This window comes from Colias eurytheme, chromosome 32, assembly GCF_061535395.1.
Source record: "Colias eurytheme isolate Ceu_HAF_F1 chromosome 32, ilColEury1 Martin Lab GWU primary, whole genome shotgun sequence".
In the NCBI taxonomy this organism is placed as follows: Eukaryota; Metazoa; Arthropoda; class Insecta; order Lepidoptera; family Pieridae; genus Colias; species Colias eurytheme.
Window position 1 is genome coordinate 1,180,708 of NC_143011.1, and position 144,179 is coordinate 1,324,886.

General features: G+C 38.8%; 4 long non-coding RNA genes across 6 annotated transcripts; all 4 read left to right on the top strand.

Annotated features, from left to right (window-relative positions):
• The first annotated feature begins 19,802 nt into the window (after positions 1–19,802).
• On the top strand, positions 19,803–42,088 carry LOC149895107 (uncharacterized). Its single transcript, XR_016458515.1, has 4 exons — positions 19,803–20,600; positions 20,876–20,974; positions 41,206–41,627; positions 41,912–42,088. It is a non-coding gene; the product is annotated as an uncharacterized LOC149895107 (long non-coding RNA).
• A 16,770-nt stretch (positions 42,089–58,858) lies between these two features.
• Positions 58,859–70,306, top strand: LOC149895108 (uncharacterized). 2 transcript variants are annotated; one of them, XR_016458497.1, is made up of 5 exons: positions 58,867–59,067; positions 59,356–59,457; positions 68,601–68,625; positions 68,808–68,932; positions 69,236–70,306. It is a non-coding gene; the product is annotated as an uncharacterized LOC149895108 (long non-coding RNA). The 2 variants fall into 2 exon arrangements; XR_016458496.1 differs by lacking the exon at positions 68,601–68,625 and having other exon boundaries at positions 58,859–59,067.
• Positions 70,307–94,488: 24,182 nt separating this feature from the next.
• Positions 94,489–117,764, top strand: LOC149895109 (uncharacterized). Its single transcript, XR_016458500.1, has 3 exons — positions 94,489–95,286; positions 95,562–95,660; positions 117,344–117,764. It is a non-coding gene; the product is annotated as an uncharacterized LOC149895109 (long non-coding RNA).
• A 14-nt stretch (positions 117,765–117,778) lies between these two features.
• Positions 117,779–118,986, top strand: LOC149895110 (uncharacterized). 2 transcript variants are annotated; one of them, XR_016458499.1, is made up of 2 exons: positions 117,779–118,195; positions 118,583–118,986. It is a non-coding gene; the product is annotated as an uncharacterized LOC149895110 (long non-coding RNA). The 2 variants fall into 2 exon arrangements; XR_016458498.1 differs by having other exon boundaries at positions 118,587–118,986.
• Positions 118,987–144,179: the final 25,193 nt, after the last annotated feature.

Here is a 144,179-nt window from a genome sequence, read left to right on the forward strand (position 1 = left end):
TTGTTTTATTCGCAATTCAAAAATAATTATTATTATTGATTTTATGAAACTAAATTTTGATATAATATGTAAATAATCTATGAAGATAGCTGTTTTATTATTGAAATAATTAAAGTTTTGATTAGATAAATTGCCTATCATCTACTACACAAGACAATGTTTAGTACTTATTACCTACTTAAAATTAGCTTTTTCTTATGCCATTTACTTAATGATCTAAGTATGCCATAGAAACACATAGAAATGAACTACTGAAATCATTATTCACATGTTCGATTCAATAAACAGTGTATGAAGAACTTAACAAATTAATCATTGCAAACCGACAGATGGAACTGATATAAATAACTATATTTTTATTTTTTTATAATAAACTTAGGTATATCTTCCTAACACCTAATTCAGTAGGTACATAAATTAAAAAAGGCACTACGAGGATTATAAAATGATAGAATTAAAAAAACACTGATAAATGATAGAAAAAACACTGATGAATGATATTGACAAATGAAAATTTTAAGATTTTTAACTAAGTAATATTAATGGTCCTAACTACTATTTAAATTACCTATTGGCTTGCAGCTAAATTACTAAAATACCTAAGGGACTAGAAATATTGAGAATACAACTTCAATTAAAAATCAACAAAGTCAATTTAATGTAACTAGATAAGAAAAAATAACGATAATAAACTATTATTTCGAGGTTTTACATAACGAACTACCTACCTACTTAACATTTAATTTTAATATCAGTTACACTCCACAGGAGTACTTGTTTATATAATTCAGTTTTTTGTTAGTTTTTAAACAAGACAAGAGGTAATCATTATTTGTAGGTATATGAATATGTTCAATGAAATTAAAACACATTATTTAGGTATCTAATTTTGTATTGTATCTTTTAAAAACACGTTTTGCCGAGATCACTTTTTCATTAAATAATTTCAATCTTCTATTTTCATTATTGCTTCTGTTAAAAACAATCACTTTCTATATTATCGAAGTCGTTTCAAAACTGAAAGAGAAATTAGTGATGTTTAAATTTTGTATTATAATGTTTAATATATTTAAAGACTAGGCTGCTCGAAAACTGAACATTGATTTATTTATTTTTTCTTATATTTCGCTTTTTTATACTTTTAATTAAATAAGAAAAATAGGGTAGTACATAGTACATATATTATGATTAATGAATATCGATCAAATTATGAAGTATGGTGGTGTAAGATTTTTAAACATTATTTTTTCAATTATTATTCTTCAATATATAATATATCATAATAACAATATTAAAGATTGATGTAACACAGTATAAATATACAGGTATTACATATATTTAAGTTAAAAAATGTGTCAGGTTGCTATTTTCTTTTTAGTTGGTACAACTATAAGTATGTACATACAACAAAAATACACAAATTACATTGCCAATTACATTTTGTTGTTGAAACATGTATAATTGTATAATGATTATAATAGAAAAAACATACAATTTCGGTGTATTTTTTTTACATCAATGATCTCTTAGCGTTTTTTGTCATAATATACCCTATATAGTTATATATTTTTTTTTATGATTATGAAACGATGAATTGCGATTAAGTACTTGTTTGTTTAATTGAGTAAGTGTTGTCTTGGACTTTTTTTTCTGACAAAATAAAAATTAGAAATTATATTGCTATAGTCCAAGAGCTGATGATAGCTAGAATAATTATAGATAAAGAAAACAACATCGTTTGTTAAAACTCTTGGAGCACACGGAAGCTCGCGGGCTGCTTGCAGCCCGCGCACAACGCACCAGCTAGTTATAATATATAAAGCTACACTACCACTCACTCACTCACTCACTGACATCGGGTTTCTCGGAAACTACGGGGAAAGTTGGGGGGATTTCGACGTGGACGTGTAGAGGTGCTCCCAGTGACCACCGGAAAAATATTGATATCTCCAACACCCTGGACAAGAGAGTGGACCCCTGGAGGTGCGCAAAAACGGTGACACCTGGAGGGGGGGTGTCGGAACAAAAAATGCTCAGAACTGGTGGCGATTACCAGGGGTGGTGGAAAAATGGGGATTTTCGCGAAAACAAGATGGCCGCCGTACTTTGCCAAAATCGCCGTTTATGAATCCTTACGTCTCAAATTTGGCACACGTGCTCTCTTCGAGCCGGCGAATCGATCGGTGCCCCGTTCGAGTGGCTCCGGGCCCCCGTTTCCGACTTCCATACAACGTAAAATCCAACGGCCCGCGGAAACGGTGCGAGTTGGGTGGGGGGTCCGGGAACTAAAAATGATCACCACCCTGGGACGCTACCAGGGAGCCATAGTGGGACGCTCGATTTTGGAATTTTTCCATTTTTGGCGCAAACATAAAAAGGTGCCTATAGCCGAGGTGGTGCAATGGAAAAACACACCAATGACGCATTCATACTCGCCCAGCTCCCAGGATATCCAGAAAAATATGAAACCCTGAACTTTCTCACAGCCCGCGAAGACGGTCAACGGCCCGCGCAAACGGTAGCAGCAACATCTGGGGTGCTCGAACTAAACTTGGAGTAGACCTCGAGCAATTACCACAGATAGTGAAAAAAATTCAAAATGGCGGAAAAAATGGCCGCCGCCATACAAATTCTAAAACGGCCATCGCTGGTCCGATTGCGCTGAAACTTGGCACAGGGGCTTTAATTGAGCCTCACATTAAGATAGCATACTCATTATCGAGTTTCCACCGCTGGTTTCCAAGTTTCATACAACGTGAAATTGGACGGCTCTCCGAAACGGCGCTAGATAGCCAAGGGGTGTAGAACTAAAAAATAATCAGGAAGATGGGGCGCTACCAGGGCAATGCAGAAATTTCAAATTGGACGCCATTTTTTTTTCAAAAATGGCCAATTTTTCAAAGCAAGATGGTGGTGCCGGTTACTTTAGGATCGGTCTGAAAATTGACTTCTGTGCTTTAATCGGCCAGATATACAAAACTGCATACTCAGAATTTCTCTCCGACCCCCGGTTTCCATTTTCCATACATCACGAAATTCAATGGTTCTCTGAACCGGTGGCAGGTAGGTCGGGGTCGCGGAAGTAAAAAATGCTTCAAAACCTGGTCCGCTTCCAGGCACATAAAAATTTTTGGTAAAAAGCGAATTTTTTTTTTTCGAAAATTTTGTATGGAAATTTCCATAGTAGGAAGGGTAATTGAATAGCAACGGCAAAAGACGGCGCCGCGGGCTGCTTGCTGCCCGCGCACCGCGCAACCTCGAAGGTCGACAGCCTCCCGGAGTAGAAAATATTTGAATAAGTAATTTATAAGCAGTTTCGACTGACTGTGGAATCGCTGTTAGCAGATAATAACAAATGGATAAGGAATTCTAATGCATTTTCAAATGACTGAAGATTTCTTCCCTGGGACGCGCCGCGGGCTGCTTGCTGCCCGCGCACCACGCAACTTCGGTGGAAGATTGCCTCCCGGAGTAGAAAAAAAACTTGAATAGGGAATTTATAAGCATTTCGGACTGACTGTAGAATCGCTGTTAGCAGATGTAACAAATGGACAGGAAATTCGAATGCATTTTCAAATGACTGAAGATTTGTAGATAGGTATTTAAGCCAATAAGTAGTTAGATATCTACAAAGGCTATTCAAATTCAATACGATACAGACACAATTCCAAATTTTGAACCAATTCGACCTTGGGAAATTATAATCCGACTTCCTAAAAAAAAATTAGCCAATTAGGAAATTTCTTAGTTAATTTTTGATGATGATGATATCAATATAGACCTGCCTACCTATATTGTTACTTACATCAAAAGTTTTAATGAAACTTGAAAAAACTATATATTTTTGTACTAGCTCTCCGCGCGCCAGCGTAGTTGAAGAATCCGCATAGTTGTGAATAATAATATAATAATATAGGTAACGAACCGAGATGAGTAATTTCTATTGATGTTATTAAAACAAATTGTAAAAAATCGAGGTTTAACAACCATATTTTTATACAGATTCTCTACGGACGGTTCTCACACAACACTAAGGTTTCCGTATAAGTATGAAACTTCAATATAAGACCTTGCCAAGATTGCTAATCTACGGTTTTTATTATTTTTGTTGTTGAAGCGACATCGACATCATGATCTCTGAAATTTTCAAATGTAGGTATCAAGGTTCATGAGATACAGCCTGGTGGCAGATGGACAAACAGTCAGCCAGTCCCCTTTTTACCCTTTGGGTACAGATTCTTAAGAATAGAACATTTTTATTTTTAATTATAAATTTTTAAATCATTAATATTCAAGATCTGTAGAATAAGTGTGGAACCTATACGATCACATTAAACAATAAACATGTATAGTAGTTAATAAGTATTTATCTATTAATAATTATTTATACTGATTTTTTATTTCATTTAGCTTTCACCAATGTTGTGATAAAAATTAAGTGTGAATAAAATGTACCTACCCACCCTTTTCAAATATTTAAGTATATGATTTCAAATCAAATTGGAATAATAAAAATTCATAATCAACAAGCATTCAATGAGAATTTTATAAATCAATACAGTTTACTTTAACATACTTACATGCTATATGCAAAGTTATCTAACATTAAAATAAAGGTATTTTAAAAAATTATATGAAAGCAATTCAAATTAATTTTTTTCTACTTTATGAATATTATTACTAAGAGACACTAGATTAATAAGAAAATGAAACACATTAAAAAGTTTTCATTATAATATATTTACACTGAAAACATAATATCCAAACCATATGATAACTATTTATTTAATTTTATTTATAAACATGACTTGGTGTAGGTATAGGTACTATGTTTAAATTAATATTTTAATGATACAGTAACTTTTATTTCATATTTTTGTCAAGACTTCTGCAGGGATCCCGAGTTACATTGTTCTTGAAAGATATTTTTTGGTTAAATAATATATTAAATTTATGATGTTTGGTGAATTAAAATTGATAAAGAGTATGGCCAAATTAATATACTCGGTTCCTTTTTTCTTATAGCAAACAATGTTGTTTAAAATGTAGACGGCTTTCACTTATTAGGTATATTCTGTATATTATAGTAAGAAGTATAAAATGTACAGTAGCAATAGCTATCAAGTTTTCAGAGATATCATGGTTATTCAAATTGAAATTTATACACTTTATTACTATTTTTCATCTATAATAATATAATACCATCAATGGGTCAATCAGTCTGAGTTATTCAATATTAATAATACTAATAACTTTCTGGAATCTTAGACAGACACCTCAAATAAATGAAATTCGGGATCACGTTTCAAAAATTTAACCAATATTTGAATAAGTAATTTATAATCAGTTTCGACTGACTGTAGAATCGCTGTTATACGTAGGTTAAAAACTATTAAAACTACGTTAAAAAAACCGACTTTAAAAACGGAAAAGTAGGTTCTTATTTTTAGTGCCGAAAGCATAATGAATTTGATTTTAAACGAAGCTACTAAAAAGACTGAAGTTTTCAATACGTAATAATATACACATCTTCATACATTTGTTGAGTGAATGAGCCAATCGTTCACGCTTTATAAGCGTAGGACTTACACCAAGAGTGTAGTTTTTGTATCAAAAATAGCCAATTTTTTGTATTGCGAATAATTTAATTGAATTGCAAGTACATAGGTAGTTCTTGTATCAAAAAATAGCGTAGTTTAATAAGTGCTTAGTGCTTGGCACCGACTTCAAACCTATGTAGTGAATAACACTAACAATAATATGTAGTAATTAATTATTTTTTACTTTTCCGTTTTTGAAGTCGGTTTTTTTAAAGTAGTTATTTTTATAGTGTAAGAGCGGGAGCACACGATGCGTTGCGGCGCCGCACCGCAAAGATTTCACCGTGTCAGTGGGCACACGAGCGGTGCGGCGCCGTAACGTTTTTATGACGCAGCGGCGTCGTAGCAGCGTTGCACAGCGTGTCCTTCCTTGTGACGCAAAACAACTGAGCGGTGCCGCTCCGACGTCGCACCGCATTCACCCCTCCCCGCCTCGTCTTGGTGGTTACAAGTCCGGTGCGGCGCCGGAGCGCATCGTGTGACATGCCACAGATATTTCTATGTAAGACGACGTAGCGACACCGCTCCGGCTTCGCACCGCCGCCGCAACGCATCGTGTGCCTTCGCTCTAACGATATCTTAATCGATACACCCTTTGACAGTAGTCCTATGGTTTTCACTTAGATATTTTTAGTGCCGAAAGCATAATGAATTTGATTTTAAACGACGCTACTAAAAAGACTTGAAGTTTTCAATATGTTTTATACATCTTCACACATTTATTGACTTGAACAGTTTATTATGAAAAGTCACCGCTATTGATTAGACACCTCAAATAAATGAAATTCGGGATCACGTTTCAAAAATTTAACCAATATTTGAATAATGTAATTTATAAGCAGTTTCGACTGACTGTCGAATCGCTGTTAGCAGATGTAACAAATGGACAGGAAATTCGAATGCATTTTCAAATGACTGAAGATTTCTGCCCTGGGATGAGCCGCGAGCTGCTTGCAGCTCGCGCACCACGCACCCTCGAAGGTGGACAGCCCCCCGGAATAGAAAATATTTGAATGGGAAATTTATAAGCACTTCCGATTGACTGCGGAATCGCTGTTAGCAGATAATAACAAATTGACGGGGAATTTTAATGCATTTTCAAATGACTGAAGATTTCTGCCCTGGGATGCTTCCGCACCACGCTCCCTCGAAGGTGGACAGCCTCCCGGAGTGGAAAATACTTGAATGGGGAATTTATAAGCATTACCGACTGACTGTAGAATCGCTGTAAGGAGATGTAACAAATGGACAGGAAATTCGAGTGCATTTTCAAATGACTTCCCTATTACTTCAACCCAGGGGCAAAAGGGGTTCGCGGGCTGCTTGCAGCCCGCGCACCACGCACCCTCGAAGGTCGACAGCATTCCAGAATAGAAAATATTTGAATTGGGAATTTATAAGCACTTCCGATTGACTGTGAAATCGCTGTTAGCAGATGTAACAAATGGACAGGAAATTCGAATGCATTTTCAAATGACTGCCCTATTGCTTCAACCCAGGGGCAAAAGGGGCTCGCGGGCTGCTTGCAGCCCGCGCACAACGCACCAGCTAGTTATAATATATAAAGCTACACTACCACTCACTCACTCACTGACATCGCTTTTCTCGGAAACTACGCGGAAAGTGGGGGGGATAACGACGTGATCGTGTAGAGGTGCGCCGAGCGACCAGAGGAAAAATATAGCGATCTCGATCACCTTCGAAAACCGAGTGGACCCCTGGAGGTGCGCAGAAACGGTGGCACCTGGAGGGGGGGTGTCTGAACAAAAAATGCTCGGAACTGGTGGCGATTACCAGGGGTGGTGGAAAAATGGGGATTTTCGCGAAAACAAGATGGCCGCCGTACTTTGCCAAAATCGCCGTTTATGAATCCTTACGTCTCAAATTTGGCACACGTGCTCTGTTCGAGCCGGCAAATCGATCGGTGCCCCGTTCGAGTGGCTCCGGGCCCCAGTTTCCAACTTTCATACAACGGAAAATCCAACGGCCCACGGAAACGGTGCAAGTTGGGTGGGGGGTCCCGGAACTAAAAATGATCACCACCCTGGGACGCTACCAGGGAGCCGTAGTAGGACGCTCGATTTTGGAATTTTTCCATTTTTGGCGCAAACATAAAAACGTAAATTTAGACGAGGTGGCGCAACGGAGAAATACACCAATGATGCATTCGTACTCGCCCAGCTCCCAGGATATCCAGAAAAATACGAAATCTTAAACTTTCCCTCATCTCTCGAAGACGGTCAACGGCCCGCGCAAACGGTAGCAGCTACATCTGGGGTGCTCAAACTAAACTTGTAGTAGACCTCGAGCAATTACCACAGATAGTGAAAAAAATTCAAAATGGCGGAAAAAATGGCCGCCGCCATACAAATGCTAAAATGGCCATCGCTGGTCCGATCGCGCTGAAACTTGGCACAGGGGCTTTAATCGAGCCGCACATTAAGTTGGCATACTCATAATTCAGTTTCCACCGCTGGTTTCCGAGTTTCATACTACGCGAAATTCGACGGCTCTCCGAAACGGCGCCAGATAGGTGGGGGGTGTAGAACTTAAAAATGATCAGGAAGATGGGGCGCTACCAGGGCAATGGAGAAATTTCAAATTGGACGCAATTTTTTTTTCAAAAATGGCCAATTTTTCGAGGCAAGATGGTGGCGCCGGTTATTTCACGATCGGTCTGAAAATTGACATTTGTGCTCTTATCGGCCATATTTACAAAACTGCATACTCAGAATCTCTCTCCGACCCCTGGTTTCCATTTTCCATACATCACGAAATTCAACGGCTCTCTGAACCGGTGGCAGGTAGGTCGGGGTCGCCGAAGTAAAAAATGCTTCAAAACTTGGTCCGCTTCCAGGCATATAAAAATTTTTGGTAAAAAGCGAAATTTTTTTTTTCGAAAATTTTGTATGGAAATTTCCATAGTAGGAAGGGTTATTGAATAGCAACGGCAAAAGACGGCGCCGCGGGCTGCTTGCTGCCCGCGCACCGCGCAACCTCAAAGGTCGACAGCCTCCCGGAGTAGAAAATATTTATTAACTTTTGAACTACCGCACGAGCCAAGCGAGCGAAGCGAGCGAATCACGGCAGCGGCTGGCGTAAATATTCAAATAGGTAGCGAGGAGCGAAGCGACGAGCGAGTTAGGTTAACTTTTGAACTACCGCACTAGCCAAGCGAGCAAGTCACGTCAGCGGCCTGCGTAAATATTCAAAGAAGTAGCGAGGAGCGAAGCGACGAGCCAGTTAGGTTAACTTTTGAACTACCGCACTAGCCAAGCGAGCGAAGCGAGCAAGTCACGTCAGCGGCCGGCGTAAATATTCAAAGAAGTAGCGAGGAGCGAAGCGACGAGCCAGTTAGGTTAACTTTTGAACTACCGCACTAGCCAAGCGAGCGAAGCGAGCAAGTCACGTTAGCGGCCGGCGCAAATACTCAAAGAAGTAGCGAGGAGCGAAGCGACGAGCGAGTTAGGGTACTTTTGAACTACCGCACTAGCCAAGCGAGCGAAGCGAGCAAGTCACGTCTGCGGCCGGCGTAAATTTTCAAAGAAGTAGCGAGGAGCGAAGCGACGAGCCAGTTAGGTTAACTTTTGAACTACCGCACTAGCCAAGCGAGCGAAGCGAGCAAGTCACGTCAGCGGCCGGCGCAAATACTCAAAGAAGTAGCGAGGAGCGAAGCGACGAGCGAGTTAGGGTACTTTTGAACTACCGCACTAGCCAAGCGAGCGAAGCGAGCAAGTCACGTCAGCGGCCGGCGTAAATATTCAAATAGGTAGCGAGGAGCGAAGCGACGAGCGTGTTAAGTAAACTCTTTAACAGTTTATTATGAAAAGTCACTGCCCACTATCCATTAGACACCTCAAAATGATGAAATTCGGGGATCACGTTTCAAGAATTTAACCAATATTTGAATAAGTAATTTATAAACAGTTTCGACTGACTGTAGAATTGCTGTTAGCAGATGTAACAAATGGACAGGAAATTCAAATGCATTTTCAAATGACTGAAGATTTCTGCCCTGGGATGAGCCGCGAGCTGCTTGCAGCTCGCGCACCACGCACCCTCGAAGGTAGACAGCCCCCCGGAATAGAAAATATTTGAATGGGAAATTTATAAGCACTTCCGATTGACTGTGGAATCACTGTTAGCAGATATTAATTAACAAATTGACGGGGAATTTTTATGCATTTTCAACTGACTGAAGATTTCGGCCCTGTGATGCTTCGCGGGCTGCTTGCAGCCCGCGCACCACGCACCCTCGAAGGTGGGCAGCCTCCCGAAGTGGAAAATACTTGAATGGAGAATTTATAAGCATTACCGACTGACTGTAGAATCGCTGTTAGCAGATGTAACAAATGGACAGGAAATTCGAATGCATTTTCAAATGACTGCCCTATTGCTTCAACCCAGAGGCAAAAGAGGCTCGCGGGCTGCTTGCAGCCCGCGCACCACGCACCCTCGAAGGTCGACAGCATTCCAGAATAGAAATTTTTTTAAGTGGGAATTTATAAGCACTTCCGATTGACTGTGGAATTGCTGTTAGCAGAAAATTACAAATTAACTTGGAATTCTAACACATTTTCTAATGACTGCCCTATTGCTTCAACCCAGGGGCAAAAGGGGCTCGCGGGCTGCTTGCAGCCCGCGCACAACGCACCAGCTAGTTATAATATATAAAGCTACACTACCACTGACTGACTCACTGACATCGGGTTTCTCGGAAACTACGGGGAAAGTTGGGGGGATTTCGACGAGGACGTGTAGAGGTGCTCCCAGTGACCACCGGAAAAATATTGACATCTCCAACACCCTGGACAAGAGAGTGGACCCCTGGAGGTGCGCAAAAACGGTGACACCTGGAGGGGGGGTGTCGGAACAAAAAATGCTCAGAACTGGTGGCGATTACCAGGGGGGGTGGAAAAATGGGGATTTTCGCGAAAACAAGATGGCCGCCGTACTTTGCCAAAATCGCCGTTTATGAATCCTTACGTCTCAAATTTGGCACACGTGCTCTGTTCGAGCCGGCGAATCGATCGGTACCCCGTTCGAGTGGCTCCGGGCCCCCGTTTCCGACTTCCATACAACGTAAAATCCAACGGCCCGCGGAAACGGTGCGAGTTGGGTGGGGGGTCCGGGAACTAAAAATGATCACCACCCTGGGACGCTACCAGGGAGCCATAGTGGGTCGCTCGATTTTGGAATTCTTCCATTTTTGGCGCAAACATAAAAAGGTGCCTATAGCCGAGGTGGTGCGATGGAAAAACACACCAATGACGCATTCATACTCGCCCAGCTCCCAGGATATCCAGAAAAATATGAAACTCTGAACTTTCTCACAGCCCGCGAAGACGGTCAACGGCTCGCGCAAACGGTAGCAGCAACATCTGGGGTGCTCGAACTAAACTTGGAGTAGACCTCGAGCAATTACCACAGAAAGTGAAAAAAATTCAAAATGGCGGAAAAATGGCCGCCGCCATACAAATTTCTAAAACGGCCATCGCTGGTCCGATCGCGCTGAAACTTGGCACAGGGGCTTTAATCGAGCCGCACATTAAGTTGGCATACTCATAATCGAGTTTCCACCGCTGGTTTCCGAGTTTCATACAACGCAAAATTCGACGGCTCTCCGAAACGGCGCAAGATAGCTTGGGGGTGTAGAACTAAAAAATGATTAAGAAGATGGGGCGCTACCAGGGCAATGGAGAAATTTCAAATTGGACGCAATTTTTTTTTTCAAAAATGGCCAATTTTTCAAAGCAAGATGGTGGCGCCGGTTATTTCACGATCGGTCTGAAAATTGACTTTTGTGCTCTTATCGGCCATATTTACAAAACTGCATACTCAGAATTTTTCTCCGACCCCCGGTTTCCATTTTCCATACATCACGATATTCGACGGCTCTCCGAAACGGCGCCAGATAGGTGGGGGGTGTAGAACTAAAAAATGATCAGGAAGATGGGGCGCTACCAGGGCAATGGAGAAATTTCAAATTGAACGCAATTTTTTTTTTTCAAAAATGGCCGATTTTTCGAGGCAAGATGGTGGCGCCGGTTATTTCACGATCGGTCTGAAAATTGACTTTTGTGCTCTTATCGGCCATATTTACAAAACTGCATACTCAGAATCTCTCTTCGACCCCTGGTTTCCATTTTCCATACATCACGAAATTCAACGGCTCTCTGAACCGGTAGCACTTAGGTCGGGGTCGCCGAAGTAAAAAATGCTTCAAAACCTGGTCCGCTTCCAGGCATATAATAATTTTTGGTAAAAAGCGAAATTTTTTTTTCGAAAATTTTGTATGGAAATTTCCATAGTAGGAAGGGTAATAGGAATAGCAACGGCAAATACGGCGCCGCGGGCTGCTTGCTGCCCGCGCACCGCGCAACCTCAAAGGTGAACAGCCTCCCGAAGTAGAAAATATTTGAATAAGTAATTTATAAGCAGTTTCAACTGACTGGGGAATCGCTGTTAGCAGATACTTAATAACAAATGGATAGGGAATTGTAATACATTTTCAAATGACTGAAGATTACTGCCCTGGGACGCGCCGCGGGCTGCTTGCTGCCCGCGCACCACGCAACTTCGGTGGAAGATGGCCTCCCGGAGTAGAAAAAAAACTTGAATAGGGAATTTATAAGCATTTCGGACTGACTGTGGAATCGCTTTTAGCAGATAGTAACAAAATATGCACAGGAAATTTTAATGCATTTTCAAATGACTGAAGATTTGTAGATAGGTATTTATCTGTCTTTAATCCTCACGTTTATGGGACCATACTTCATAAGCTTTCATTATATGAATTTTAAAATAAAATTGGAGAAAAAGACGCCAATAAGTAGTTAGATATCTACAAAGGCTATTCAAATTCAATACGATACAGACACAATTCCAAATTTTGAACCAATTCGACCTTGGGAAGTTATTAACCGACTTCCTAAAAAAAATTAGCCAATTAGGTAATTTCTTAGTTAATTTTTGATAATGATGATGTCAATATAGACCTGCCTACCTAAATTGTTACTTACATCAAAAGTTTTAATGAAACTTGAAAACACTTGAATGTGATTTGTGAATAATTATAGTTAGGTATAAATTTTTATACTAGCTCTCCGCGCGCCAGCGTAGTTGAAGAATCCGCATAGTTGCGAATAATAATATAGGTAACGAACCGAGATGAGTAATTTCTATTGATGTTATTAAAACAAATGGTAAAAAATCGAGGTTAAACAACCATATTTTTATACAGATTCTCTACGGACGGTTCTCACACAACACTAAGATTTAAAGTTTAAGTATGAAACTTCAATATAAGACCTTGCCAAGATTGCTAATCTACGGTTTTTATTATTTTTGTTGTTGAAGCGACATCGACATCATGATCTCTGAAATTTTCAAATGTAGGTATCAAGGTTCATGAGACACAGCCTGGTGGCAGATGGACAAACAGTCAGCCAGTCAGCAATAGGGTCCCCTTTTTACCCTTGGGGTACAGATTCTTAAGAATAGAACATTTTTATTTTTAATTATAAATTTTTAAATCATTAATATTCAAGATCTGTAGAATAAGTGTGAAACCTATACTATCACATTAAACATGTATAGTAATAAGTATTTATCTATTAATAATTATTCATACAGATTTTTTATTTCATTTAGCTTTCACCAATGTTGTAATAAAAATTAAGTGTGAATAAAATGTACCTACCCACCCTCTTCAAATATTTATATGATTTCAAATCAAATTGGAATAATAAAAATTCATAATCAACAAGCATTCAATGAGAATTTTATAAATCAATACAGTTTACTTTAACATACATGCTATATGCAAATTTAACATTAAAATAAAGGTATTTTAAAAAATTATATGAAAGCAATTTAAATTATTTTTTTCTACTTTATGAATATTACTAAGAGACACTAGAGATTAATAAGAAAATGAAACACATTAAAAAGTTTTCGTTATAATATATTTACACTGAAAACATAATATCAAAACCATATGATAACTATTTATTTTATTTAATTTAATTATAAACATGACTTGGTGTAGGTATAGGTATTAGGTACTATGTTTAAATTAATATTTTAATGATACAGTAACTTTTATTTCATATTTTCGTCAAGACTTCTGCAGGGATCCCGAGTTACATTGTTCTTGAAAGATATTTTTTGGATAGATATATTAAATTTATGATGTTTGGTGAATTAAAATTGATAAAGACTAAAGAGTATGGCCAAATTAATATACTCGGTTCCTTTTTTCTTATAGCAAACAATGTTGTTTAAAATGTAGACGGCTTTCACTTATTAGGTATATTTTGTATAATATTATAGTAAGAAGTATAAAATGTACAGTAGCAATAGCTATCAAGTTTTCAGAGATATCATGGTTATTCAAATTGAAGTTTATACACTTTATTACTATTTTTCATCTATAATACAATGGGTCAATATAATAATAATGAGTTATTCAATATTAATAATACATAACTTTCTGGAATCTTAGACAGACACCTCAAATAAATGAAATTCGGGATCACGTTTCAAAAATTTAACCAATATTTGAATAAGTAATTTATAAGCAGTTTCGACTGACTGTAGAATCGCTGTTAGCAGATGTAACAAATGGACAGGAAACTCGAATGCATTTTCAAATGACTGAAGATTTCTGCCCTGGGATGAGCCGCGAGCTGCTTGCAGCTCGCGCACCACGCACCCTCGAAGGTGGACAGCCTCCCGGAATAGAAAATATTTGAATAGGAAATTTATAAGCACTTCCTATTGACTGTGGAATCGCTGTTAGCAGATAATAACAAATTGACGGGGAATTTTAATGCATTTTCAAATGACTGAAGATTTCTGCCCTGGGATGCTTCCGCACCACGCTCCCTCGAAGGTGGACAGCCCCCCAGAGTAGAAAATATTTGAATGGGGAATTTATAAGCACTTCCGATTGACTGTGGAATCGCAGTTAGCAGAAAATTACAAATGGACTTGGAATTCTAACACATTTTCAAATGACTGCCCTATTGCTTCAACCCAGGGGCAAAAGGGGCTCGCGGGCTGCTTGCAGCCCGCGCACAACGCACCAGCTAGTTATAATATATAAAGCTACACTACCACTGACTCACTGACATCGCTTTTCTCGGAAACTATGCAGAAAGTGGGGGGGATAACGACGTGATCGTGTAGAGGTGCGCCGAGCGACCAGAGGAAAAATATAGCGATCTCGATCACCTTCGAATACCGAGTGGACCCCTGGTGGTGCGCAGAAACGGTGCCACCTGGAGGGGGGGTGTCGGAACAAAAAATGCTCGGAACTGGTGGCGATTACCAGGGGTGGTGGAAAAATGGCGATTTTCGCGAAAACAAGATGGCCGCCGTACTTTGCCAAAATCGCCGTTTATGAATCCTTACGTCTCAAATTTGGCACACGTGCTCTGTTCGAGCCGGCGAATCGATCGGTGCCCCGTTCGAGTGGCTCCGGGCCCCAGTTTCCAACTTCCATACAACGTAAAATCCAACGGCCCGCGGAAACGGTGCGAGTTGGGTTGGGGGTGTCGGAACTAAAAATGATCACCACCCTGGGACGCTACCAGGGAGCCATAGTGGGTCGCTCGATTTTGGAATTTTTCCATTTTTGGCGCAAACATAAAAACGTAAATTTAGACGAGGTGGCGCAACGGAGAAATATACCAATGATGCATTCGTACTCGCCCAGCTCCCAGGATATCCAGAAAAATCCGAAATTTTGAACTTTTTCACAGCCCGCGGAGACGGTCAACGGCCCGCGCAAACGGTAGCAGCTACATCTGGGGTGCTCGAACTAAACTTGTAGTAGACCTCGAGCAATTACCACAGATAGTGAAAAAAATTAAAAATGGCCGAAAAAATGGCCGCCGCCATACAAATGCTAAAACGGCCATCGCTGGTCCGATCGCGCTGAAACTTGGCACAGGGCCTTTAATCGAGCCTCACATTACGTTGGCATACTCATCATCGAGTTTCCATCGCTGGTTTCCGAGTTTCATACAACGCAAAATTCGACGGCTCTCCGAAACGGCGCCAGATAGCCGGGGGGTGTAGAACTAAAAAATGATCAGGAAGATGGGGTGCTACCAGGGCAATTGAGAAATTTCAAATTGGACGTAATTTTTTTTTCAAAAATGGCCGATTTTTCGAGGCAAGATGGTGGCGCCGGTTATTTTACGATCGGTCTGAAAATTGACTTCTGTGCTCTAATCGGCCAGATTTACAAAACTACATACTCAGAATCTCACTCCGACCCCTGGTTTCCATTTTCCATACATTACGAAATTCAACGGCTCTCTGAACCGGTGGCAGGTAGGTCGGGGTCGCCGAAGTAAAAAATGCTTCAAAACCTGGTCCGCTTCGAGGCATATAAAAATTTTTGGTAAAAAGCGGAATTTTTTTTTTCGAAAATTTTGTATGGAAATTCCATAGTAGGAAGGATAATAGGAATATAGCAACGGAAAAAGATGGCACCGCGGGCTGCTTGCTGCCCGCGCACCGCGCAACCTCGAAGGTCGACAGCCTCCCGGAGTAGAAAATATTTGAATAAGTAGGTTATTTATAAGCAGTTTCGACTGACTGTGGAATCGCTGTTAGCAGATAATAACAAATGGATAGGGAATTATAATGCATTTTCAAATCACTGAAGATTTCGTCGCCGGTTATTTTACGATCGGTCTGAAAATTGACTTCTGTGCTCTAATCGGCCAGATTTACAAAACTACATACTCAGAATCTCACTCCGACCCCTGGTTTCCATTTTCCATACATTACGAAATTCAACGGCTCTCTGAACCGGTGGCAGGTAGGTCGGGGTCGCCGAAGTAAAAAATGCTTCAAAACCTGGTCCGCTTCGAGGCATATAAAAATTTTTGGTAAAAAGCGGAATTTTTTTTTTCGAAAATTTTGTATGGAAATTCCATAGTAGGAAGGATAATAGGAATATAGCAACGGAAAAAGATGGCACCGCGGGCTGCTTGCTGCCCGCGCACCGCGCAACCTCGAAGGTCGACAGCCTCCCGGAGTAGAAAATATTTGAATAAGTAGGTTATTTATAAGCAGTTTCGACTGACTGTGGAATCGCTGTTAGCAGATAATAACAAATGGATAGGGAATTATAATGCATTTTCAAATCACTGAAGATTTCGTTACGTAAAGTACAAAATTTTACACAATTATATCAATATCTAAATTTTTACTTACATCAAAAGTTTTAATGAAACTTGAAAAAACACTTGAATGTGATTCGTAAATAGATAGGTAGGTAGGTATATATTTTTTTAGCTAACCGCGCGCCAGCGGCTTCGCCAGCGTAGTTGAAGAACCCGCATAGTTGTGAATAAAATAATAATATAGGTAATGAACCGAGATGAGTAATTTCTATTGATGTTATTAAAACAAGTAGGTATTAAAAAATCGAGGTTAAACAACCATATTTTTTTTTTCTCTACGAACGGATCTCACCAGTGTTGAGATTTCGACTCGGACTCGACTTATCGTAATTGACACAGTTAAACAGGACGAATAAATATTGACCATTGATTGCTATGGGGTCTATAAACCCATCGTATATTTGCATAACAATTTTTTTCAAAAATATTTAATGTGTAGAATCTAAGGTAGAAATGGACTGTTTAATTTTTTATTAAATATGTAAGTTACATACATATCGTTTCTGTAAATTTTGTTTTGTGTGCATTGTACAATAAAGTGTTTTCTATTAATTCTATTTCTAAGTGGGTAGGTACATAGATTTAAATAAAAATGATTCAAGTGCGAGTTGGACTCACAACACTAAGGTTTCCGTATAAGTATGAAACTTCACTATAAGACCTTGCCAAGATTGCTTAGGTATATCTACGGTTTTTATTATTTTTGTTGTCGAAGCGACATCGACATCATAATCTTTGAAATTTTCAAATGTAGGTATCAAGGTTCATGAGATCAGAGATACAGCCTGGTAGCAGATGGACAGACAGCCAGTCAGTAATATAGTTCCCTTTTTACCCTTTGAGTAGAGATTCTTAAAAACAGAAAATTATCATTGTTTATAAATTTTTAAAACAATAATATTCAAGATCTGTAGAACAAGTGTAGAACCTATTATACTATCTCATTAAACATGTAAGAATAGTAATAACTAATAAGTATTTATTTATAATGATTTTTTATTTCATTTAGCTTTTACCAATGTTGTACCTAATAAAAATTAAGTCTGAATAAAATGTACCTACCTACCCTCTTCAAATATTTATATGATTTCAAATCAAATTGGATTAATAAAAATTAATAATCAACAAGCATTCAATGAGAATTTTATAAATCAATATGTACTTACTTTAAAATATGCAATATGTAAAGTTATCTAACATTAAAATATATTTTAAAAAATTATATGATAGCAATTTAAATTATTTGTATAGCAATATATACCTAAATCATTTGTTTCTACTTTATGAAGAGACACTAGATGAATAAGAAAATGAAACACATTATGTAAAAAGTTTCCATTATAATATATTTACACTGAAAACATAATATCTAAACCACAATATTTATTTAATTTAATTATTATATGACTTTGTGTAGACTGTAGGTATAGGTACCATGTTTAAATCAATATTTTAATGATACAGTAACTTTTATTTCATATTTTTGTCAAGACTTTTGCAGGAATCCCAAGTTAAGTACCTATGTTGTTTTTGAAACATATTTTTTGGATAGATAGGTATATATATTAAATTTATGATGTTTGGTGAATTAAAATTGATAAAGAGTACGGCCACATTACTATACTCGGTTCCTTTTTTCTTATAGCAAACAATGCTGTTTAAAATGTAGACGGCTTATTTGCTTTATATTATAGTAAAAGAACTAAGAAGTATAAAATGTACAGTAACAATAGCTATCAAGTTTTCAGAGACATCATGGTTATTCAAATTGAAATTTATACACTATTTTTTCATCTATATAATACCATCAATACCATCAATGGTTCAATCAGTCTATGTTATTCAATATTAATAATACAAATAACTTTCTGGAATCTTTTATAAATTTATAATGTGAGCATCTGCAAATCATAAAACATTTCCATTATGTTTGGTAAATTCAACTTTTGTTTTTCTTCATTTTCATATTCTGATCTTATTAGATTTCACTTGTTTTACACTTGGCATTGTAGTCTTCTTTCATCACAAAAATATATTATGTTTTAATTCATTGTTAACCATTGTTCGATTTTTATTCAATGACATGAAAACTTCTTATCCACTTCTTTTGGAATGATACATTGGCAAAACATATTTTTGTTATGCATAAATAACACATAATATTTTACATTATACACAAGAAGCCGTTTTCTTATTTGTTTTCGGAAAGTTGTTTGTTGTCATAAAATTATTCATTTGACGTTACAATATATACATAGTAGTCTTTGGTTACAATGATCATTTAAAATTTGACATTAGTATCAATATAGTAAAAAAGTGCATTAACAATTGAAAGACTTTAATTCATTAAATCTTTAAAAGAAATATAATGACGTAAAAATAAAACAGATTTAATGAAATAAAAAATTACGAGCACGTATAACTTTTTTCCAAGTGCATTTAAATTAAAACATTGCTATTATGACCAAAAAATGTATAATGTTGGCAGCATTGGATATATTTTTCTCAAATCAGAATAAAATTTATTAATTTGCAATTTATTTAAGACGATACGTTTTTGTTTACTTTAGAATAATTTTATAAATATTTTAGTTGTGTTTAATAATTATGATAATATTGATTTCTTATTTATGTTTATAAAAAGCATAATTTGACTTTTATATTTGATATTCAAGGTATTCATAGACACAGTCTTCTATAATTATTGTGTAATAATAAAAATAAATTAAACATTAGTTACTTGTTATTATTATATTTTATTAAAAGAAATAATAAATATATTTGTATTTAATATATTCAATAGGTATAGCATATTTTCGAAAAATAATTAAATATGAAAATAATAAAACATAAATTATTAGACTCCTTATGCTACGGCCACACTACCTTATCGTCTACCGGGCTGTTACCGCAATAATTAAGGCATTATATTACCGTCTAAATTACTGCATGAACTGATGTGGTTACACTAGAGTTTACCTAGATATGTCGGTAATTATTGGCATTTACCGCAGCAAAAAAAATATTAGTTAATAATTAAAATATAATAGATATGGTTTCTGTAATAATTCATCAAGGATTCTTTCTTTTTCAAAATGATTTTTTCTTTTTCAAATCATCTATTGTACTTGGAAATGATAAATTTTGTTTGATCCGACGCCACGCATCATTGTGTACACTGCGATTTTTATAGTTCTTCTGTCGGGTATCCCAAAGAGAAGAATTCCAAGAATTCCAAAAATTAGCGCCATCGAGCGCTTTTTCATTTGACCACTCCATGTCGGTCGATACGTGCGTCGTCGGTGAGCTCATATTGCACACTGGACAAACGGAAGTGTGGCCGCATACGCAATAATTACCGCGGTTATTTTCTTTGATGTGCGAAAGAATACCGCCGCCGGAGCTATTGCCTACCGCCATTTATCATATTGATTGGCATTGTAGAATTATGGCCATAAGTCGTGGTTACACTTATGTGTTTTTAAAGTTGTGGCAATAATTATTGGCATATCGCGGTAGTGTGGCCGTAGCATTACTAACAGTTGGATTTTAATATTTAAATACATATTATTGTTTCTAAATTATTTTATTATTATTTTAATATATTTTTTAGATTAGATTACGTATTTTAAATACCTATTTCTTATTAATTAAAATATATTAAAAAAAAAATACATAACTGTGAAATTGTCTATTCCCACTTTTTTCGTAATGTTTGCAATTATTTTTACTTCCGGAATAAAAGACCCCGCGCCCGCGCCAATTCTCTTCCATTAACATTTCGTCTGTTCACAGGGTAAGTCGATTTACATATTTTATTATTAATTAATTATTGGTCTCATATTGTACTTGGAGTGATTAATGATTTGAGTTTTATTGTTGTCTTTCTTTATACATTTTTCTTACTAACAATTAAATTTGTTACTTTAGGTAATTATTATAAAATATAAAAAGACTTCATTTCAATTCATGACGATTTATTCTTTTGTTTTTTTTCAATGGTTTAATAAAAACAAGTGATGTCTGATTTTTAATGCTTTGTTTTTTTAAATAGTCATTTATCGTTTTCAGTAACTTCGAGATTCTACGTGACTTCGTGCCTCAACATGTTCCAAGCATCATCTAGCAACAATGGCGGCAACGCAGCGGCTATGGCGTGCATCGCTACCGGTAAGCTTTATTCAATTTATTAGGTTTAAAGTCAATTAATATACCTACATATATATTTTCATAAGGCTCTGTTAGGTAGGTAATCAATCACTTTTATCTTTTTTTGTGCAAATTGAAATGTTCTGAATAAGTTGATACTTACCTACTTTTAATGCTTAATAACAAAGATTTTTTTTATAAAATTGGTATCTGATGTTTAACATCTTAATACCTACGTAATTACCGTTGTTGTCATGTGTGTCTATGTACTTACCTTATAGGTTACAGAATAAAGTCATTTTCTTTAACATCAAATAGAATAGAAGATAGTATTTTAAAATATATAATAATATGTATAAATGTAGTAGGTAATAACTAATAAGTCGGTAATATATTTTTTTCCTAATTTGTTGTACTTAAATCGAAATGCGCGGGAATCACGAACCGGCAACGCGCGCGACGAGCGGGCGCGCCGCGCGCCGCGGACGGCGTCGGTCGCCATTTTGTGTGATAGATATTATATTTATTATAAAAATAAATTAGATATTAGGTACTTAATTCATTAAAAATTGTAAATATCCTTAAAAAGTAAAAATATTATTAATTATTATAAATCATGAAATTGTCTCTGATCATTCAAACACATGTTAGGTATATCAATGTTCTGTATTTTAATTTTTAACGTATGTTATAAGGATACATACCTACCTATTTTCTTTTCAATGAAAGCTTTCTGCCAGTGAGTAGTTAAAATTGGTCCACCGCTTTAAAAATTTGTATGTAATTGAACGTATATTATATATTTTATTTTATATTTATTTATTTTTAACTTATCTGTGGGTATAGATAAAGTATTGATATTTTCGGTTTAATTTCAATTAATTTTTCACATTCTTCACATTATGTAGCGAAGTTAATTAATTGAATAAGTAAGTAAATATCAGAAAAAAGTTATTGTGGGTTATCCATAAGAGATAGACATAATATACATATTATATATAACCATCACGGACTTTTCTATAGACCTTTTCAATGTTTACAATACTTAGTATATTATTTTGATAAAACTCGTAGGGTTCAGCCTGCGTTTGCAATGTAAGCGGAAAAAATGCGTTTGATAAAATTATTTGCGACATCACATTAGAAACCTCAAAAATAACAGTACTTCTCCACTATTTAATGGATGTTATTATACACATAAACCTTCCTCTTAAATCACTCTTATCTACCTATAAAAAAAACCGCATCAAAATCCGTTGCGTAGTTTCAAAGATTTAAGCATACAAAGGGACATAAGGAAATAGGGACAGAGAAAGCGACTTTGTTTAATACTATGTAGTGATAGTGATGTAGGTAGGTACTTACTTTCAACATTAAAGCGAGATTTATAAACCAGGTTTTAGAATTACATAGGAGACGGAAGGACGACTGAGTTGTATCATATACCTACTAGAGTCTAGAATTTTACTTGATAGGTAATGAGATTAATTTTAATTTGATATTACAAATATATAAGTTATATGTATACCTATACATGATTTAATAATTGCCAATAACAGTATGTAAACTATTTCCATAAAATAATAACATTCCATCATATTACGTAAGTACATAGTTTTGATAGGATTAAAATTAACATGATAAATAATTCTAGATATGTTTGATTATACGAGTATAATATTATACTGAAACGTAGATCGTCGCGAATATTTTTTTTATAGATTGCGCGGTAAGGTAGAATGACGCCACATTTTCTATTCGTATTTCGTAACGAGCTTAGTATTTTTTTAGAGTAGTTTCGACTCCTTTTTCATCTTGGATCTCATTCTCAACCCATATCTAATCGATTTAATATTTTTGTGTTACGAAATTTTAGAAATGAAGTAGTGATTTCACTAGGGATACTTTCTTTAACATATTTCATACGGATTTGTATTTTATAATCATAGGTACAACGCATTATTCTTTGTTTGGGACATTTCAATTTGCTTAACAAATTATAAATAAATTGTGCGGCATTATATAAATATTATGTTACTTCTGACCTGATAAAATCTCATTCTGTTTTTATTATTATTTTAATCGGTCAAATTATTATTAAAGGGTCAACGCATCAAGCCGATCCCCGGTTTAAGGGTAACAACGCACAATGTGTCGCGATGGCAACATGCGCGGCTGTTTACTCTTCTATTCTAAATAGAGCCGTATTTTCTCAGGAAAATATTGACACTATTTTAGAATTTGGTGACATGTTATACATTCAAGTAAGACCACTTGGGGTTGCGCATAATCATCCTCATTTATATCCTGAAGAATTGCCTTCTGATATACGTGTAGGGACCTATTTGGCTAATATTAAATCGATGGCAGACAACGATAGTTGGATCGACAACGGACTGTTTCCCACATGTGACAGCGACATAGCCACTTACACTTTACAATTAAAATTAATCCTAAAAAATAAAATATTTCACACTGCACATAACGACTCCACACATAGCTACCTTTTCACCGGCGCTAATAATACGATATCTTTTTGGAGGTCAAATAATTCATATTTTATTTTTAATAGCCATAAAGTAGACGCGAATAATAAATACGTCCATAACTCGCATTCGGTAGGAGCCGCACGTCTCTTTCAGTGCAACAATTTAGATACTCTTGCAAAGTTTTTGTTTTGGAATCCGGCGTTTGGTAGTCAATATCAAATTCATAAAATAATTTTAAATAATTTTCATAGTGTAAATATTATTAATGATTTAGTTAGTGTAGACAACCAATTAGTTAATGTAGACGACCAATTAGTTATTGTAGACGACCCTAAATTGTCTAATTTAAAACCGATAGTTTTAGTTAATAAAGGTATACCCCCAAAATATGACCCTAAATTAAATTCCCTAAAACCAAAAGTTTTAATTCAAAATATTCGCGACCCTAAATTAACAACACTGACACCCGTTGTCTGCATAACAAAATTACCCGACGTTAGGATTGTAGGTAAAAATACTAAAAAACGCGGTAGACCGGTTAAATATAATAAATCTAAAGCACACAAACAAAACAATATAAACGAAGATTCGGATAGTTCATCAGTAAAATCAGTAGAAGTAGGACGTAAGAGGGGACGACCAGGTAGGCGATCTATAGATGCAGATTCTCATTTAAAAGCGGTCACAAAATATAATAAAAATCATCCCGAGGTTAATAGGCAGGCAGTTCAGAAGTATAACGAGATCAATCCCGAGATCCATAGGCAGGCCAGTCAAAAGTTTAGTCAGAATAATCCAGAGGTTAATAGGCAAGCAGTAGATAAGTACAATCAAGTTAATCGAAATCTAGACGTGGAATTACGGAATTCCAATAATTTAATAGGTACGAAGAGTGGCGACGGCTTAACTGTCGTCAAATTGTATAGTTTTAAGAATATTTCATTATTAGATAGGGAGGCGTTTTTGTGTAGGCACTGTAATGCTAGATTGTTCTTTGAGGAAAAGAATCGTATCAAGTGGTGCTGTGGGGCTGGCGCTTATAACGTTCAAAACTTCCCGCCATTAAATGAACCATTCTATAGCTTTCCTTCTTTTTTGCATAAACCTAGGGCTTATAATAATTTATTTGCTTTTAGTGCTTTAGGCGTTACACACGGATTTCAACATCCGACAACGGGGGTATCATTTTTAAAAATTCAAGGGAGAGTTTATCACAGAGTTTTCGATCTTGCGTACTCAGAAACTACTAATCCGGCTGGACTTTACATCTATGATAACAGTGAGCGAGAGAGCCTCGCTACAAATTTAAATTTAGATTTAACTGTCATTCGATCGATTACAAATTTCTTGCATAATCACAATCCTTATATAGAGTGCTTCAAGCGGCTGAGCCAAGAACCATCTGACTACGCACACCTCATTTTTGAGCACACCACACGACGCACACATGGCAACATTCTCGGTGATATGCCTTTAGGCAACGAGATTGCTGCCATTATAAGCAATGAGCAGGAGCGTTACATTCCTCGCGCCATTGCAATCTGGAAAATTGGAGACAAAAAGCCTCACACAGTAGATATAATGCACCCCCTATATGAAACTTTTCAATATCCATTATTGTATCCGCACGGTAACCCTGGATGGTTTCCTAACAAAACGGACAATAATGGAGCAAAACTAACCCAGAACAAATATGTAAGATGTCTCCTTCTGAGCGAACCCCGTTTCAACGATTTTAATCGTTTGTCTGAAGAGTGGTTAGTTGATATGCAATGTAGGATTTTAGAAGAAAGACTTCGTTACCTGTATAACATCCAAAAAGGTAACACGGATAATGCTCTCCGTTCCGCTCCATTAAGAGAAGTAGAGTCAGTTTTACAGCAGATAAGTGTAGATGAGACTATTCGAGGAGAGGGTGGCGTTGTGCCTGGTAGAGTCTATTTGCCAAGTAGTTACACGGGGGGGCCTAGATATATGAAGCAAAAGTATATGGATGCTATGGCAGTAGTTAACAGATTAGGATTGCCATCTTTTCTTTTAACTTTAACTTGCAATCCCAAATGGCCTGAAATACAAAATTCAACAACAGGTCATCATAATACGCCTTCAATTTGTGCTAGAGTTTTTAACATTAAATTGCAACAACTTTTGAGGGATCTACGCACAGGGGTTTGGTTTGGTAAAATTGTTTATATTTTATATGTAATAGAGTTCCAAAAACGGGGATTACCACACGCTCATATATGTTTTGCAGTCGAGGGTGGTGGCCCCGTTCACGGTACTGATGTGGATAAATTTATTAGAGCAGATATTCCTGACGCTTCAGAAGTTGATGGAAAATTAAGAAAAGCTGTTTTAGATTACATGGTACATGGTCCATGCGGTCCGCCGCATAGGACAGATTTAAAATGTTGGGATAGTGAAAAAAAAAAATGTACAAGCTATTTCCCAAAACCAGAGACAGAAGTCACATATTGTAATGATAAAGGGTTTATTAACTTAAAGCGTAATAGTAAGAATACAGCCACCATTAAATACAGAGGGAGGGATGTAGAAATTAGTGATTTGTGGATAGTACCATACAACGCTGCACTTCTTCTTAGATATGATTGCCATTTAAATTTAGAATCAGTGTCCACTCGAACAGTCATTAAATATCTCTTTAAATATATGACTAAAGGTCCAGACGAGGCTCGAGTCGCCATTGTTCCAGATGAACTAAAAAATAACGAAATAGAACAATACGTCACAAAACGATACATCGGTTCTGGTGAGGCTGCTTGGAGAGTTTTTGAGTTTGACGTCACGGGACGTGAGCCTACTGTAAAGATGTTAGACGTGCATTTAGAAAATCATCAATCAATTTTTTTTAAGGCGGGAAATGAAGCGCGTGCAGTTCAGAATTCGGGTTCGGATCTCGTCACGTATTTTAATCGTCCCCTCGGTGAAGAATTCGATAGTTTAACATATTTAGATTTTTACGAGAGGTATATCGTTCATTCCAGCCGCCCCTCAACAAAAAATACAACCATTTATAATATGACCAACGGTAAATTTTTAACGAAAAGACAGAGGGGAGAAATAGTGACGCGTTTATTTTGGGTCGCGCCCAACAGAGGTGAACAATTTTATTTAAGATTACTGTTAGCTTTACACCCCTGCCGTAGTTACAGGGATCTTTATAACTTGGGTGGTCCAAATTGTAACACATTCCAGGAGGCCGCTAAAGCCGTTGGTATCGCCAACGATGAAGCCGAATACGAGATAGCTATGCAGGAAGCTTCATGTTTTTTGACCGGACCACGCCTGCGTAACTTTTTTGTATTATTGGCTGTTAACGGGGTAGCAGTAGCGACACTGTGGGAAAAATTTAAAAATGAGCTAGCTGAAGATATACTTAACCGCGTAAATAACGATCCGGATAGAGCGTACACCCAGGCCTTGGTTCAAATTGACCGTCTATTGCGAAAACATGGTTCGTGTTTGTTAGAGCAAGGTTTGCCTGACGCGCACGATGACACCACCGAACTAGGTCGTGAGAAGGCTCTACACGATGCAGACGGGTTACGCGAATTTGTGGATGTTTGGACGCCCAAGCTGTCTCATGACCAGCGGCAAGTGTTCGAATATGTGCAAAATTTGCTCACTGATCACGGTTTTCGCAATAGTAACGAAAGTGCTATTTATATAGACGGTCCGGCAGGCACTGGTAAAACGTTGCTATTAAATACGATAGCAGCGTACGTGAGGGGCGTACTAAACGGTGTAGTTTTATGCACAGCGAGTTCAGGTATTGCCGCGCAGAACTATGACGGCGGTATGACTGCGCACAGTATGTTTAAGTATCCGTTAAGCGCTATTGACGATTTAGGCTATTGGTATGTAACAAACGGAACCCAGAGAGCTGAACTTATACTACACTCCGATTTAATTATTTACGACGAAGCGCCGATGGTACACAAGTACCTCATTCATTTGTTAGATAGGTCTTTGCAAGACTTGACAAAGTCTAATAAAAGTTTTGGGGGAAAGGTTATCATTTTTGCTGGAGATTTTCGTCAGATTCCGCCCGTAGTTACCAACGCCAAGTGTCATTCAGATATATTTAATGCGTCAGTAAAATCATCGCCCTTATGGCAGAGTTTAAAGACGTTTTCACTAACTACACCTCAGAGGTGTAGTGAAGATAGTGTTTTTTCCGATTTTTTACTTCAAATAGGTTCAAATAATTTGCCTTTACATTCGGTAAAGGTCGGTAGATCTTGTCAAAATTTAATAGACCTTTCACTTTTATCATTTACTACTGATTTAAATGAGTTAATTAATTTTGTTTTTTCGGATTTCCTTTTAGAACACGAGCCAGAAGTTTGTATAGGTAGGGCCATTCTTTCCACTCACAATTCAAATATTAGAGAAATAAATAGGACTGTATTAGACCGTTTGCCAGGCGACCTTTTACATTTCTATTCAGTAGATAAAACGGCTACGGATGACACTGACGAATTGTATTTAGGCGTAGACGTGTTGAATAGTATGCACCCTAAAGGTATACCAGAACACGATCTCACTTTAAAAGTAGGATGTATTTGTATAATAATTCGTAACCTTAGTTTTTCAGATCATTTAGTTAATGGTACAAAAGTTATAATCGTAGCGACTTCACCTCGATTAATAACAGTTCGCAAACCGGGAATAGCCGAATTGTTCTTTATACCGCGAATCATGTTTAAAGCCCCCATTGATCATAATAGTCCAATAGAAATGTGTCGATTGCAATTTCCCCTTCAGGTGTGTTATGCAATGACCATTCATAAGAGTCAAGGTCAAACTATTAATAGGGTCGGCATAGATTTAAGATCGGACGTATTTAGTCACGGACAGTTGTACGTGGCATTAGGTCGCGTACGGGATAGGAACGATTTAATGCTTCTTGTACATAGGGAAAAATTAATCAACGGTAAACCTTACGTAAATAACGTCGTCATTCCACAGTTACTTTAGGGATTTCCCACCATGCATTACACTATTCACTTTGCTTGGTAGATTGACGAGTTACACTTGCAAGCATTACACACTCGGCTTCCTGGAATGAAATTGTTCACCTCCGTTCTATATCAGAAATCAATTATTAAAATCAAATCATGTTGCCAACGTTTACATTGTGCGTATTTTTTTATGAACTCTTATCATCACGACGCTAACATTAAAAAACGAATTGATTCTACGTTAAAGTTGAAACACTGTGTAACAAATTATTTGTATTAAAGTAAAATGCGAGAGCGAATGTATAAGTTTGTTATTGGTTTTAAGGTTGTATGCGCATTGTCGAGTATTTATATGTCAGTGGCGGTGACAGTAATTTATAAAATTGACTGAACTTTTCTTATATATAATAATGTTATAATGGATATGTAAAGTCATAGCAGCTGCTTGGTTCATAGGAATTTAAATGGATTTGAATGGACCTTATCGGCTCGGTGACAGGTGGAAATGCGTGTCGAGAGTCCTCTGCAAGGCGGTAGGTCGTGAGTTCCGGAGCCGGCGGCCGGCCGTGGGAGGCGCAGGAGCGACTCTGTCGCAGAGGTAAGTGCGGTGCCCTAAGTCGCTTTGCATTGGCGCTGCGTCGCGCCTGCAGTGATGGCGGTGACTAGATGTAGACAGTGTCGAAACAATAGAATATTACGATTGATAATGCGGGGCGTTTCTCTCAAGTTGTATGTATTAATATTTATATTACATCTCATATAATATGTCATAATTGTGCTAACCTAACCAAAATATTTGCGTATTTGAAAAAAAATGGACAGATCACGGATACACAAAATAAAAACAATTTTATGTTCCTATAAATAATTGTTATTTATTCTAAGTATCAAATTTGATAAATGTTGAGTGAATGTTATCACTATCATGTAAACAAAATTTAAATGGATATGATTATTAATATTATTTGATTAATATACCGAGAAATATTCACAAAACGAAAGATGTCGTTTACTTTAAAAGTCAAAGCAGTATCATGAAAGGTCGGGAACCTTCAGATGCTGGGAAATGTTACCCAGGCATTTTTTTTTCTTTTTCATATAAATCGCATTTTACTTTTCCAAAAAGCTGGTACATCTCAGTAAAATGAGCATTCTTTCGATTTCTTTTGCTGCAAAGATTTCGTAGTGGGATTATGTTGTAGGCAATAAAAAGACAAAAAAAGCAAAACAGAATATTGTTCATTGACTATTAAATAAAAATAATCATACTTTTACATTTAAGTTGTGCTTTAAATTCAGTGATTTAACTTTATTTATGGTTATTTCCGAGATACCAAATTAGGCTTATTTTTCCGAAATTAACCGAATAGAAATAATATTTATTAACTATCAAATTATGTGGTAATATAAAATGTGCTAACCCTAAGCTTCTTTTGATGCTGAACAATGTTGTAAAATATAGATCGCTACATTATTAGGTAATTTTGCCCATCATTGTAACTTTTGTTTAAAACAACCTTCAGTGATAGTTATAATATTTCAAACGTTATTTAATGACATATTATGAGTAAAAGAAACCTGTGTTTTCGCCATCATGCACAAACTATCAACTTGAATTTTCACCATTTTTTTTTCCCGCGAAATGACACATGATATTCAATGAGTTACAACAAGTTGCTGATTTAAATTAGCGACACACACAATAGGCAGTGTTGACAGACAAATTAACCAACTATTTTACACCAAATACTTTGAATGTTGCCAAAGTATGAAGGTATTTTAACAATTTAAAAATTTGCATGAAGTGTTCTTCAAAGCAAAGCTGATGACCCATTGTACGCCAATCATCACATTTTCAGTACCCAATCACTTTATTAATTTATCTATGAATATTTTATTCGTATTATTATTTATCAAAATACAAACTCGATGCCATAAAGCATTGGTAGCACATCTCGTCTCTCTTTGCTTGAAGTGTTCTTCAAAGCAAAGCTGATGACCCATTGTACGCCAATCATCACATTTTCAGTACCCAACCACTATATTAATATACCTATGAATATTTTTTTAGTATTAATTTATTATTTATCAAAATACAAACTCGATACCATAAAGCATTGGTATCACATCTCGTCTCTCTTTGCTTGAAGTGTTCTTCAAAGCAAAGCTGATGACCCATTGTACGCCAATCATCACATTTTCAGTACCCAATCACTTTATTAATTTATCTATGAATATTTTTTTTAGTATTAATTTATTATTTATCAAAATACAAACTCGATACCATAAAGCATTGGTAGCACATCTTGTCTCTCTTTGCTTGAAGTGTTCTTCAAAGCAAAGCTGATGACCCATTGTACGCCAATCATCACATTTTCAGTACCCAATCACTTTATTAATTTATCTATGAATATTTTATTAGTATTATTATTTATCAAAATAAAACTCGATGCCATAAAGCATTGGTAGCACATCTCGTCTCTCTTTGCTTGAAGTGTTCTTCAAAGCAAAGCTGATGACCCATTGTACGCCAATCATCACATTTTCAGTACCCAACCACTATATTAATATACCTATGAATATTTTTTTAGTATTAATTTATGATTTATCAAAATACAAACTCGATACCATAAAGCATTGGTATCACATCTCGTCTCTCTTTGCTTGAAGTGTTCTTCAAAGCAAAGCTGATGACCCATTGTACGCCAATCATCACATTTTCAGTACCCAACCACTATATTAATTTACCTATGAATATTTTTTTTAGTATTAATTTATTATTTATCAAAATACAAACTCGATACCATAAAGCATTGGTAGCACATCTTGTCTCTCTTTGCTTGAAGTGTTCTTCAAAGCAAAGCTGATGACCCATTGTACGCCAATCATCACATTTTCAGTACCCAATCACTTTATTAATTTATCTATGAATATTTTTTTTAGTATTAATTTATTATTTATCAAAATACAAACTCGATGCCATAAAGCATTGGTAGCACATCTCGTCTCTCTTTGCTTGAAGTGTTCTTCAAAGCAAAGCTGATGACCCATTGTACGCCAATCATCACATTTTCAGTACCCAACCACTATATTAATATACCTATGAATATTTTTTTAGTATTAATTTATTATTTATCAAAATACAAACTCGATACCATAAAGCATTGGTAGCAGCACATCTTGTCTCTCTTTGCTTGAAGTGTTCTTCAAAGCAAAGCTGATGACCCATTGTACGCCAATCATCACATTTTCAGTACCCAATCACTTTATTAATTTATCTATGAATATTTTATTAGTATTATTATTTATCAAAATACACTCGATACCATAAAGCATTGGTTGCACATCTTGTCTCTCTTTGCTTGAAGTGTTCTTCAAAGCAAAGCTGATGACCCCCTGTACGCCAATCATCACATTTTCAGTACCCAACCACTATATTAATTTATCTATGAATATTTTATTAGTATTAATTTATTATTTATCTACTGAATGAACTATATACTGAAGCCCTATGCTTCTTGAGGAGATAAAGGAACAATCATCAACATTATTTTATTATAAGTATCAAAATATAAACTCAGCACCATAAAACATAAGAGGTACATCTTGTCTCCTCTTTTCTATTCAAAGCAAAGCTTATGATTGGGTATAATAATATACAACATTTTCAGTACTTAAATTGTAAATTATACCCGAATCCTCATAAATTGAAACTTTGATTACAGATTATATATTATAATAATCACACCTGCGCAAAGCATGCATATGCATTTACGAGTATTTTATGTAAAAAATATTGTAACAAGAATATGGTTATTCATCACATCGAATAAATTCAAGCGTTTGTTACTAACGTAAATAATATAAAGGGTGGAATTTTTACTTCTTAGATTATTTCGTATGCCTTTAATTTGCATAAATTAAAATGTATTTTTAATTATTTTATTTAAAACGGCAAATTGTTTAATAGCTACCAAAAAAAAATACATAAAAAATATCAGAAAAAAGAAATATACAAAAAAAGACAAAAAAAAACACTAAAAAGAACAAAAAAAAAATAACAAAAAAAAAAAACGAAAAAATAATAATGATAGAACATCAAGAATATATTTGCCGCATCAACGAAACAAGAAACAAATACTGGAATTACATACGTTATCTAATTAAAATAGCCATTTTACTATTATAATAAACAGTCATAGCCATTTTACTATTAGATATAGAAAGCAATGAAAACATTGGTCAGACGCAATAGCCAAACAAACATGAGTGACATGATGACTTTTTCTCACTCCAAAAATGTCTCGAAGCTGACAAAAGAAATTTTCTGTTCACCAAAGGAAACGTCGTAAGTGGACAAAATCCTTGATAAAAGCCAAAGAAAATTGACTATCACAGTGAAAGTTCACGGTAAATATAATATATGTAATTTAAAAAAATGGCATTATGATCCAGTTGCCGTCGTATGTGAGGTCACAAAGTTTTGGAACTAAACTGAAGTGCAAATTATAACCGAACGAACATGAAACTAAAATCCTAATATTAACGACATCAAATACAACACTGAAGGCTATGCTTTTATGATTGATTTGTATGATAATATTTTCTGAAACGACATCCAAACAAGAACATGAATTCTATCCGGTTGCTGATCGCACTCGCTGGGCTTCCCAAAAGGGTCTCACCCGGTGGGGTTGATCGCACGGATCCTGCAAGCGAGTGGAGTTAATGAATTTTAATTTACCTACATAAAAATACTTGACTGTATTCAGTATTGAAGTATGGTGGAATAGTTCGATATATATGTGTATAGCGTTTATTTAGTAATTCCAGTATTTTGAATCACCTCAATCAAGCAAGATCAAGATTTATTTTATAATTTAGTATAAAAAAATGTATTCGTATAAATTTATTCTTTCATCTCGTTTTAAATGGAACTAAAGTTTAAAACAAATGTTGGTTGTCGATTATTATGTACTTATGAAAAAAAAATATATTAACATACACGTTACGTTGTCAACAGTTATTTTAAAATAAATTAAAGTTATAATATTGTAATTCGTATTGCAAAAATAAAAACTTTCTTCCTTACTTTTACTCTGCCTTCTCTTCTTCGAGAGAAACTTTATTGAATTAAAGTATCAGGCAACTCTTCTATTTTTTCGCTATACCTTCTTATGTAACTCGCCCTTTTCGTTTCGTGTTATTTAATTACACCACTGTGCCTATTCTTCTTTCTCTTCTTTATATCTTCTCTAAATTCTTCTTAATACGTTATAGTTTATACTATGTGTAATTTAAAAAAAAGTCAACGTTAACCTGTAATATTAAGAACTCATTGTATATAAAGTACATACTATCATTATGTAAAATACATTTTATCTTAATGTACCTAATGTTGGAATACAGCTGGTCGACTGGTTATTTATTTTGTAATTTGAAACATTTCATTGCTTGCTTGCTTAAAATAATTAAAGTGACTATGTAGTAAGTACGGTTATCGTACAAACTCCAAACCTAAATCGAGAATTGAAGAATTGTTATACTAAGTACAATCAATTGCTTTTTTCACATGCATATAATATATCTATAAAATATAATTTTAGTTTTTATTAGATACATAAGTAGAACATTTATGTTTACGTATCACCTATAAGTTTTTGTTATTTACAATATTTTATTAAGACAATGTAAAATGTATGAAATACTCTAAGAGTTGAAAACATCTTTTGTTAGTATGATAACCATATTCTTGAATATTTTCCAACGCAAAAAAAAACTACATTATCAAAAACAATTAATCAATATCATAATTACTTCGAAAATGCATAGTGTCTTATTGTGATTTTTTTACCAAGGATATCTTTGCCCGAAGATCAATTCATAAGTCAATTTTTAAATTGCAAAAATACCTTCATACTTTGGCAACATTCAAAGTATTTGGTGTAAAATAGTTGGTTAATTTGTCTGTCAACACTGCCTATTGTGTGTGTCGCTAATTTAAATCAGCAACTTGTTGTAACTCATTGAATATCATGTGTCATTTCGCGGGAAAAAAAAATGGTGAAAATTCAAGTTGATAGTTTGTGCATGATGGCGAAAACACAGGTTTCTTTTACTCATAATATGTCATTAAATAACGTTTGAAATATTATAACTACCACTGAAGGTTGTTTTAAACAAAAGTTACAATGATAGGCAAAATTACCTAATAATGTAGCGATCTATATTTTACAACATTGCTCAGCATCAAAAGAAGCTTAGGGTTAGCACATTTTATATTACCACATAATTTGATAGTTAATAAATATTATTTCTATTCGGTTAATTTCGGAAAAATAAGCCTAATTTGGTATCTCGGAAATAACCATAAATAAAGTTAAATCACTGAATTTAAAGCACAACTTAAATGTAAAAGTATGATTATTTTTATTTAATAGTCAATGAACAATATTTTGTTTTGCTTTTTTTGTCTTTTTATTGCCTACAACATAATCCCACTACGAAATCTTTGCAGCAAAAGAAATCGAAAGAATGCTCATTTTACTGAGATGTACCAGCTTTTTGGAAAAGTAAAATGCGATTTATATGAAAAAGAGAAAAAAAAATGCCTGGGTAACATGTCCCAGCCTCTGAAGGTTCCCGACCTTTCATGATACTGCTTTGACTTTTAAAGTAAACGACATCTTTCGTTTTGTGAATATTTCACGGTATATTAATAAAATAATATTAATAAACATGTCCATTTAAATTTTGTTTACATGATAGTGATAACATTCACTCAACAATTACGTTTTACATCTCACTACTACAACATATTAGCTGCATCATATCGATCGCTTGGCTTCATCCTACGGTGCTCCAAAGAATTCAAGGATCCTAAAACAGCGCTTGTACTTTACAACAACTTCGTTCGTAGTCGTCTGGAGTATTGTTGTACAGTCTGGAACCCATCTTATCAAACGCATATAATTCGGATCGAGCGTTTACAAAAATTACTGGTCCGTTGTCTAGCATTCAGAACTGGAATTGGTAAAACCTGCACAAGTTATCTGGACAGACTCAATAACTTCAAGATGTTGAGCTTAAAATCTCGACGTACAATGTTAGATATATTTTTCTTATATAAAATAATTAATAATTGTATTGATTCTTCTGAATTATTGGGCAGAATATGTATTAATGTCCCCGCCAGGATCCCTCGATATCCCTGCGCTATACTCAGAACTCTTCCATTTCGAACAAACTTATGGAAGCATTCCCCAATAGTTAGACTTACCCATGAGTACAACGTTGTTGCAGCAAAGTCGCGTGAAATTGATATATTTCACAATTCACTTGCGGTATTCAAGCGTATTCTTAATAAACATTTCAATGAAACATGTCGATAAGCACCATACTATTTACAATAAATTGTAATAATAATAATAGTAGTCAGCATTAGTTTTTTAATTAGTAATTAGTAATATTAGTAAAAACGATATTATTGCAAATTTGTTTTGGATCTACTTTGGTAAATTATTATTTGTTTGTTTGTATTTCCTGCATCAGAAATTGTATTTCATTTTTTCATTAAACTAACATGATATTGTTATCCGTTTAAATATACGATTGTTGTAATTTCCTATAAGTAAAGAAACATAATATATTGTTATTATACGATAAGCTATTTTAGTATTAACTATTAAGAGTTTATAAATTATGTTTTCTTTGTTGGAAATTCTTAATAAAAATAAAAAAATAAAAACATTTATCAAATTTGATACTTAAAATAAATAACAATTATTTATAGGAACATAAAATTGTTTTTATTTTGTGTATCCGTGATCTGTCCATTTTTTTTTCAAATACGCAAATATTTTGGTTAGGTTAGCACAATTATGACATATTATAATATGAGATGTAATATAAATATTAATACATATGTCGGAGTATTGATTTATTCAGTTGGTAATAACGCCATCTACTGGTAAAGTTGTGAGTTTGAATATTGACATAGTAAGACTTGAAGTTTTAACGAATGAATTTATGACAATGACAAGTGACAATGACATTTTCCTTGAGTCAGTAGTTTGGCTGGTTGGGGGGTGTCAGTTCGACCGACACTTGCCGCCCGACAGCCAACCGCGCCAGTTGTGCGCACTGATTCTTTTTTTATTATTTACGATCATGGCGGACGTTGAAATTAATCGCGAGGAATCTCCGAAAGCAGCGGTGGGATCTGACCATCATTCCTCCAGTGTACTTAACCGACACCCTGCTACTACGAGCGAGACATATTTCCGAGAATCAGCGAACCAATCCGCCGAATCAAACTGCGACGAACAATCTACGCCACGAGGTACCGAAAACCGTAACGTGCCTAATAATAGTGCTTTTCCTAATGTGCCTCCTGAGATGTGGGCTTCGTTTTTCCGTGGAATGGCGGAGACTTTTCACAATAACGAAAACCAAACTCCAAACTCCAAACCACCTGTGAAGAAGATGAAACCCACTGAAGTGTACATTCCGTCGTTCGATCCTGACGATTGCGAGTTTACGGCGGCGCAATGGTGTGCCGAAATCGACCACCACCGGACACAGAACTCATGGACGGATTATGAAACGAGAAATGCTGCTTTTACGCATCTACGCGGCCGAGCACGCAAGTGGGCGTCCAAATCATATCCTTTGTGCAATACGTGGGATGAAGCGAAGGAGCGGTTAACAAGACAATTTGCCTCCATCAAGCGTTTCCACGACCTTTTCCGGGACATGGTGCAATACACGAGTGACCGCGCCGCTAGCTACGTGGAATACTCCACCAACAAGCTGGCGATGATCGATCGACTGGAGACGGCGTGGAGCGAGGCGAACAAGATCGAAGTCGTCATATCAGGTATCTCTGACAATCAGGTACGATCAGATTTATTAAAAAATACCCCCACGGACTTTGTAACATTGGATAGACACCTTGCTACCTACCCTCAAATTAATAAAAATAATAAACGACCTTCAACTTCGAGCTCTTTTTGTAGTGACTTTAAGCAGCGTAAAATTGAAACAAATGACCATGTTATGTGCCACAATTGCGGCAAAATGGGGCACTATAAGCGAAATTGTAAATTCCGTTCGCACACTAAGGTTTCACATTCGGAAACGTCTCAATTAAAATGTTCCCCGCCTGTCGATAAAAATGTTCAGTGCACTTATTGTCGCAAATTGGGGCATACAGAGGAGGTGTGTTTCTCTAAACAACGCGACGAAAAATTTAAAAAAAAGTAATGATATAAAGTCCGTTAATGTGTGTGTGTAGTCAGAATCGCCGCTTGTTAAAATTATTGTTGGTAGATTTCAATTACAAGCCCTCGTAGATAGTGAATCTAACTGCTCGCTCATTCGTAAACCTATCGCTGACGTTATGACCGGTGTACGAGATTTTTTTATTTTTTTATTTACGCGTTTAACTGGTATTGGTTCCACTTTCACTCATTCTTTTTCCCGTATTACTTTGCCTATAGAGATGGATGATGTTAAAAAAAAATTTGATGTTTTTACGCGACTCGGGGTAAACTTAATAATTAAAAATAAAGACGTTCACGTTTCTCGCGATGTTCGTGCGCACGTTTGTGCTTTGCAAAGTGCCGATATAGAAGCAATCGATACCTACCTTACGGACATCTAAGATATTGCTCGTTTACGTGCTATTATTGAAAATTTTAATGAGAACTTCGTAAAGGGGAACTCTCAGACGGTCGTAACAACAGGTGAGATGGAAATTAGATTATAAGATCCGAACAAAATAGTGCAGCGTCAACCTTATCGCCTGGCCCCCGCGGAACGCAAGGCCATGATTGACATAATAGTTGACCTCCAGTCTAAAAACATTATCAGCGAGAGTACGTCGCCATTTTCAAGCCCGGCGATCCTCGTGAAGAAGAAGGATGGCTCTGACAGGTTGTGTATTGATTTTCGTGAGCTGTATTCGAATACCGTGCGCAATATGTGTGTCATGAAAAGCTGAGTAAATATCCTATGAGTTTACCAGAAATGTCTAATCAATTTGATGATTTGTAATAAGAGTGAGTTTTATTTTTCTAATCGGCTTTAAAAATTAATAATTAAATATTGAGTTATGTTAAAATAAAATGATTAGTCGCCAAGTAAACGGCATTTGTTGAGATACACGATTGTATTTATTATGTCCACGGTTGCGATATGATGATTTTTCCTTTATTTTTGTTGTTGATGTTTTGGTTAGTAGAAATGTTTACAATTTATTTTGTTGATCAATGCTAATAAATGATCGCATCTCTAGACGCTTGTTTCTTTTTCCTTTCCTAAGAGGAGCCGATGGCGTAAATTTAGCATTGGAAGCTCCGCGCTTCATGCGGAAGATTAGCGTTGGAATCCATGTGCTGCACGCGTAAATTAAACATTGGAAGCTCCGCGCTTCATGTGTTGGTTCTATCTACATTGGAAGCTCCGCGCTTCATGTGTTGGCCCTACATTAGAAGCTCCGCGCTTCATGTGTTGGCACTACATTGGAAGCTTTGCGCTTCATGTGTTGGCTCTACCTACATTGGAAGCTCCGCGCTTCATGTGTTGGCACTACATTGGAAGCTTTGCGCTTCATGTGTTGGCCCTACATCGGAAACACCGCGCTTCATGTGTTGGCCCTACATTGGAAGCTCCGCGCTTCATGTGTTGGCTGAATCTACATTGGAAGCTCCGCGCTTCATGTGTTGGCTCTATCTACATTGGAAGCTTCGCGCTTCGTGTGTTGACTTTACATTGGAAGCTCCGCGCTTCATGTGTTTGCTCTAAATACATTGGAAGCTCCGCGCTTCGTGTGTTTGCTCTAACTACATTGGAAGCTCCGCGCTTCATGTATTGGCTCTATCTACGTTGGAAGCTCCGCGCTTCATGTGTTGGCTGAATCTACATTGGAAGCTCCGCGCTTCATGTGTTGGCTCTATCTACATTGGAAGCTTCGCGCTTCGTGTGTTGGTTCTATCTACATTGGAAGCTTCGCGCTTCATGTGTTGGCTCTATCTACATTGGAAGCTTCGCGCTTCATGTGTTGGCTCTATCTACATTGGAAGCTTCGCGCTTCGTATGTTGACTTTACATTGGAAGCTTCGCGCTTCATGTGTTGGCTCTATCTACATTGGAAGCTCCGCGCTTCATGTGTTGACTCTATATGGGAAGTTCCGCGCTTCATGTGTTGGCTCTACATGGGAAGCTTCGCGCTTTATGTAGGTTCTACGTTACAAACCTTGACGAAAAGTTGTGACCAGAGCTAAATAGGTTTAGAAATCGCGCGAGAACGCGCTATTTGTCAGAATGGCCGTGTCGGAGTATTGATTTATTCAGTTGGTAATAACGCCATCTACTGGTAAAGTTGTGAGTTTGAATATTGACATAGTAAGACTTGAAGTTTTAACGAATGAATTTATGACAATGACAAGTGACAATGACATTTTCCTTGAGTCAGTAGTTTGGCTGGTTGGGGGGTGTCAGTTCGACCGACACTTGCCGCCCGACAGCCAACCGCGCCAGTTGTGCGCACTGATTCTTTTTTTATTATTTACGATCATGGCGGACGTTGAAATTAATCGCGAGGAATCTCCGAAACATATAACTTGAGAGAAACGCCCCGCATTATCAATCGTAATATTCTATTGTTTCGACACTGTCTACATCTAGCCACCGCCATCACTGCAGGCGCGACGCAGCGCCAATGCAAAGCGACTTAGGGCACCGCACTCACCTCTGCGACAGAGCCGCTCCTGCGCCCGCCGCGGCGCGCGCCGGCCCGGCCACGTCTCGCCGCCGAGCGAGGCCGCTCGCGCGCAGCTCCGCCCGACACCGGCCCGGTACCGTCCGCGGATCCATTCCTTCCGTTGGACTAAAAGCGCCCGCTATCGTCTTTCATGATCCATCGTTATTCTATATTCGAAGGGCTATCATTTCATTTTTATAAATTGCATCACGTCCGACGTATATTTACAGTACAACGCGCTACATCATTACTTCTAATATCGTACTTTTACATTCGCTGAGCGCATTTTACAGTAATATTTAAATATTTTGTCTCGCTATGCTTCAATTTTCTATGTAGATCAATCAATTTTGTTTTTTAACATAAACTTACATGCACAACACAAACTATATTTTTGTGTACATAAAATCAATTAAGTTTAGTTTATAGGTATATAGACTAGAGTAAACTAGAGTAAATTAATTTAGATCGTGTAAATTATTGATGTAGAATGTAGATATTTTATTCATACATTTTATTTACGTGTATACCTAAGTATGTATTTTTGATAGAATCATGGTTATATTTATTTAATTTTATTTTATTACACGCATAACGCTTTACTTAAACACGTGTCAATCATATACACACTTTACAATTTTTATTTCTTTTATAGTTAAGTATAATAGTAGTAATTAGTGTATATCGAGTACTTAGACGGTAGTTAGGTAACTCCGCCTGTGTTTGAGGGTGAATAGAATAAATTTTATGAGATTATTTTATTCTACCTCATCGCAGCCAGTCCCAAGCCTGGATAAAGGAGGAGGTGGTAGTTTTGCATTAATACAGAAAGTTTCAGATATAATTTGCTCAGTATGATGTGAAACACCTCGCTGCCAGTCAAAAAAATTGAAAACAGTGTTCCTTTTTGCGGATATTTGTCATAGGTTTATATTATCTTTTATAATCTTCTTATTATCTTTCTAAATTTATGATACAACTTATATAATATTTCATATATTTCATATTTTCCAGATCGCAGAAGACGGACAAACAACACAAAAGAATAGGTTTAATATGACAACATTAAATCACAAGTTAAGTATATTATATTTGTTTGGCATAATTCCTGTTTGTCTAAAAAGGAGCATTAAAAAAACATAATATCTTGATTAAGTTTAGATAACAAAAGTATGGATGCAAAACTCTCAATAAATTTAAAAAAAGTGTATTAAAACGTTTAAAATGATTGCCAGTGATAAAAAATGAGGATAATCAAATATTTTATAAATTTTTTTTTTTCAGAAACGCCACAATTGAATCCCAGTAGAAATAGGAAAATATAAAAGACCAGTTTCATCCATAGGAAGAAAGATACTACTTATTTTACCAATAAAAGGACTTGAGGGCAAAATATTTTACATTACATATAAAGTTTTGATGAGAAAAAATATCAAGTTAAGTTCATAATATATTTATTGACCTAATTCCTGTTTGTGAAACATTTAAACTGTATAAATGTAATAAATAACACATCATGATTAAATTTACATTTTAATCGACTTCGAAATTGGACTTATTCTCTTTTTCGCGTTGTTACATCATAATTTTTCACTGAGAAAACCGATTTTGAGAATTCTTTTTTTTTATTTGAAAGCTGCCTGCAATGTGGTGGTCCCAATTATTTGATTTAGTTTTGACAAATTGAAGGTTTTCATTAAATGTGGATTTTTTTTTTCAGAAATGCCATAAATTACTCTATAACATAAAGACAGTTTCATCAGGAGGAGGAATGACACAACCAATAAAAAGAATAATTGAAGTCAAAATATTGTACATATATAAAACAGGCTTTGTATCAGTACAAAATGGAATCACCAGTTAAGTATGTTAATTATATTTTTGGCCTAATTTTTGTTTATGAAACGATCAAACTACAGTATTGATCAAAAATATTTTTCTCAATGCAACCTCTGTTACTATTAGAACAAAATATATTTTTTTATAAATTTATACTATTAACTATATTTGTTGTAAAATACATTAAAATCTTTAATTTCTAACTATAAAACTCTCATCACAAACAATAAGTTTTATAATAAACATCGCTGTTAAAAACCAAAGTTGTGACTTTCAAGAATTCATATATATATATATATCTATTCATAAATTGAATTTCAATCTAATCTTTATTATGGACTATTCTTGATTTTTGATTGATACTCATACTCATGCATGTGAAAAAGGATAACAAAAATATGTATTCATATTTTAAACAATTTCAGCCAGACGCGCCAGGTGCTCAAAGCAGCGTCACTAAGAAGAAACACGTGAAAGCACGAAACAGACCACCATCGTGCTCCGTGGCTTTATCCGCATTGTTACGCTCCTATTGGTCTTAGCAAGATGTTATATTATATGTTTAGCCTTTAATATGTTGATCCGACCTGTTTTTATAATATTTACTTATTCAAAATTTTAAGTTTATCCATGCACTACTGTTTACGTCTAGCCCGGGGTAGCATATTTTTTGCTTCGATTATTATTTTGTAAATCGCACCCAAAAAATATTCAAGTGTATTTTCCTACGTTTTTTTTATGTATAGATTTTATTTAAGTTGTATGAAAAAATGTATTACTGTTACCATTAGTTGAATAATATAGTCATGTTAATAAAACCATTTTAGTTTCAATTATTGTTGTTTTATTCGCAATTCAAAAATAATTATTATTATTGATTTTATGAAACTAAATTTTGATATAATATGTAAATAATCTATGAAGATAGCTGTTTTATTATTGAAATAATTAAAGTTTTGATTAGATAAATTGCCTATCATCTACTACACAAGACAATGTTTAGTACTTATTACCTACTTAAAATTAGCTTTTTCTTATGCCATTTACTTAATGATCTAAGTATGCCATAGAAACACATAGAAATGAACTACTAAAATCATTATTCACATGTTCGATTCAATAAACAGTGTATGAAGAACTTAACAAATTAATCATTGCAAACCGACAGATGGAACTGATATAAATAACTATATTTTTATTTTTTTATAATAAACTTAGGTATATCTTCCTAACACCTAATTCAGTAGGTACATAAATTAAAAAAGGCACTACGAGGATTATAAAATGATAGAATTAAAAAACACTGATAAATGATAGAAAAAACACTGATGAATGATATTGACAAATGAAAATTTTAAGATTTTTAACTAAGTAATATTAATGGTCCTAACTACTATTTAAATTATTGGCTTGCAGCTAAATTACTAAAATACCTAAGGGACTAGAAATATTGAGAATACAACTTCAATTAAAAATCAACAAAGTCAATTTAATGTAACTAGATAAGAAAAAATAACGATATCAAACTATTATTTCGAGGTTTTACATAACGAACTACCTACCTACTTAACATTTAATTTTAATATCAGCTACACTCCACAGGAGTACTTGTTTATATAATTCAGTTTTTTGTTAGTTTTTAAACAAGACAAGAGGTAATCATTATTTGTAGGTATATGAATATGTTCAATGAAATTAAAACACATTATTTAGGTATCTAATTTTGTATTGTATCTTTTAAAAACACGTTTTGCAGAGATCACTTTTTCATTAAATAATTTCAATCTTCTATTTTCATTATTGCTTCTGTTAAAAACAATCACTTTCTATATTATCGAAGTCGTTTCAAAACTGAAAGAGAAATTAATGATGTTTAAATTTTGTATTATAATGTTAAATATATTTAAAGACTAGGCTGCTCGAAAACTGAACATTGATTTTCTTTATTTTTTCTTATATTTCGCTTTTTTATACTTTTAATTAAATAAGAAAAATAGGGTAGTACATAGTACATATATGATTAATGAATATCGATCAAATTATGAAGTATGGTGGTGTAAGATTTTTAAACATTATTTTTTCAATTATTATTCTTCAATATATAATATATCATAATAACAATATTAAAGATTGATGTAACACAGTATAAATATACAGGTATTACATATATTTAAGTTAAAAAATGTGTCAGTTTGCTATTTTCTTTTTAGTTGGTACAACTATAAGTATGTACATACAACAAAAATACACAAATTACATTACCAATTACATTTTGTTGTTGAAACATGTATAATTGTATAATGATTATAATAGAAAAAACATACAATTTCGGTGTATTTTTTTTACATCAATGATCTCTTAGCGTTTTTTGTCATAATATACCCTATATAGTTATATATTTTTTTTATGATTATGAAACGATGAATTGCGATTAAGTACATGTTTGTTTAATTGAGTAAGTGTTGTCTTGAACTTTTTTTTCTGACAAAATAAAAATTAGAAATTATATTGCTATAGTCCAAGAGCTGATGATAGCTAGAAGAGCTGATGATAGCTAGAATAATTATAGATAAAAAAAACAACATCGTTTGTTAAAACTCTTGGAGCACACAGAAGCTCGCGGGCTGCTTGCAGCCCGCGCACAACGCACCAGCTAGTTATAATATATAAAGCTACACTACCACTCACTCACTCACTGACATCGCTTTTCTCGGAAACTACGCGGAAAGTGGGGGGGATAACGACGTGATCGTGTAGAGGTGCGCCGAGCGACCAGAGGAAAAATATAGCGATCTCGATCACCTTCGAAAACCGAGTGGACCCCTGGAGGTGCGCAGAAACGGTGGCACCTGGAGGGGGGGTGTCTGAACAAAAAATGCTCGGAACTGGTGGCGATTACCAGGGGTGGTGGAAAAATGGGGATTTTCGCGAAAACAAGATGGCCGCCGTACTTTGCCAAAATCGCCGTTTATGAATCCTTACGTCTCAAATTTGGCACACGTGCTCTGTTCGAGCCGGCAAATCGATCGGTGCCCCGTTCGAGTGGCTCCGGGCCCCAGTTTCCAACTTTCATACAACGGAAAATCCAACGGCCCACGGAAACGGTGCAAGTTGGGTGGGGGGTCCCGGAACTAAAAATGATCACCACCCTGGGACGCTACCAGGGAGCCGTAGTAGGACGCTCGATTTTGGAATTTTTCCATTTTTGGCGCAAACATAAAAACGTAAATTTAGACGAGGTGGCGCAACGGAGAAATACACCAATGATGCATTCGTACTCGCCCAGCTCCCAGGATATCCAGAAAAATACGAAATCTTAAACTTTCCCTCATCTCTCGAAGACGGTCAACGGCCCGCGCAAACGGTAGCAGCTACATCTGGGGTGCTCAAACTAAACTTGTAGTAGACCTCGAGCAATTACCACAGATAGTGAAAAAAATTCAAAATGGCGGAAAAAATGGCCGCCGCCATACAAATGCTAAAATGGCCATCGCTGGTCCGATCGCGCTGAAACTTGGCACAGGGGCTTTAATTGAGCCGCACATTAAGTTGGCATACTCATAATTCAGTTTCCACCGCTGGTTTCCGAGTTTCATACAACGCGAAATTCGACGGCTCTCCGAAACGGCGCCAGATAGGTGGGGGGTGTAGAACTTAAAAATGATCAGGAAGATGGGGCGCTACCAGGGCAATGGAGAAATTTCAAATTGGACGCAATTTTTTTTTCAAAAATGGCCAATTTTTCGAGGCAAGATGGTGGCGCCGGTTATTTCACGATCGGTCTGAAAATTGACATTTGTGCTCTTATCGGCCATATTTACAAAACTGCATACTCAGAATCTCTCTCCGACCCCTGGTTTCCATTTTCCATACATCACGAAATTCAACGGCTCTCTGAACCGGTGGCAGGTAGGTCGGGGTCGCCGAAGTAAAAAATGCTTCAAAACTTGGTCCGCTTCCAGGCATATAAAAATTTTTGGTAAAAAGCGAAATTTTTTTTTTCGAAAATTTTGTATGGAAATTTCCATAGTAGGAAGGGTTATTGAATAGCAACGGCAAAAGACGGCGCCGCGGGCTGCTTGCTGCCCGCGCACCGCGCAACCTCAAAGGTCGACAGCCTCCCGGAGTAGAAAATATTTATTAACTTTTGAACTACCGCACGAGCCAAGCGAGCGAAGCGAGCGAATCACGGCAGCGGCTGGCGTAAATATTCAAATAGGTAGCGAGGAGCGAAGCGACGAGCGAGTTAGGTTAACTTTTGAACTACCGCACTAGCCAAGCGAGCAAGTCACGTCAGCGGCCTGCGTAAATATTCAAAGAAGTAGCGAGGAGCGAAGCGACGAGCCAGTTAGGTTAACTTTTGAACTACCGCACTAGCCAAGCGAGCGAAGCGAGCAAGTCACGTCAGCGGCCGGCGTAAATATTCAAAGAAGTAGCGAGGAGCGAAGCGACGAGCCAGTTAGGTTAACTTTTGAACTACCGCACTAGCCAAGCGAGCGAAGCGAGCAAGTCACGTTAGCGGCCGGCGCAAATACTCAAAGAAGTAGCGAGGAGCGAAGCGACGAGCGAGTTAGGGTACTTTTGAACTACCGCACTAGCCAAGCGAGCGAAGCGAGCAAGTCACGTCTGCGGCCGGCGTAAATTTTCAAAGAAGTAGCGAGGAGCGAAGCGACGAGCCAGTTAGGTTAACTTTTGAACTACCGCACTAGCCAAGCGAGCGAAGCGAGCAAGTCACGTCAGCGGCCGGCGCAAATACTCAAAGAAGTAGCGAGGAGCGAAGCGACGAGCGAGTTAGGGTACTTTTGAACTACCGCACTAGCCAAGCGAGCGAAGCGAGCAAGTCACGTCAGCGGCCGGCGTAAATATTCAAATAGGTAGCGAGGAGCGAAGCGACGAGCGTGTTAAGTAAACTCTTTAACAGTTTATTATGAAAAGTCACTGCCCACTATCCATTAGACACCTCAAAATGATGAAATTCGGGGATCACGTTTCAAGAATTTAACCAATATTTGAATAAGTAATTTATAAACAGTTTCGACTGACTGTAGAATTGCTGTTAGCAGATGTAACAAATGGACAGGAAATTCAAATGCATTTTCAAATGACTGAAGATTTCTGCCCTGGGATGAGCCGCGAGCTGCTTGCAGCTCGCGCACCACGCACCCTCGAAGGTAGACAGCCCCCCGGAATAGAAAATATTTGAATGGGAAATTTATAAGCACTTCCGATTGACTGTGGAATCACTGTTAGCAGATATTAATTAACAAATTGACGGGGAATTTTTATGCATTTTCAACTGACTGAAGATTTCGGCCCTGTGATGCTTCGCGGGCTGCTTGCAGCCCGCGCACCACGCACCCTCGAAGGTGGGCAGCCTCCCGAAGTGGAAAATACTTGAATGGAGAATTTATAAGCATTACCGACTGACTGTAGAATCGCTGTTAGCAGATGTAACAAATGGACAGGAAATTCGAATGCATTTTCAAATGACTGCCCTATTGCTTCAACCCAGAGGCAAAAGAGGCTCGCGGGCTGCTTGCAGCCCGCGCACCACGCACCCTCGAAGGTCGACAGCATTCCAGAATAGAAATTTTTTTAAGTGGGAATTTATAAGCACTTCCGATTGACTGTGGAATTGCTGTTAGCAGAAAATTACAAATTAACTTGGAATTCTAACACATTTTCTAATGACTGCCCTATTGCTTCAACCCAGGGGCAAAAGGGGCTCGCGGGCTGCTTGCAGCCCGCGCACAACGCACCAGCTAGTTATAATATATAAAGCTACACTACCACTCACTCACTGACTGACATCGGTTTTCTCGGAAACTACGCGGAAAGTGGGGGGGATAATTATGTGATCGTGTAGAGGTGCGCCGAGTGAGCAGAGGAAAAATATAGCGATCTCGATCATCTTCGAAAACCGAGTGGACCCCTGGAGGTGCGCAAAAACGGTGGTACCTGGAGGGGGGGTGTCTGAACAAAAAATGCTCAGAACTGGTGGCGATTACCAGGGGGGGTGGAAAAATGGGGATTTTCGCGAAAACAAGATGGCCGCCGTACTTTGCCAAAATCGCCGTTTATGAATCCTTACGTCTCAAATTTGGCACACGTGCTCTGTTCGAGCCGGCGAATCGATCGGTGCCCCGTTCGAGTGGCTCCGGGCCCCGGTTTCCAACTTTCATACAACGCAAAATCCAACGGCCCGCGGAAACGGTGCGAGTTGGGTGGGGGGTGCCGGAACTAAAAATGATCACCACCCAAGGACGCTACCAGGGAGCCATAGTGGGACGCTCGATTTTGGAATTTTTCCATTTTTGGCGCAAACATAAAAACGTAAATTTAGCCAAGGTGGCACGACGGAGAAACACACCAATGATGCATTCATACTCGCCCAGCTCCCAGGATATCAGGAAAAATCCGAAATTTTGAACTTTTTCACAGCCCGTGGAGACGGTCAACGGCCCGCGCAAACGGTAGCAGCTACATCTGGGGTGCTCAAACTAAATGTGTAGTAGACCTCGAGCAATTACCACAGATAGTGAAAAAAATTCAAAATGGCGGAAAAAATGGCCGCCGCCATACAAATGCTAAAACGGCCATCGCTGGTCCGATCGCGCTGAAACTTGGCACAGGGGCTTTAATCGAGCCGCACATTAAGTTGGCATACTCATAATCGAGTTTCCATCGCTGGTTTCCGAGTTTCATACAACGCGAAATTCGACGGCTCTCCGAAACGGCGCCAGATAGGTGGGGAGTGTAGAACTAAAAAATGATCACAAACATGGGGCGCTACCAGGGCAATCGAGAAATTAAAAATTGGACGCCATTTTTTTTTTCAAAAATGGCCAATTTTTCAAAGCAAGATGGTGGCGCCGGTTACTTTACGATCGCTCTGAAAATTGACTTCTGTGCTCCAATCGGCCAAATATACAAATCTGCATACTCAGAATTTCTCTCCGACCCCCGGTTTCCATTTTCCATACATCACGAAATTCAATGGTTCTCTGAACCGGTGGCAGGTAGGTCAGGGTCGCCGAAGTAAAAAATGCTTCAAAACTTGGTCCGCTTCCAGGCACATAAAAATTTTTGGTAAAAAGCGAAATTTTTTTTTCGAAAATTTTGTACGGAAATTTCCATAGTAGGAAGGGAAATTGAATAGCAACGGCAAAGGACGGCGCCGCGGGCTGCTTGCTGCCCGCACACGGCGCAACCGCGAAGGTCGACAGCCTCCCGGAGTATAAAATATTTATTAACTTTTGAACTACCGCACGAGCCAAGCGAGCGAAGCGAGCGAATCACGGCAGCGGCTGGCGTAAATATTCAAATAGGTAGCGAGGAGCGAAGCGACGAGCGAGTTAGGTTAACTTTTGAACTACCGCACTAGCCAAGCGAGCGAAGCGAGCAAGTCACGTCAGCAGCCGGCGTAAATATTCAAAGAAGTAGCGAGGAGCGAAGCGACGAGCGAGTTAGGTTAACTTTTGAACTACAGCACTAGCCAAGCGAGCGAAGCGAGCAAGTCACGTCAGCGGCCGGCGTAAATATTCAAAGAAGTAGCGAGGAGCGAAGCGACGAGCGAGTTAGGTTAACTTTTGAACTACCGCACTAGCCAAGCGAGCGAAGCGAGCAAGTCACGTCAGCGGCCGGCGTAAATATTTAAAGAAGTAGCGAGGAGCGAAGCGACGAGCGAGTTAGGTTACTTTTGAACTACCACACTAGCCAAGCGAGCGAAGCGAGCAAGTCACGTCAGCGACCGGCGTAAATATTCAAATAGGTAGCGAGGAGCGAAGCGACGAGCGTTTTAAGTAAACTCTTTAACAGTTTATTATGAAAAGTCACTGCCCGCTATCGATTAGACACCTCAAAATGATGAAATTCGGGGATCACGTTTCAAGAATTTAACCAATATTTGAATAAGTAATTTATAAACAGTTTCGACTGACTGTAGAATCGCTGTTAGCAGATGTAACAAATGGACAGGAAATTCAAATGCATTTTCAAATGACTGAAGATTTCTGCCCTGGGATGAGCCGCGAGCTGCTTGCAGCTCACGCACCACGCACCCTCGAAGGTAGACAGCCCCCCGGAATAGAAAATATTTGAATGGGAAATTTATAAACACTTCCGATTGACTGTGGAATCGCTGTTAGCAGATATTAACAAATTGACGGGGAATTTTTATGCATTTTCAACTGACTGAAGATTTCTGCCCTGGGATGCTTCGCGGGCTGCTTGCAGCCCGCGCACCACGCACCCTCGAAGGTGGGCAGCCTCCCGAAGTGGAAAATACTTGAATGGAGAATTTATAAGCATTACCGACTGACTGTAGAATCGCTGTTAGCAGATGTAACAAATGGACAGGAAATTCGAATGCATTTTCAAATGACTGCCCTATTGCTTCAACCCAGAGGCAAAAGAGGCTCGCGGGCTGCTTGCAGCCCGCGCACCACGCACCCTCGAAGGTCGACAGCATTTCAAAATAGAAAATATTTGAATTGGGAATTTATAAGCACTTCCGATTGACTGTGGAATCGCTGTTGGCAAATAACAAATTGACGGGGGATTTTGATGCATTTTCAAATGACTGCCCTATTGCTTCAACCCAGGGGCAAAAGGGGCTCGCGGGCTGCTTGCAGCCCGCGCACAACGCACCAGCTAGTCATATATATATAAAGCTACACTACCACTCACTCACTGACTGACTGACATCGGGTTTCTCGGAAACTACGCGGAAAGTGGGGGGGATAATTATGTGATTGTGTAGAGGTGCGCCGAGTGAGCAGAGGAAAAATATAGCGATCTCGATCATCTTCGAAAACCAAGTGGACCCCTGGAGGTGCGCAAAAACGGTGATACCTGGAGGGGGGGTGTCTGAACAAAAAATGCTCGGAACTGGTGGCGATTACCAGGGGTGGTGGAAAAATGGCGATTTTCGCGAAAACAAGATGGCCGCCGTACTTTGCCAAAATCGCCGTTTATGAATCCTTACGTCTCAAATTTGGCACACGTGCTCTGTTCGAGCCGGCGAATCGATCGGTGCCCCGTTCGAGTGGCTCCGGGCCCCAGTTTCCGACTTCCATACAACGTAAAATCCAACGGCCCGCGGAAACGGTGCGAGTTGGGTGGGGGGTGTCGGAACTAAAAATGATCACCACCCTGGGACGCTACCAGGGAGTCATAGTGGGTCGCTCGATTTTGAAATTTTTCCATTTTTGGCGCAAACATAAAAACGTAAATTTAGACGAGGTGGCGCAACGGAGAAACACACCAATGATGCATTCATACTCGCCCAGCTCCCAGGATATCCAGAAAAATCCGAAATCTTGATTTTTCTCACAGCCCGCGGAGACGGTCAACGGCCCGCGCAAACGGTAGCAGCTACATCTGGGGTGCTCAAACTAAACTTGTAGTAGACCTCGAGCAATTACCACAGATAGTGAAAAAAATTCAAAATGGCGGAAAAAATGGCCGCCGCCATACAAATGCTAAAATGGCCATCGCTGGTCCGATCGCGCTGAAACTTGGCACAGGGTCTTTAATCGAGCCGCACATTAAGTTGGCATACTCATAATCGAGTTTCCACCTCTGGTTTCCGAGTTTCATACAACGCGAAATTCGACGGCTCTCCGAAACGGCGCCAGATAGGTGGGGGGTGTAGAACTAAAAAATGATCAGAAACATGGGGCGCTACCAGGGCAATCGAGAAATTTCAAATTGGACGCAATTTTTTTTTCAAAAATGGCCAATTTTTCAAAGCAAGATGGTGGCGCCGGTTACTTTACGATCGGTCTGAAAATTGATTTCTGTGCTCTAATCGGCCAGATTTACAAAACTGCATACTCAGAATTTCTCTCCGACCCTCGGTTTCCATTTTCCATACATCACGAAATTCAACAGCTCTCTGAACGGGTGGCAGGTAGGTCGGGGTCGCCGAAGTAAAAAATGCTTCAAAACCTGGTCCGCTTCCAGGCATATAAAAATTTTTGGTAAAAAGCGAAATTTTTTTTTTCGAAAATTTTATATGGAAATTTCCATAGTAGGAAGGGTAATTGAATAGCAACGGCAAAAGACGGCGCCGCGGGCTGCTTGCTGCCCGCGCACCGCGCAACCTCGAAGGTCGACAGCCTCCCGGAGTAGAAAATATTTATTAACTTTTGAACTACCGCACGAGCCAAGCGAGCGAAGCGAGCGAATCACGGCAGCGGCTGGCGTAAATTTTCAAATAGGTAGCGAGGAGCGAAGCGACGAGCGAGTTAGGTTAACTTTTAAACTACTGCACTAGCCAAGCGAGCGAAGCGAGCAAGTCACGTCAGCGGCCGGCGTAAATATTCAAAGAAGTAGCGAGGAGCGAAGCGACGAGCGAGTTAGGTTAACTTTTGAACTACCACACTAGCCAAGCGAGCGAAGCGAGCAAGTCACGTCAGCGGCCTGCGTAAATATTCAAAGAAGTAGCGAGGAGCGAAGCGACGAGCGAGTTAGGTTACTTTTGAACTACCGCACTAGCCAAGCGAGCGAAGCGAGCAAGTCACGTCAGCGGCCGGCGTAAATATTCAAAGAAGTAGCGAGGAGCGAAGCGACGAGCCAGTAAGGTTACTTTTGAACTACCGCACTAGCCAAGCGAGCGAAGCGAGCAAGTCACGTCAGCGGCCTGCGTAAATATTCAAAGAAGTAGCGAGGAGCGAAGCGACGAGCGAGTTAGGTTACTTTTGAACTACCGCACTAGCCAAGCGAGCGAAGCGAGCAAGTCACGTCAGCGGCCGGCGTAAATATTCAAAGAAGTAGCGAGGAGCGAAGCGACGAGCCAGTTAGGTTACTTTTGAACTACCGCACTAGCCAAGCGAGCGAAGCGAGCAAGTCACGTCAGCGGCCGGCGTAAATATTCAAATAGGTAGCGAGGAGCGAAGCGACGAGCGTGTTATGTAAACTCTTTAACAGTTTATTATGAAAAGTCACTGCCCACTATCGATTAGACACCTCAAAATGATGAAATTCGGGGATCACGTTTCAAGAATTTAACCAATATTTGAATAAGTAATTTATAAACAGTTTCGACTGACTGTAGAATCGCTGTTAGCAGATGTAACAAATGGACAGGAAATTCAAATGCATTTTCAAATGACTGAAGATTTCTGCCCTGGGATGAGCCGCGAGCTGCTTGCAGCTCGCGCACCACGCACCCTCGAAGGTAGACAGCCCCCCGGAATAGAAAATATTTGAATGGGAAATTTATAAGCACTTCCGATTGACTGTGGAATCGCTTTTAGCAGATATTAACAAATTGACGGGGAATTTTTATGCATTTTCAACTGACTGAAGATTTCTGCCCTGGGATGCTTCGCGGGCTGCTTGCAGCCCGCGCACTATGCACCCTCGAAGGTGGGCAGCCTCCCGAAGTGGAAAATACTTGAATGAAGAATTTATAAGCATTACCGACTGACTGTAGAATCGCTGTTAGCAGATGTAACAAATGGACAGGAAATTCGAATGCATTTTCAAATGACTGCCCTATTGCTTAAACCCAGAGGCAAAAGAGGCTCGCGGGCTGCTTGCAGCCCGCGCACAACGCACCCTCGAAGGTCGACAGCATTCCAGAATAGAAAATTTATGAATTGGGAATTTATAAGCACTTCCGATTGACTGTGGAATCGCAGTTAGCAGAAAATTATAAATGGACTTGGAATTCTAACACATTTTCTAATGACTGCCCTATTGCTTCAACCCAGGGGCAAAAGGGGCTCGCGGGCTGCTTGCAGCCCGCGCACAACGCACCAGCTAGTTATTATTATAATATATAAAGCTACACTACCACTGACTGACTGACTGATTGACATCGCTTTTCTCGGAAACTACGTGGAAAGTGGGGGGGATTTCGACATGCTCGTGTAGAGGTGCGCCGAGTGACCAGAGGAAAAATATAGCGATCTCGATCACCTTCGAAAACCGAGTGGACCCCTGGAGGTGCGCAACAACGGTGATACCTGGAGGGGGGGTGTCTGAACAAAAAATGCTCGGAACTGGTGGCGATTACCAGGGGGGGTGGAAAAATGGGCATTTTCGCAAAAAAAAGATGGCCGCCGTACTTTGCCAAAATCGCCGTTTATGAATCCTTACGTCTCAAATTTGGCACACGTGCTCTGTTCGAGCCGGCGAATCGATCGGTACCCCGTTCGAGTGGCTCCGGGCCCCCGTTTCCGACTTCCATACAACGTAAAATCCAACGGCCCGCGGAAACGGTGCGAGTTGGGTGGGGGGTCCGGGAACTAAAAATGATCACCACCCTGGGACGCTACCAGGGAGCCATAGTGGGTCGCTCGATTTTGGAATTTTTCCATTTTTGGCGCAAACATAAAAAGGTGCCTATAGCCGAGGTGCTGCAATGGAGAAACACACCAATGACGCATTCATACTCGCCCAGCTCCCAGAATATCCAGAAAAATATGAAACCCTGAACTTTCTCACAGCCCGCGAAGACGGTCAACGGCCCGCGCAAACGGTAGCACCTAAATCTGGGGTGCTCATACTAAACTTGGAGTAGACCTCGAGCAATTACCACAGATAGTGAAAAAAATTCAAAATGGCGGAAAAAATGGCCGCCGCCATACAATTTCTAAAACGGCCATTACTGGGCCGATCGCGCTGAAACTTGGCACAGGGGCTTTAATCGAGCCGCACATTAAGATGGCATACTCATAATCAAGTTTCCACCGCTGGTTTCCGAGTTTCATACAACGTGAAATTCGACGGCTCTCCGAAACGGCTTGAGATAGGTGGGGGGTGTAGAACTAAAAAATGATCAGGAAGATGGGGTGCTACCAGGGCAATCGAGAAATTTCAAATTGGACGCAATTTTTTTTTCAAAAATGGCCAATTTTTCAAAGCAAGATGGTGGCGCCGGTTACTTTACGATCGGTCTGAAAATTGACTTCTGTTCTTTAATCGGCCATATTTACAAAACTGCATACTCAGAATTTCTCTCCGACCCCCGGTTTCCATTTTCCATACATCACGAAATTCAACGGCTCTCTGAACCGGTGGCAGGTAGGTCGGGGTCGCCGAAGCAAAAAATGCTTCAAAACCTGGTCCGCTTCTAGGCATATAAAATTTTTTGTTAAAAAGTGAAATTTTTTTTTTTCGAAAATTTTGTATGGAAATTTCCATAGTAGGAAGGTTAATGGGAATAGCAACGGAAAAAGACGGCACCGCGGGCAGCTTGCTGCCCGCGCACCGCGCAACCTCGAAGGTCGACAGCCTCCCGGAGTAGAAAATATTTGAATGGGGTATTTATAAACATTACCGACTGACTGTTGAATCGCTGCTACCAGATAGTAATAAATGGACAAGATATTCGAATGCATTTTCAAATGACTGAAGATTTCTGACCTGGGATGGGCCGTGGGCTGCTTGCAGTCCGCGCTCCACGCACCCTCGAACGTGGACAGTTTCACGGAGTAAAAAAACCAGCACGCTCACCAAGTGCCGGATTACCTCACGATCTTCTCTGGTTGAAAGGCTGAATAGTGTGCAGAAAAGATTGATTTTGTTGCATTGGTACTTAGGCAGTTGCTATTCTATCTGGAATTTATCTTAAATTTGTTTAATGTATTCATGTATTCCTCACGTAGGGACCATACATCATAAGCTTTTAATATATGAATTTTAAAATATTATTGGAGAAAAAGACGCCAATAAGTAGAATGCTATTCAAATTCAATACGATACTGACACAATTCAATTTTTGAACCAATTCGACCTTGCGAAGTTATATATGTAAAAAGTATATAAACAGACTTCCTAAAAAATTTTAGCCAATTAGGTAAATTCTTAGTTAATTTTTAGGCGTTACGTAAACTACAAAATATTACATATATCAATATAGACCTGTCTACCTTAATTGTTACTTACATCAAAAGTTTACCTACATGAAACTTCATAATACTTGAATGTGATTCGTGAAAAGGTATATATTTTTTATACTAGCTTTCCGCGCGCCAACGGCTTCGCCAGCGTAGTTGAAGAACCCGCATAGTTGTGAATAATATAATATAGGTAATTAACCGAGAAGAATGATTGCTATTGATGTTATTAAAACAAATAGTAAAAAATCGAGGTAAAACAACCATATTTTTATACAGATTTTCTACCGACGCATCTCACGGATACCAGTTGCAGTGTTGAGATTTCGTCTCGACATAACGTAAATGACACAGTTATACACGACGTATAAAATATATATGTAGGTACCTACTGAGTTACTGACTATTGCCACACCATTGCTATGGGGTCTATAAAACCAGCGTATATTCGCAAAACAATAATTGTTCTTTGTAATAAATATTAAATGTGTAGAAATGGACAGTTGATTTACTATGAAAGTTGGTATAGATTTAAATTAAAATGAGTTAAGTGCGAGTTGGACTCACAACACTAAGGTTTCCGTATAGGTACCTACATATGCAACTGCAATACAAGACCTTGCCAACATTACTTATCTACGGTTTTTTTTATTAAGCTATTGATGCTATTGCATAGCTTCTATCGCGGGCCTTGAGCGCGGGGACCGAATCGAGAAATTCCGTAACGAAAAGACCTCACGCTCCCCACTCCGACGGGCTCAGAGGTGTGGCTTGAAGGCATGCTATTTACCGCGGCAGTCACCGAGTGCTACACGTTATTTTTGTTGTTGTACCCTACCCTACCCTACCTATACTATTCCTTTATTTAAACGTGTACCTGTACATAGTAATAAGTATAGATCTATTACATAATAATAATTATACTGGTTTTTTATTTCATTAAACTTTCGCCATTGTTGTAATAAAAATTAAGTGTGAATAAAATGGAGGTACCTACCTACCCTCTTCAAATAAGTAACTATGATTTCAAATTAGAATAATAAAAATAAACGTGAAATAATAATAATTATCAACAGGCATTCAATGAAAATTTAATAAATGAATACCTACTCACTTTAACATATTGTGCAATACATATGCAAAGTTATCTAACAGTAAAATATATTAAAAAAATTATAATATGATTTGTATAGCAATATAAATCATTTGTTTCTACTTTATGAATATTATCACTAACAGACACTAGATTAATAAGAAAATGAAACACATGAATAACTTTTTTTAACATATATTTATTTACACTGAAAACATAATATTCAAACCATATTTATTTAATTTAATTATTGACATAACTTGGTGTAGGGATAGGTAAGTACCATGTTTAAATCAATATTTTAATGACAGTAACTTTTATTTCATATTTTTGTCAAGACTTTTGCAGGGATCCCGAGTTACATTGTTCTTGAAAGATATTTTTTGGATAGATATTAGATATATTAAATTTATGATGTTTGGTGAATTAAAATTGATAATCAGTATGGCCAAATTATTATACTCGGTTCCTTTTTTCTTATAGCAAACAATGTTGTTTTTAAAATGTAGGCTTTCACTTATTAGGTATATTCTGTATATTATAGTAAGAAGTATAAAATGTACAGTAGCAATAGCTATCAAGTTTTCAGAGATATCATGGTTATTCAAATTGAAGTTTATACACTTTATTACTATTTTTCATCTATAATATAATACCATCAATGGGTCAATCAGTCTGAGTTATTCAATATTAATAATACTAATAACTTTCTGGAATGTTCAATAAATGTAAAATGTGAGCATCTGCAAATCATAAAACATTTCCTTTATGTTGGGCAAATTAAACTTATTATGTTTTTCTTCATCTTCATACTCTCTGATCTTATTAGATTTCACTTGTTTTACACTTGGCATTGTAGTGTTCTTTCATCACAAAAATATATGTTTTAATTCATTGTTAATCGTTGTTTTATTTTTATAATAACTTATTGGAAACAAACGTTATTAGTATCGACACGTCTTATTAGAATTACATAATATAATAGTAAAACGAGTAAGTACATAGATCAATTATTACATGAAAACTTCTTATCCTCTTCTTACTTTTGGACTTTGGAGTGATAAATTTACAAAACATATTTTTGATATGCATAAAAAACACTTAATATTTTACATTCTATACAAGAAGCCGTTTTCTTATTTGTTTTCGGAAAGTTGTTTGTTGACATAAATATTCATTTGACGTTACAATGATCATTTAAAATTTGACATTGACATTAGTATCAATAGTAAAAAAGTACATTAAATTAACAATTGAAAGACTTTAATTCATTCAATCTTTAAAAGAAATATAATGACATAAAAATAAAACAGATTTAATGAAATGAAAAATTACGAGCACATATAACTTTTATTCAAGTGCATTAAAATTAAAATCATTGCTATTATGACCAAAATAAATATAATGTTGGCAGCATTGGATATGTTTTTCTTAGATTAGAAAAAACTTGAATAAAATTAATTATTAAGCAATTTAATCAAGACGTTACATTTTTTGTCTACTTTAGAATAATTTCATAAACATTATAGTTGTGTTTAATAATTATAAAAATATTGAATTCTTGATTATGTTTATAAAAGGCATTAATTGACTTTGATATTTATTATAGGTATAGACACAATCTTCTATAATTATTTGAATAATAATTGTATAAATTAAATTAAACATTAGTTACTACCTATTTATTTAAAAAATATTATTAGTACTCATTAATAATAATACATAGGTATTATAATATATTTTCGTAAAAAAACTTCTAAATATGAAAAAAAATAGGTATGAATTATATTTATACCATTAGCTTAACGGTTACAATATATTAATATTAAACAGATGTTTTGAAATTATTTTTTTGTTATAATATATAATAAACATAAGAGATATTCAAAATACCTACGTAATCACAAAATATTAATTGAATTTTTAATTATGAAAAAATTACAAAACTGTGAAATTGTCTATTCCCACTTTTTCGTAATGTTTGCAATATGTCGCGTCTGGATTTTTACTTCCGGTGAATTTCGCGCTTTCCCCTGAGTATATATTCTGTGCCCGCGCCATTCCTCCTTCTTTACCATTTCGCCTGTTCTCAGGGTAAGTCGATTTACATATTATCATTAATTATTGCTCAGTGCTCTCATATTGTACTTGGAGTGAATAATGATTTGAGTTTGTTTTCTTTATATATTTTACTAACTAACGATTAAATATATTAATTAGTTTATTTATGTAATTAGGTACCAAAAGTCTTCACTCTTATTCATAACGATTTATTCTTTTGTTTTTTCTATGGATTTAATGAATTGATGATTAAGTATTTTAGTGAAAACAATTGATGTTTGTTTAATGCTTTGTTTTTAAATATTCATGTATCGTTTTCAGTAACTTTTCGAGATTCTACGTGATCTCGTGCCCTCGACATGTTCCAAGCATCTTCTTGCAATAATGGCGGCAACGCAGCGGCAATGGCGTGTATCGCTACCGGTAAGCTTTATTCAATTTATTAGAACTAATTATTAACATAGGTACATATTTTCATAGGGCTCTATTAGGTAATCAGGTTAATCTTTTTTGTGCAAATTGAAATGTTCTAAATAAGTAGGCAAGTAGATATTTCTTATTCTTATTCAAAGATTTTTTATGAAATTGGTACCTATCTAATGCTTATGATCCTAATACGTAATTGCCGTTGTCAAGTAGTGTTAAAAAAACATTTTTCATTATGTAGTTGCGTATGTACCTAATCGATAACAGAATAAAGTAATTTTCTTTAACAAGTATAAATATAGTAGGTACTAGGTAGGAAAGTCAGTACTATATTTTTTCCTAATTGTAAAAAAAATGCGCGGGAATCGTAGACCGGCAATGTCGCGCGATGAGCGGGCGCAGCCGCGGTTGTCGGCGTCGGTCGCCATTTTGTGTTCGGTATATTAATAATTGTGAAAATAAATTAAATATTAGGTAATTCCTTCAATATTATATTCAAAATTGTAAATATCCTTAAATATTAAAAATAATGATTATTATAAATCATGATAATATTGTCTCTGACATGTTACGTAGGTACTGTTCTGTATTAACTTGCGTTATAAGTACTGAATTAGTGATACATACCTACCTATTTTCTTTTAATGGAATTGAACGTAGGTATAATATTTATTTTGTAATGTAATGCTTATATGTATAGGTAAGATAGCTTTCAGCCCGCGGCTTCGCCCGCGTTTTCAAAGAAACAGTAGGTACTATATTTTTTTTCCCTAATTCGTTGTAAAAAAAATGTGCGGGAATCGATCGAGGACCGGCAATGGCGTGCGATGAGCGGGCGCAGCCGCGGTTGTTGGCGTCGGTCGCCATTTTGTGTGTTAGGTATATTGTGAAAATAAATTAAATATAAGGCAATTCCTTCAATATTATATTCAAAATTGTAAATATCCTTAGATAGTAAAAATAATGATTATTATAAATCATGATAATATTGTCTCTGACATGTTACGTACTGTTCTGTACTAACTTACGTTATAGTGATATATACCTACCTTTTTTCTTTTTATGGAATTGAACGTATTATATGTATTTTGTAATGTAATGCTTATATGTATAGATAAAATAGCTTTCCGCCCGCGGCTTCGCCCGCGATTTCAAAGAAAAACCCGCATAGTTCCTGTTCCCGTGGGATTTCCGGGATAAAACCTATCCTTTGTGTTTATCCAAGTTACCTCTTGGCTCTTATATGTGAGCTAAATTTCATTGTAATCGGTTCAGTAGTATTTGCGTGAAAAAGTAACAAACTCACACACATCCTCACAAACTTTCGGATTTATGATATTAGTAGGATTATTGAAATTTTCGGTTAAATTTCAATTGTTTAATAATAATTAAATAAAATCAAATAATTTCAATTCATTTTTCTCATTCTTCAAATTTTGTAGCGAAATTAATTTACACTTAGATCAATAATTATTGTAGAAGCAAGATTTATATAAACAATATTTTAGAATAGTATTGGAGGCGGAAGAAAGACTTTAAATTGTATCGTATAGTACCTATAACTACTAGAATTTTAATTGCTAGGTAATAATTAAGAATTGATTTTGATTTCATACGGTTAATTATACCTATATTATGACTTAATAAAAGAATAGGTACACCATATTACGTAAGTACATAGTTTTAAAATTAACATGTCAAATAATTCTAGATATGTTTGATTATTTATACGAGTATAATATTATATCATAACTGCTACGTCTCAGTATCGTTGCGAGTATTTTTTATAGATTGCGGGGTAGGTACCTAAATGACGCCACATTTTCTTGTAGCGAGTTACGTATTTTTTTTTTATTTTTCGTATGTTTATGTTTCGACTCCTTGGACATCTTGGATCTCAACCGATAGTTACCTATCTAATCGATTTGATATTTTTGTGTTAAGAAATTTAAGAGAATGGTAATTTCTCTAGATACTTGTTGTACCTATGTCATAAGGATTGTTATTTTATAATCATACAATGCATTCTTTGTTTGGAACATTTCAATTTGCTTAACATATAATATTATAAATATGTTTCTACTTTCTATATTCATATAAATGTTTTTTCTGACCTGATAAAATGTCATTTTGTTTTTATTATTATTTTAATCGGTTAAATTATTCTTAAAGGGTCAACGCATCAAGCCGATCCCAGGTTTAAGGGTAATAACGCACAATGTGTCGCGATGGCAACATGCGCGGCTGTTTATTCTTCTATTCTAAATAGGGCCGTATTTTCTCAGGAAAATATAGACACTATTTTAGACTTTGGTGATATGTTATATATTCAAATAAGACCACTTGGGGTTGCGCACAATCACCCTCATTTATACCCTGAAGAATTGCCTTCTGATATACGTGTAGGGACCTATTTGGCTAAAATTAAATCGATGGCAGACAACGATAGTTGGATCGACAACGGGCTGTTTCCCACATGTGACAGTGACACAGCCACTTACACTTTACAATTAAAATTAATCCTAAAAAATAAAATATTTCACACTTCACACAATGACTCCACACATAGCTACCTCTTCACCGGCGCTAATAATACAATATCTTTTTGGAGGTCAAATAATAAATATTTTATTTTTAATAGCCATAACGTAGACGCGAATAATAAATACGTACATAACCCGCATTCGGTAGGAGCCGCACGTCTTTTTCAGTGCAACAATTTAGATACTCTTGCAAAATTTTTGTTTTGGAATCCGTCGTTTGGTAGTCAATATCAAATTCATAAAATTATTTTAAATCATTTCCATAGTGTAGATATTATTAATGAATTAGTTAGTGTAGACGACCAATTAGTTAGTGTAGACGACCAATTAGTTAGTGTAGACGAACAATTAGTTAGTGTAGACGACCAATTAGTTAGTGTAGACGACCAATTAGTTATTGTAGACGACCCTAAATTATCTATTTTAAAGCCAGTCGTTTTAGTTAATAAAGGTATACCCCCAAAATATGAACCTAAATTAAATTCCCTCAAACCAATAATTTTACTAAAAAATATTCGCGACCCTAAACTAACAACACTCACACCCGTTGTCTGCATCACAAAATTACCCGACGTTAGTAATGTAGGTAGGAAACGCGGTAGACCGGCTAAAAAAAATTATTCTAAAGCACACAAACAAAACAATGCCAATTTAGATTCGGATGATAGTTCATCAATAAATTCAGTAGAGGTAGGACGTAAAAGGGGACGACCAGGTAGGCGATCTATAGATGCAGATTCTCATTTAAAAGCGGTCAAAAAATATAATAAGAATCATCCCGAGATCCATAGGCAGGCGGTTCAGAAATATAACGAAAGCAATCCCGAGATTCATAGGCAGGCAGTTCAAAAATATAACGAGAGCAATCCCGAGATTCATAGGCAGGCAGTTCAAAAATATAACGAGAGCAATCCCGAGGTTCATAGGCAGGCCAGTCAGAAGTTTAGTCAAAGTAATCCAGAAGTTAATAGGCAAGCGGTAGACAAGTACAATAAAATTAATCGAAATCTAGACGTTGAATTGCGGAATTCAAATAATTTAATAGGTACAAAGAGTGGCGACGGCTTAACTGTCGTCAAATTGTATAGTTTTAAAAACATTTCATTATTAGATAGGGAAGCGTTTTTGTGTAGGTACTGTAATGCTAGATTGTTCTTTGAGGAAAAGAATCGTATTAAGTGGTGTTGTGGGGCTGGCGCTTATAACGTTCAGAATTTCCCGCCTTTAAATGAACCATTTTATAGCTTCCCTTCCTTTTTGCATAAACCAAGGGCTTATAATAATTTATTTGCTTTTAGTGCGTTAGGTGTTTCACACGGATTTCAACATCCAACAACGGGGGTATCATTTTTAAAAATTCAAGGGAGGGTTTATCACAGAGTTTTCGATCTTGCGTACTCAGAAACTACTAACCCGGCTGGACTTTATATTTATGATAACAGTGAGCGAGAGAGCATCGCTTCAAATTTAAATCTAGATTTAACAGTCATTCGGTCCATCACTAATTTCTTGCATAGTCATAACCCTTATATAGAGTGCTTCAAGCGGCTGAGCCAAGAACCATCCGACCACGCACACCTCATTTTTGAACACACCACACGACGCACACATGGCAACATTCTCGGTGATATGCCTTTGGGCAACGAGATTGCTGCCATTATTAGTAATGAGCAGGAGCGCTATATTCCGCGCGCCATTGCAATCTGGAAAATTGGCGACAAAAAGCCTCACACAGTAGATATAATGCACCCCTTATATGAAACTTTTCAATATCCATTATTGTATCCGCACGGTAACCCTGGATGGTTTCCTAACAAAACGGACAATAATGGAGCAAAACTAACCCAGAACAAATACGTTAGATGCCTCCTTCTGAGCGAACCCCGTTTCAACGATTATAATCGTTTGTCCGAAGAGTGGTTAGTTGATATGCAATGTAGGATTTTAGAAGAAAGACTTCGTTACCTGTATAACATCCAAAAAGGTAACACGGATAATGCTCTCCGTTCCGCTCCATTAAGAGAAGTAGAGTCAGTTTTACAGCAAATCAGTGTAGATGAGACTATTCGAGGAGAGGGTGGGGTTGTGCCTGGTAGAGTTTATTTGCCGAGTAGTTACACGGGGGGGCCTAGATATATGAAGCAAAAGTATATGGATGCTATGGCTGTAGTTAACAGATTAGGATTGCCATCTTTTCTTTTAACTTTAACATGCAATCCCAAATGGCCTGAAATACAAAATTCAACAACAGGTCATCATAATACGCCTTCAATTTGTGCTAGAGTTTTTAATATTAAATTACAACAACTTTTGAGGGATCTTCGCACAGGGGTTTGGTTTGGTAAAATTGTTTATATTTTATATGTAATAGAGTTCCAAAAACGGGGATTACCACACGCTCATATTTGTTTTGCAGTCGAGGGTGGTGGCCCCGTTCACGGTACTGATGTAGATAAATTTATTAGAGCAGATATTCCTGACGCTTCAGAAGCTGATGGAAAATTGAGGAAAGCCGTTTTAGATTATATGGTTCATGGTCCATGCGGTCCACCGCATAGGACAGATTTAAAATGTTGGGATAGTGAAAAAAAAAAATGTACAAGCTATTTCCCAAAACCAGAGACAGAGGTCACACACTGTAATGATAAAGGGTTTATAAATTTAAAGCGTAATAGTAAAAATACAGCCACCATTAAATACAGAGGGAGGGATGTAGAAATTAGTGATTTGTGGATAGTACCATACAACGCTGCCCTTCTCCTTAGATACGATTGTCATTTAAATTTAGAATCAGTGTCCACTCGAACTGTAATTAAATATCTTTTCAAATATATGACCAAAGGTCCAGACGAGGCTCGAGTCGCCATTGTTCCAGATGAACACAAAAATAACGAAATAGAACAGTACGTCACAAAACGATACATCGGTTCTGGTGAGGCTGCTTGGAGAGTTTTTGAGTTTGACGTCACGGGACGTGAGCCTACTGTAAAAATGTTAGATGTTCATTTAGAAAATCACCAGTCTGTTTTTTTTAAGGCGGGAAATGAAGAACGTGCGGTTAAAAATTCAGATTCAGATCTCATCACGTATTTTAATCGTCCCCTCGGTGAAGAATTTGATAGGTTAACATATTTAGATTTTTACGAGAGGTACATAGTTCATTCAAGCCGCCCCTCAACAAAAAATACAATCATTTACGAAATGAATAACGGAAAATTTTTGACTAAAAGACAGAGGGGAGAAATAGTGACGCGTTTATTTTGGGTCGCGCCCAACAGAGGTGAACAATTTTATTTAAGATTACTGTTAGCTTTACACCCCTGCCGTAGTTACAGGGATCTTTATAATTTGGGTGGTCCAAATTGTAACACATTCCAGGAAGCCGCTAAAGCCGTTGGGATCGCCAACGATGAAGCCGAATACGAGATAGCTATGCAGGAAGCTTCATGTTTTTTGACCGGACCACGCCTGCGTAACTTTTTCGTATTATTGGCTGTTAACGGGGTAGCAGTAGCGACACTGTGGGAAAAATTTAAAAATGAGCTGGCTGAAGACATCCTTAACCGCGTAGATAACGATCCGGATAGAGCGTACACCCAGGCCTTGGTTCAAATTGACCGTCTATTGCGAAAACATGGTACGTGTTTGTTAGAGCAGGGTTTGCCTGACGCGCGCGATGACACTACCGAATTAGGCCGTGAGAAGGCTCTACACGATGCAGACGGGTTACGCGAATTTGTAGATATTTGGACACCCAAGCTGTCTCATGACCAGCGGCAAGTGTTCGAATATGTGCAAAATTTGCTAACTGATGATGTTTTTCGCAATAGTAACGAAAGTGCTATTTATATAGACGGTCCGGCAGGCACTGGTAAAACGTTGCTTTTAAATACGATAGCAGCGTACGTGAGGGGCGTACTCAACGGTGTAGTTTTGTGCACTGCGAGTTCAGGTATTGCCGCGCAGAACTATGTAGGCGGTATGACCGCGCACAGTATGTTTAGGTATCCGTTGAGCGCTATTGACGATTTAGGGTATTGGTATGTAACAAACGGAACCCAGAGAGCTGAACTCATACTACACTCCGATTTAATTATTTACGACGAAGCGCCGATGGTACACAAGTACCTCATTCATTTGTTAGATAGGTCTTTGCAAGACTTGACAAAGTCTAATAAAAGTTTCGGGGGAAAGGTTATCATCTTTGCCGGAGACTTTCGTCAGATTCCACCAGTAGTTACCAACGCCAAGTGTCATTCCGATATATTTAATGCCTCAGTTAAATCATCGCCCTTATGGCAGAGTTTAAAGACGTTTTCACTAACTACACCTCAGAGGTGTAGTGAAGATAGTGTATTTTCCGATTTTTTGCTTCAAATAGGTTCTAACAATTTGCCTTTACATTCGGTAAAGGTCGGCAGATCTTGTCAAAATTTAATAGACCTTTCACTTTTATCATTTACTACAGATTTAAATGAGTTAATTAATTTTGTTTTTTCGGATTTCCTTTTAGAACACGAGCCAGAAGTATGCATAGGTAGAGCCATTCTTTCAACTCACAATTCTAATATTAGGGAAATAAATAGAACTGTATTAGACCGTTTGCCAGGCGATCTTTTACATTTCTATTCAGTAGATAAAACGGCCACGGATGACACTGACGAATTGTATTTAGGCGTGGACGTGTTGAATAGTATGCACCCTAAAGGTATACCAGAACACGATCTCACATTAAAAGTAGGATGCATTTGCATGATAATACGTAACCTTAGTTTTTCGGATCATTTAGTTAATGGTACGAAAGTTATAATCGTAGGGACTTCACCTCGATTGATAACAGTTCAGAAACCGGGAATAGCCGAATTGTTTTTTATACCGCGAATCATGTTCAAAGCCCCCATTGATCATAATAGTCCGATAGAAATGTGTCGATTGCAATTTCCCCTTCAGGTGTGCTATGCAATGACCATTCACAAGAGTCAAGGCCAAACCATTAATAGGGTTGGCATTGATTTAAGATCGGATGTCTTCAGTCACGGACAGTTGTACGTGGCATTAGGTCGCGTACGGGATAGGAACGATTTAATGCTTCTTGTACATAGGGAAAAATTAATAGACGGTAAACCTTACGTTAATAACGTCGTCATTCCACAGTTACTTTAGGGATTTCCCACCACGCATTACACTATTCACTTTGCAATTCATTGGTAGATTGACACGAGTTACACTTGCAAGCATTACACACTCGGCTTCCTGGAATGAAATTGTTCACCTCCGTTCTATATCAGAAAAATCAATTATTAAAATCAAATCATGTTGCCAACGTTTACATTGTGCGTATTTTTTATGAACTCTTTTATCATCACGACACTTATATTAAAAAAACGAATTGATTCTACGTTAAAGTTGAAACACTGTGTAACACATTTATTTGTATTAAAGTAAAATACGAGAGCGAATGTATGAGTTTGTTATTGGTTTAAAGGTTGTATGCGCATTGTCAATTATTTATTTCAGTGGCGGTGACACTAATTTATAAAATTGACTGAACATTTCTTATATCTTATAATGCCATGGATATGTAAGTCATAGCAGCTGCTTGGTTCATAGGAATTTAATTGGATTTCAATGGACCTTATCGGCTCGGTGACAGGTGGAAATGCGTGTCCACCTCGGGGGCCGCTTGCGCGCATTTCCGCTCGACACCGACCCGGTACCGTCCGCGGATCTCATACCTTCCGTGGGACTAAAAGTGTCCGCTATTGTCTTTCATGATCCATCGTTATTCTATTCGGAGGGCTGTAATTTCATTTTTATGAATTGCATCACATCCGACGTATATTTACAGTACAACGCGCTACATCATTACTTCTAATATCGTACTTTTACATTCGCTAAGCGCATTTTACAGTAATATTTAAATATTTTGTCTCGCTATGCTTCAATTTTCTATGTAGATCAATCAATTTTGTTTTTTAACATAAACTTACATGCACAACACAAATTATATTTGTTGTACATAAAATCAATTACTTAAGTTTAGTTTTATATAGACTAGAGTAAATTAATTTAGATCGTGTAAATTATTATGTAATGTAGATATTTTATTCATATATTTTATTTACGTGTAAACATAATATGTATTTTTGATAGAATCATGGACCATATTTATTTAATTTTATTTTATTACATGCATAACGCTTTACACGTGTCATTCATAACACACTTTACAATTTTTTTTCTTTTATAGTTAGTATAATAGTAGTGATTAGTGTATATTGAGTAGTTAGAAAGTAGTTAGGTAACTCCGCCTGTGTTTGAGGGTGAATAGAATAAATTTTATCATATTATTTTATTCTACCTCATCGCAGCCAGTCCCAAGCCTGGATAAAGGAGGAGGTGGTAGTTTTGCATTAATACAGAAAGTTTCAGATCTCATTTGCTCAGTATGATGTGAAGCACCTCACTGCCAGTAAGAAAATTGAAAAGTGTTCCTTTTGCGGATATTTGTCATAGGTTTTTATAATATATCTTTTATAACCTTTTAATTTTCTTTCTAAAATTATGAAACAACTTGATATAATTTATATTTTCCAGATACATAGGACAACAATATGACTAGGTACATTCAATCACAAGTTGAGTATATTATATTTGTTGGCATAATTCCTGTTTGTGTAAAATGAAGAATTAAAAAAACATATTTTGATTAAATTTAGACAAAACTATGGATTCATAACTCACGTTTAAATTGATTGCCAGTGATAAAAAATGAGAATAATCAAATTTATATTTTTTTTTCAGAAACGCCACAATGATTCCCAGCAGAAATTAGGAAAATATAAAAGACCAGTTTCATCCATAGGAAGAAAGACACTACTTATTTTACCAATAAAAGGATTTCGAGGGCAAAATATTTTACATATAAGGTATAGAAAAAGTCTTTAATTTTGATGAAAAAATGACACCAAGTTGAATCACAAGTTAAGAAATTGGCCTAATTCCTGTTTGTAAACTGCATAAACATCATGATTAAATTTACATTTTAATCGATTTCGAAACAAGAGGAAGTTCTCAATTGGCTTTTCAGTGGGATAACCGATTTTGAGAATTCTTTTTTTATATTTGAAAAAAAAGCTGCCTGCATTGTGGTCCCAATTATCAAATCTTTACGATTTAGTTTTGACAAATTGAATTGAAGGTTTTAAATAAATGTGGATTTTTTTTTTCAGAAATGCTGCAGATTGCTCGTACATAAGAAATATTCATCAGGAGGAGGAATGACACTGCTAATAAAAGGAAATTAATTCAAAATATTCTTCATATATAAAACAAGCTTTGATAGTATATATTATGTATATTCGTAAAAAATGGAATCACCAGTTAAGTATATTAATTATATTTTTGGCCTAATTTATGTTTATGAAACAATGAAACTACATAAAGTACCTATTGATACCAAAATAGTTTCTTCAATGTGAATATGTTCTTCAATGTGTTATTACGCTTTGTTAAATTATTTTGTATAATTAAATGCATTGTATTTTGTCAGAAATACAAATATATATATAGAAGATAAACTATTGATATTTTGTAACTATTAGAAACCTAATTCTTTATTAATTAATTTATACTATTACACAAACAATGAGTTTTATAATAAACATTATTGTTAAAAACAAGGTCGAGTCTTGCAAGAATTTATATATCTATTCATAAATTAAATTTTAATCGAATCTTTACTATGGGACTATTCTTGATTTTTGATTGATACTCATACTCATGCATGTGAAAAAGGATAACAAAAATATTCATATTTTAAACAATTTCAGCCAGACGCACCAGGCGGTCAAAGCAGCGTCACTAAGAAGAAACACGTGAAAGCACGAAACAGCAGACCACCAGCTTGCCCCGCGGCTTTACCCGCATTGCTACGCTCCATGTTATTTATATGTATAGCCTATATTATGTTGATCCGACCTGTTCATAATATTTGTTCAAAATTTGCAAGTTAATCAATGCAGTACTGTTTGCGTTTAGCTCGGGGTAGCGTATTTTCTTCGATTATTATTTTGTAGATCACGCCCCAAGTGTTAAAAAATATTCAGTATATTTTCCTACGTTTTTTTATGTATAGATTTTATTTAAGTTATTCGTTTTTTGTTATTTTGATTTTGTATAAATTTATATTTTATACCTATAGATTTTCTTTAAAAATGAAAAAAATGTATTACTTATGTACTGTCACCATTAGTTGAAAAATATTATAGTCATGTTAATTAATAAAATAATTTTAGTTTCAATTATTGTTGTTTTATTCGCAATTCAAATTCAAAAATAATTATTAATATTAATATTATGAAACTTAATATAATTAATCTATGTAGATTTGATTAGATAATTGCCTACCATCTACTACACAAGATAATGTTTAGTACCTACTTAAAATTAGCTTTTTCTTATGCCATTTAATTAATGATCATGAATCATTTTTCACATGTTCGATTCAAAAACAGTGTAAGATGAAATGATGGCGATGTAGCATTACCTACATTATATTTATAAGTTATAACTTTATTTTTTTATAACGTACCTAGGTATTAATAATAAAGGTAGGTAGGCTTCGTAACACCTAATTCCGTAGGTAGGTAGGTACCTATACTACCTTATCATATAAAAATTTTAAAATGATAGAATCAAAAAAATAGCACTGATGAATGAATAAAAGAAAACTAAACTACAGATAACTACCTACCTAATTAATAGTCCTAACTATTTAAATTGTTGGCTTGCAGCTAAATCACTAAAATACCTAAGGGATTAGAAATATTGAGAAAACAACTTCAATAAAAAATCAACAAAATTCAATTTAATGTAACTAGATAAAGAAAAATGACGATATCAATTAACTATTTATTAATTTCGAGCTTTTACATTTTAATATCAGCTACACTCGACAGGGGGACTTATTTATATAATTCAGTTTTTTATTAGTTTATAAACAAAACAAGAGGTAACCATTTTTATTCAAGTAGGTATATGAACATATTCAATGAAATTAAAACACATTATTTAGGTATCCTATTTTGTATTGTATCTTTTAAAAACACGTTTTGCAAATTTCGAAATCATTTTTTTCATTAAATAATTTCAATCTTCTATTTTCATTAGGTATTGCTTCGGTTAAAAAAATCGCTTTCTATATCGAAGGCGTTCAAAACTGAAAGAGAAATTATTAGTGATAAGTATATAAATTTTGTATTATAGGTACTGTATAATCTTTGATTATATAAGTATAATCAAAGTGTATAATATAATTAGAGACAAGTAATTTATTGGCTGGGATCTTAGAGACTGGGCTGCTCGAAAACTGAGCATTGACTTATTCATTTTTTCTTATATTGCGCATTTTTATACTTTTAAATAAGAAAAATAGGTACATAGTATAAAATGATTTATGAATATCGATCAAATTATGAAGTACCTACATGGTGTAAGATTTTCAATTTCAATTATTTATTCTTGAATATAATATATCATTATGACAATAATATTATAGATTGATGTAACACATAAATATACATTATACAGGTATTATGTGTATGTTAAAAAAATGTGTCAGTTTGCTATTTTCTTTTTAGTTGGTACAACAAAAAAAAACACAAATTTCATCGCCAATTACATTGTTTTGTTGAAACATGTGACATGGGTAATGATTATAGTAGACATACAATATCGGTGTATTTTTTTTTACATCAATGATCTCTTCTTAGCGTTTTTTGTCAGTCATATACCCTATATATTTTTTATGATTATGAAACGATGAATTGCGATTAAGTACTTGTTTGTTTAATTGAGTAAGTGTTGTCTTGAACTTTTTTTTCTGACAAAATAAAAATTAGAAATTATATTCCTATAGTCCAAGAGCTGATGATAGCTAGAATAATTTAATTATAGATAAAAAAAAAACAACATCGTTTGTTAAGACTCTTAGAGCACACGGAAGCTCGCGGGCTGCTTGCAGCCCGCGCACAACGCACCAGCTAGTTATTTATATATATATAAAGCTACACTACCACTCACTGACTGACATCGGTTTTCTCGGAAACTACGCGGAAAGTGGGGGGGATAATGACGTGATCGTGTAGAGGTGCGCCGAGTGACCAGAGGAAAAATATAGCGATCTCGATCACCTTCGAAAACCGAGTGGACCCCTGGAGGTGCGCAAAAACGGTGATACCTGGAGGGGGGGTGTCTGAACAAAAAATGCTCGGAACTGGTGGCGATTACCAGGGGTGGTGGAAAAATGGCGATTTTCGCGAAAACAAGATGGCCGCCGTACTTTGCCAAAATCGCCATTTATGAATCCTTACGTCTCAAATTTGGCACACGTGCTCTGTTCGAGCCGGCGAATCGATCGGTGCCCCGTTCGAGTGGCTCCGGGCCCCCGTTTCCGACTTTCATACATTGGAAAATCCAACGGCCCGCGGAAACGGTGCGAGTTGGGTGGGGGGTCCCGGAACTAAAAATGATCACCACCCTGGGACGCTACCAGGGAGCCATAGTGGGTCGCTCGATTTTGGAATTTTTCCATTTTTGGCGCAAACATAAAAACGTAAATTTAGACGAGGTGGCGCAACGGAGAAACACACCAATGATGCATTCATACTCGCCCAGCTCCCAGGATATCCAGAAAAATCCGAAATTTTGAACTTTTTCACAGCCCGTGGAGACGGTCAACGGCCCGCGCAAACGGTAGCAGCTACATCTGGGGTGCTCAAACTAAACTTGGAGTAGACCTCGAGCAATTACCACAAATAGTGAAAAAAATTCAAAATGGCGGAAAAAATGGCCGCCGCCATACAAATGCTTAAACGGCTATCGCTGGTCCGATCGCGCTGAAACTTGGCACAGGGGCTTTAATCGAGCCGCACATTAAGGTGGGATACTCATAATTGAATTTCCACGGCTGGTTTCCGAGTTTCATACAACGCGAAATTCGACGGCTCTCCGAAACGGCGCGAGATAGGTGGGGGGTGTAGAACTAAAAAATGATCAGGAAGATGGGGCGCTACCAGGGCAATGGAGAAATTTCAAATTGGACGCAATTTTTTTTTCAAAAATGGCCAATTTTTCAAAGCAAGATGGTGGCGCCGGTTACTTTACGATCGGTCTGAAAATTGATTTCTGTGCTGTAATAGGCCAGATTTACAAAACTGCATACTCAGAATTTCTCTCTGACCCTCGGTTTCCATTTTCCATACATCACGAAATTCAATGGTTCTCTGAACCGGTGGCAGATAGGTCGGGGTCGCCGAAGTAAAAAATGCTTCAATACCTGGTCCGCTTCCAGGCATATAATAATTTTTTGTAAAAAGTGAAATTTTTTTTTTCGAAAATTTTGTATGGAAATTTCCATAGTAGGGAAGGGTAATTGAATAGCAACGGCAAAAGAAGGCGCCGCGGGCTGCTTGCTGCCCGCGCACCGCGTAACCTCGAAGGTCGTCAGCCTCCCGGAGTAGAAAATATTTATTAACTTTTAAACTACCGCACGAGCCAAGCGAGCGAAGCGAGCGAATCACGGCAGCGGCTGGCGTAAATATTCAAATAGGTAGCGAGGAGCGAAGCGACGAGCGAGTTAGGTTAACTTTTGAACTACCGCACTAGCCAAGCGAGCGAAGCGAGCAAGTCACGACAGCGGCCGGCGTAAATATTCAAAGAAGTAGCGAGGAGCGAAGCGACGAGCGAGTTAGGTTAACTTTTGAACTACTGCACTAGCCAAGCGAGCGAAGCGAGCAAGTCACGTCAGCGGCCGGCGTAAATATTCAAAGAAGTAGCGAGGAGCGAAGCGACGAGCCAGTTAGGTTAACTTTTGAACTACCGCACGAGCCAAGCGAGCGAAGCGAGCGAGTCGCGTCAGCGGCCGGCCTAAATATTCAAATAGGTAGCGAGGAGCGAAGCGACGAGCGTGTTAGGTTAACTTTTGAACTACCTACCTACCTACTTTTGAACTGGCCGGCGTAAATATTCAAATAGGTAGCGAGGAGCGAAGCGACGAGCGTTTTAGGTTAACTCTTGAACATTGCCCGCTATCGATTAGACACTTCAAAATAATGAAATTCGGGGATCACGTTTCAAAAATTTTACCAATATTTGAATAAGTAATTTATAAACAGTTTCGACTGACTGTAGAATCACTGTTAGCAGATGTAACAGATGGACAGGAAATTCGAATGCATTTTCAAATGACTGAAGATTTCTGCCATGGGATGAGCCGCGAGCTGCTTGCAGCACGCGCGCCACGCACCCTCGAATAGAAAATATTTGAATGGGAAATTTATAAGCACTTCCGATTGACTGTGGAATCGCTGTTAGCAGATATTAACAAATTGACGGGGAATTTTTATGCATTCTCAACTGACTGAAGATTTCTGCCCTGGGATGCTTCGCGGGCTGCTTGCAGCCCGCGCACCACGCACCCTCGAAGGTGGGCAGCCTCCCGAAGTGGAAAATACTTGAATGGAGAATTTATAAGCATTACCGACTGACTGTAGAATCGTTGTTAGCAGATGTAACAAATGGACAGGAAATTCGAATGCATTTTCAAATGACTGCCCTATTGCTTCAACCCAGGGGCAAAAGGGGCTCGCGGGCTGCTTGCAGCCCGCGCACAACGCACCAGCTAGTTATAATATATAAAGCTACACTACCACTCACTCACTGACTGACATCGGTTTTCTCGGAAACTACGCGGAAAGTGGGGGGGATAATTATGTGATCGTGTAGAGGTGCGCCGAGTGAGCAGAGGAAAAATATAGCGATCTCGATCATCTTCGAAAACCGAGTGGACCCCTGGAGGTGCGCAAAAACGGTGGTACCTGGAGGGGGGGTGTCTGAACAAAAAATGCTCAGAACTGGTGGCGATTACCAGGGGGGGTGGAAAAATGGGGATTTTCGCGAAAACAAGATGGCCGCCGTACTTTGCCAAAATCGCCGTTTATGAATCCTTACGTCTCAAATTTGGCACACGTGCTCTGTTCGAGCCGGCGAATCGATCGGTGCCCCGTTCGAGTGGCTCCGGGCCCCGGTTTCCAACTTTCATACAACGCAAAATCCAACGGCCCGCGGAAACGGTGCGAGTTGGGTGGGGGGTGCCGGAACTAAAAATGATCACCACCCAAGGACGCTACCAGGGAGCCATAGTGGGACGCTCGATTTTGGAATTTTTCCATTTTTGGCGCAAACATAAAAACGTAAATTTAGCCAAGGTGGCACGACGGAGAAACACACCAATGATGCATTCATACTCGCCCAGCTCCCAGGATATCAGGAAAAATCCGAAATTTTGAACTTTTTCACAGCCCGTGGAGACGGTCAACGGCCCGCGCAAACGGTAGCAGCTACATCTGGGGTGCTCAAACTAAATGTGTAGTAGACCTCGAGCAATTACCACAGATAGTGAAAAAAATTCAAAATGGCGGAAAAAATGGCCGCCGCCATACAAATGCTAAAACGGCCATCGCTGGTCCGATCGCGCTGAAACTTGTCACAGGGGCTTTAATCGAGCCGCACATTAAGTTGGCATACTCATAATCGAGTTTCCATCGCTGGTTTCCGAGTTTCATACAACGCGAAATTCGACGGCTCTCCGAAACGGCGCCAGATAGGTGGGGAGTGTAGAACTAAAAAATGATCACAAACATGGGGCGCTACCAGGGCAATCGAGAAATTAAAAATTGGACGCCATTTTTTTTTTCAAAAATGGCCAATTTTTCAAAGCAAGATGGTGGCGCCGGTTACTTTACGATCGGTCTGAAAATTGACTTCTGTGCTCCAATCGGCCAAATATACAAATCTGCATACTCAGAATTTCTCTCCGACCCCCGGTTTCCATTTTCCATACATCACGAAATTCAATGGTTCTCTGAACCGGTGGCAGGTAGGTCAGGGTCGCCGAAGTAAAAAATGCTTCAAAACTTGGTCCGCTTCCAGGCACATAAAAATTTTTGGTAAAAAGCGAAATTTTTTTTTCGAAAATTTTGTACGGAAATTTCCATAGTAGGAAGGGAAATTGAATAGCAACGGCAAAGGACGGCGCCGCGGGCTGCTTGCTGCCCGCACACGGCGCAACCGCGAAGGTCGACAGCCTCCCGGAGTATAAAATATTTATTAACTTTTGAACTACCGCACGAGCCAAGCGAGCGAAGCGAGCGAATCACGGCAGCGGCTGGCGTAAATATTCAAATAGGTAGCGAGGAGCGAAGCGACGAGCGAGTTAGGTTAACTTTTGAACTACCGCACTAGCCAAGCGAGCGAAGCGAGCAAGTCACGTCAGCAGCCGGCGTAAATATTCAAAGAAGTAGCGAGGAGCGAAGCGACGAGCGAGTTAGGTTAACTTTTGAACTACAGCACTAGCCAAGCGAGCGAAGCGAGCAAGTCACGTCAGCGGCCGGCGTAAATATTCAAAGAAGTAGCGAGGAGCGAAGCGACGAGCGAGTTAGGTTAACTTTTGAACTACCGCACTAGCCAAGCGAGCGAAGCGAGCAAGTCACGTCAGCGGCCGGCGTAAATATTTAAAGAAGTAGCGAGGAGCGAAGCGACGAGCGAGTTAGGTTACTTTTGAACTACCACACTAGCCAAGCGAGCGAAGCGAGCAAGTCACGTCAGCGACCGGCGTAAATATTCAAATAGGTAGCGAGGAGCGAAGCGACGAGCGTTTTAAGTAAACTCTTTAACAGTTTATTATGAAAAGTCACTGCCCGCTATCGATTAGACACCTCAAAATGATGAAATTCGGGGATCACGTTTCAAGAATTTAACCAATATTTGAATAAGTAATTTATAAACAGTTTCGACTGACTGTAGAATCGCTGTTAGCAGATGTAACAAATGGACAGGAAATTCAAATGCATTTTCAAATGACTGAAGATTTCTGCCCTGGGATGAGCCGCGAGCTGCTTGCAGCTCACGCACCACGCACCCTCGAAGGTAGACAGCCCCCCGGAATAGAAAATATTTGAATGGGAAATTTATAAACACTTCCGATTGACTGTGGAATCGCTGTTAGCAGATATTAACAAATTGACGGGGAATTTTTATGCATTTTCAACTGACTGAAGATTTCTGCCCTGGGATGCTTCGCGGGCTGCTTGCAGCCCGCGCACCACGCACCCTCGAAGGTGGGCAGCCTCCCGAAGTGGAAAATACTTGAATGGAGAATTTATAAGCATTACCGACTGACTGTAGAATCGCTGTTAGCAGATGTAACAAATGGACAGGAAATTCGAATGCATTTTCAAATGACTGCCCTATTGCTTCAACCCAGAGGCAAAAGAGGCTCGCGGGCTGCTTGCAGCCCGCGCACCACGCACCCTCGAAGGTCGACAGCATTTCAAAATAGAAAATATTTGAATTGGGAATTTATAAGCACTTCCGATTGACTGTGGAATCGCTGTTGGCAAATAACAAATTGACGGGGGATTTTGATGCATTTTCAAATGACTGCCCTATTGCTTCAACCCAGGGGCAAAAGGGGCTCGCGGGCTGCTTGCAGCCCGCGCACAACGCACCAGCTAGTTATAATATATAAAGCTACACTACCACTGACTGACTGATTGACATCGGGTTTCTCGGAAACTACGGGGAAAGTTGGGGGGATTTCGACGTGGACGTGTAGAGGTGCTCCCAGTGACCACCGGAAAAATATTGACATCTCCAACACCCTGGACAAGAGAGTGGACCCCTGGAGGTGCGCAAAAACGGTGGCACCTGGAGGGGGGGTGTCTGAACAAAAAATGCTCGGAACTGGTGGCGATTACCAGGGGAGGTGGAAAAATGGGGATTTTCGCGAAAACAAGATGGCCGCCGTACTTTGCCAAAATCGCCGTTTATGAATCCTTACGTCTCAAATTTGGCACACGTGCTCTGTTCGAGCCGGCGAATCGATCGGTGCCCCGTTCGAGTGGCTCCGGGCCCCCGTTTCCGACTTCCATACAACGTAAAATCCAACGGCCAGCGGAAACGGTGCGAGTTGGGTGGGGGGTCCGGGAACTAAAAATGATCACCACCCTGGGACGCTACCAGGGAGCTATAGTGGGTCGCTCGATTTTGGAATTTTTCCATTTTTGGCGCAAACATAAAAAGGTGCCTATAGCCGAGTTGGTGCAATGGAGAAACACACCAATGACGCATTCATACTCGCCCAGCTCCTATGATATCCAGAAAAATATGAAACCCTGAACTTTCTCACAGCCCGCGAAGACGGTCAACGGCCCGCGCAAACGGTAGCAGCTACATCTGGGGTGCTCGAACTAAACTTGGAGTAGACCTCGAGCAATTACCACAAATAGTGAAAAAAATTCAAAATGGCGGAAAAAATGGCCGCCGCCATACAATTTCTAAAACGGCCATTTCTGGGCCGATCGCGCTGAAACTTGGCACAGGAGCTTTAATCGAGCCTCACATTACGTTGGAATACTCATCATCGAGTTTCCATCGCTGGTTTCCGAGTTTCATACAACGCGAAATTCGACGGCTCTCCAAAACGGCGCCAGATAGGTGGGGGGTGTAGAACTAAAAAATGATCAGGAAGATGGGGCGCTACCAGGGCAATGGAGAAATTTCAAATTGGACGCAATTTTTTTTTCAAAAATGGCCAATTTTTCAAAGCAAGATGGTGGCGCCGGTTACTTCATGATCGGTCTGAAAATTGATTTCTGTTCTCTAATCGGCCAGATTTACAAAACTGCATACTCAGAATTTCTCTCCGACCCTCGGTTTCCATTTTCCATACATCACGAAATTCAACGGCTCTCTGAACCGGTGGCAGGTAGGTCGGGGTCGCCGAAGTAAAAAATGCTTCAAAACCTGGTCCGCTTCCAGGCATATAAAAATTTTTGGTAAGAAGCGAAATTTGTTTTTTTCGAAAATTTTGTATGGAAATTTCCATAGTAGGAAGGGTAATTGAATAGCAACGGCAAAAGACGGCGCCGCGGGCTGCTTGCTGCCCGCGCACCACGCAACCTCGAAGGTCAACAGCCTCCCGGAGTAGAAAATATTTATTAACTTTTGAACTACCGCACTAGCCAAGCGAGCGAAGCGAGCAAGTCACGTCAGCAGCCGGCGTAAATATTCAAAGAAGAAGCGAGGAGCGAAGCGACGAGCGAGTTAGGTTAACTTTTGAACTACTGCACTAGCCAAGCGAGCGAAGCGAGCAAGTCACGTCAGCGGCCGGCGTAAATATACAAAGAAGTAGCGAGGAGCGAAGCGACGAGCCAGTTAGGTTAATTTTTGAACTACCGCACTAGCCAAGCGAGCGAAGCGAGCAAGTCACGTCAGCGGCCGGCGTAAATACTCAAAGAAGTAGCGAGGAGCGAAGCGACGAGCGAGTTAGGTTACTTTTGAACTACCGCACTAGCCAAGCGAGCGAAGCGAGCAAGTCACGTCAGCGGCCGGCGTAAATATACAAAGAAGTAGCGAGGAGCGAAGCGACGAGCCAGTTAGGTTAATTTTTGAACTACCGCACTAGCCAAGCGAGCGAAGCGAGCAAGTCACGTCAGCGGCCGGCGTAAATACTCAAAGAAGTAGCGAGGAGCGAAGCGACGAGCGAGTTAGGTTACTTTTGAACTACCGCACTAGCCAAGCGAGCGAAGCGAGCAAGTCACGTCAGCGGCCGGCGTAAATATTCAAATAGGTAGCGAGGAGCGAAGCGACGAGCGTGTTAAGTAAACTCTTGAACAGTTTATTATGAAAAGTCACTGCCCGCTATCGATTAGATACCTCAAATTCGGGGATCACATTTCAAGAATTTAACCAATATTTGAATAAGTAATTTATAAACAGTTTCGACTGACTGTAGAATCGCTGTTAGCAGATGTAACAAATGGACAGGAAATTCAAATGCATTTTCAAATGACTGAAGATTTCTGCCCTGGGATGAGCCGCGAGCTGCTTGCAGCTCGCGCACCACGCACCCTCGACGGTAGACAGCCCCCCGGAATAGAAAATATTTGAATGGGAAATTTATAAGCACTTGCGATTGACTGTGGAATCGCTGTTAGCAGATATTAACAAATTGACGGGGAATTTTTATGCATTTTCAACTGACTGAAGATTTCTGCCCTGGGATGCTTCGCGGGCTGCTTGCAGCCCGCGCACCATGCACCCTCGAAGGTGGGCAGCCTCTCGAAGTGGAAAATACTTAAATGGAGAATTTATAAGCATTACCGACTGACTGTAGAATCGCTGTTAGCAGATGTAACAAATGGACTTGGAATTCTAACACATATTCTAATGACTGCCCTATTGCTTCAACCCAGGGGCAAAAGGGGCTCGCGGGCTGCTTGCAGCCCGCGCACAACGCACCAGCTAGTCATATATATATAAAGCTACACTACCACTCACTCACTGACTGACTGACATCGGGTTTCTCGGAAACTACGCGGAAAGTGGGGGGGATAATTATGTGATTGTGTAGAGGTGCGCCGAGTGAGCAGAGGAAAAATATAGCGATCTCGATCATCTTCGAAAACCAAGTGGACCCCTGGAGGTGCGCAAAAACGGTGATACCTGGAGGGGGGGTGTCTGAACAAAAAATGCTCGGAACTGGTGGCGATTACCAGGGGTGGTGGAAAAATGGCGATTTTCGCGAAAACAAGATGGCCGCCGTACTTTGCCAAAATCGCCGTTTATGAATCCTTACGTCTCAAATTTGGCACACGTGCTCTGTTCGAGCCGGCGAATCGATCGGTGCCCCGTTCGAGTGGCTCCGGGCCCCAGTTTCCGACTTCCATACAACGTAAAATCCAACGGCCCGCGGAAACGGTGCGAGTTGGGTGGGGGGTGTCGGAACTAAAAATGATCACCACCCTGGGACGCTACCAGGGAGTCATAGTGGGTCGCTCGATTTTGAAATTTTTCCATTTTTGGCGCAAACATAAAAACGTAAATTTAGACGAGGTGGCGCAACGGAGAAACACACCAATGATGCATTCATACTCGCCCAGCTCCCAGGATATCCAGAAAAATCCGAAATCTTGAACTTTCTCACAGCCCGCGGAGACGGTCAACGGCCCGCGCAAACGGTAGCAGCTACATCTGGGGTGCTCAAACTAAACTTGTAGTAGACCTCGAGCAATTACCACAGATAGTGAAAAAAATTCAAAATGGCGGAAAAAATGGCCGCCGCCATACAAATGCTAAAATGGCCATCGCTGGTCCGATCGCGCTGAAACTTGGCACAGGGTCTTTAATCGAGCCGCACATTAAGTTGGCATACTCATAATCGAGTTTCCACCTCTGGTTTCCGAGTTTCATACAACGCGAAATTCGACGGCTCTCCGAAACGGCGCCAGATAGGTGGGGGGTGTAGAACTAAAAAATGATCAGAAACATGGGGCGCTACCAGGGCAATCGAGAAATTTCCAATTGGACGCAATTTTTTTTTCAAAAATGGCCAATTTTTCAAAGCAAGATGGTGGCGCCGGTTACTTTACGATCGGTCTGAAAATTGATTTCTGTGCTCTAATCGGCCAGATTTACAAAACTGCATACTCAGAATTTCTCTCCGACCCTCGGTTTCCATTTTCCATACATCACGAAATTCAACAGCTCTCTGAACGGGTGGCAGGTAGGTCGGGGTCGCCGAAGTAAAAAATGCTTCAAAACCTGGTCCGCTTCCAGGCATATAAAAATTTTTGGTAAAAAGCGAAATTTTTTTTTTCGAAAATTTTATATGGAAATTTCCATAGTAGGAAGGGTAATTGAATAGCAACGGCAAAAGACGGCGCCGCGGGCTGCTTGCTGCCCGCGCACCGCGCAACCTCGAAGGTCGACAGCCTCCCGGAGTAGAAAATATTTATTAACTTTTGAACTACCGCACGAGCCAAGCGAGCGAAGCGAGCGAATCACGGCAGCGGCTGGCGTAAATTTTCAAATAGGTAGCGAGGAGCGAAGCGACGAGCGAGTTAGGTTAACTTTTAAACTACTGCACTAGCCAAGCGAGCGAAGCGAGCAAGTCACGTCAGCGGCCGGCGTAAATATTCAAAGAAGTAGCGAGGAGCGAAGCGACGAGCGAGTTAGGTTAACTTTTGAACTACCACACTAGCCAAGCGAGCGAAGCGAGCAAGTCACGTCAGCGGCCTGCGTAAATATTCAAAGAAGTAGCGAGGAGCGAAGCGACGAGCGAGTTAGGTTACTTTTGAACTACCGCACTAGCCAAGCGAGCGAAGCGAGCAAGTCACGTCAGCGGCCGGCGTAAATATTCAAAGAAGTAGCGAGGAGCGAAGCGACGAGCCAGTTAGGTTACTTTTGAACTACCGCACTAGCCAAGCGAGCGAAGCGAGCAAGTCACGTCAGCGGCCTGCGTAAATATTCAAAGAAGTAGCGAGGAGCGAAGCGACGAGCGAGTTAGGTTACTTTTGAACTACCGCACTAGCCAAGCGAGCGAAGCGAGCAAGTCACGTCAGCGGCCGGCGTAAATATTCAAAGAAGTAGCGAGGAGCGAAGCGACGAGCCAGTTAGGTTACTTTTGAACTACCGCACTAGCCAAGCGAGCGAAGCGAGCAAGTCACGTCAGCGGCCGGCGTAAATATTCAAATAGGTAGCGAGGAGCGAAGCGACGAGCGTGTTATGTAAACTCTTTAACAGTTTATTATGAAAAGTCACTGCCCACTATCGATTAGACACCTCAAAATGATGAAATTCGGGGATCACGTTTCAAGAATTTAACCAATATTTGAATAAGTAATTTATAAACAGTTTCGACTGACTGTAGAATCGCTGTTAGCAGATGTAACAAATGGACAGGAAATTCAAATGCATTTTCAAATGACTGAAGATTTCTGCCCTGGGATGAGCCGCGAGCTGCTTGCAGCTCGCGCACCACGCACCCTCGAAGGTAGACAGCCCCCCGGAATAGAAAATATTTGAATGGGAAATTTATAAGCACTTCCGATTGACTGTGGAATCGCTGTTAGCAGATATTAACAAATTGACGGGGAATTTTTATGCATTTTCAACTGACTGAAGATTTCTGCCCTGGGATGCTTCGCGGGCTGCTTGCAGCCCGCGCACTATGCACCCTCGAAGGTGGGCAGCCTCCCGAAGTGGAAAATACTTGAATGAAGAATTTATAAGCATTACCGACTGACTGTAGAATCGCTGTTAGCAGATGTAACAAATGGACAGGAAATTCGAATGCATTTTCAAATGACTGCCCTATTGCTTAAACCCAGAGGCAAAAGAGGCTCGCGGGCTGCTTGCAGCCCGCGCACAACGCACCCTCGAAGGTCGACAGCATTCCAGAATAGAAAATTTATGAATTGGGAATTTATAAGCACTTCCGATTGACTGTGGAATCGCAGTTAGCAGAAAATTATAAATGGACTTGGAATTCTAACACATTTTCTAATGACTGCCCTATTGCTTCAACCCAGGGGCAAAAGGGGCTCGCGGGCTGCTTGCAGCCCGCGCACAACGCACCAGCTAGTTATAATATATAAAGCTACACTACCACTCACTCACTGACTGACATCGCTTTTCTCGGAAACTACGTGGAAAGTGGGGGGGATAACGACGTGATCGTGTAGAGGTGCGCCGAGTGACCAGAGGAAAAATATAGCGATCTCGATCATCTTCGAAAACCAAGTGGACCCCTGGAGGTGCGCAAAAACGGTGGTACCTGGAGGGGGGGTGTCGGAACAAAAAATGCTCGGAACTGGTGGCGATTACCAGGGGAGGTGGAAAAATGGCGATTTTCGCGAAAACAAGATGGCCGCCGTACTTTGCCAAAATCGCCGTTTATGAATCCTTACGTCTCAAATTTGGCACACGTGCTCTGTTCGAGCCGGCCAATCGATCGGTGCCCCGTTCGAGTGGCTCCGGGCCCCAGTTTCCAACTTCCATACAACGTAAAATCCAACGGCCCGCGGAAACGGTGCGAGTTGAGTGGGGGGTCCCGGAACTAAAAATGATCACCACCCTGGGACGCTACCAGGGAGCCGTAGTGGGACGCTCGATTTTGTAATTTTTCAATTTTTGGCGCAAACATAAAAACGTAAATTTAGACGAGGTGGCGCAACGGAGAAATACACCAATGATGCATTAATACTCGCCCAGCTCCCAGGATATCCAGAAAAATACGAAATCTTAAACTTTCCCTCATCTCGCGAAGACGGTCAACGGCCCGCGCAAACGGTAGCAGCTACATCTGGGGTGCTCAAACTAAACTTGTAGTAGACCTCGAGCAATTACCACAGATAGTGAAAAAAATTCAAAATGGCGGAAAAAATGGCCGCCGCCATACAAATGCTAAAATGGCCGTCGCTGGTCCGATCGAGCTGAAACTTGGCACAGGGGCTTTAATCGAGCCTCACATTACGTTGGAATACTCATCATCGAGTTTCCATCGCTGGTTTCCGAGTTTCATACAACGCGAAATTCGACGGCTCTCCAAAACGGCGCGAGATAGGTGGGGGGTGTAGAACTAAAAAATGATCAGGAAGATGGGGCGCTACCAGGGCAATGGAGAAATTTCAAATTGGACGCCATTTTTTTTTCAAAAATGGCCAATTTTTCAAAGCAAGATGGTGGCGCCGGTTACTTTACGATGGGTCTAAAAATTGACTTTTGTGCTCTTATCGGCCATATTCACAAAACTGCATACTCAGAATTTCTCTCCGACCCTCGGTTTCCATTTTCCATACATCACGAAATTCAACGGCTCTCTAAACCGGTGGCAGGTAGGTCGGGGTCGCCGAAGTAAAAAATGCTTCAAAACCTGGTCCGCTTCCAGGCATATAAAAATTTTTGGTAAGAAGCGAAATTTTTTTTTTCGAAAATTTTGTATGGAAATTTCCATAGTAGGAAGGGTAATTGAATAGCAACGGCAAAAGACGGCGCCGCGGGCTGCTTGCTGCCCGCGCACCACGCAACCTCGAAGGTCGACAGCCTCCCGGAGTAGAAAATATTTATTAACTTTTGAACTACCGCACGAGCCAAGCGAGCGAAGCGAGCGAATCACGGCAGCGGCTGGCGTAAATATTCAAATAGGTAGCGAGGAGCGAAGCGACGAGCGAGTTAGGTTAACTTTTGAACTACCGCACTAGCCAAGCGAGCGAAGCGAGCAAGTCACGTCAGCAGCCGGCGTAAATATTCAAAGAAGAAGCGAGGAGCGAAGCGACGAGCGAGTTAGGTTAACTTTTGAACTACTGCACTAGCCAAGCGAGCGAAGCGAGCAAGTCACGTCAGCGGCCGGCGTAAATATTCAAAGAAGTAGCGAGGAGCGAAGCGACGAGCCAGTTAGGTTAATTTTTGAACTACCGCACTAGCCAAGCGAGCGAAGCGAGCAAGTCACGTCAGCGGCCGGCGTAAATATTCAAATAGGTAGCGAGGAGCGAAGCGACGAGCGTTTTAAGTAAACTCTTTAACAGTTTATTATGAAAAGTCACTGCCCGCTATCGATTAGACACCTCAAAATGATGAAATTCGGGGATCACGTTTCAAGAATTTAACCAATATTTGAATAAGTAATTTATAAACAGTTTCGACTGACTGTAGAATCGCTGTTAGCAGATGTAACAAATGGACAGGAAATTCAAATGCATTTTCAAATGACTGAAGATTTCTGCCCTGGGATGAGCCGCGAGCTGCTTGCAGCTCACGCACCACGCACCCTCGAAGGTAGACAGCCCCCCGGAATAGAAAATATTTGAATGGGAAATTTATAAACACTTCCGATTGACTGTGGAATCGCTGTTAGCAGATATTAACAAATTGACGGGGAATTTTTATGCATTTTCAACTGACTGAAGATTTCTGCCCTGGGATGCTTCGCGGGCTGCTTGCAGCCCGCGCACCACGCACCCTCGAAGGTGGGCAGCCTCCCGAAGTGGAAAATACTTGAATGGAGAATTTATAAGCATTACCGACTGACTGTAGAATCGCTGTTAGCAGATGTAACAAATGGACAGGAAATTCGAATGCATTTTCAAATGACTGCCCTATTGCTTCAACCCAGAGGCAAAAGAGGCTCGCGGGCTGCTTGCAGCCCGCGCACCACGCACCCTCGAAGGTCGACAGCATTTCAAAATAGAAAATATTTGAATTGGGAATTTATAAGCACTTCCGATTGACTGTGGAATCGCTGTTGGCAAATAACAAATTGACGGGGGATTTTGATGCATTTTCAAATGACTGCCCTATTGCTTCAACCCAGGGGCAAAAGGGGCTCGCGGGCTGCTTGCAGCCCGCGCACAACGCACCAGCTAGTTATAATATATAAAGCTACACTACCACTCACTCACTCACTGACATCGCTTTTCTCGGAAACTACGCGGAAAGTGGGGGGGATAACGACGTGATCGTGTAGAGGTGCGCCGAGCGACCAGAGGAAAAATATAGCGATCTCGATCACCTTCGAAAACCGAGTGGACCCCTGGAGGTGCGCAGAAACGGTGGCACCTGGAGGGGGGGTGTCTGAACAAAAAATGCTCGGAACTGGTGGCGATTACCAGGGGTGGTGGAAAAATGGGGATTTTCGCGAAAACAAGATGGCCGCCGTACTTTGCCAAAATCGCCGTTTATGAATCCTTACGTCTCAAATTTGGCACACGTGCTCTGTTCGAGCCGGCAAATCGATCGGTGCCCCGTTCGAGTGGCTCCGGGCCCCAGTTTCCAACTTTCATACAACGGAAAATCCAACGGCCCACGGAAACGGTGCAAGTTGGGTGGGGGGTCCCGGAACTAAAAATGATCACCACCCTGGGACGCTACCAGGGAGCCGTAGTAGGACGCTCGATTTTGGAATTTTTCCATTTTTGGCGCAAACATAAAAACGTAAATTTAGACGAGGTGGCGCAACGGAGAAATACACCAATGATGCATTCGTACTCGCCCAGCTCCCAGGATATCCAGAAAAATACGAAATCTTAAACTTTCCCTCATCTCTCGAAGACGGTCAACGGCCCGCGCAAACGGTAGCAGCTACATCTGGGGTGCTCAAACTAAACTTGTAGTAGACCTCGAGCAATTACCACAGATAGTGAAAAAAATTCAAAATGGCGGAAAAAATGGCCGCCGCCATACAAATGCTAAAATGGCCATCGCTGGTCCGATCGCGCTGAAACTTGGCACAGGGGCTTTAATTGAGCCGCACATTAAGTTGGCATACTCATAATTCAGTTTCCACCGCTGGTTTCCGAGTTTCATACAACGCGAAATTCGACGGCTCTCCGAAACGGCGCCAGATAGGTGGGGGGTGTAGAACTTAAAAATGATCAGGAAGATGGGGCGCTACCAGGGCAATGGAGAAATTTCAAATTGGACGCAATTTTTTTTTCAAAAATGGCCAATTTTTCGAGGCAAGATGGTGGCGCCGGTTATTTCACGATCGGTCTGAAAATTGACATTTGTGCTCTTATCGGCCATATTTACAAAACTGCATACTCAGAATCTCTCTCCGACCCCTGGTTTCCATTTTCCATACATCACGAAATTCAACGGCTCTCTGAACCGGTGGCAGGTAGGTCGGGGTCGCCGAAGTAAAAAATGCTTCAAAACTTGGTCCGCTTCCAGGCATATAAAAATTTTTGGTAAAAAGCGAAATTTTTTTTTTCGAAAATTTTGTATGGAAATTTCCATAGTAGGAAGGGTTATTGAATAGCAACGGCAAAAGACGGCGCCGCGGGCTGCTTGCTGCCCGCGCACCGCGCAACCTCAAAGGTCGACAGCCTCCCGGAGTAGAAAATATTTATTAACTTTTGAACTACCGCACGAGCCAAGCGAGCGAAGCGAGCGAATCACGGCAGCGGCTGGCGTAAATATTCAAATAGGTAGCGAGGAGCGAAGCGACGAGCGAGTTAGGTTAACTTTTGAACTACCGCACTAGCCAAGCGAGCAAGTCACGTCAGCGGCCTGCGTAAATATTCAAAGAAGTAGCGAGGAGCGAAGCGACGAGCCAGTTAGGTTAACTTTTGAACTACCGCACTAGCCAAGCGAGCGAAGCGAGCAAGTCACGTCAGCGGCCGGCGTAAATATTCAAAGAAGTAGCGAGGAGCGAAGCGACGAGCCAGTTAGGTTAACTTTTGAACTACCGCACTAGCCAAGCGAGCGAAGCGAGCAAGTCACGTTAGCGGCCGGCGCAAATACTCAAAGAAGTAGCGAGGAGCGAAGCGACGAGCGAGTTAGGGTACTTTTGAACTACCGCACTAGCCAAGCGAGCGAAGCGAGCAAGTCACGTCTGCGGCCGGCGTAAATTTTCAAAGAAGTAGCGAGGAGCGAAGCGACGAGCCAGTTAGGTTAACTTTTGAACTACCGCACTAGCCAAGCGAGCGAAGCGAGCAAGTCACGTCAGCGGCCGGCGCAAATACTCAAAGAAGTAGCGAGGAGCGAAGCGACGAGCGAGTTAGGGTACTTTTGAACTACCGCACTAGCCAAGCGAGCGAAGCGAGCAAGTCACGTCAGCGGCCGGCGTAAATATTCAAATAGGTAGCGAGGAGCGAAGCGACGAGCGTGTTAAGTAAACTCTTTAACAGTTTATTATGAAAAGTCACTGCCCACTATCCATTAGACACCTCAAAATGATGAAATTCGGGGATCACGTTTCAAGAATTTAACCAATATTTGAATAAGTAATTTATAAACAGTTTCGACTGACTGTAGAATTGCTGTTAGCAGATGTAACAAATGGACAGGAAATTCAAATGCATTTTCAAATGACTGAAGATTTCTGCCCTGGGATGAGCCGCGAGCTGCTTGCAGCTCGCGCACCACGCACCCTCGAAGGTAGACAGCCCCCCGGAATAGAAAATATTTGAATGGGAAATTTATAAGCACTTCCGATTGACTGTGGAATCACTGTTAGCAGATATTAATTAACAAATTGACGGGGAATTTTTATGCATTTTCAACTGACTGAAGATTTCGGCCCTGTGATGCTTCGCGGGCTGCTTGCAGCCCGCGCACCACGCACCCTCGAAGGTGGGCAGCCTCCCGAAGTGGAAAATACTTGAATGGAGAATTTATAAGCATTACCGACTGACTGTAGAATCGCTGTTAGCAGATGTAACAAATGGACAGGAAATTCGAATGCATTTTCAAATGACTGCCCTATTGCTTCAACCCAGAGGCAAAAGAGGCTCGCGGGCTGCTTGCAGCCCGCGCACCACGCACCCTCGAAGGTCGACAGCATTCCAGAATAGAAATTTTTTTAAGTGGGAATTTATAAGCACTTCCGATTGACTGTGGAATTGCTGTTAGCAGAAAATTACAAATTAACTTGGAATTCTAACACATTTTCTAATGACTGCCCTATTGCTTCAACCCAGGGGCAAAAGGGGCTCGCGGGCTGCTTGCAGCCCGCGCACAACGCACCAGCTAGTTATTATAATATATAAAGCTACACTACCACTGACTCACTGACATCGCTTTTCTCGGAAACTATGCAGAAAGTGGGGGGGATAACGACGTGATCGTGTAGAGGTGCGCCGAGCGACCAGAGGAAAAATATAGCGATCTCGATCACCTTCGAATACCGAGTGGACCCCTGGTGGTGCGCAGAAACGGTGCCACCTGGAGGGGGGGTGTCGGAACAAAAAATGCTCGGAACTGGTGGCGATTACCAGGGGTGGTGGAAAAATGGCGATTTTCGCGAAAACAAGATGGCCGCCGTACTTTGCCAAAATCGCCGTTTATGAATCCTTACGTCTCAAATTTGGCACACGTGCTCTGTTCGAGCCGGCGAATCGATCGGTGCCCCGTTCGAGTGGCTCCGGGCCCCAGTTTCCAACTTCCATACAACGTAAAATCCAACGGCCCGCGGAAACGGTGCGAGTTGGGTTGGGGGTGTCGGAACTAAAAATGATCACCACCCTGGGACGCTACCAGGGAGCCATAGTGGGTCGCTCGATTTTGGAATTTTTCCATTTTTGGCGCAAACATAAAAACGTAAATTTAGACGAGGTGGCGCAACGGAGAAATATACCAATGATGCATTCGTACTCGCCCAGCTCCCAGGATATCCAGAAAAATCCGAAATTTTGAACTTTTTCACAGCCCGCGGAGACGGTCAACGGCCCGCGCAAACGGTAGCAGCTACATCTGGGGTGCTCGAACTAAACTTGTAGTAGACCTCGAGCAATTACCACAGATAGTGAAAAAAAATAAAAATGGCCGAAAAAATGGCCGCCGCCATACAAATGCTAAAACGGCCATCGCTGGTCCGATCGCGCTGAAACTTGGCACAGGGCCTTTAATCGAGCCTCACATTACGTTGGCATACTCATCATCGAGTTTCCATCGCTGGTTTCCGAGTTTCATACAACGCAAAATTCGACGGCTCTCCGAAACGGCGCCAGATAGCCGGGGGGTGTAGAACTAAAAAATGATCAGGAAGATGGGGTGCTACCAGGGCAATTGAGAAATTTCAAATTGGACGTAATTTTTTTTTCAAAAATGGCCGATTTTTCGAGGCAAGATGGTGGCGCCGGTTATTTTACGATCGGTCTGAAAATTGACTTCTGTGCTCTAATCGGCCAGATTTACAAAACTACATACTCAGAATCTCACTCCGACCCCTGGTTTCCATTTTCCATACATTACGAAATTCAACGGCTCTCTGAACCGGTGGCAGGTAGGTCGGGGTCGCCGAAGTAAAAAATGCTTCAAAACCTGGTCCGCTTCGAGGCATATAAAAATTTTTGGTAAAAAGCGGAATTTTTTTTTTCGAAAATTTTGTATGGAAATTCCATAGTAGGAAGGATAATAGGAATATAGCAACGGAAAAAGATGGCACCGCGGGCTGCTTGCTGCCCGCGCACCGCGCAACCTCGAAGGTCGACAGCCTCCCGGAGTAGAAAATATTTGAATAAGTAGGTTATTTATAAGCAGTTTCGACTGACTGTGGAATCGCTGTTAGCAGATAATAACAAATGGATAGGGAATTATAATGCATTTTCAAATCACTGAAGATTTCGTCGCCGGTTATTTTACGATCGGTCTGAAAATTGACTTCTGTGCTCTAATCGGCCAGATTTACAAAACTACATACTCAGAATCTCACTCCGACCCCTGGTTTCCATTTTCCATACATTACGAAATTCAACGGCTCTCTGAACCGGTGGCAGGTAGGTCGGGGTCGCCGAAGTAAAAAATGCTTCAAAACCTGGTCCGCTTCGAGGCATATAAAAATTTTTGGTAAAAAGCGGAATTTTTTTTTTCGAAAATTTTGTATGGAAATTCCATAGTAGGAAGGATAATAGGAATATAGCAACGGAAAAAGATGGCACCGCGGGCTGCTTGCTGCCCGCGCACCGCGCAACCTCGAAGGTCGACAGCCTCCCGGAGTAGAAAATATTTGAATAAGTAGGTTATTTATAAGCAGTTTCGACTGACTGTGGAATCGCTGTTAGCAGATAATAACAAATGGATAGGGAATTATAATGCATTTTCAAATCACTGAAGATTTCGTTACGTAAAGTACAAAATTTTACACAATTATATCAATATCTAAATTTTTACTTACATCAAAAGTTTTAATGAAACTTGAAAAAACACTTGAATGTGATTCGTAAATAGATAGGTAGGTAGGTATATATTTTTTTAGCTAACCGCGCGCCAGCGGCTTCGCCAGCGTAGTTGAAGAACCCGCATAGTTGTGAATAAAATAATAATATAGGTAATGAACCGAGATGAGTAATTTCTATTGATGTTATTAAAACAAGTAGGTATTAAAAAATCGAGGTTAAACAACCATATTTTTTTTTTCTCTACGAACGGATCTCACCAGTGTTGAGATTTCGACTCGGACTCGACTTATCGTAATTGACACAGTTAAACAGGACGAATAAATATTGACCATTGATTGCTATGGGGTCTATAAACCCATCGTATATTTGCATAACAATTTTTTTCAAAAATATTTAATGTGTAGAATCTAAGGTAGAAATGGACTGTTTAATTTTTTATTAAATATGTAAGTTACATACATATCGTTTCTGTAAATTTTGTTTTGTGTGCATTGTACAATAAAGTGTTTTCTATTAATTCTATTTCTAAGTGGGTAGGTACATAGATTTAAATAAAAATGATTCAAGTGCGAGTTGGACTCACAACACTAAGGTTTCCGTATAAGTATGAAACTTCACTATAAGACCTTGCCAAGATTGCTTAGGTATATCTACGGTTTTTATTATTTTTGTTGTCGAAGCGACATCGACATCATAATCTTTGAAATTTTCAAATGTAGGTATCAAGGTTCATGAGATCAGAGATACAGCCTGGTAGCAGATGGACAGACAGCCAGTCAGTAATATAGTTCCCTTTTTACCCTTTGAGTAGAGATTCTTAAAAACAGAAAATTATCATTGTTTATAAATTTTTAAAACAATAATATTCAAGATCTGTAGAACAAGTGTAGAACCTATTATACTATCTCATTAAACATGTAAGAATAGTAATAACTAATAAGTATTTATTTATAATGATTTTTTATTTCATTTAGCTTTTACCAATGTTGTACCTAATAAAAATTAAGTCTGAATAAAATGTACCTACCTACCCTCTTCAAATATTTATATGATTTCAAATCAAATTGGATTAATAAAAATTAATAATCAACAAGCATTCAATGAGAATTTTATAAATCAATATGTACTTACTTTAAAATATGCAATATGTAAAGTTATCTAACATTAAAATATATTTTAAAAAATTATATGATAGCAATTTAAATTATTTGTATAGCAATATATACCTAAATCATTTGTTTCTACTTTATGAAGAGACACTAGATGAATAAGAAAATGAAACACATTATGTAAAAAGTTTCCATTATAATATATTTACACTGAAAACATAATATCTAAACCACAATATTTATTTAATTTAATTATTATATGACTTTGTGTAGACTGTAGGTATAGGTACCATGTTTAAATCAATATTTTAATGATACAGTAACTTTTATTTCATATTTTTGTCAAGACTTTTGCAGGAATCCCAAGTTAAGTACCTATGTTGTTTTTGAAACATATTTTTTGGATAGATAGGTATATATATTAAATTTATGATGTTTGGTGAATTAAAATTGATAAAGAGTACGGCCACATTACTATACTCGGTTCCTTTTTTCTTATAGCAAACAATGCTGTTTAAAATGTAGACGGCTTATTTGCTTTATATTATAGTAAAAGAACTAAGAAGTATAAAATGTACAGTAACAATAGCTATCAAGTTTTCAGAGACATCATGGTTATTCAAATTGAAATTTATACACTATTTTTTCATCTATATAATACCATCAATACCATCAATGGTTCAATCAGTCTATGTTATTCAATATTAATAATACAAATAACTTTCTGGAATCTTTTATAAATTTATAATGTGAGCATCTGCAAATCATAAAACATTTCCATTATGTTTGGTAAATTCAACTTTTGTTTTTCTTCATTTTCATATTCTGATCTTATTAGATTTCACTTGTTTTACACTTGGCATTGTAGTCTTCTTTCATCACAAAAATATATTATGTTTTAATTCATTGTTAACCATTGTTCGATTTTTATTCAATGACATGAAAACTTCTTATCCACTTCTTTTGGAATGATACATTGGCAAAACATATTTTTGTTATGCATAAATAACACATAATATTTTACATTATACACAAGAAGCCGTTTTCTTATTTGTTTTCGGAAAGTTGTTTGTTGTCATAAAATTATTCATTTGACGTTACAATATATACATAGTAGTCTTTGGTTACAATGATCATTTAAAATTTGACATTAGTATCAATATAGTAAAAAAGTGCATTAACAATTGAAAGACTTTAATTCATTAAATCTTTAAAAGAAATATAATGACGTAAAAATAAAACAGATTTAATGAAATAAAAAATTACGAGCACGTATAACTTTTTTCCAAGTGCATTTAAATTAAAACATTGCTATTATGACCAAAAAATGTATAATGTTGGCAGCATTGGATATATTTTTCTCAAATCAGAATAAAATTTATTAATTTGCAATTTATTTAAGACGATACGTTTTTGTTTACTTTAGAATAATTTTATAAATATTTTAGTTGTGTTTAATAATTATGATAATATTGATTTCTTATTTATGTTTATAAAAAGCATAATTTGACTTTTATATTTGATATTCAAGGTATTCATAGACACAGTCTTCTATAATTATTGTGTAATAATAAAAATAAATTAAACATTAGTTACTTGTTATTATTATATTTTATTAAAAGAAATAATAAATATATTTGTATTTAATATATTCAATAGGTATAGCATATTTTCGAAAAATAATTAAATATGAAAATAATAAAACATAAATTATTAGACTCCTTATGCTACGGCCACACTACCTTATCGTCTACCGGGCTGTTACCGCAATAATTAAGGCATTATATTACCGTCTAAATTACTGCATGAACTGATGTGGTTACACTAGAGTTTACCTAGATATGTCGGTAATTATTGGCATTTACCGCAGCAAAAAAAATATTAGTTAATAATTAAAATATAATAGATATGGTTTCTGTAATAATTCATCAAGGATTCTTTCTTTTTCAAAATGATTTTTTCTTTTTCAAATCATCTATTGTACTTGGAAATGATAAATTTTGTTTGATCCGACGCCACGCATCATTGTGTACACTGCGATTTTTATAGTTCTTCTGTCGGGTATCCCAAAGAGAAGAATTCCAAGAATTCCAAAAATTAGCGCCATCGAGCGCTTTTTCATTTGACCACTCCATGTCGGTCGATACGTGCGTCGTCGGTGAGCTCATATTGCACACTGGACAAACGGAAGTGTGGCCGCATACGCAATAATTACCGCGGTTATTTTCTTTGATGTGCGAAAGAATACCGCCGCCGGAGCTATTGCCTACCGCCATTTATCATATTGATTGGCATTGTAGAATTATGGCCATAAGTCGTGGTTACACTTATGTGTTTTTAAAGTTGTGGCAATAATTATTGGCATATCGCGGTAGTGTGGCCGTAGCATTACTAACAGTTGGATTTTAATATTTAAATACATATTATTGTTTCTAAATTATTTTATTATTATTTTAATATATTTTTTAGATTAGATTACGTATTTTAAATACCTATTTCTTATTAATTAAAATATATTAAAAAAAAAATACATAACTGTGAAATTGTCTATTCCCACTTTTTTCGTAATGTTTGCAATTATTTTTACTTCCGGAATAAAAGACCCCGCGCCCGCGCCAATTCTCTTCCATTAACATTTCGTCTGTTCACAGGGTAAGTCGATTTACATATTTTATTATTAATTAATTATTGGTCTCATATTGTACTTGGAGTGATTAATGATTTGAGTTTTATTGTTGTCTTTCTTTATACATTTTTCTTACTAACAATTAAATTTGTTACTTTAGGTAATTATTATAAAATATAAAAAGACTTCATTTCAATTCATGACGATTTATTCTTTTGTTTTTTTTCAATGGTTTAATAAAAACAAGTGATGTCTGATTTTTAATGCTTTGTTTTTTTAAATAGTCATTTATCGTTTTCAGTAACTTCGAGATTCTACGTGACTTCGTGCCTCAACATGTTCCAAGCATCATCTAGCAACAATGGCGGCAACGCAGCGGCTATGGCGTGCATCGCTACCGGTAAGCTTTATTCAATTTATTAGGTTTAAAGTCAATTAATATACCTACATATATATTTTCATAAGGCTCTGTTAGGTAGGTAATCAATCACTTTTATCTTTTTTTGTGCAAATTGAAATGTTCTGAATAAGTTGATACTTACCTACTTTTAATGCTTAATAACAAAGATTTTTTTTATAAAATTGGTATCTGATGTTTAACATCTTAATACCTACGTAATTACCGTTGTTGTCATGTGTGTCTATGTACTTACCTTATAGGTTACAGAATAAAGTCATTTTCTTTAACATCAAATAGAATAGAAGATAGTATTTTAAAATATATAATAATATGTATAAATGTAGTAGGTAATAACTAATAAGTCGGTAATATATTTTTTTCCTAATTTGTTGTACTTAAATCGAAATGCGCGGGAATCACGAACCGGCAACGCGCGCGACGAGCGGGCGCGCCGCGCGCCGCGGACGGCGTCGGTCGCCATTTTGTGTGATAGATATTATATTTATTATAAAAATAAATTAGATATTAGGTACTTAATTCATTAAAAATTGTAAATATCCTTAAAAAGTAAAAATATTATTAATTATTATAAATCATGAAATTGTCTCTGATCATTCAAACACATGTTAGGTATATCAATGTTCTGTATTTTAATTTTTAACGTATGTTATAAGGATACATACCTACCTATTTTCTTTTCAATGAAAGCTTTCTGCCAGTGAGTAGTTAAAATTGGTCCACCGCTTTAAAAATTTGTATGTAATTGAACGTATATTATATATTTTATTTTATATTTATTTATTTTTAACTTATCTGTGGGTATAGATAAAGTATTGATATTTTCGGTTTAATTTCAATTAATTTTTCACATTCTTCACATTATGTAGCGAAGTTAATTAATTGAATAAGTAAGTAAATATCAGAAAAAAGTTATTGTGGGTTATCCATAAGAGATAGACATAATATACATATTATATATAACCATCACGGACTTTTCTATAGACCTTTTCAATGTTTACAATACTTAGTATATTATTTTGATAAAACTCGTAGGGTTCAGCCTGCGTTTGCAATGTAAGCGGAAAAAATGCGTTTGATAAAATTATTTGCGACATCACATTAGAAACCTCAAAAATAACAGTACTTCTCCACTATTTAATGGATGTTATTATACACATAAACCTTCCTCTTAAATCACTCTTATCTACCTATAAAAAAAACCGCATCAAAATCCGTTGCGTAGTTTCAAAGATTTAAGCATACAAAGGGACATAAGGAAATAGGGACAGAGAAAGCGACTTTGTTTAATACTATGTAGTGATAGTGATGTAGGTAGGTACTTACTTTCAACATTAAAGCGAGATTTATAAACCAGGTTTTAGAATTACATAGGAGACGGAAGGACGACTGAGTTGTATCATATACCTACTAGAGTCTAGAATTTTACTTGATAGGTAATGAGATTAATTTTAATTTGATATTACAAATATATAAGTTATATGTATACCTATACATGATTTAATAATTGCCAATAACAGTATGTAAACTATTTCCATAAAATAATAACATTCCATCATATTACGTAAGTACATAGTTTTGATAGGATTAAAATTAACATGATAAATAATTCTAGATATGTTTGATTATACGAGTATAATATTATACTGAAACGTAGATCGTCGCGAATATTTTTTTTATAGATTGCGCGGTAAGGTAGAATGACGCCACATTTTCTATTCGTATTTCGTAACGAGCTTAGTATTTTTTTAGAGTAGTTTCGACTCCTTTTTCATCTTGGATCTCATTCTCAACCCATATCTAATCGATTTAATATTTTTGTGTTACGAAATTTTAGAAATGAAGTAGTGATTTCACTAGGGATACTTTCTTTAACATATTTCATACGGATTTGTATTTTATAATCATAGGTACAACGCATTATTCTTTGTTTGGGACATTTCAATTTGCTTAACAAATTATAAATAAATTGTGCGGCATTATATAAATATTATGTTACTTCTGACCTGATAAAATCTCATTCTGTTTTTATTATTATTTTAATCGGTCAAATTATTATTAAAGGGTCAACGCATCAAGCCGATCCCCGGTTTAAGGGTAACAACGCACAATGTGTCGCGATGGCAACATGCGCGGCTGTTTACTCTTCTATTCTAAATAGAGCCGTATTTTCTCAGGAAAATATTGACACTATTTTAGAATTTGGTGACATGTTATACATTCAAGTAAGACCACTTGGGGTTGCGCATAATCATCCTCATTTATATCCTGAAGAATTGCCTTCTGATATACGTGTAGGGACCTATTTGGCTAATATTAAATCGATGGCAGACAACGATAGTTGGATCGACAACGGACTGTTTCCCACATGTGACAGCGACATAGCCACTTACACTTTACAATTAAAATTAATCCTAAAAAATAAAATATTTCACACTGCACATAACGACTCCACACATAGCTACCTTTTCACCGGCGCTAATAATACGATATCTTTTTGGAGGTCAAATAATTCATATTTTATTTTTAATAGCCATAAAGTAGACGCGAATAATAAATACGTCCATAACTCGCATTCGGTAGGAGCCGCACGTCTCTTTCAGTGCAACAATTTAGATACTCTTGCAAAGTTTTTGTTTTGGAATCCGGCGTTTGGTAGTCAATATCAAATTCATAAAATAATTTTAAATAATTTTCATAGTGTAAATATTATTAATGATTTAGTTAGTGTAGACAACCAATTAGTTAATGTAGACGACCAATTAGTTATTGTAGACGACCCTAAATTGTCTAATTTAAAACCGATAGTTTTAGTTAATAAAGGTATACCCCCAAAATATGACCCTAAATTAAATTCCCTAAAACCAAAAGTTTTAATTCAAAATATTCGCGACCCTAAATTAACAACACTGACACCCGTTGTCTGCATAACAAAATTACCCGACGTTAGGATTGTAGGTAAAAATACTAAAAAACGCGGTAGACCGGTTAAATATAATAAATCTAAAGCACACAAACAAAACAATATAAACGAAGATTCGGATAGTTCATCAGTAAAATCAGTAGAAGTAGGACGTAAGAGGGGACGACCAGGTAGGCGATCTATAGATGCAGATTCTCATTTAAAAGCGGTCACAAAATATAATAAAAATCATCCCGAGGTTAATAGGCAGGCAGTTCAGAAGTATAACGAGATCAATCCCGAGATCCATAGGCAGGCCAGTCAAAAGTTTAGTCAGAATAATCCAGAGGTTAATAGGCAAGCAGTAGATAAGTACAATCAAGTTAATCGAAATCTAGACGTGGAATTACGGAATTCCAATAATTTAATAGGTACGAAGAGTGGCGACGGCTTAACTGTCGTCAAATTGTATAGTTTTAAGAATATTTCATTATTAGATAGGGAGGCGTTTTTGTGTAGGCACTGTAATGCTAGATTGTTCTTTGAGGAAAAGAATCGTATCAAGTGGTGCTGTGGGGCTGGCGCTTATAACGTTCAAAACTTCCCGCCATTAAATGAACCATTCTATAGCTTTCCTTCTTTTTTGCATAAACCTAGGGCTTATAATAATTTATTTGCTTTTAGTGCTTTAGGCGTTACACACGGATTTCAACATCCGACAACGGGGGTATCATTTTTAAAAATTCAAGGGAGAGTTTATCACAGAGTTTTCGATCTTGCGTACTCAGAAACTACTAATCCGGCTGGACTTTACATCTATGATAACAGTGAGCGAGAGAGCCTCGCTACAAATTTAAATTTAGATTTAACTGTCATTCGATCGATTACAAATTTCTTGCATAATCACAATCCTTATATAGAGTGCTTCAAGCGGCTGAGCCAAGAACCATCTGACCACGCACACCTCATTTTTGAGCACACCACACGACGCACACATGGCAACATTCTCGGTGATATGCCTTTAGGCAACGAGATTGCTGCCATTATAAGCAATGAGCAGGAGCGTTACATTCCTCGCGCCATTGCAATCTGGAAAATTGGAGACAAAAAGCCTCACACAGTAGATATAATGCACCCCCTATATGAAACTTTTCAATATCCATTATTGTATCCGCACGGTAACCCTGGATGGTTTCCTAACAAAACGGACAATAATGGAGCAAAACTAACCCAGAACAAATATGTAAGATGTCTCCTTCTGAGCGAACCCCGTTTCAACGATTTTAATCGTTTGTCTGAAGAGTGGTTAGTTGATATGCAATGTAGGATTTTAGAAGAAAGACTTCGTTACCTGTATAACATCCAAAAAGGTAACACGGATAATGCTCTCCGTTCCGCTCCATTAAGAGAAGTAGAGTCAGTTTTACAGCAGATAAGTGTAGATGAGACTATTCGAGGAGAGGGTGGCGTTGTGCCTGGTAGAGTCTATTTGCCAAGTAGTTACACGGGGGGGCCTAGATATATGAAGCAAAAGTATATGGATGCTATGGCAGTAGTTAACAGATTAGGATTGCCATCTTTTCTTTTAACTTTAACTTGCAATCCCAAATGGCCTGAAATACAAAATTCAACAACAGGTCATCATAATACGCCTTCAATTTGTGCTAGAGTTTTTAACATTAAATTGCAACAACTTTTGAGGGATCTACGCACAGGGGTTTGGTTTGGTAAAATTGTTTATATTTTATATGTAATAGAGTTCCAAAAACGGGGATTACCACACGCTCATATATGTTTTGCAGTCGAGGGTGGTGGCCCCGTTCACGGTACTGATGTGGATAAATTTATTAGAGCAGATATTCCTGACGCTTCAGAAGTTGATGGAAAATTAAGAAAAGCTGTTTTAGATTACATGGTACATGGTCCATGCGGTCCGCCGCATAGGACAGATTTAAAATGTTGGGATAGTGAAAAAAAAAAATGTACAAGCTATTTCCCAAAACCAGAGACAGAAGTCACATATTGTAATGATAAAGGGTTTATTAACTTAAAGCGTAATAGTAAGAATACAGCCACCATTAAATACAGAGGGAGGGATGTAGAAATTAGTGATTTGTGGATAGTACCATACAACGCTGCACTTCTTCTTAGATATGATTGCCATTTAAATTTAGAATCAGTGTCCACTCGAACAGTCATTAAATATCTCTTTAAATATATGACTAAAGGTCCAGACGAGGCTCGAGTCGCCATTGTTCCAGATGAACTAAAAAATAACGAAATAGAACAATACGTCACAAAACGATACATCGGTTCTGGTGAGGCTGCTTGGAGAGTTTTTGAGTTTGACGTCACGGGACGTGAGCCTACTGTAAAGATGTTAGACGTGCATTTAGAAAATCATCAATCAATTTTTTTTAAGGCGGGAAATGAAGCGCGTGCAGTTCAGAATTCGGGTTCGGATCTCGTCACGTATTTTAATCGTCCCCTCGGTGAAGAATTCGATAGTTTAACATATTTAGATTTTTACGAGAGGTATATCGTTCATTCCAGCCGCCCCTCAACAAAAAATACAACCATTTATAATATGACCAACGGTAAATTTTTAACGAAAAGACAGAGGGGAGAAATAGTGACGCGTTTATTTTGGGTCGCGCCCAACAGAGGTGAACAATTTTATTTAAGATTACTGTTAGCTTTACACCCCTGCCGTAGTTACAGGGATCTTTATAACTTGGGTGGTCCAAATTGTAACACATTCCAGGAGGCCGCTAAAGCCGTTGGTATCGCCAACGATGAAGCCGAATACGAGATAGCTATGCAGGAAGCTTCATGTTTTTTGACCGGACCACGCCTGCGTAACTTTTTTGTATTATTGGCTGTTAACGGGGTAGCAGTAGCGACACTGTGGGAAAAATTTAAAAATGAGCTAGCTGAAGATATACTTAACCGCGTAAATAACGATCCGGATAGAGCGTACACCCAGGCCTTGGTTCAAATTGACCGTCTATTGCGAAAACATGGTTCGTGTTTGTTAGAGCAAGGTTTGCCTGACGCGCACGATGACACCACCGAACTAGGTCGTGAGAAGGCTCTACACGATGCAGACGGGTTACGCGAATTTGTGGATGTTTGGACGCCCAAGCTGTCTCATGACCAGCGGCAAGTGTTCGAATATGTGCAAAATTTGCTCACTGATCACGGTTTTCGCAATAGTAACGAAAGTGCTATTTATATAGACGGTCCGGCAGGCACTGGTAAAACGTTGCTATTAAATACGATAGCAGCGTACGTGAGGGGCGTACTAAACGGTGTAGTTTTATGCACAGCGAGTTCAGGTATTGCCGCGCAGAACTATGACGGCGGTATGACTGCGCACAGTATGTTTAAGTATCCGTTAAGCGCTATTGACGATTTAGGCTATTGGTATGTAACAAACGGAACCCAGAGAGCTGAACTTATACTACACTCCGATTTAATTATTTACGACGAAGCGCCGATGGTACACAAGTACCTCATTCATTTGTTAGATAGGTCTTTGCAAGACTTGACAAAGTCTAATAAAAGTTTTGGGGGAAAGGTTATCATTTTTGCTGGAGATTTTCGTCAGATTCCGCCCGTAGTTACCAACGCCAAGTGTCATTCAGATATATTTAATGCGTCAGTAAAATCATCGCCCTTATGGCAGAGTTTAAAGACGTTTTCACTAACTACACCTCAGAGGTGTAGTGAAGATAGTGTTTTTTCCGATTTTTTACTTCAAATAGGTTCAAATAATTTGCCTTTACATTCGGTAAAGGTCGGTAGATCTTGTCAAAATTTAATAGACCTTTCACTTTTATCATTTACTACTGATTTAAATGAGTTAATTAATTTTGTTTTTTCGGATTTCCTTTTAGAACACGAGCCAGAAGTTTGTATAGGTAGGGCCATTCTTTCCACTCACAATTCAAATATTAGAGAAATAAATAGGACTGTATTAGACCGTTTGCCAGGCGACCTTTTACATTTCTATTCAGTAGATAAAACGGCTACGGATGACACTGACGAATTGTATTTAGGCGTAGACGTGTTGAATAGTATGCACCCTAAAGGTATACCAGAACACGATCTCACTTTAAAAGTAGGATGTATTTGTATAATAATTCGTAACCTTAGTTTTTCAGATCATTTAGTTAATGGTACAAAAGTTATAATCGTAGCGACTTCACCTCGATTAATAACAGTTCGCAAACCGGGAATAGCCGAATTGTTCTTTATACCGCGAATCATGTTTAAAGCCCCCATTGATCATAATAGTCCAATAGAAATGTGTCGATTGCAATTTCCCCTTCAGGTGTGTTATGCAATGACCATTCATAAGAGTCAAGGTCAAACTATTAATAGGGTCGGCATAGATTTAAGATCGGACGTATTTAGTCACGGACAGTTGTACGTGGCATTAGGTCGCGTACGGGATAGGAACGATTTAATGCTTCTTGTACATAGGGAAAAATTAATCAACGGTAAACCTTACGTAAATAACGTCGTCATTCCACAGTTACTTTAGGGATTTCCCACCATGCATTACACTATTCACTTTGCTTGGTAGATTGACGAGTTACACTTGCAAGCATTACACACTCGGCTTCCTGGAATGAAATTGTTCACCTCCGTTCTATATCAGAAATCAATTATTAAAATCAAATCATGTTGCCAACGTTTACATTGTGCGTATTTTTTTATGAACTCTTATCATCACGACGCTAACATTAAAAAACGAATTGATTCTACGTTAAAGTTGAAACACTGTGTAACAAATTATTTGTATTAAAGTAAAATGCGAGAGCGAATGTATAAGTTTGTTATTGGTTTTAAGGTTGTATGCGCATTGTCGAGTATTTATATGTCAGTGGCGGTGACAGTAATTTATAAAATTGACTGAACTTTTCTTATATATAATAATGTTATAATGGATATGTAAAGTCATAGCAGCTGCTTGGTTCATAGGAATTTAAATGGATTTGAATGGACCTTATCGGCTCGGTGACAGGTGGAAATGCGTGTCGAGAGTCCTCTGCAAGGCGGTAGGTCGTGAGTTCCGGAGCCGGCGGCCGGCCGTGGGAGGCGCAGGAGCGACTCTGTCGCAGAGGTAAGTGCGGTGCCCTAAGTCGCTTTGCATTGGCGCTGCGTCGCGCCTGCAGTGATGGCGGTGACTAGATGTAGACAGTGTCGAAACAATAGAATATTACGATTGATAATGCGGGGCGTTTCTCTCAAGTTGTATGTATTAATATTTATATTACATCTCATATAATATGTCATAATTGTGCTAACCTAACCAAAATATTTGCGTATTTGAAAAAAAATGGACAGATCACGGATACACAAAATAAAAACAATTTTATGTTCCTATAAATAATTGTTATTTATTCTAAGTATCAAATTTGATAAATGTTGAGTGAATGTTATCACTATCATGTAAACAAAATTTAAATGGATATGATTATTAATATTATTTGATTAATATACCGAGAAATATTCACAAAACGAAAGATGTCGTTTACTTTAAAAGTCAAAGCAGTATCATGAAAGGTCGGGAACCTTCAGATGCTGGGAAATGTTACCCAGGCATTTTTTTTTCTTTTTCATATAAATCGCATTTTACTTTTCCAAAAAGCTGGTACATCTCAGTAAAATGAGCATTCTTTCGATTTCTTTTGCTGCAAAGATTTCGTAGTGGGATTATGTTGTAGGCAATAAAAAGACAAAAAAAGCAAAACAGAATATTGTTCATTGACTATTAAATAAAAATAATCATACTTTTACATTTAAGTTGTGCTTTAAATTCAGTGATTTAACTTTATTTATGGTTATTTCCGAGATACCAAATTAGGCTTATTTTTCCGAAATTAACCGAATAGAAATAATATTTATTAACTATCAAATTATGTGGTAATATAAAATGTGCTAACCCTAAGCTTCTTTTGATGCTGAACAATGTTGTAAAATATAGATCGCTACATTTATTTATTTTTTTATTTATTTATAACTCTTTATTGCACAAACTAAAATATGACAAAAATACCATTAATACATAAGAAAGACATAGTTTGTACAAGAGGCGGCCTTATTGCTAAGCAGCAATCTCTACCAGGCAACCTGATGGAAAGGAAATGTATGAAGTTAATGGGATAGTGCAAAAAGAAGAAAAAAAAACAATAATAATAAATAAATAAAATTATGTAAGTATCAAAGATACCTACTACATAAATACATACTACTACATAATAATACAAATAAATAAAATACATATAAATACATACATATGCTTTGTAATAAACATATACATACATATTATTATATAAATAGAATACATATACATACACATAGTTACTATAGTACAAACGCAAAAAAAAAAAAAGATAAAAAAATATATATAAAAACAATAGTTGGTGACGTCAGCAAGCAAAGCAAATCTATAGTAAGGAAAAGAAGTGGTCTTTAAGCAACAATTTAAAAGAGCAGAGCGTTTGAGCACGTCTAATATTTTCTGGTAATGCATTCCATAGTTGAATAGCCCGGACAGTGAAAGAATTATTAAAAAATTTAGAATGATGGAAAGGGGTGCTGAGCAATAACAAGTTGGAAGAGCGAAGAGAGAGGGAATGACTAGAGCTTAAATAATCGAAGTTATCTTTTAAGTAAGAAGGAGTCTTAGGGCTAAACAGAACACAGTACAAAAGATGCAGCAGATGAGTATCCCGGCGATAACGGATAGGAAGCCACTTTAGCCTTTTCCTGTATTCAGAGACATGGTCAAATTTACGAAGTCCGAATATGAATCTGATACAGAAATTTTGGAGCTTCTCAAGGGTGTCAAGTTGATATTCACGAATATCGGGATAGCAGGAGTCTGAAAAATCAAGGAGAGGAAGGAGAAGGGATTGAGCTAAGGTAATTTTGGTTGTGACGGGAAGAAAGTTGCGCAAGCGCCGTAAGGAGAAGGCAGAAGAAAAAACCCTTTTTTGAACTTGCTTTATTTGTTCATCCCAGGAAAAAGTTTGATCAAGAGTTAGACCAAGACTTTTTACCTGAGCACTGTAGGGGATGAGAACTCCATCAACGACAACGTTCGGTAAATTGGTCCAGTCAATTTTTGAGACTAATTGCCTGCTTCCGAATATGATAACCTTGGTTTTGATTGGATTTACTGTTAAACCATGACTTTTGCTCCATCTGACTATTGCTGCAAGGTCAGCGTTAACTTGGAAAATCGCTTCAGGTAGTTCAAGAAGTGACGCATGTTTATATAATTGGAAATCGTCCGCATACATATGGTAAGATGACACAATATCCTTGGAAATGGAGTTTATAAAAATGGAAAAAAGGAGGGGAGACAGAACGCCACCTTGAGGAACACCAGCAGAAACATTGCACCAAGTTGAAGAAACTTCCTCAATTAGTACACGCTGCCGACGTCCCTCTAAGTAACTTATTAGGTAATTTTGCCCATCATTGTAACTTTTGTTTAAAACAACCTTCAGTGATAGTTATAATATTTCAAACGTTATTTAATGACATATTATGAGTAAAAGAAACCTGTGTTTTCGCCATCATGCACAAACTATCAACTTGAATTTTCACCATTTTTTTTTCCCGCGAAATGACACATGATATTCAATGAGTTACAACAAGTTGCTGATTTAAATTAGCGACACACACAATAGGCAGTGTTGACAGACAAATTAACCAACTATTTTACACCAAATACTTTGAATGTTGCCAAAGTATGAAGGTATTTTAACAATTTAAAAATTTGCATGAAGTGTTCTTCAAAGCAAAGCTGATGACCCATTGTACGCCAATCATCACATTTTCAGTACCCAATCACTTTATTAATTTATCTATGAATATTTTATTCGTATTATTATTTATCAAAATACAAACTCGATGCCATAAAGCATTGGTAGCACATCTCGTCTCTCTTTGCTTGAAGTGTTCTTCAAAGCAAAGCTGATGACCCATTGTACGCCAATCATCACATTTTCAGTACCCAACCACTATATTAATATACCTATGAATATTTTTTTAGTATTAATTTATTATTTATCAAAATACAAACTCGATACCATAAAGCATTGGTATCACATCTCGTCTCTCTTTGCTTGAAGTGTTCTTCAAAGCAAAGCTGATGACCCATTGTACGCCAATCATCACATTTTCAGTACCCAATCACTTTATTAATTTATCTATGAATATTTTTTTTAGTATTAATTTATTATTTATCAAAATACAAACTCGATACCATAAAGCATTGGTAGCACATCTTGTCTCTCTTTGCTTGAAGTGTTCTTCAAAGCAAAGCTGATGACCCATTGTACGCCAATCATCACATTTTCAGTACCCAATCACTTTATTAATTTATCTATGAATATTTTATTAGTATTATTATTTATCAAAATAAAACTCGATGCCATAAAGCATTGGTAGCACATCTCGTCTCTCTTTGCTTGAAGTGTTCTTCAAAGCAAAGCTGATGACCCATTGTACGCCAATCATCACATTTTCAGTACCCAACCACTATATTAATATACCTATGAATATTTTTTTAGTATTAATTTATTATTTATCAAAATACAAACTCGATACCATAAAGCATTGGTATCACATCTCGTCTCTCTTTGCTTGAAGTGTTCTTCAAAGCAAAGCTGATGACCCATTGTACGCCAATCATCACATTTTCAGTACCCAACCACTATATTAATTTACCTATGAATATTTTTTTTAGTATTAATTTATTATTTATCAAAATACAAACTCGATACCATAAAGCATTGGTAGCACATCTTGTCTCTCTTTGCTTGAAGTGTTCTTCAAAGCAAAGCTGATGACCCATTGTACGCCAATCATCACATTTTCAGTACCCAATCACTTTATTAATTTATCTATGAATATTTTATTAGTATTATTATTTATCAAAATAAAACTCGATGCCATAAAGCATTGGTAGCACATCTCGTCTCTCTTTGCTTGAAGTGTTCTTCAAAGCAAAGCTGATGACCCATTGTACGCCAATCATCACATTTTCAGTACCCAACCACTATATTAATATACCTATGAATATTTTTTTAGTATTAATTTATTATTTATCAAAATACAAACTCGATACCATAAAGCATTGGTAGCAGCACATCTTGTCTCTCTTTGCTTGAAGTGTTCTTCAAAGCAAAGCTGATGACCCATTGTACGCCAATCATCACATTTTCAGTACCCAATCACTTTATTAATTTATCTATGAATATTTTATTAGTATTATTATTTATCAAAATACACTCGATACCATAAAGCATTGGTTGCACATCTTGTCTCTCTTTGCTTGAAGTGTTCTTCAAAGCAAAGCTGATGACCCCCTGTACGCCAATCATCACATTTTCAGTACCCAACCACTATATTAATTTATCTATGAATATTTTATTAGTATTAATTTATTATTTATCTACTGAATGAACTATATACTGAAGCCCTATGCTTCTTGAGGAGATAAAGGAACAATCATCAACATTATTTTATTATAAGTATCAAAATATAAACTCAGCACCATAAAACATAAGAGGTACATCTTGTCTCCTCTTTTCTATTCAAAGCAAAGCTTATGATTGGGTATAATAATATACAACATTTTCAGTACTTAAATTGTAAATTATACCCGAATCCTCATAAATTGAAACTTTGATTACAGATTATATATTATAATAATCACACCTGCGCAAAGCATGCATATGCATTTACGAGTATTTTATGTAAAAAATATTGTAACAAGAATATGGTTATTCATCACATCGAATAAATTCAAGCGTTTGTTACTAACGTAAATAATATAAAGGGTGGAATTTTTACTTCTTAGATTATTTCGTATGCCTTTAATTTGCATAAATTAAAATGTATTTTTAATTATTTTATTTAAAACGGCAAATTGTTTAATAGCTACCAAAAAAAAATACATAAAAAATATCAGAAAAAAGAAATATACAAAAAAAGACAAAAAAAAAACACTAAAAAGAACAAAAAAAAAATAACAAAAAAAAAAAACGAAAAAATAATAATGATAGAACATCAAGAATATATTTGCCGCATCAACGAAACAAGAAACAAATACTGGAATTACATACGTTATCTAATTAAAATAGCCATTTTACTATTATAATAAACAGTCATAGCCATTTTACTATTAGATATAGAAAGCAATGAAAACATTGGTCAGACGCAATAGCCAAACAAACATGAGTGACATGATGACTTTTTCTCACTCCAAAAATGTCTCGAAGCTGACAAAAGAAATTTTCTGTTCACCAAAGGAAACGTCGTAAGTGGACAAAATCCTTGATAAAAGCCAAAGAAAATTGACTATCACAGTGAAAGTTCACGGTAAATATAATATATGTAATTTAAAAAAATGGCATTATGATCCAGTTGCCGTCGTATGTGAGGTCACAAAGTTTTGGAACTAAACTGAAGTGCAAATTATAACCGAACGAACATGAAACTAAAATCCTAATATTAACGACATCAAATACAACACTGAAGGCTATGCTTTTATGATTGATTTGTATGATAATATTTTCTGAAACGACATCCAAACAAGAACATGAATTCTATCCGGTTGCTGATCGCACTCGCTGGGCTTCCCAAAAGGGTCTCACCCGGTGGGGTTGATCGCACGGATCCTGCAAGCAAGTGGAGTTAATGAATTTTAATTTACCTACATAAAAATACTTGACTGTATTCAGTATTGAAGTATGGTGGAATAGTTCGATATATATGTGTATAGCGTTTATTTAGTAATTCCAGTATTTTGAATCACCTCAATCAAGCAAGATCAAGATTTATTTTATAATTTAGTATAAAAAAATGTATTCGTATAAATTTATTCTTTCATCTCGTTTTAAATGGAACTAAAGTTTAAAACAAATGTTGGTTGTCGATTATTATGTACTTATGAAAAAAAAATATATTAACATACACGTTACGTTGTCAACAGTTATTTTAAAATAAATTAAAGTTATAATATTGTAATTCGTATTGCAAAAATAAAAACTTTCTTCCTTACTTTTACTCTGCCTTCTCTTCTTCGAGAGAAACTTTATTGAATTAAAGTATCAGGCAACTCTTCTATTTTTTCGCTATACCTTCTTATGTAACTCGCCCTTTTCGTTTCGTGTTATTTAATTACACCACTGTGCCTATTCTTCTTTCTCTTCTTTATATCTTCTCTAAATTCTTCTTAATACGTTATAGTTTATACTATGTGTAATTTAAAAAAAAGTCAACGTTAACCTGTAATATTAAGAACTCATTGTATATAAAGTACATACTATCATTATGTAAAATACATTTTATCTTAATGTACCTAATGTTGGAATACAGCTGGTCGACTGGTTATTTATTTTGTAATTTGAAACATTTCATTGCTTGCTTGCTTAAAATAATTAAAGTGACTATGTAGTAAGTACGGTTATCGTACAAACTCCAAACCTAAATCGAGAATTGAAGAATTGTTATACTAAGTACAATCAATTGCTTTTTTCACATGCATATAATATATCTATAAAATATAATTTTAGTTTTTATTAGATACATAAGTAGAACATTTATGTTTACGTATCACCTATAAGTTTTTGTTATTTACAATATTTTATTAAGACAATGTAAAATGTATGAAATACTCTAAGAGTTGAAAACATCTTTTGTTAGTATGATAACCATATTCTTGAATATTTTCCAACGCAAAAAAAAACTACATTATCAAAAACAATTAATCAATATCATAATTACTTCGAAAATGCATAGTGTCTTATTGTGATTTTTTTACCAAGGATATCTTTGCCCGAAGATCAATTCATAAGTCAATTTTTAAATTGCAAAAATACCTTCATACTTTGGCAACATTCAAAGTATTTGGTGTAAAATAGTTGGTTAATTTGTCTGTCAACACTGCCTATTGTGTGTGTCGCTAATTTAAATCAGCAACTTGTTGTAACTCATTGAATATCATGTGTCATTTCGCGGGAAAAAAAAATGGTGAAAATTCAAGTTGATAGTTTGTGCATGATGGCGAAAACACAGGTTTCTTTTACTCATAATATGTCATTAAATAACGTTTGAAATATTATAACTACCACTGAAGGTTGTTTTAAACAAAAGTTACAATGATAGGCAAAATTACCTAATAATGTAGCGATCTATATTTTACAACATTGCTCAGCATCAAAAGAAGCTTAGGGTTAGCACATTTTATATTACCACATAATTTGATAGTTAATAAATATTATTTCTATTCGGTTAATTTCGGAAAAATAAGCCTAATTTGGTATCTCGGAAATAACCATAAATAAAGTTAAATCACTGAATTTAAAGCACAACTTAAATGTAAAAGTATGATTATTTTTATTTAATAGTCAATGAACAATATTTTGTTTTGCTTTTTTTGTCTTTTTATTGCCTACAACATAATCCCACTACGAAATCTTTGCAGCAAAAGAAATCGAAAGAATGCTCATTTTACTGAGATGTACCAGCTTTTTGGAAAAGTAAAATGCGATTTATATGAAAAAGAGAAAAAAAAATGCCTGGGTAACATGTCCCAGCCTCTGAAGGTTCCCGACCTTTCATGATACTGCTTTGACTTTTAAAGTAAACGACATCTTTCGTTTTGTGAATATTTCACGGTATATTAATAAAATAATATTAATAAACATGTCCATTTAAATTTTGTTTACATGATAGTGATAACATTCACTCAACAATTACGTTTTACATCTCACTACTACAACATATTAGCTGCATCATATCGATCGCTTGGCTTCATCCTACGGTGCTCCAAAGAATTCAAGGATCCTAAAACAGCGCTTGTACTTTACAACAACTTCGTTCGTAGTCGTCTGGAGTATTGTTGTACAGTCTGGAACCCATCTTATCAAACGCATATAATTCGGATCGAGCGTTTACAAAAATTACTGGTCCGTTGTCTAGCATTCAGAACTGGAATTGGTAAAACCTGCACAAGTTATCTGGACAGACTCAATAACTTCAAGATGTTGAGCTTAAAATCTCGACGTACAATGTTAGATATATTTTTCTTATATAAAATAATTAATAATTGTATTGATTCTTCTGAATTATTGGGCAGAATATGTATTAATGTCCCCGCCAGGATCCCTCGATATCCCTGCGCTATACTCAGAACTCTTCCATTTCGAACAAACTTATGGAAGCATTCCCCAATAGTTAGACTTACCCATGAGTACAACGTTGTTGCAGCAAAGTCGCGTGAAATTGATATATTTCACAATTCACTTGCGGTATTCAAGCGTATTCTTAATAAACATTTCAATGAAACATGTCGATAAGCACCATACTATTTACAATAAATTGTAATAATAATAATAGTAGTCAGCATTAGTTTTTTAATTAGTAATTAGTAATATTAGTAAAAACGATATTATTGCAAATTTGTTTTGGATCTACTTTGGTAAATTATTATTTGTTTGTTTGTATTTCCTGCATCAGAAATTGTATTTCATTTTTTCATTAAACTAACATGATATTGTTATCCGTTTAAATATACGATTGTTGTAATTTCCTATAAGTAAAGAAACATAATATATTGTTATTATACGATAAGCTATTTTAGTATTAACTATTAAGAGTTTATAAATTATGTTTTCTTTGTTGGAAATTCTTAATAAAAATAAAAAAATAAAAACATTTATCAAATTTGATACTTAAAATAAATAACAATTATTTATAGGAACATAAAATTGTTTTTATTTTGTGTATCCGTGATCTGTCCATTTTTTTTTCAAATACGCAAATATTTTGGTTAGGTTAGCACAATTATGACATATTATAATATGAGATGTAATATAAATATTAATACATATGTCGGAGTATTGATTTATTCAGTTGGTAATAACGCCATCTACTGGTAAAGTTGTGAGTTTGAATATTGACATAGTAAGACTTGAAGTTTTAACGAATGAATTTATGACAATGACAAGTGACAATGACATTTTCCTTGAGTCAGTAGTTTGGCTGGTTGGGGGGTGTCAGTTCGACCGACACTTGCCGCCCGACAGCCAACCGCGCCAGTTGTGCGCACTGATTCTTTTTTTATTATTTACGATCATGGCGGACGTTGAAATTAATCGCGAGGAATCTCCGAAAGCAGCGGTGGGATCTGACCATCATTCCTCCAGTGTACTTAACCGACACCCTGCTACTACGAGCGAGACATATTTCCGAGAATCAGCGAACCAATCCGCCGAATCAAACTGCGACGAACAATCTACGCCACGAGGTACCGAAAACCGTAACGTGCCTAATAATAGTGCTTTTCCTAATGTGCCTCCTGAGATGTGGGCTTCGTTTTTCCGTGGAATGGCGGAGACTTTTCACAATAACGAAAACCAAACTCCAAACTCCAAACCACCTGTGAAGAAGATGAAACCCACTGAAGTGTACATTCCGTCGTTCGATCCTGACGATTGCGAGTTTACGGCGGCGCAATGGTGTGCCGAAATCGACCACCACCGGACACAGAACTCATGGACGGATTATGAAACGAGAAATGCTGCTTTTACGCATCTACGCGGCCGAGCACGCAAGTGGGCGTCCAAATCATATCCTTTGTGCAATACGTGGGATGAAGCGAAGGAGCGGTTAACAAGACAATTTGCCTCCATCAAGCGTTTCCACGACCTTTTCCGGGACATGGTGCAATACACGAGTGACCGCGCCGCTAGCTACGTGGAATACTCCACCAACAAGCTGGCGATGATCGATCGACTGGAGACGGCGTGGAGCGAGGCGAACAAGATCGAAGTCGTCATATCAGGTATCTCTGACAATCAGGTACGATCAGATTTATTAAAAAATACCCCCACGGACTTTGTAACATTGGATAGACACCTTGCTACCTACCCTCAAATTAATAAAAATAATAAACGACCTTCAACTTCGAGCTCTTTTTGTAGTGACTTTAAGCAGCGTAAAATTGAAACAAATGACCATGTTATGTGCCACAATTGCGGCAAAATGGGGCACTATAAGCGAAATTGTAAATTCCGTTCGCACACTAAGGTTTCACATTCGGAAACGTCTCAATTAAAATGTTCCCCGCCTGTCGATAAAAATGTTCAGTGCACTTATTGTCGCAAATTGGGGCATACAGAGGAGGTGTGTTTCTCTAAACAACGCGACGAAAAATTTAAAAAAAAGTAATGATATAAAGTCCGTTAATGTGTGTGTGTAGTCAGAATCGCCGCTTGTTAAAATTATTGTTGGTAGATTTCAATTACAAGCCCTCGTAGATAGTGAATCTAACTGCTCGCTCATTCGTAAACCTATCGCTGACGTTATGACCGGTGTACGAGATTTTTTTATTTTTTTATTTACGCGTTTAACTGGTATTGGTTCCACTTTCACTCATTCTTTTTCCCGTATTACTTTGCCTATAGAGATGGATGATGTTAAAAAAAAATTTGATGTTTTTACGCGACTCGGGGTAAACTTAATAATTAAAAATAAAGACGTTCACGTTTCTCGCGATGTTCGTGCGCACGTTTGTGCTTTGCAAAGTGCCGATATAGAAGCAATCGATACCTACCTTACGGACATCTAAGATATTGCTCGTTTACGTGCTATTATTGAAAATTTTAATGAGAACTTCGTAAAGGGGAACTCTCAGACGGTCGTAACAACAGGTGAGATGGAAATTAGATTATAAGATCCGAACAAAATAGTGCAGCGTCAACCTTATCGCCTGGCCCCCGCGGAACGCAAGGCCATGATTGACATAATAGTTGACCTCCAGTCTAAAAACATTATCAGCGAGAGTACGTCGCCATTTTCAAGCCCGGCGATCCTCGTGAAGAAGAAGGATGGCTCTGACAGGTTGTGTATTGATTTTCGTGAGCTGTATTCGAATACCGTGCGCAATATGTGTGTCATGAAAAGCTGAGTAAATATCCTATGAGTTTACCAGAAATGTCTAATCAATTTGATGATTTGTAATAAGAGTGAGTTTTATTTTTCTAATCGGCTTTAAAAATTAATAATTAAATATTGAGTTATGTTAAAATAAAATGATTAGTCGCCAAGTAAACGGCATTTGTTGAGATACACGATTGTATTTATTATGTCCACGGTTGCGATATGATGATTTTTCCTTTATTTTTGTTGTTGATGTTTTGGTTAGTAGAAATGTTTACAATTTATTTTGTTGATCAATGCTAATAAATGATCGCATCTCTAGACGCTTGTTTCTTTTTCCTTTCCTAAGAGGAGCCGATGGCGTAAATTTAGCATTGGAAGCTCCGCGCTTCATGCGGAAGATTAGCGTTGGAATCCATGTGCTGCACGCGTAAATTAAACATTGGAAGCTCCGCGCTTCATGTGTTGGTTCTATCTACATTGGAAGCTCCGCGCTTCATGTGTTGGCCCTACATTAGAAGCTCCGCGCTTCATGTGTTGGCACTACATTGGAAGCTTTGCGCTTCATGTGTTGGCTCTACCTACATTGGAAGCTCCGCGCTTCATGTGTTGGCACTACATTGGAAGCTTTGCGCTTCATGTGTTGGCCCTACATCGGAAACACCGCGCTTCATGTGTTGGCCCTACATTGGAAGCTCCGCGCTTCATGTGTTGGCTGAATCTACATTGGAAGCTCCGCGCTTCATGTGTTGGCTCTATCTACATTGGAAGCTTCGCGCTTCGTGTGTTGACTTTACATTGGAAGCTCCGCGCTTCATGTGTTTGCTCTAAATACATTGGAAGCTCCGCGCTTCGTGTGTTTGCTCTAACTACATTGGAAGCTCCGCGCTTCATGTATTGGCTCTATCTACGTTGGAAGCTCCGCGCTTCATGTGTTGGCTGAATCTACATTGGAAGCTCCGCGCTTCATGTGTTGGCTCTATCTACATTGGAAGCTTCGCGCTTCGTGTGTTGGTTCTATCTACATTGGAAGCTTCGCGCTTCATGTGTTGGCTCTATCTACATTGGAAGCTTCGCGCTTCATGTGTTGGCTCTATCTACATTGGAAGCTTCGCGCTTCGTATGTTGACTTTACATTGGAAGCTTCGCGCTTCATGTGTTGGCTCTATCTACATTGGAAGCTCCGCGCTTCATGTGTTGACTCTATATGGGAAGTTCCGCGCTTCATGTGTTGGCTCTACATGGGAAGCTTCGCGCTTTATGTAGGTTCTACGTTACAAACCTTGACGAAAAGTTGTGACCAGAGCTAAATAGGTTTAGAAATCGCGCGAGAACGCGCTATTTGTCAGAATGGCCGTGTCGGAGTATTGATTTATTCAGTTGGTAATAACGCCATCTACTGGTAAAGTTGTGAGTTTGAATATTGACATAGTAAGACTTGAAGTTTTAACGAATGAATTTATGACAATGACAAGTGACAATGACATTTTCCTTGAGTCAGTAGTTTGGCTGGTTGGGGGGTGTCAGTTCGACCGACACTTGCCGCCCGACAGCCAACCGCGCCAGTTGTGCGCACTGATTCTTTTTTTATTATTTACGATCATGGCGGACGTTGAAATTAATCGCGAGGAATCTCCGAAACATATAACTTGAGAGAAACGCCCCGCATTATCAATCGTAATATTCTATTGTTTCGACACTGTCTACATCTAGCCACCGCCATCACTGCAGGCGCGACGCAGCGCCAATGCAAAGCGACTTAGGGCACCGCACTCACCTCTGCGACAGAGCCGCTCCTGCGCCCGCCGCGGCGCGCGCCGGCCCGGCCACGTCTCGCCGCCGAGCGAGGCCGCTCGCGCGCAGCTCCGCCCGACACCGGCCCGGTACCGTCCGCGGATCCATTCCTTCCGTTGGACTAAAAGCGCCCGCTATCGTCTTTCATGATCCATCGTTATTCTATATTCGAAGGGCTATCATTTCATTTTTATAAATTGCATCACGTCCGACGTATATTTACAGTACAACGCGCTACATCATTACTTCTAATATCGTACTTTTACATTCGCTGAGCGCATTTTACAGTAATATTTAAATATTTTGTCTCGCTATGCTTCAATTTTCTATGTAGATCAATCAATTTTGTTTTTTAACATAAACTTACATGCACAACACAAACTATATTTTTGTGTACATAAAATCAATTAAGTTTAGTTTATAGGTATATAGACTAGAGTAAACTAGAGTAAATTAATTTAGATCGTGTAAATTATTGATGTAGAATGTAGATATTTTATTCATACATTTTATTTACGTGTATACCTAAGTATGTATTTTTGATAGAATCATGGTTATATTTATTTAATTTTATTTTATTACACGCATAACGCTTTACTTAAACACGTGTCAATCATATACACACTTTACAATTTTTATTTCTTTTATAGTTAAGTATAATAGTAGTAATTAGTGTATATCGAGTACTTAGACGGTAGTTAGGTAACTCCGCCTGTGTTTGAGGGTGAATAGAATAAATTTTATGAGATTATTTTATTCTACCTCATCGCAGCCAGTCCCAAGCCTGGATAAAGGAGGAGGTGGTAGTTTTGCATTAATACAGAAAGTTTCAGATATAATTTGCTCAGTATGATGTGAAACACCTCGCTGCCAGTCAAAAAAATTGAAAACAGTGTTCCTTTTTGCGGATATTTGTCATAGGTTTATATTATCTTTTATAATCTTCTTATTATCTTTCTAAATTTATGATACAACTTATATATTTCATATTTTCCAGATCGCAGAAGACGGACAAACAACACAAAATAATAGGTTTAATATGACAACATTAAATCACAAGTTAAGTATATTATATTTGTTTGGCATAATTCCCTGTTTGTCTAAAAAGGAGCATTAAAAAAACATAAAATCTTGATTAAGTTTAGATAACAAAAGTATGGATGCAAAACTCTCAATAAATTTAAAAAAAAGTGTATTAAAACGTTTAAAATTATTGCCAGTGATAAAAAATGAGGATAATCAAATATTTTATAAATGTTTTTTTTTTTCAGAAACGCCACAATTGATTCCCAGTAGAAATAGGAAAATATAAAAGACCAGTTTCATCCATAGGAAGAAAGATACTACTTATTTTACCAATAAAAGGACTTGAGGGCAAAATATTTTACATTACATGTAAAGTTTTGATGAGAAAAAATATCAAGTTAAGTAAATAATATATTTATTGACCTAATTCCTGTTTGTGAAACATTTAAACTGCATAAATGTAATAAATAACACATCATGATTAAATTTACATTTTAATCGACTTCGAAATTGGACTTATTCTCTTTTTCGCGTTGTTACATCATAATTTTTCACTGAGAAAACCGATTTTGAGAATTCTTTTTTTTATTTGAAAGCTGCCTGCAATGTGGTGGTCCCAATTATTTGATTTAGTTTTGACAAATTGAAGGTTTTCATTAAATGTGGATTTTTTTTTCAGAAATGCCATAAATTACTCTATAACATAAAGACAGTTTCATCAGGAGGAGGAATGACACAACCAATAAAAGGAATAATTGAAGTCAAAATATTGTACATATATAAAACAGGCTTTGTATCAGTACAAAATGGAATCACCAGTTAAGTATGTTAATTATATTTTTGGCCTAATTTTTGTTTATGAAACGATCAAACTACATAAAGTATTGATCAAAAATAGTTTCCTCAATGCAACCTCTGTTACTATTAGAACAAAATATATTTTTTTATAAATTTATACTATTAACTATATTTGTTGTAAAATACATTAAAATCTCTATAAAACTCTCGTCACAAACAATAAGTTTTATAATAAACATCGCTGTTAAAAACCAAAGTTGTGACTTTCAAGAATTCATATATATATCTATTCATAAATTGAATTTCAATCTAATCTTTATTATGGACTATTCTTGATTTTTGATTGATACTCATACTCATGCATGTGAAAAAGGATAACAAAAATATGTATTCATATTTTAAACAATTTCAGCCAGACGCGCCAGGTGCTCAAAGCAGCGTCACTAAGAAGAAACACGTGAAAGCACGAAACAGACCACCATCGTGCTCCGTGGCTTTATCCGCATTGTTACGCTCCTATTGGTCTTAGCAAGATGTTATATTATATGTTTAGCCTTTAATATGTTGATCCGACCTGTTTTTATAATATTTATTCAAAATTTTAAGTTTATCCATGCACTACTGTTTACGTCTAGCCCGGGGTAGCATATTTTTTGCTTCGATTATTATTTTGTAAATCGCACCCAAAAAATATTCAAGTGTATTTTCCTACGTTTTTTTTATGTATAGATTTTATTTAAGTTGTATGAAAAAATGTATTACTGTTACCATTAGTTGAATAATATAGTCATGTTAATAAAACCATTTTAGTTTCAATTATTGTTGTTTTATTCGCAATTCAAAAATAATTATTATTATTGATTTTATGAAACTAAAGGAGACGATTTTTTTTGTTTGGAGAATAGGCCCACCTCAATTTCTTAGCGTATATTAATGAAATGTGTGTTAATTTGTTCCTTGAAGTCCCCAGATTACAGTGGTGACATTATTTTTACATGTTTTAACCGGAATCCTTAGAAACACGATGTGCAAACATTTACCTCATTCCTACATAAAAACTAACTGATAATGAGCGATTTGTCTTGTGTGACCCATCCGAATCATTGGGTATAATATATTTAAATGAATGAATAAATAAATATTAGAAAACATCACATACATTGTCACGATTCCAAGCTCGGAAATCGGAAACAGCGAAGTTACCACAAACACAGAGACCCGATTTGGTTATAAATAGTATAGAAAATAAGTGATATAAGTGTGTGTACCTCAAGTTTCTGGACCTTATGCGATTTTAGCGAATGGGAAAACTGATTAATTAAGAAATTATTAGTTAAGTAGGTAGGTAGGTACGTGATTTATGACTAGGAGTAGGTACATAATATTAGGATAGGTAGCCATTTGCACAGCTATGCTATTATTCATGTTCTATTGTAATATTAAACGCTCATAAGTTGTAGCAATTACATTTTAAAATAGGAAATAAAAACATTGTTTATGTTAAAAACATTACAACTACGACAGGAAGAATCTGACGTCTATCAAAGCAGCCAATAGATGTAACGTTTCGTTACACGGATTTTTTTAGCTTAGTAGAAACAAATTGTTTTATTTGATCAATTACAGGATTTAAAATCGCTATCAATCACATTCTTCCATATAAATAGGAATAAAAACAGTTTTTAAAGTGATTTGTTTCAGGCAGTTTTTTTTCGCTTTTTGGTTTTATTTTTATTCTATCGATAAAAACGTTTCGTTCCAGTTATTTTTAATGTTGGCCTTGGTTGGCCATTGTTCTTGGTTTCTAGACAGCACTACAGCAGGGATGATATCAAAATAAAGCTTTTTAATTCGATTTCATGATTCCGGTTTCGTTTGTAAAACAACGAAGCTTCAAAATTCATAATATAATTTTATATTTTTACACGTTTTTTTTTTATTACTATACGTTACCGAGTCTTGGTGGGCCCACAAAAAATAGTCTCCTTTTGATATAATATGTAAATAATCTATGAAGATAGCTGTTTTATTATTGAAATAATTAAAGTTTTGATTAGATAAATTGCCTATCATCTACTACACAAGACAATGTTTAGTACTTATTACCTACTTAAAATTAGCTTTTTCTTATGCCATTTACTTAATGATCTAAGTATGCCATAGAAACACATAGAAATGAACTACTGAAATCATTATTCACATGTTCGATTCAATAAACAGTGTATGAAGAACTTAACAAATTAATCATTGCAAACCGACAGATGGAACTGATATAAATAACTATATTTTTATTTTTTTATAATAAACTTAGGTATATCTTCCTAACACCTAATTCAGTAGGTACATAAATTAAAAAAGGCACTACGAGGATTATAAAATGATAGAATTAAAAAAACACTGATAAATGATAGAAAAAACACTGATGAATGATATTGACAAATGAAAATTTTAAGATTTTTAACTAAGTAATATTAATGGTCCTAACTACTATTTAAATTACCTATTGGCTTGCAGCTAAATTACTAAAATACCTAAGGGACTAGAAATATTGAGAATACAACTTCAATTAAAAATCAACAAAGTCAATTTAATGTAACTAGATAAGAAAAAATAACGATAATAAACTATTATTTCGAGGTTTTACATAACGAACTACCTACCTACTTAACATTTAATTTTAATATCAGTTACACTCCACAGGAGTACTTGTTTATATAATTCAGTTTTTTGTTAGTTTTTAAACAAGACAAGAGGTAATCATTATTTGTAGGTATATGAATATGTTCAATGAAATTAAAACACATTATTTAGGTATCTAATTTTGTATTGTATCTTTTAAAAACACGTTTTGCCGAGATCACTTTTTCATTAAATAATTTCAATCTTCTATTTTCATTATTGCTTCTGTTAAAAACAATCACTTTCTATATTATCGAAGTCGTTTCAAAACTGAAAGAGAAATTAGTGATGTTTAAATTTTGTATTATAATGTTTAATATATTTAAAGACTAGGCTGCTCGAAAACTGAACATTGATTTATTTATTTTTTCTTATATTTCGCTTTTTTATACTTTTAATTAAATAAGAAAAATAGGGTAGTACATAGTACATATATTATGATTAATGAATATCGATCAAATTATGAAGTATGGTGGTGTAAGATTTTTAAACATTATTTTTTCAATTATTATTCTTCAATATATAATATATCATAATAACAATATTAAAGATTGATGTAACACAGTATAAATATACAGGTATTACATATATTTAAGTTAAAAAATGTGTCAGGTTGCTATTTTCTTTTTAGTTGGTACAACTATAAGTATGTACATACAACAAAAATACACAAATTACATTGCCAATTACATTTTGTTGTTGAAACATGTATAATTGTATAATGATTATAATAGAAAAAACATACAATTTCGGTGTATTTTTTTTACATCAATGATCTCTTAGCGTTTTTTGTCATAATATACCCTATATAGTTATATATTTTTTTTTAATGATTATGAAACGATGAATTGCGATTAAGTACTTGTTTGTTTAATTGAGTAAGTGTTGTCTTGGACTTTTTTTTCTGACAAAATAAAAATTAGAAATTATATTGCTATAGTCCAAGAGCTGATGATAGCTAGAATAATTATAGATAAAGAAAACAACATCGTTTGTTAAAACTCTTGGAGCACACGGAAGCTCGCGGGCTGCTTGCAGCCCGCGCACAACGCACCAGCTAGTTATAATATATAAAGCTACACTACCACTGACTGACTCACTGACTGACATCGGTTTTCTCGGAAACTACGTGGAAAGTGGGGGGGATTTTGACGTGATCGTGTAGAGGTGCGCCGAGTGACCAGAGGAAAAATATAGCGATCTCGATCATCTTCGAAAACCGAGTGGACCCCTGGAGGTGCGCAAAAACGGTGATACCTGGAGGGGGGGTGTCTGAACAAAAAATGCTCGGAACTGGTGGCGATTACCAGGGGTGGTGGAAAAATGGGGATTTTCGCGAAAACAAGATGGCCGCCGTACTTTGCCAAAATCGCCGTTTATGAATCCTTACGTCTCAAATTTGGCACACGTGCTCTGTTCGAGCCGGCGAATCGATCGGTGCCCCGTTCGAGTGGCTCCGGGCCCCAGTTTCCAACTTCCATACAACATAAAATCCAACGGCCCGCGGAAACGGTGCGAGTTGGGTGGGGGGTGTCGGAACTAAAAATGATCACCACCCTGGGACGCTACCAGGGAGCCATAGTGGGTCGCTCGATTTTGGAATTTTTCCATTTTTGGCGCAAACATAAAAAGGTGCATATAGCCGAGGTGGCGCATCGCGGAAATACACTCACACCATGTTCGTACTCGCCCAGCTCCCAGGATATCCAGAAAAATACGAAATCTTAAACTTTCCCTCATCTCGCGAAGACGGTCAACGGCCCGCGCAAACGGTAGCAGCTACATCTGGGGTGCTCGAACTAAACTTGTAGTAGACCTCGAGCAATTACCACAGATAGTGAAAAAAATTCAAAATGGCGGAAAAAATGGCCGCCGCCATACAAATACTAAAACGGCCATCGCTGGTCCGATCGCGCTGAAACTTGGCACAGGGGCTTTAATCGAGACGCACATTAAGTTGGCATACTCATCATCGAGTTTCCACCTCTGGTTTCCGAGTTTCATACAACGCGAAATTCGACGGCTCTCCGAAACAGCGTCAGATAGGTGGGGGGTGTAGAACTAAAAAATGATCAGAAACATGGGGCGCTACCAGGGCAATCGAGAAATTTCAAATTGGACGCAATTTTTTTTTCAAAAATGGCCAATTTTTCAAAGCAAGATGGTGGCGCCGATTACTTTACGATCTATCTGAAAATTGATTTCTGTGCTCTAATCGGCCAGATTTACAAAACTGCATACTCAGAATTTCTCTCCGACCCTCGGTTTCCATTTTCCATACATCACGAAATTCAACGGCTCTCTGAACCGGTGGCAGGTAGGTCGGGGTCGCCGAAGTAAAAAATGCTTCAAAACCTGGTCCGCTTCCAGGCATATAAAAATTTTTGGTAAAAAGCGAAATTTTTTTTTCGAAAATTTTGTATGGAAATTTCCATAGTAGGAAGGGTAATTGAATAGCAACGGCAAAAGACGGTGCCGCGGGCTGCTTGCTGCCCGCGCACCGCGCAACCTCGAAGATCGACAGCCTCCCGGAGTAGAAAATATTTATTAACTTTTGAACTACCGCACGAGCCAAGCGAGCGAAGCGAGCGAATCATGGCAGCGGCTGGCGTAAATATTCAAATAGGTAGCGAGGAGCGAAGCGACGAGCGAGTTAGGTTAACTTTTGAACTACCGCACTAGCCAAGCGAGCGAAGCGAGCAAGTCACGTCAGCGGCCGGCGTAAATATTCAAAGAAGTAGCGAGGAGCGAAGCGACGAGCGAGTTAACTTTTGAACTACTGCACTAGCCAAGCGAGCGAAGCGAGCAAGTCACGTCAGCGGCCGGCGTTAATATTCAAAGAAGTAGCGAGGAGCGAAGCGACGAGCGAGTTAGGTTAACTTTTGAACTACCGCACTAGCCAAGCGAGCGAAGCGAGCAAGTCACGTCAGCGGCCTGCGTAAATATTCAAAGAAGTAGCGAGGAGCGAAGCGACGAGCGAGTTAGGTTATTTTTGAACTACCGTACTAGCCAAGCGAGCGAAGCGAGCAAGTCACGTCAGCGGCCGGCGTAAATATTCAAAGAAGTAGCGAGGAGCGAAGCGACGAGCAAGTTAGGTTAACTTTTGAACTACCGCACTAGCCAAGCGAGCGAAGCGAGCAAGTCACGTCAGCGGCCGGCGTAAATACTCAAAGAAGTAGCGAGGAGCGAAGCGACGAGCGAGTTAGGTTACTTTTGAACTACCGCACTAGCCAAGCGAGCGAAGCGAGCAAGTCACGTCAGCGGCCGGCGTAAATATTCAAATAGGGAGCGAGGAGCGAAGCGACGAGCGTGTTAAGTAAACTCTTTAACAGTTTATTATGAAAAGTCACTGCCCGCTATCGATTAGACACCTAAAAATGATGAAATTCGGGGATCACGTTTCAAGAATTTAACCAATATTTGAATAAGTAATTTATAATTTTTGTCAAGACTTCTGCAGGGATCCCGAGTTACATTGTTCTTGAAAGATATTTTTTGGTTAAATAATATATTAAATTTATGATGTTTGGTGAATTAAAATTGATAAAGAGTATGGCCAAATTATTATACTCGGTTCCTTTTTTCTTATAGCAAACAATGTTGTTTAAAATGTAGATGGCTTTCACTTATTAGGTATATTCTGTATATTATAGTAAGAAGTATAAAATGTACAGTAGCAATAGCTATCAAGTTTTCAGAGATATCATGGTTATTCAAATTGAAATTTATACACTTTATTACTATTTTTCATCTATAATATAATACCATCAATGGGTCAATCAGTCTGAGTTATTCAATATTAATAATACTAATAACTTTCTGGAATCTTAGACAAACACCTCAAATAAATGAAATTCGGGATCACGTTTCAAAAATTTAACCAATATTTGAATAAGTAATTTATAAGCATTTTCGACTGACTGTAGAATCGCTGTTATACGTAGGTTAAAAACTATTAAAACTACGTTAAAAAAACCGACTTTAAAAACGGAAAAGTAGGTTCTTATTTTTAGTGCCGAAAGCATAATGAATTTGATTTTAAACGAAGCTACTAAAAATACTGAAGTTTTCAATACGTAATAATATACACATCTTCACACATTTGTTGAGTGAATGAGCCAATCGTTCACGCTTTATAGCGTAGAACTTACACCAAGAGTAGTGTAGTTTTTGTATCAAAAATAGCCAATTTTTTGTATTGCGAATAATTTAATTGAATTGCAAGTACATAGGTAGTTCTTGTATCAAAAAATAGCGTAGTTTAATAAGTGCTTAGTGCTTGGCACCGACTTCAAACCTATGTAGTGAATAACACTAACAATAATATGTAGTAATTAATTATTTTTTACTTTTCCGTTTTTGAAGTCGGTTTTTTTAAAGTAGTTATTTTTATAGTGTAACGATATCTTAATCGATACACTCTTTGACAGTAGTCCTATGGCTTTCACTTAGATATTTTTATAGTGCCGAAAGCATAATGAATTTGATTTTAAACGACGCTACTAAAAAGACTTGAAGTTTTCAATATGTTTTATACATCTTCACACATTTATTGTCTTGAACAGTTTATTATGAAAAGTCACCGCTATTGATTAGACACCTCAAATAAATGAAATTCGGGATCACGTTTCAAAAATTTAACCAATATTTGAATAATGTAATTTATAAGCAGTTTCGACTGACTGTAGAATCGCTGTTAGCAGATGTAACAAATGGACAGGAAATTCGAATGCATTTTCAAATGACTGAAGATTTCTGCCCTGGGATGAGCCGCGAGCTGCTTGCAGCTCGCGCACCACGCGCCCTCGAAGGTGGACAGCCCCCCGGAATAGAAAATATTTGAATGGGAAATTTATAAGCACTTCCGATTGACTGCGGAATCGCTGTTAGCAGATAATAACAAATTGACGGGGAATTTGAATGCATTTTCAAATGACTGAAGATATCTGCCCTGGGATGCTTCCACACCACGCTCCCTCGAAGGTGGACAGCCTCCCGAAGTGGAAAATACTTGAATGGGGAATTTATAAGCATTACCGACTGACTGTATAATCGCTGTTAGCAGATGTAAGAAATGGACAGAAAATTCGAATGCATTTTCAAATGACTGCCCTATTGCTTCAACCCAGGGGCAAAAGGGGCTCGCGGGCTGCTTGCAGCCCGCGCACAATGCTCCCTCGAAGGTCGACAGCATTCCAGAATAGAAAATTTATGAATTGGGAATTTATAAGCACTTCCGATTGACTGTGGAATCGCAGTTAGCAGAAAATTATAAATGGACTTGGAATTCTAACACATTTTCTAATGACTGCCCTATTGCTTCAACCCAGGGGCAAAAGGGGCTCGCGGGCTGCTTGCAGCCCGCGCACAACGCACCAGCTAGTTATTATAATATATAAAGCTACACTACCACTGACTCACTGACATCGCTTTTCTCGGAAACTATGCAGAAAGTGGGGGGGATAACGACGTGATCGTGTAGAGGTGCGCCGAGCGACCAGAGGAAAAATATAGCGATCTCGATCACCTTCGAATACCGAGTGGACCCCTGGTGGTGCGCAGAAACGGTGCCACCTGGAGGGGGGGTGTCGGAACAAAAAATGCTCGGAACTGGTGGCGATTACCAGGGGTGGTGGAAAAATGGCGATTTTCGCGAAAACAAGATGGCCGCCGTACTTTGCCAAAATCGCCGTTTATGAATCCTTACGTCTCAAATTTGGCACACGTGCTCTGTTCGAGCCGGCGAATCGATCGGTGCCCCGTTCGAGTGGCTCCGGGCCCCAGTTTCCAACTTCCATACAACGTAAAATCCAACGGCCCGCGGAAACGGTGCGAGTTGGGTTGGGGGTGTCGGAACTAAAAATGATCACCACCCTGGGACGCTACCAGGGAGCCATAGTGGGTAGCTCGATTTTGGAATTTTTCCATTTTTGGCGCAAACATAAAAACGTAAATTTAGACGAGGTGGCGTAACGGAGAAATATACCAATGATGCATTCGTACTCGCCCAGCTCCCAGGATATCCAGAAAAATCCGAAATTTTGAACTTTTTCACAGCCCACGGAGACGGTCAACGGCCCGCGCAAACGGTAGCAGCTACATCTGGGGTGCTCGAACTAAACTTGTAGTAGACCTTGAGCAATTACCACAGATAGTGAAAAAAATTAAAAATGGCCGAAAAAATGGCCGCTGCCATACAAATGCTAAAACGGCCATCGCTGGTCCGATCACGCTGAAACTTGGCACAGGGCCTTTAATCGAGCCTCACATTACGTTGGCATACTCATCATCGAGTTTCCATCGCTGGTTTCCGAGTTTCATACAACGCAAAATTCGACGGCTCTCCGAAACGGCGCCAGATAGCCGGGGGGTGTAGAACTAAAAAATGATCAGGAAGATGGGGTGCTACCAGGGCAATTGAGATATTTCAAATTGGACGTAATTTTTTTTTCAAAAATGGCCGATTTTTCGAGGCAAGATGGTGGCGCCGGTTATTTTACGATCGGTCTGAAAATTGACTTCTGTGCTCTAATCGGCCAGATTTACAAAACTACATACTCAGAATCTCACTCCGACCCCTGGTTTCCATTTTCCATACATTACGAAATTCAACGGCTCTCTGAACCGGTGGCAGGTAGGTCGGGGTCGCCGAAGTAAAAAATGCTTCAAAACCTGGTCCGCTTCGAGGCATATAAAAATTTTTGGTAAAAAGCGGAATTTTTTTTTTCGAAAATTTTGTGTGGAAATTCCATAGTAGGAAGGATAATAGGAATATAGCAACGGAAAAAGACGGCACCGCGGGCTGCTTGCTGCCCGCGCACCGCGCAACCTCGAAGGTCGACAGCCTCCCGGAGTAGAAAATTTTTATTAACTTTTGAACTACCGCACGAGCCAAGCGAGCGAAGCGAGCGAATCACGGCAGCGGCTGGCGTAAATATTCAAATTGGTAGCGAGGAGCGAAGCGACGAGCGAGTTAGATTAACTTTTGAACTACCGCACAAGCCAAGCGAGCGAAGCGAGCCAGTCACGTTAGCGGCCGGCGTAAATATTCAAAGAAGTAGCGAGGAGCGAAGCGACGAGCGAGTTAGGTTAACTTTTAAACTACTGCACTAGCCAAGCGACCGAAGCGAGCAAGTCACGTCCGCGGCCGGCGTAAATATTCAAAGAAGTAGCGAGGAGCGAAGCGACGAGCGAGTAAGGTTAACTTTTAAACTACTGCACTAGCCAAGCGAGCGAAGCGAGCAAGTCACGTCCGCGACCGGCGTAAATATTCAAAGAAGTAGCGAGGAGCGAAGCGACGAGCGAGTTATGTTAACTTTTGAACTACCGCACTAGCCAAGCGAGCGAAGCGAGCCAGTCACGTCAGCGGCCGGCGTAAATATTCAAAGAAGTAGCGAGGAGCGAAGCGACGAGCGAGTTAGGTTAACTTTTGAACTACCGCACTAGCCAAGCGAGCGAAGCGAGCAATTCACGTCTGCGGCCGGCGTAAATATTCAAATAGGTAGCGAGGAGCGAAGCGACGAGCGTGTTAAGTAAACTCTTGAACGACGAGCGACTTTAGAGCGATTCCCAGTCAAACAAAAAAACTACGTAAGTTAAAAACTATTAAAACTACATTAAAAAAACCGACTTCAAAAACGGAAAAGTAGGTTCTTATTTTTAGTGCCGAAAGCATACTGAATTTGATTTTAAACGAAGCTACTAATGAAGTTTTCAATACGTAATAATATACACATCTTCACACATTTATTGAGTGAATGAGATGATTTATAAGCGTAGGACTTACACCAAGAGTAGTGTAGTTTTTATATCGAAAATAGCCAATGTTTTGTATTGCGAATAATGTAATTGAATTGCAAGTAGGTAGTTCTTGTATCGAAATAATCGTAGTTCTTGTATCAAAAAATAGCGTAGTTGAATAAGTGCTTAGTGCTTGGCACCGACTTCAAACCTATATAGTGAATAACACAACTAAATAATATGTAGTAATTAATTATTTTTTACTTTTCCGTTTTTGAAGTAGTTATTTTTATAGTGTAACGATATTTTATTCCATACACCCTTTGACTGTAGTCCTATGGCTTTCGCTTAGATATTTTTAGTGCCGAAAGCATAATGAATTTGATTTTAAACGACACTACTAAAAAGACTTGAAGTTTTCAATATGTTTTATACATTTTCACACATTTATTGTCTTGAACAGTTTATTATGAAAAGTCACCGCTATTGATAAGACACCTCAAAAATGAAATTCGGATTCACGTTTCAAAAATTTAACCAATATTTGAATAAGTAATTTATAAGCAGTTTCGACTGACTGTAGAATCGCTGTTAGCAGATGTAACAAATGGACAGGAAATTCGAATGCATTTTCAAATGACTGAAGATTCCTGCCCTTGGATGAGCCGCACCACGCACCCTCGAAGGTGGACAGCCCCCCGGAATAGAAAATATTTGAATAGGAAATTTATAAGCACTTCCTATTGACTGTGGAATCGCTGTTAGCAGATAATAACAAATTGACGGGGAATTTTAAAGCATTTTCAAATGACTGAAGATTTCTGCCCAGGGATGCTTCCGCACTATGCTCCTTCGAAGGTGGACAGCCTCCCGGAGAGGAAAATACTTGAATGGGGAATTTATAAGCATTACCGACTGACTGTAGATTCGCTGTTAGCAGATGTAACAAATGGACAGAAAATTCGAATACATTTTCAAATGACTGCCCTATTGCTTCAACCCAGGGGCAAAAGGGGCTCGCGGGCTGCTTGCAGCCCGCGCACAACGCTCCCTCGAAGGTCGACAGCATTCCAGAATAGAAAATTTATGAATTGGGAATTTATAAGCACTTCCGATTGGCTGTGGAATCGCAGTTAGCAGAAAATTATAAATGGACTTGGAATTCTAACACATTTTCTAATGACTGCCCTATTGCTTCAACCCAGGGGCAAAAGGGGCTCGCGGGCTGCTTGCAGCCCGCGCACAACGCACCAGCTAGTTATAATATATAAAGCTACACTACCACTGACTCACTGACTGACTGACATCGGTTTTCTCGGAAACTACGCGGAAAGTGGGGGGGATAATGACGTGATCGTGTAGAGGTGCGCCGAGTGACCAGAGGAAAAATATAGCGATCTCGATCACCTTCGAAAACCGAGTGGACCCCTGGAGGTGCGCAAAAACGGTGATACCTGGAGGGGGGGTGTCTGAACAAAAAATGCTCGGAACTGGTGGCGATTACCAGGGGTGGTGGAAAAATGGCGATTTTCGCGAAAACAAGATGGCCGCCGTACTTTGCCAAAATCGCCGTTTATGAATCCTTACGTCTCAAATTTGGCACACGTGCTCTGTTCGAGCCGGCGAATCGATCGGTGCCCCGTTCGAGTGGCTCCGGGCTCCCGTTTCCGACTTTCATACATTGGAAAATCCAACGGCCCGCGGAAACGGTGCGAGTTGGGTGGGGGGTGTCGGAACTAAAAATGATCACCACCTTGGGACGCTACCAGGGAGCCATAGTGGGTCGCTCGATTTTGGAATTTTTCCATTTTTGGCGCAAACATAAAAACGTAAATTTAGACGAGGTGGCGCAACGGAGAAACACACCAATGATGTATTCATACTCGCCCAGCTCCCAGGATATCCACAAAAATCCGAAATTTTGAACTTTCTCACAGCCCGCGGAGACGGTCAACGGCCCGCGCAAACGGTAGCAGCTACATCTAGGGTGCTCAAACTAAACTTGTAGTAGACCTCGAGCAATTACCACAGATAGTGAAAAAAATTCAAAATGGCGTAAAAAATGGCCGCCGCCATACAAATGCTAAAACGGCCATCGCTGGTCCCATCACGCTGAAACTTGGCACAGGGGCTTTAATCGAGCCTCACATTACGTTGGAATACTCATCATCGAGTTTCCATCGCTGGTTTCCGAGTTTCATACAACGCGAAATTCGACGGCTCTCCGAAACGGCGCCAGATAGGTGGGGGGTGTAGAACTAAAAAATGATCAGGAAGATGGGGCGCTACCAGGGCAATGGAGAAATTTCAAATTGGACGCAATTTTTTTTTCAAAAATGGCCAATTTTTCAAAGCAAGATGGTGGCGCCGGTTACTTTACGATCGGTCTGAAAATTGACTTCTATGCTCTAATCGGCCAGATTTACAAAACTGCATACTCAGAATTTCTCTCCGACCCTCGGTTTCCATTTTCCATACATCACGAAATTCAACGGCTCTCTGAACCGGTGAAAGGTAGGTCGGGGTCGCCGAAGTAAAAAATGCTTCAAAACCTGGTCCGCTTCCAGGCATATAAAAATTTTTGGTAAAAAGCGAAATTTTTTTTTTCGAAAATTTTGTATGGAAATTTCCATAGTAGGAAGGGTAATAGGAATATAGCAACGGAAAAAGATGGCACCGCGGGCTGCTTGCTGCCCGCGCACCGCGCAACCTCGAAGGTCGACAGCCTCCCGGAGTAGAAAATATTTATTAACTTTTGAACTACCGCACGAGCCAAGCGAGCGAAGCGAGCGAATCACGGCAGCGGCTGGCGTAAATATTCAAATTGGTAGCGAGGAGCGAAGCGACGAGCGAGTTAGGTTAACTTTTGAACTACCGCACTAGCCAAGCGAGCGAAGCGAGCCAGTCACGTCAGCGGCCGGCGTAAATATTCAAAGAAGTAGCGAGGAGCGAAGCGACGAGCGAGTTAGGTTAACTTTTGAACTACTGCACTAGCCAAGCGAGCGAAGCGAGCAAGTCACGTCAGCGGCTGGCGTAAATATTTAAAGAAGTAGCGAGGAGCGAAGCGACGAGCGAGTAAGGTTAACTTTTGAACTACCGCACTAGCCAAGCGAGCGAAGCGAGCGAAGCGAGCAAGTCACGTCAGCGGCCGGCGTAAATACTCAAAGAAGTAGCGAGGAGCGAAGCGACGAGCCAGTTAGGTTAACTTTTGAACTACCGCACTAGCCAAGCGAGCGAAGCGAGCAAGTCACGTCAGCGGCCGGCGTAAATATTCAAATAGGTAGCGAGGAGCGAAGCGACGAGCGTGTTAAGTAAACTCTTGAACAGTTTATTATGAAAAGTCACTGCCCGCTATCGATTAGACACCTCAAAATAATGAAATTCGGGGATCACGTTTCAATAATTTAACCAATATTTCAATAAGTAATTTATAAACAGTTTCGACTGACTGTAGAATCGCTGTTAGCAGATGTAACAAATGGACAGGAAATTCAAATGCATTTTCAAATGACTGAAGATTTCTGCCCTGGGATGAGCCGCGAGCTGCTTGCAGCTCGCGCACCACGCACCCTCGAAGGTAGACAGCCCCCCGGAATAGAAAATATTTGAATGGGAAATTTATAAGCACTTCCGATTGACTGTGGAATCGCTGTTAGCAGATAATAGCAAATTGACGGGGAATTTTAATGCATTTTCAAATGACTGAAGATTTCTGCCCTGGGATGCTTCGCGGGCTGCTTGCAGCCCGCGCACCACGCTCCCTCGAAGGTGGACAGCCTCCCGGAATAGAAAATATTTGAATGGGAAATTTATAAGCACTTTCGATTGACTGTGGAATCGCTGTTAGCAGATATTAACAAATTGACGGGGAATTTTTATGCATTTTCAACTGACTGAAGATTTCTGCCCTGGGATGAGCCGCGAGCTGCTTGCAGCTCGCGCACCACGCACCCTCGAAGGTAGACAGCCCCCCGGAATAGAAAATATTTGAATGGGAAATTTATAAGCACTTCCGATTGACTGTGGAATCGCTGTTAGCAGAAAATTATAAATGGACTTGGAATTCTAACACATATTCTAATGACTGCCCTATTGCTTCAACCCAGGGGCAAAAGGGGCTCGCGGGCTGCTTGCAGCCCGCGCACAACGCACCAGCTAGTTATAATATATAAAGCTACACTACCACTGACTCACTGACATCGCTTTTCTCGGAAACTATGCGGAAAGTTGGGGGGATTTAGACGTGATCGTGTAGAGGTGCGCCGATCGACCAGAGGAAAAATATAGCGATCTCGGTCACCTTCGAAAACCAAGTGGACCCCTGGAGGTGCGCAAAAACGGTGGTACCTGGAGGGGGGGTGTCTGAACAAAAAATGCTCGGAACTGGTGGCGATTACCAGGGGTGGTGGAAAAATGGGGATTTTCTCGAAAACAAGATGGCCGCCGTACTTTGCCAAAATCGCCGTTTATGAATCCTTACGTCTCAAATTTGGCACACGTGCTCTGTTCGAGCCGGCGAATCGATCGGTGCCCCGTTCGAGTGGCTCCGGGCCCCGGTTTCCAACTTTCATACATTGGAAAATCCAACGGCCCGCGGAAACGGTGCGAGTTGGGTGGGGGTCGTCGGAACTAAAAATGATCACCACCCTGGGACGCTACCAGGGAGCCATAGTGGGTCGCTCGATTTTGGAATTTTTCCATTTTTGGCGCAAACATAAAAACGTAAATTTAGACGAGGTGGCGCAACGGAGAAACACACCAATGATGCATTCATACTCGCCCAGCTCCCAGGATATCCAGAAAAATCCGAAATTTTGAACTTTCTCACAGCCCGCGGAGACGGTCAACGGCCCGCGCAAACGGTAGCAGCTACATCTGGGGTGCTCAAACTAAATATGTAGTAGACCTCGAGCAATTACCACATATAGTGAAAAAAATTCAAAATGGCGGAAAAAATGGCCGCCGCCATACAAATGCTAAAACGGCCATCGCTGGTCCGATCGCGCTGAAACTTGGCACAGGGGCTTTAATCGAGCCGCACATTAAGTTGGCATACTCATCATCGAGTTTCCATCGCTGGTTTCCGAGTTTCATACAACGCGAAATTCGACGGCTCTCCGAAACGGCGCCAGATAGGTGGGGGGTGTAGAACTAAAAAATGATCAGGAAGATGGGGCGCTACCAGGGCAATGGAGAAATTTCAAATTGGACGCAATTTTTTTTTCAAAAATGGCCAATTTTTCAAAGCAAGATGATGGCGCCGATTACTTTACGATCGGTCTGAAAATTGACTTATGTGCTCTAATCGGCCAGATTTACAAAACTGCATACTCAGAATCTCACTCCGACCCTCGGTTTCCATTTTCCATACATCACGAAATTCAACGGCTCTCTGAACCGGTGGCAGGTAGGTCGGGGTCGCCGAAGTAAAAAATGCTTCAAAACCTGGTCCGCTTCCAGGCATATAAAATTTTTTGGTAAAAAGCGAAATTTTTTTTTTCGAACATTTTGTATGGAAATTTCCATAGTAGGAAGGGTAATTGAATAGCAACGGCAAAAGACGGCGCCGCGGGCTGCTTGCTGCCCGCGCACCGCGCAACCTCGAAGGTCGACTGCCTCCCGGAGTAGAAAATATTTATTAACTTTTGAACTACCGCACGAGCCAAGCGAGCGAAGCGAGCGAATCACGACAGCGGCTGGCGTAAATATTCAAATTGGTAGCGAGGAGCGAAGCGACGAGCGAGTTAGGTTAACTTTTGAACTACCGCACTAGCCAAGCGAGCGAAGCGAGCCAGTCACGTTAGCGGCCGGCGTAAATATTCAAAGAAGTAGCGAGGAGCGAAGCGACGAGCGAGATAGGTTAACATTTGAACTACTGCACTAGCCAAGCGAGCGAAGCGAGCAAGTCACCTCAGCGGCCGGCGTAAATATTCAAAGAAGTAGCGAGGAGCGAAGCGACGAGCGAGTTAGGTTAACTTTTGAACTACCGCACTAGCCAAGCGAGCGAAGCGAGCCAGTTACGTCAGCGGCCGGCGTAAATATTCAAAGAAGTAGCGAGGAGCGAAGCGACGAGCGAGTTAGGTTAACTTTTGAACTACCGCACTAGCCAAGCGAGCGAAGCGAGCAATTCACGTCAGCGGCCGGCGTAAATATTCAAATAGATAGCGAGGAGCGAAGCGACGAGTGTGTTAAGTAAACTCTTGAACAGAAGCGACTTTAGGGCGATTCCCAGTCAAACAAAAAAACTACGTAGGTTAAAAACTATTAAAACTACATTAAAAAAACCGACTTCAAAAATGGAAAAGTAGGTTCTTATTTTTAGTGCCGAAAGCATACTGAATTTGATTTTAAACGAAGCTACTAATGAAGTTTTCAATACGTAATAATATACACATCTTCACACATTTATTGAGTGAATGAGATGATTTATAAGCATAGGACTTACACCAAGAGTAGTGTAGTTTTTATATCGAAAATAGCCAATTTTTTTGTATTGCGAATAATGTAATTGAATTATGCAAGTAGTTCTTGTATCAAAAAATAGCGTAGTTTAATAAGTGCTTAGTGCTTGGCACCGACTTCAAACCTATATAGTGAATAACACAACTAAATAATATGTAGTAATTAATTATTTTTTACTTTTCCGTTTTTGAAGTCGGTTTTTTTAAAGTAGTTATTTTTATAGTGTAACGATATCTAATTCGATACACCCTTTGACTGTAGTCCTATGGCTTTCACTTAGATATTTTTAGTGCCGAAAGCATAATGAATTTGATTTTAAACGACGCTACTAAAAAGACTTGAAGTTTTCAATATGTTTTATACATCTTCACACATTTATTGTCTTGAACAATTTATTATGAATTTATGATTATTTTTCCGACCCAAATATCGACAATAGGAAAAATCACTCGCGCTTCGCCCTCGTGATTTTTTAACCTGAAAAACTTGACTCCTTCATTTGTTTGCAACGAACCTTTCGGAAAATACCCGATAATCTTGAAGCTCTTGTGGTATTATAAGTGAAAAGTCACCGCTGTGACACCTCAAATAAATGAAATTCGGGATCACGTTTCAAAAATTTAACCAATATTTGAATAAGTAATTTATATGCAGTTTCGACCGACTGTAGAATCGCTGTTAGCAGATGTAACAAATGGACAGGAAATCGAATGCATTTTCAAATGACTGAAGATTTCTGCCCTGGGATGAGCCGCGAGCTGCTTGCAGCTCGCGCACCACGCACCCTTGAAGGTGGACAGCCCCCCGGAATAGAAAATATTTGAATAGGAAATTTATAAGCACTTCCTATTGACTGTGGAATCGCTGTTAGCAGATAATAACAAATTAACGGGGAATTTTAATGCATTTTCAAATGACTGAAGATTTCTGCCCTGGGATGCTTCCGCACCACGCTCCCTCGAAGGTGGACAGCCTCCCGGAGTGGAAAATACTTGAATGGGGAATTTATAAGCATTACCGACTGACTGTAGAGTGTAGATTCGCTGTTAGCAGATGTAACAAATGGACAGAAAATTCGAATGCATTTTCAAATGACTGCCCTATTGCTTCAACCCAGGGGCAAAAGGGCTCGCGGGCTGCTTGCAGCCCGCGCACAACGCACCAGCTAGTTATAATATATAAAGCTACACTACCACTGACTCACTGACTCACTGACATCGCTTTTCTCGGAAACTACGTGGAAAGTGGGGGGGATAACGACGTGATCGTGTAGAGGTGCGCCGAGTGACCAGAGGAAAAATATAGCGATCTCGATCATTTTCGAAAACCAAGTGGACCCCTGGAGGTGCGCAAAAACGGTGGTACCTGGAGGAGGGGTGTCTGAACAAAAAATGCTCGGAACTGGTGGCGATTACCAGGGGAGGTGGAAAAATGGGGATTTTCGCGAAAACAAGATGGCCGCCGTACTTTGCCAAAATCGCCGTTTATGAATCCTTACGTCTCAAATTTAGCACACGTGCTCTGTTCGAGCCGGCGAATCGATCGGTGCCCCGTTCGAGTGGCTCCGGGCCCCAGTTTCCAACTTCCATACAATGGAAAATCCAACGGCCCGCGGGAACGGTGCGAGTTGGGTGGGGGGTCCCGGAACTAAAAATGATCACCACCCTGGGACGCTACCAGGGAGCCATAGTGGGTCGCTCGATTTTGGAATTTTTCCATTTTTGGCGCAAACATAAAAACGTAAATTTAGACGAGGTGGCGCAACGGAGAAATACACCAATGATGCAATCGTACTCGCCCAGCTCCCAGGATATCCAGAAAAATACGAAATCTTAAACTTTCCCTCATCTCGCGAAGACGGTCAACGGCCCGCGCAAACGGTAGCAGCTACATCTGGGGTGCTAGAACTAAACTTGGAGTACGCCTCGAGCAATTACCACAGATAGTGAAAAAAATTCAAAATGGCGGAAAAAATGGCCGCCGCCATACAATTTCTAAAACGGCCATTGCTGGGCCGATCGCGCTGAAACTTGGCACAGGGGCTTTAATCGAGCCGCACATTAAGGTGGGATACTCATAATTGAATTTCCACCGCTGGTTTCCGAGTTTCATACAACGCGAAATTCGACGACTCTCGGAAACGGCGCGAGATAGGTGGGGGGTGTAGAACTAAAAAATGATCAGGAAGATGGGGCGCTACCAGGGCAATGGAGAAATTTCAAATTGGACGCCATTTTTTTTTTCAAAAATGGCCAATTTTTCAAAGCAAGATGGTGGCGCCGGTTACTTTACGATCGGTCTGAAAATTGACTTTTGTGCTCTTATCGGCCATATTTACAAAACTGCATACTCAGAATCTCTCTCCGACCCCTGGTTTCCATTTTCCATACATCACGAAATTCAACGGCTCTCTGAACCGGTGGCACTTAGATCGGGGTCGCCGAAGTAAAAAATGCTTCAAAACCTGGTCCGCTTCCAGGCACATAAAAATTTTTGGTAAAAAGCGAAATTTTTTTTTTCGAAAATTTTGTATGGAAATTTCCTTAGTAGTTGAATAGCAACGGCAAAAGACGGCGCCGCGGGCTGCTTGCTGCCCGCGCACCGCGCAACCTCGAAGGTCGACAGCCTCCCGGAGTAGAAAATATTTATTAACTTTCGAACTACCGCACGAGCCAAGCGAACGAAGCGAGCGAATCACGGCAGCGGCTGGCGTAAATATTCAAATAGGTAGCGAGGAGCGAAGCGACGAGCGAGTTACGTTAACTTTTGAACTACTGCACTAGCCACGCGAGCGAAGCGAGCAAGTCACGTCAGCGGCCGGCGTAAATATTCAAAGAATTAGCGAGGAGCGAAGCGACGAGCGAGATAGGTTAACATTTGAACTACTGCACTAGCCAAGCGAGCGAAGCGAGCAAGTCACCTCAGCGGCCGGCGTAAATATTCAAAGAAGTAGCGAGGAGCGAAGCGACGAGCGAGTTAGGTTAACTTTTGAACTACCGCACTAGCCAAGCGAGCGAAGCGAGCAAGTCACGTCAGCGGCCGGCGTAAATATTCAAAGAAATAGCGAGGAGCGAAGCGACGAGCCATTTAGGTTAACTTTAGAACTACCGCACTAGCCAAGCGAGCGAAGCGAGCAAGTCACGTCAGCGGCTGGCGTAAATACTCAAAGAAGTAGCGAGGAGCGAAGCGACGAGCGTGTTAAGTAAACTCTTTAACAGTTTATTATGAAAAGTCACTGCCCGCTATCGATTAGACACCTCAAAATGATGAAACAGTTTTGACTGACTGTAGCGATTCTACAGATCGCTATATTAGCAGATGTAACAAATGGACAGGAAATTCAAATGCATTTTCAAATGACTGAAGATTTCTGCCCTGGGATGAGCCGCGAGCTGCTTGCAGCTCGCGCACCACGCACCCTCGAAGGTAGACAGGCCCCCGGAATAGAAAATATTTGAATGGGAAATTTATAAGCACTTCCGATTGACTGTGGAATCGCTGTTAGCAGATATTAACAAATTGACGGAGAATTTTTATGCATTTTCAACTGACTGAAGATTTTTGCCCTGGGATGCTTCGCGGGCTGCTTGCAGCCCGCGCACCACGCACCCTCGAAGGTGGACAGTCTCCCGGAATAGAAAATATTATAATGGGGAATTTATAAGCACTTCCGATTGACTGTGGAATCGCAGTTAGCAGATAATAACAAATTGGCTGGGAATTTTAATGCATTTTCAATTGACTGAAGATTTTTGTCCCTGGGATGTACCGCGGGCTGCTTGCAGCCCGCGCACCACGCGCCCTCGAAGGTCGACAGCATTTCAGAATAGAAAATATTTGAATGGGGAATTTATAAGCACTTCCGATTGACTGTGGAATCGCAGTTAGCAGAAAATTACAAATGGACTTGGAATTCTAACACATTTTCTAATGACTGCCCTATTGCTTCAACCCAGGGGCAAAAGGGGCTCGCGGGCTGCTTGCAGCCCGCGCACAACGCACCAGCTAGTTATAATTATAATATATAAAGCTACACTACCACTGACTCACTGACTGACTGACATCGGTTTTCTCGGAAACTAAGTGGAAAGTGGGGGGGATTTTGACGTGATCGTGTAGAGGTGTGCTGAGAGACCAGAGGAAAAATATAGCGATCTTGATCATCTTCGAATACCGAGTGGACCCCTGGAGGTGCGCAAAAACGGTGCCACCTGGGGGGGGGTGTCTGAACAAAAAATGCTCAGAACTGGTGGCGATTACCAGGGGAGGTGGAAAAATGTGGATTTTCGCGAAAACAAGATGGCCGCCGTACTTTGCCAAAATCGCCGTTTATGAATCCTTACGTCTCAAATTTGGCACACGTGCTCTGTTCGAGCCGGCAAATCGATCGGTGCCCCGTTCGAGTGGCTCCGGGCCCCAGTTTCCGACTTTCATACATTGGAAAATCCAACGGCCCGCGGAAACGGTGCGAGTTGGGTGGGGGGTGTCGGAACTAAAAATGATCACCTCCCTGGGACGCTACCAGGGAGCCGTAGTGGGACGCTCGATTTTGGAATTTTTCCATTTTTGGCGCAAACATAAAAACGTAAATTTAGACGAGGTGGCGCATCGCGGAAACACACTCACACCGCGTTCGTACTCGCCCAGCTCCCAGGATATCCAGAAAAATCCGAAATTTTGAACTTTCTCACAGCCCGCGGAGACGGTCAACGGCCCGCGCAAACGGTAGCAGCTACATCTGGGGTGCTCAAACTAAATATATAGTAGACCTCAAGCAATTACCACAGATAGTGAAAAAAATTCAAAATAGCGGAAAAAATGGCCGCCGCCATACAAATTCTAAAACGGCCATTGCTGGGCCGATCGCGCTGAAACTTGGCACAGGGGCTTTAATCGAGCCGCACATTAAGTTGGCATACTCATAATCGAGTTTTCACCGCTGGTTTCCGAGTTTCATACAACGCGAAATTCGACGGCTCTCCGAAACGGCGCCAGATAGGTGGGGGGTGTAGAACTAAAAAATGATCAGAAACATGGGGCGCTACCAGGGCAATCGAGAAATTTCAAATTGGACGCAATTTTTTTTTCAAAAATGGCCAATTTTTCAAAGCAAGATGGTGGCGCCGGTTACTTTACGATCGGTCTTAAAATTGATTTCGGTGCTCTAATTGGCCAGATTTACAAAACTGCATACTCAGAATTTCTCTTCGACCCTCGGTTTCCATTTTCCATACATCACGAAATTCAACGGCTCTCTGAACCGGTGGCAGGTAGGTCGGGGTCGCCGAAGTAAAAAATGCTTCAAAACCTGGTCCGCTTCCAGGCATATAAAATTTTTTGGTAAAAAGCGAAATTTTTTTTTTCGAAAATTTTGTATGGAAATTTCCATAGTAGGAAGGGTAATTGAATAGCAACGGCAAAAGACGGCGCCGCGGGCTGCTTGCTGCCCGCGCACCGTGCAACCGCGAAGGTCGACAGCCTCCCGGAGTAGAAAATATTATTTATTAACTTTTGAACTACCGCACGAGCCAAGCGAGCGAAGCGAGCGAATCACGGCAGCGGCTGGCGTAAATATTCAAATAGGTAGCGAGGAGCGAAGCGACGAGCGAGTTAGGTTAACTTTTGAACTACCGCACTAGCCAAGCGAGCGAAGCGAGCAAGTCACGTCAGCGGCCGGCGTAAATACTCAAAGAAGTAGCGAGGAGCGAAGCGACGAGCGAGTTAGGTTAACTTTTGAACTACCGCACTAGCCAAGCGAGCGAAGCGAGCAAGTCACGTCAGCGGCCTGCGAAAATATTTAAAGAAATAGCGAGGAGCGAAGCGACGAGCGAGTTAGGTTACTTTTGAACTACCGTACTGGCCAAGCGAGCGAAGCGAGCAAGTCACGTCAGCGGCCGGCGTAAATATTCAAAGAAGTAGCGAGGAGCGAAGCGACGAGCCAGTTAGGTTAACTTTTGAACTACCGCACTAGCCAAGCGAGCGAAGCAAGCAAGTCACGTCAGCGGCCGGCGTAAATATTCAAATAGGTAGCGAGGAGCGAAGCGACGAGCGTGTTAAGTAAACTCTTTAACAGTTTATTATGAAAAGTCACTGCCCACTATCGATTAGACACCTCAAAATGATGAAATTCGGGGATCACGTTTCAAGAATTTAACCAATATTTGAATAAGTAATTTATAAACAGTTTTGACTGACTGTAGTGTCGCTGTTAGCAGATGTAACAAATGGACAGGGAATTCAAATGCATTTTCAAATGACTGAAGATTTCTGCCCTGGGATGAGCCGCGAGCTGCTTGCAGCTCGCGCACCACGCACCCTCGGAGGTAGACAGCCCCCCAGAATAGAAAATATTTGAATGGGAAATTTATAAGCACTTCCGATTGACTGTGGAATCGCTGTTAGCAGATATTAACAAATTGACGGGGATTTTTTATGCATTTTCAACTGACTGAAGATTTCTGCCCTGGGATGCTTCGCGGGCTGCTTGCAGCCCGCGCACCACGCACCCTCGAAGGTGGGCAGCCTCCCGAAGTGGAAAATACTTGAATGGAGAATTTATAAGCATTACCGACTGACTGTAGAATCGCTGTTAGCAGATGTAACAAATGGACAGGAAATTCGAATGCATTTTCAATTGACTGCCCTATTGCTTCATCCCAGAGGCAAAAGAGGCTCGCGGGCTGCTTGCAGCCCGCGCACCACGCACCCTCGAAGGTCGACAGCATTGCAAAATAGAAAATTTATGAATTGGGAATTTATAAGCACTTCCGATTGACTGTGGAATCGCAGTTAGCAGAAAATTATATATGGACTTGGAATTCTAACACATTTTCTAATGACTGCCCTATTGCTTCAACCCAGGGGCAAAAGGGGCTCGCGGGCTGCTTGCAGCCCGCGCACAACGCACCAGCTAGTTATAATATATAAAGCTACACTACCACTGACTGACTGACTGACATCGCTTTTCTCGGAAACTACGTGGAAAGTGGGGGGGATTTTGACGTGATCGTGTAGAGGTACTCCCAGTGACCACCGGAAAAATATAGCGAACTCGAGCACCTTCCAATACACAGTACACCCCTGGTGGTGCGCTGAAACGGTGCCACTTGGAGGGGGGGTGTCTGAACAAAAAATGCTCAGAACTGGTGGCGATTACCAGGGGTGGTGGAAAAATGGGGATTTTCGCGAAAACAAGATGGCCGCCGTACTTTGCCAAAATCGCCGTTTATGAATCCTTACGTCTCAAATTTGGCACACGTGCTCTGTTCGAGCCGGCGAATTGATCGGTGCCCCGTTCGAGTGGCTCCGGGCCCCAGTTTCCAACTTCCATACAACGTAAAATCCAACGGCCCGCGGAAACGGTGCGAGTTGAGTGGGGGGTCCCGGAACTAAAAATGATCACCACCCTGGGACGCTACCAGGGAGCCATAGTGGGACGCTCGATTTTGGAATTTTTCCATTTTTGGCGCAAACATAAAAACGTAAATTTAGACGAGGTGGCGCAACGGAGAAATACACCAATGATGCATTCATACTCGCCCAGCTCCCAGGATATCCAGAAAAATACGAAATCTTAAACTTTCCCTCATCTCGCGAAGACGGTCAACGGCCCGCGCAAACGGTAGCAGCTACATCTGGGGTGCTCAAACTAAACTTGTAGTAGACCTCGAGCAATTACCACAGATAGTGAAAAAAATTCAAAATGGCGGAAAAAATGGCCGCCGCCATACAAATGCTAAAATGGCCATCGCTGGTCCGATCGAGCTGAAACTTGGCACAGGAGCTTTAATCGAGCCTCACATTACGTTAGAATACTCATCATCGAGTTTCCATCGCTGGTTTCCGAGTTTCATACAACGCGAAATTCGACGGCTCTCCGAAACGGCGCGAGATAGGTGGGGGGTGTAGAACTAAAAAATAATCAGGAAGATGGGGCGCTACCAGGGCAATCGAGAAATTTCAAATTGGACGCAATTTTTTTTTCAAAAATGGCCGATTTTTCGAGGCAAGATGGTGGCGCCGGTTACTTAACGATTGGTCTGAAAATTGACTTTTGTGCTATAAACGGCCAGATTTACAAAACTGCATACTCAGAATATCTCTCCGACCCCCGGTTTCCATTTTCCATACATCACGAAATTCAACGGCTCTCTGAACCGGTGGCAGGTAGGTCGGGGTCGCCCAAGTAAAAAATGCTTCAAAACCTGGTCCGCTTCCAGGCATATAAAAATTTTTGGTAAAAAGCGAATTTTTTTTTTCTCGAAAATTTTGTATGGAAATTTCCATAGTAGGAAGGGTAATTGAATAGCAACGGCAAAAGACGGCGCCGCGGGCTGCTTGCTGCCCGCGCACCGCGCAACCTCGAAGGTCGACAGCCTCCCGGAGTAGAAAATATTTATTAACTTTTGAACTACCGCACGAGCCAAGCGAGCGAAGCGAGCGAATCACGGCAGCGGCTGGCGTAAATATTAAAATAGGTAGCGAGGAGCGAAGCGACGAGCGAGTTAGGTTAACTTTTGAACTACCGCACTAGCCAAGCGAGCGAAGCGAGCAAGTCACATCAGTGGCCGGCGTAAATATTCAAAGAAGTAGCGAGGAGCGAAGCGACGAGCGAGTTAGGTTAACTTTTGAACTACTGCACTAGCCAAGCGAGCGAAGCGAGCAAGTCACGTCAGCGGCCGGCGTAAATATTCAAAGATGTAGCGAGGAGCGAAGCGACGAGCGAGTTAGGTTAACTTTTGAACTACCGCACTAGCCAAGCGAGCGAAGCGAGCAAGTCACGTCAGCGGCCGGCGTAAATATTCAAAGATGTAGCGAGGAGCGAAGCGACGAGCGAGTTAGGTTAACTTTTGAACTACCGCACTAGCCAAGCGAGCGAAGCGAGCAAGTCACGTCAGCGGCCTGCGTAAATATTCAAAGAAGTAGCGAGGAGCGAAGCGACGAGCGAGTTAGGTTACTTTTGAACTACCGCACTAGACAAGCGAGCGAAGCGAGCAAGTCACGTCAGCGGCCGGCGTAAATATTCAAATAGGTAGCGAGGAGCGAAGCGACGAGCGAGTTAGGTTACTTTTGAACTACCGCACTAGCCAAGCGAGCGAAGCGAGCAAGTCACGTCAGCGGCCGGCGTA